Genomic DNA, 140994 nt, shown 5'->3' with positions numbered 1-140994 from the left:
CTTTTATGCAAAGTACACCTTGTGAAGTGCTGGGCTAGATGAAGCACAAGCTGGAATCAAGATTGCTGGGAGAAATATCAATAACCTCAGACACGCAGATGGCACTACCCTTGTGGCAGAATGCAAAGAGGAACTAAAGAGCCTCTTGATGAAAGTGAGAGAGGAGAGTGAAAAAGCGGGCTTCAAACTCAACATTCAGAAAACAAAGATCATGGCATCTGGTCCCATCACTTCCATCACCTCATGGCAAATAGATGGGAAACAACGGAAACAGTGAGAGACTTTATTTTCTTGGACTCCAAAATCACTGCAGACGGTGACTGCAGCCATGAAATTAAAAGACACTTGCTCCTTGGAAGAAAAGCTATGACCAACCTAGACAGCATATTAAAAAGCAGAGACATTACTTTGCCAACAAAGGTCTGTATAGTCAAAGCTATGCTTTTTCCAGTAGTCATGTATGGATGTGAGAGTTGGACCATAAAGAAGGCTGAGCACCAAAGAATTGATGCTTTTGAAGTGTGGTATTGAAGACTCTTGAGAGTCCCTTGGACTGCAAGGAGATCAAACCAGTCAATCTTAAAGGAAATCAGTCCTGAATATTCATTGGAAGGACTGATGTTGAAGCTGAAGCTCAGATATTGACCACCTGATGTGAAGAGCTGACTCATTAGAAAAGACCCTGAGGCTGGGAAAGACTAAAGGCAGGAAGAGAAGGGAATGACAGAGGATGAGATGGTTGGATGGCATCACCGACTCAATGGACATGAATTTGAGCAGGTTCCAGGAGATGGTGAAAGACAGGGGACCCTGGCACGCTGCAGTCCATGGGGTCGCAAACAGTCAGACACGACTGAACAACAACAATAAATAACAGTGCTCTGCTTTGATTTGACTAGTTCTTTCCTGCTACTTGCTCAGGGATGCTGAGCTTTGTTGATCTGGTCTATTCATAGATGCTCATCATCTCCTACTTGGCCAATGGCCACCACGTCTGGAGTGCTGATCTCTGATCTCATCCCCTTTCTATGCACCTGCTATGATGTCACCTAGTTATCATTCTACAGTAGCAATCTGAACATGTCCTTCCTATGCAGAACACCTGCAAGAAGAATCTAAAGTCCTCAGCATAGTAAGCCAGGTCCTTCATTAGTCATTCATTCTTTCAACAAATATTTACTGAGTGCTGACCATACACTAGGCTGCATGCTAGCTGGCTAAGAGTGGAGGTATGGTGATAAACCAGAGGGACCTGGTCTGTACCTCATAGAATTTATATTCTAGTGGAGGAAACAAAGAGATAAACAACCATGTAAGCAATACAATTATGGATTATGTAAACATGAACTCATTTTGAAAGAAATAACCAAGGTGCTGCAGTTGAGTACCGGGAGCAGGAATGGGTGTTAGAGAAGGCCTTTATGAAGATGTGATGTTTACACTGCATAAAGTAGGAGACAGCAAGAGCCACAGAAGAGTTCTGGGCAAAGGAAACATCAAGTGCCAAGGTCCAGAAGTGGGAAACACCTGGGACGGCAGGACTGCTAGAGGTAGTGAAGCTGCTGGAGTGTTGAGCTCTGCCTCCTTCTCCAGGCTTATTTTCCACCTGCAGTCCCCCTAAATCACAGACACAAATACGTAAACACCTGTTCTTTATCACACTATGCCTTCTCACTTTTCACCTGCTCCTCTCTCTCTGGACAATCCTGACTCCTCCCTGAGATTGGGCTTCTAAGTAATTCCTTTGTGGTAACTTTTGGGTTGCTCTGTTACCCTCCTCCAGGCAGCTAGACAGCTCCTTCCTCTTCTATGCCCCAGAGAAGTCTATGTACTTGTCCTTGTTTGTGCAGCTAACATTTACTGAGTGCTTCCTGTGTACCAAAAACTGTTCTAAGCATTCTACCTGTAGAAACTAACCTTGCAAGGCAGGTTCATTCAACCCTCAAAAACCCTGTAAGGGGGACCTCCCTGGTTGCCCAATGGTTAGGGATCCACCTTGCAATACAGGGGATCTGAGTTCGATTCCTGGTCAGGGAACTAAGATCCCATATGCTGCCAAGCAACTAAGCTCTGGCGCCACACAGAAAGTTCCTGCATGACGCAATGATGCCAAATAAATAATTTAAAAAAAACTTGTAAGCTAGGTATTATTACTATCTCTGCCCTATATACATGAAGACACTGAGGCCCAGAGAAGTTGAATAACTCACTGACAGTCACAGTGAGTAAATGGTAGAGTCAAGATTTCAACCCAATCCAGTCTGTGCTTTAACCACTAAGCCATTTTTGCCTTTCAAGATTGACAACAGTAGCTAGCATTGATCAAGCACCCCTCCATAAACTGGGCTTTCTTCTCAACCCTTTACATGAGTTAACTCATTGAATCTTCCAACAACTCATTAAGATAAATACTCTCAGGATCACAATGATGCCCTTTATTCGCACTAAAACCATGACCCCACTGGGTGGGGGCCCGTGTCCTACCCAAGTCAGCAACCCCAAAGCCTTCCATACCCAGAAGCTGCTGGACATGCCTGCTGAATGAGCAAAGAAACCAACAAACCTAGTCTTTCTCTTGGCTCAACATTAAACTTCAAAGGACTGCCCTAGTGATCCCGTAGTTAAGAATCTGCCTTCTAATGTAGGGAACACGGGTTCGATCCCTGGTCACGGAACTAAAATCCCACACACTGCAGGACAATTAAGTCCATGAGCCACTACAAAGATCTGGAGTGCTGTAACTAGGACCTGATGCAGCCAAAAACAAATAAATATTTTTTATAAAAACAAATAAACAGAAAAAACCCAAATAAACATAAAATAAAAATTTTAAATTATTTTAGCATTTTTGTTTGTAACAGTGAAAACTAGGAATATCTTGATGTTAAACTGTGATATCTTCACATAGGAGAATACTACACAGCAGCTAAAGCAATTGAACTAGCTTTATCAACACAGCTAAGCCACAAAAAACAATATTAAAAAAGGGAAGTTGTAGAATGATAGCTAGAGTATGACATCATTTACATAAAGTTTAAAAACAGGTGTTTTAGTCTGTTCAGGCTACTATAACAGAACATCACAGGCTGAGCAGCTTATAAACAACAGAAACATATTATTTTTTTCACAGTTCTGTAAGCTGGGAAGTCAACATTAAGGTGCTGGCAGATACAGTGTCTGGTGAGGGGCCACTTCCTATGTCCTCACATGGGGCAAGGGGGCTCTCTGGGACCTTTCATAAGGACACTAGGCCCATTTTTAAGAGCTCTGCTCTCTTTCATAAGGACACTAGGCCCATTTTTAAGAGCTCTGCTCTCGTGGCCTAATCACCCCCAAAGGCCTCACCTCCAAATATCACACTAGGATTAGGTTTCAACACATGAATTCTGGGGGGTCACATTCAATCTATAGTAACATTTAGTATTTATGGAAACATTAATGTATGTTATTAGTTTTAAAAAGTTCCTGGAGTTGATAAACAAAAAACAAACAAAAAATTAACACAGATCCATACAGGTCCAGCCAACTGAGTTTTGACAAAGGTACAAAAGTAATTCAATGGAAGAAAGATAGTGTTTCCATGGTGAAACTGGAGAATTTGACATCCAAAAGTGAAAGAATGAACCTCAACTTAAGCCTCAAAATGAGTCATAGATTTACATGTAGGGAAAACACAGACAAAGTCTTTGGGATCTAGGGCTGAGTGAAGAACTCTTAGACATGACACCAAAAGCACAATCCATTAAAGAACCAACAAATTGGACTTGGTCAAAAATTTTAAATTTTGCTCTATAAAAGATGCTGTGAAGAGGGGAAAACAGGGAACTGGGGAACTGCAGGTCTTAGAAGGTTTACAGAGCGGATGTAACAAAGCAGAAAGATAGGTAGATGGGCAAGAGGTTGGGCTCTGAGAGTTGAGTACTGGGGTTTCAGGAAGCAGAGTGCGATCGTTTTAGGTGATGTCGAGGTTTGTTGCTTAGGTGAAATGGAGGTGAATGTGGAAGAGATCAGGTAAGCATAAGATAGAGTGTTAAGACATCTCAAAATAACAAACTTTTGTACTTCAAAAGACACCACCAAGAAAGTGAAAAGACAACTTATAGAATGGAAGAAAATACCTGTATTTTCTAAGAATTTGTATGTAGAATATATAGCGAACTCTCAAAACTCAACAGTAAAAAAGGTAAACAATCCAATTACAAAATGAGCAAAAGAGACTAACAGGTATTTCAGCAAAAACAAAATCCACATGGCAAAGAAGCACATGAAAATACATGCAACATCATTAATCATTAGGGAAACGAAAATTCAATATCTAAACACTGCACAAGAATTACATAGCTAAAACTTAAAAAAAAGTGACAATACCAAATGTTGTGAGGGTGCAAAGAAACTGCATCTCCCAGACACGGGTGGGGGGGGGGGGGCGGTGGGACAGTAAATAATACAACCCCTCTGGAAATGGCAGTTTCTTAAAGACCTAACCATACACATACCTGATAACCCAGAAATTACACTACTGGGCATTCATCCCAGGGAAAGAAAAACATCTGCTTACATGAAAATATACATGAATGATCAGAGAACCTTGTGTTTTGAGACAAAATGCCCAAAGAGGAGTTACTTGTGTCAGGCCCCAGGGAAACAATCTAAGACTTCATTCCTAACCCAACTGCAGTTACAAGCTTCCCCAGGAAACTGACCTTTAACCAGACAACCTGGAATGTCCTGGTCAGCACTAGGATCCACCCCTGTGATCAGTGGATACCTCTGCCCTTCCCCTTAGGCAAGGAAGGCAGCCTCGCCTAAAAAGAAGGTATTCTTTGCTAATTCTTTCCTTTTTTCTGCTTCCTCTCTGCCTTTAAAAATCTTCTTTTCTGCAGCTCAACAGAGCTCTATTGCTAGATGGGATGTTTCCTGATTTACAAATTGTTGAATACATTCATGTGATCCTTATATTTATTCAGTTGAGTTTTTGTTACTTAACATTTGTAATAGCCAAAAACTGGAAACATCCCTCAAGTCCATCTGTAGGTGAATGAATAAACCAACTGTGGGACACATATACCACAGAAAGTTATTCAGCAGCAAAAACGGATGAACTCTTCATATATTCAACAATTCAGATGAAATTTACATGAAAAATGTCAAAAGGTTACATACTGTACGATTCCATTTATGCCACATTCTTAAAATGACAAAATTATAAAAGATGCAGAATGGATTGATGACTCCCTGGGCTTGTGGGGAAGGGGTAAGAGCAGCTGTGACTGACCATAAGAGGTTATCCTTATAGTGATGAAAATAGCTCTGTACCTTGACTGTGGTGGGGTGACATGAATCTACTACCCACGTGATAAAACTGCATACAACTGCACACATACTAAAGTACATGTAAAACTGCTAAAGTCTGAATAAGGTCTGTGTGTTGCACCAATGTTAATTTCCTGGTTTTGACATTGTACTACAACTGTGTAAGCTGCTGTCATTGGGGGAAAATGGGTGAAGGGTACATTGAGACGTCTCTATATTTTTGTGAGTTCTTATGAATCTGTAATTATTTTTATATTAAAAAATCATTAAGGAAATGCAAATCAAAGCCACAGTGAGGTGTCATCTTAGACCAATGGGGACAATCATTTTTTTTAAATAACAAATGTTTGTGAGGATGTGGAACAATCAAAGTTGTACACTGGGGAGGCATGTAAAATGGTGGAGTTTCTGTGAAAAACAGTTCAAAAAAATTAAAAATAGAATTACCTTAAGATCCAGCAATGTCACTTGTAAGTGCATATTCAAAAGAACTGAAAGCAAGATCTTAAAGAGATATTTGCACAACCATGTTCACTGTAGCAGCTCATTATTCACAAAAGCCAAGAGGTGAAAGCAATCCACATATGCATAGACAGATACACGGATAGACAAAATGTGCTGCATACATACAAAGGAATACTATTCAGCCTAAAAAAGGAAATTTTGTCACACTCACAAATACTGTATGATTCCACTTACATAACTTACCTAAGATAGTCAAAATCATACAAAGTAGAATGATGGTTAGGGGAAGGAGAAATGGGGAGTTGTTATTTAATGGGTATAGAGTTTCAGATTGGCAAGAGGAAAAATTCTAGATATGTTATACAATAATGTGAACACAGTTAACACTACTAAACTGTACATTTATAAGTGTATAGTTGGTCTGTGGGCTGAAACCACTGAAGCCCAAGTGCCTAGAGCCTTTGCTCCACAACAAGACGCCACCAAAAGGAGAAGCCTACACAATCCAACTAGAGAGTAGGCCCTGCTCGCCACAACCAAAGTCCACACGCATCTACAAAGACCTAGCACAGCCGAAGATAAATAATATTTTTTTAAATGTTTTTTAAAAAGTGCATAGCTCGTAAGATAGTAAACTTTATACCCTATGTTTTTTTCACTAAAATATTTTTAAAAGCTTAAGCAAAACAGCTTTTGCTATTTTGTTAAGATTAACAAAGTTGGGTGGTGGTTATATGGTGTTTGTTATATTATCTCCAACTTTCATATACGTATATAATCTTTCACAGTGAAAATCTTTTTGAATAGCTGTTCTTTTAAAATTTTTTATTTATTTGGCTGCTCTGGGTCTCAGCTGCATCACTCCAGATCTTCAGTCTTTATTGAGGTACTGGAATCTACTTCATGACCAGGAATCAAACCCTGGCCCCCTGCATGGGCAGCCTGGAGTCTTAGCCACTGCACCACCAGAGAAATACCTTGAATAGCTATTTTTAAATGGACAAATTTAAAAAGTTTTGAGGACCACTTTTAAGACAATTTAGAATTTTGCTCTGTGTTCATTTGGGCACTCAACATCAAAGTTTCTAACTTGCTGGTAAGAAATCAGAATTAGTCTTATAATTCTGTTGCAATACACTGCCAAACAAGGAAATGACAAACCACAGAATAACTCTGTATTTTAAATGTCAGCTGATAATGTCAAGAAAACAATTGTGAATTTGTAATTGGAAACAGTTTTCTCACAGATTTTTATTAAAAGACATCTAGCTAAGTAAAAAATCACTTTGAATCTTAGAATCAAATTCTTTCTTTCAAAGGAACTGCCTAGGCAAAACCATTTGCACATGGTTATTAAATAAATAGTCTTTTTGCTTTGTGTTTTAAGTGTCTAAGGCTGTCAACAGTTTTTTCCCCCAAGTTGAACAAAAGGGAAACTACAGTTCACTAAACAAACATTTATTAAGCTCAAGGCCAAGTACTGTGCTAGATTTTCAAATTTGTGATTTCAGGTATTTTTGTCAGTCTATTCTTTAATGTGTTTACAGACTACCTTTTACAATCACCAGAAATGACGCTATTATTAAAAGTTTCATTAAAAAACACACCATAAAAAAAACTCATCTTGTCTATTAAACATGGCACGCATACGCCTGTTTTCTGAAAACATTTTTCTGTGCTGAGGTTACCAAATGCCCTTTGTTCAAACATTAAACCAGGAAGCTGTATGACTAACTTCTGGCAACTGCTAGAATTTCAGGCCCCGTACCCATATCAAACCATGAGATCTCCATTCTAGATCATTCCACCAATTCACAGGGATGACTTAAGAGGAGCTGTCAGTTAGTGAAACAAGCTCAGACTACTGACTGTCAGACTAACAAAAACGAAAATCCATACTTTTTACCATGAACGTTTTATCAACTACATCATCGACCAAATTATTTTCAAGAAACTGTTTATTTCTATCTCCTACCATTCATGTAAATAGATTTTAGCAAGTCATAATAAATTTATTACCGTCTGGGCGTTAACTCAAATGCTTGTCACATTGTACCTCCTCTTACTGTTAAGCGTTGAAGGATTGTCATTTAGACTCACGACCTTTTCTACGTGATAACTAGCCACTCTGTAGTAAGGTGCACATCTCCAGACCACCTCCTAACTTCGCGAGGTTGCTGCTACGCAACAACCACTCCCATGTTTATTTACACCCCCACCAGCATGACTCAGCCGCCGGGCTGCGTGGCTGCGGACCCAAACACGTCTGTCTTAGTCACGGTCCCCCGGTTATCTCGTTGCTGACCAGCGGCCACACCCGCGGCGGGGTCCTAGCTGGTTAAACCACCCGTAATGTCGCTGGCACAACCAACCTATTGATGGGACACTAAAAACGCTAGTGTCGCGAATTCTCTCGTGTGTGAATTCTGTCTCTCCATGTGGGCTGTCGGCTCCCCGATCCACATCATTTTTCACTTGGGGTTTGGACAAACAGCAGTGAGGGAAAGGGATGTGCGGAGGCATTTTTAAGCATGGCCACCTGGTACCTGGAGCGGGGATTGGGGGGAGAGGGGGCTGTGCAGTGGAGCAGTGTGGGGACTCCGCAATGAGGAAGGGGGAGAAGGCCTCCACCGCGGGGGGTGACGGTTCGTGGCGAGGAATGGGGAGTGGGGGGAGGCCTCCGCGTGGGAGACGCTGCGGGGAGGAGTGCCCCGCGTGGAGGGAGGGAGGTCGGGAGGAACCTCCTCGTCAGGGGAACGCCTCCGCGGTGGAGGAGGGGTCCTCCTCGGTCGGTGGGGCGGAGGGGTTTGGGGGATACTCGGGCCCAGCACGGAGTCCCAAGTCTAGATTTCGTCTCCTCAAAGCACGACCAAAGCACCCTAACTGTACAACGTGACTAAAGTTCCGCAACTGTGTTCCAGACAACAAAAATAAAACCGGCCGACGTAAAAAATAAAACCGGCCGACGTGAGAGGGGCTTGTGCCTCACAGCAGACACCAGAAAAACTGCGGGCTCCGCCGCCTACCTCCTGGGCATCTCCAGACCACCACTTTCTCGGGAAAATCACCGCAGAACCCGCTATATTTTGACCCAAAACCCAACAACACATTTGAGAAGTCCGGGCCTAAGAGGCGGGAGGAAAAGACCCCTCCTCCACCCCCAGCCGGAAGTATGCTTCTCTAGTGAAGGCGCGCCTGTGCCGCGCACGCGCTCTCAGTTACTAAGCAACGTCGTCGCCGAATCACCCCAGCGGGAGCCCAGCAACAGCCGAGCCGCTGCCTTCCCCACCAATCAGAGCCGGGCTCGCCTCACACCCCCTCACCAATCAGCGCCGGCGCTGCAAGGAAGTTTCCAGAGCTTTCGAGGAAGAGCCCCTTAACTCGAATTCATCCGCCCGATAATTTTCCTACCTTTTCCTAAAGGAGGAGAAGGATCATCTGGAGGAGAGGGGAGCTGATTTGTTAGGATCCTTTTTTTCGGTTCTGAGGAATTTAGAGCTCAGTCGAAGGACATAACTGCGTCGCGAGAGGTGGGGCCGGGAGAACTACTTTCAGCGGCGCAGGGACACTAGGCCTACGTAAGAGTGATAAATGACGCAACAGACGTTGTATAAATATCGGCCCCGCCGAGCCGGAGCGATTAGACGCGGCTGGCATTGTTGGGTTCCTGTGTCGTCTTGGAGGTGACTCGGCGTGATTGAATTTGCGGCATCTTCGCATTCACTCACAGGTACTGGCCCGCAGCCATGAGCGTCGGGAGGAGCGGAGAAGGGGGCTTCCGTGAGGGCTAGCCGCAGAGGCCTTGGGAGTCCGCGAGACGAGGCGGGTGGGGGTGGGTGTGGGGGAGGGGAAGCGAGGTGACGCGGCCCCGGCCTTTCCGGAAGAGCAGGCCGTGTTTACGTGTCGGGAGCGGGGGCGGTTGGCGCGCGCGCCCGCCGGCACAGGTCAACGGACACTTAACCGATGGAGATTCCATCGCGTCTGCTTCAGGGGAGAAAGGTGGAAGAGAGGTAGTCGGCGGGGGCTTCTGGAAACGTTTTTAATTCGAATTCTGCCGTGGAGGAGGTGTAGGTCCCCACTTGCGTTTAAAAAAGTTTCTTATCTAAATGCTGACATGATGACTAGGTTTGGGGGGAATTGGGCGGGATCTTAACGAAGTACCTGAACAGTTCTGGATGATAATCTCGGAAAGTACTTTCGAGTCTCCAGCCTATTAGGGAGACATCTTGACTAAGGAATATTGCCTCCAGTGATGGATACATTGTCTAGTAAAAGAATAGGAGAGATTTGTGAGAGATCTTGACGTAAATAAGGCGTTTTAGAATATAATCTGTTTTAAATAACCAATGAGCGTTTTAGAATATAATCTGTTAGTTTTAAATAACCAATGAACTATGAAAGCGGTAAAAGATTCTGAAAATGATACAGTAACCTTTTCCTTTTTAACCTTATAGGTCAAAATGCAGATCTTCGTGAAAACCCTGACCGGCAAGACCATCACCCTGGAGGTGGAGCCCAGTGACACCATCGAGAACGTGAAGGCCAAGATCCAGGATAAGGAAGGCATTCCCCCTGACCAGCAGAGGCTCATCTTTGCCGGCAAGCAGCTGGAAGATGGCCGCACTCTTTCTGATTACAACATCCAGAAAGAGTCGACCCTGCACCTGGTCCTCCGTCTGAGGGGTGGTATGCAGATTTTCGTGAAGACCCTGACCGGCAAGACCATCACCCTGGAAGTGGAGCCCAGTGACACCATCGAGAACGTGAAGGCCAAGATCCAGGATAAGGAGGGCATTCCCCCCGACCAGCAGAGGCTCATCTTTGCCGGCAAGCAGCTGGAAGATGGCCGCACTCTTTCTGATTACAACATCCAGAAAGAGTCGACCCTGCACCTGGTCCTCCGTCTGAGGGGTGGTATGCAGATCTTCGTGAAGACCCTGACCGGCAAGACCATCACCCTGGAGGTGGAGCCCAGTGACACCATCGAGAACGTGAAGGCCAAGATCCAGGATAAGGAAGGCATTCCCCCTGACCAGCAGAGGCTCATCTTTGCCGGCAAGCAGCTGGAAGATGGCCGCACTCTTTCTGATTACAACATCCAGAAAGAGTCGACCCTGCACCTGGTCCTCCGTCTGAGGGGTGGTATGCAGATCTTCGTGAAGACCCTGACCGGCAAGACCATCACCCTGGAAGTGGAGCCCAGTGACACCATCGAGAACGTGAAGGCCAAGATCCAGGATAAGGAAGGCATTCCCCCTGACCAGCAGAGGCTCATCTTTGCCGGCAAGCAGCTGGAAGATGGCCGCACTCTTTCTGATTACAACATCCAGAAAGAGTCGACCCTGCACCTGGTCCTTCGTCTGAGGGGTGGCTGTTAATTCTTCAGTCTTCTATTCATAATGTTCAATGATGACATCCTTCTGCACTCTAGCCATTTACCCCAATTTAAGTTTAGAAATTACCAGTTTCAGTAATAGCTGAACCTGTTCAAAATATTAATAAAAGTTTTGTTGCATGCATTTTTGGTGTCTGTTGTGAAATTACATGGTAATGGTGGGTACTCAACAGGTTAAAATGGTATTCAAAGAAGGCATTTGAGGTTTGTGCGACCAAATTTTAAGTCATTGGCAAACATCCCGTGTGCAAAGTATAGAACTTTGTTCAAGGTCATTAATAGGATTCTAGTATAATTAAAACTATTTCAAATTGTAAGAGTATGGAGGCATATTGAGGGAAAGCACTTTCCTGCCTCCTCAAATAGTGGGTAACAAGACTTATTACAGAGAAATGAAGTTTTGAGGCTGTTCAATTGTGTTCTGAAATCTTGTAATTATTGGTTGGCTATTGTCCTTTTTTCCTCTGGTGCTTTACACTTACAGGTGTTTAGCCTTAGATAATAGAACCATAATTTTCTCGTAAGTAAACTGAGCCAAGAACCAAATGGAGCCTTGGTCAACAAGGGTAAGGAGAAAAATTGAGTTAAGGTGGTTACTAACGTTGGTTCCTAATGACTTAACAGCTTTGCCTCCTTGTAGAGGTGAGATTGCTCCAGTGAAGGAGATTCTGTAACTTGGGTGGTAAGAATCTTGGGGAAGCCCTACACAGCAGATTTTATGCTCCCATCCCAGGTGGCGCAGGGGTAAAAAGCCTGCAGGAGAACCAAAGAATGCAGGTTGGATCAATGGGTTGGGAAGATCCCCTGGCGAAGGAAATGGCAACCCACTCCGGTATTCTTGCCTGGAAAATTTCATGGGACAGTGGAGTGGGCTCCACGGGATTTCAGAGTTGGATGTGAGGGTGTAACACGGTTAATTAAGCATTAGGAAGTATACTCCCAGTGCTAATTGAAGGTGGTGTAAGAATATTTGGGGGCACAGGCCTCTACCATTCCCCTGCTTCATAAATTTCTTCAGTGGTGGTTCTCAACTGGAAATAGGAAGGGGAGGGGCTGGGTGTGGAAGTAAAGGGGAAGAGTTGGAAGTCCTGGTTCTCAGCTTTACACTGCTAAGAAAATCACTTCTGGTACTAAAACTAGTGTAACCACAAGCATAGCATGAGGGGTAAGAATCACCCAGAGATGTGATATACAAATGTAGAAAGCCAAGCCTCACAGGAGTCGAGGTGTACCTGAGAAGAGCTTGGTGCATAACTTCAGGAACTCTTAGCAGCAAAAGCTGTTTGAACTTTTGTCCTAGAAACCCACTTAATTTTGAACATACACTAAATTGGAATACTTGACTGATTTTCTTGGGTAAGTTAGAGACTGGAAATAAGCACTTTAGCCTGTTAATGCTTCAGCTTGAGTGGTGGTAAAAACTTGAGCCAAAAAGAAACTATTAAACCAGTAGAGGTGGTAATGAAACATTAAGCCTTTTAAAAGCTTTCCTTAGACTTAAGGGAATGATTAGATTTGCTGTCAGGTTGGAAGATTATATCCTTCCCAGTCCAGTGTTTGACTTGCCCAAGCCCCTAGTTGTTACAGGCCAGGCAGGGATTGGGATCCAAGTGTCAACTCTCGCAGAGCTCAGAAAATGCCTGAAGTTTTCATCGGTTCCTTCCCCTAACCCTTCAGGATGTCCCCAAACTAGTGCTTGCTGAACAAGTCTTGCTTGAATTTTTAAATAGGCCTTTTGCAACTAAACCTGAATTTTGAAGATTAAAAGTTCTACACGTAACCTGAGAGAAAAGCATTTTACCAGAATAGCTGTAGTGAAGACTAGTGCTGATTTGGGCAATAGGATAAGAATGTCCTTTTCCCCAAAATCACTCCCTGACTTGACAGGCTTTGAGGTCTGCACTTCTGTGAATTCCCTGAGGGAAAAAGTTTTCAGCTGTTGCTCTAATTCTCTCATGGGATTTCCTCCTGTCCTTGGGGATCCCTCAAAGTATTCAGGGATCTCAGCAAACTGCACACAACCGGAGGTCTGAACAAGGAAACCTCTGTGTGGTCTTCACCAACCTGTGCTATCAACTGGGAATTGGGGCCAGCAGTCTCTGTTCCGTGAAGTCGGGCCACACTCACTCAGTAGACTTACTTTGCAGAAGTGTCTGTTTCATTCTTTATGGAGACTATATCTCATGAGACTTACCCAATTTCAACAGGCTGCATTTTAGATATACTCCGTTTATCCCTCAATCCGAAGGGGCAAAGGTATGGTGCCCTTTCAATCAGGCCCAGCCAACTCCAAATGGAAGCTGTAGGGACTTCCCTGGTGGTTCTGAGGTCCCAATGCAGGGGACCAGGTTTTGATCCCTGGTCAGGGAACTAGCGGAGAAGGCAATGGCACCCCACTCCAGTACTCTTGCCTGGAAAATCCCATGGATGGAGGAGCCTGGTAGGCTGCAGTCCATGGGGTCGCTAAGAGTCAGACACGACTGAGCAACTTTGCTTTCACTTTTCACTTTAATGCATTGGAGAAGGAAATGGCAACCCACTCCAGTATTCTTGCCTGGAGAATCCCAGGGACGGGGGAGCCTGTTGGGCTGCCGTCTATGGGGTCGCACAGAGTAGGACACGACTGAAGTGACTTAGAAGCAGCAGCAGCAGGAAACTAGAGTCCACATGCTGCAGCTAAGACCCGATGCAGCTGAATAAATACTAATAAATATTTTCTTTTTAAAAAAATAGAAGCTTTAGACAAATGTTGATTTCTGGGAAAGGATCTTGCACTGAGTGTAATGATATTAACTGCTGAAATAAGTTTTTTGAGATTTTCCTTTCTTTGTACCTTGATCCTATCACCATCCTCTTCCCGCCCCCCCCCCCCACCTTTTTTGTGGTCATCAGAAGTTGAATGGTGAGGTTCACGCTCCAGCTGATAGGTCTCTGCCAACCCCTGTAGCTTATTCTAGCACCTATTCTTTGGACCATGTACCACCAGCCAGGACTCCTCTTAAGAAACATCTTTACTGGCAGAAACTTACGTGTGTTTTGCAAGCTTTGTCCTCTAAACGTTACAACCTCTGAGAAGGATGCTGTGGTCACAGGAGCTCAGGAAGCTAGCTGTCTGCTATCTTCCCCTTTGGGGCCATCTTGAAGGCTCCAAGAAGTTCTGCCTTAGAGGAACCAGCTTAGTGTGGTTCAGTCCAGTGTGTTCCAATGTCCAATTTCACTTTTTCTTTTTTTCAATTTCCTTTTCAATCAGTTACCATCACTCACACGTTGAGAAGCCTTGTTTAAGCCACAACTCCTCATATCCACATCTCCTTGCCCAGCACTACTGATTGTGCTTTGTTCCCGGCCTCTGCAGGACAGAAACCTGCTGCCATGGCCTCAGAGACTGCCACAAACTGGGCCTGGAAATGCTACTGCTAAAATAAAGCAACACAGGGACATCCCTGGTGGTCCAGTGGCTAACAGTCCACGCTCCCAATGCAAGGGACCCAGGTTTGATCCTTGGTCAGGGAACTAGATCCCACATGCCACAGCTAAAGATCTCCCATGCCACAATCAAGACAGTGCAATCAAAAAAAATAATTAAAAAAAATAGAGCAACACGAATACAGAAGAGAAAAATATAAATGAAAATATTTTTCAAACACAAGGAGATGGATAAAACTTTCCAGGTTAGATGTTTCTTCTATAAGTTGTTCTTAGTCAGGTGGTACCTACTATAGCTTGTCTTCAAGCAGCTGTTAACAGAGAAAATACTAGTAAATTTTGGATGTGGTTTTTAATTTTTTTTCTGATTTTTTACAATAAAAAGGTGATACAAACTCAATAAAAATACATCTAATGATATACAGGAATATCCAGTAAAAAGTGAAAAATCTCTTACCTCTTTCACTCCCCAGAGGAAACCACTGAAAGACTACTTATCCACTCATCTATTAATTCAACAAATATCTACTCTGTTTCTCTGGTGGCTCAGATGGTAAAGAATCTGCCTGCAATGCAGGAAGTCCATGTTCTGTCCCTGAATTGGGATGATCTCCTGGAAAAGGGAATGGCTACCCACTCCAGTATTCTTGCCTAGAGAATTCCATGGGCAGAGGAACCTCGTGCGTCCATGGGGTTGCAAAGAGTCAGACACGACTGATCGACTAATACTTTCACTGTTTACAGCATTGGAAATGCAGCAATGAGCAAAGCTGACCAAGTCTGTCCTTACAAAACTTAAAGAGGAGAGGAGACCGATAGATAGATAAGTACATCATTTCTTAGGCAATGGAAAGTGCTATAGTGAGAAAACAAAGTAGAATACAGGGCACTGGATGATCGGGGAAAGCCCCGCAAATAATATGACATTTGAGCAAGGTCTGGAGGAAATGATGGACTTGCCTCACAAATCTGGAGGAAGGGCAATCCAGGCAAAGGGAACATAGTGTGCAAAGGTCCTGGAAGAGAAGAAAGCTTAAGTTCAAAAGCAGTATGAAGGCCAGTATAGCAGAAACTTAGCAAGGGAAAGAGTGCCAGTGGTTAGGACTCCATGCTTCCACTTCAAGGGCCATAGATTCCATCCCTGGTCAGGGAGCTGAGATCCCATATCCCTCATTGTTGGTGGTGTTTATTCACTAAGTCATGTCCAATTCTTTTGTGACCACATAGACTGAAACCTGCCAGGCTCCTCTGTTCATGGGATTTCCCAGGCAAGAATACTGGAGTGGGTTGCCATTTCCTTCTCCAGGGGAATCTTCCCAATCCAGGGATTGAACCCATGTCTCCTGCTTTGGCAGGGGGTTCTTTACCACTGAGCCACCAGGGAAGGCCATGTTGCACAGTGCAGCCAAAAAATAAATAATGCTGCAATGAACATCTTTGTAAATGTCTCATCTCAAATGTGCAAATATTTTTTCAGGTTATAACTAGAAGTGGAATGATATCAAAGAATGCCATCACTGAAATTTGTGATTACTACAAAGTCACCCTTCAAAAATACTGTACCATATGCAATGAAATATTATTCAGCCCTGAAAAAGAAGGAAATTCTGACACGACTGAGCAACTTCACTTTACATGTTCACATCATTGCCTATTCATATTGCTAACTGGTAATGTTGCTTTATATATTCTAAAAAGTAATCATTTTTCTTTATGATTGCAATAAATAGTGTCTTTCAGAGTGCTGTTTCGCCTTTTGTTTATGGTATCTTTATAAAAACCTAAGTTTGGAATTTGAAAAAGAATCTGGCAATCTTTTTCTTTAGGATTTCCAGGCCAAAGAAGAGAGGGAGCAAAGCTGAAAACTAGCAGACTTCCCTCCCCTCAAGGCCAGTGTTTGGGAGGCACAGATGACGTGCTGAAGGAATGGAGGTGCTGGGCATGCACCCTGCCCCTCAAGCAGGAGCAAGTTCGTGGCGCCCACAGCAGGCTCTGGAGCAGGAACTGGGATGGAGGGTCTGCTGAGCCTGCCCGTGTTCCAACTTCCAGTCTTCAGACCTGCTCTGCTCACCCTGAGGCAGAGTGGAAACTACTGACCATTGTGTCCAGAAGGCGATGCTTCAGTGTTTGCGGGGAAAGAGGGTTTTGAGGGGTCTTCCACAGAAGGCCTCACTTCTCAGGGAGAATGCCCCCCGCCCACCAACCAGAACCCTCAGCCTTTGCATACACCAGGCTCCCCCCAACCCCTTGGCAAGTTAGCTGGCAGCTCCAACCCTCCTGCTTGCCCCTGGCTTCTGAGAAGCAGCACCCCATCCCCTCCACTCCTGTGAAAGCTGTCTTTCTGAACATCAGGCCTGAGCATAATCTCCTTTAGAAGCTGAAGCAGTCTGCTCTCTTTTTGCAGCCAATACTTTAACTCAGACGCTCTTATGGCCTGTTAGATAATTCTACTCCTCTCCCAAGCTTTTCCTGGAAGAAGCTGGCAAAGTTGGGAATGTATGGCTCCTGCCCCCATGCCAGCCAGGACCTCTGGAAGGAAGAAGGCCCTGAGTCACCCAAGGGCCTGAGCAGGGGGCTCAGAAAGAGAAAGAACTCCAGAGGCCAGAAGACAGGTGGTGATGGGGGAGGGGCAGCAGGGGCTGAGGTGTGGCAGTGGGGGCTGGGGGGGGGCAGTGGGGGCTGGAGGAGTCTGCACTCTCATCCTCCACTCCTCCAGGTCCTCCCCCAGCTGCTGATACACCTGCTACCTCCCCCCTGTCTTCTGTAAAGCCACAAGAAGGCAGGTGGAGACTGCCCGATTCCAGTAAAGTGCTAAAGATTTCCTCTAAGGGGCTGCCCACCGCACCCCCGCCCCCGCAGACTCACATCACCCACCCAAAATAAGTCACTTGTCTCACTTCCAGCTCTGCCCTCCCCACTCCTATTTCAGGCCAGCGCTGTGCAGCATGCCTCCAAGCTCTGACCAGTGGGCTCAGTGAGCGGGTGTCTTAAGATGGGTGTTCTCATGTGAAAATTTATGGGCTTCACAGGTAGCGCTAGTTGTAAAAAACCTACCTGCCGATGTAGGAGACTATCAGAGACCTAGGTTCAATCCCTGGGTTGGGAAGATCCCCTGGAGGAGGGCATGGCAACCCACTCCAGTATTCTTGCCTGGAGAATCCCATAGACAGAGGAGCCTAGAGGGCTACAGTCCACAGTGTCACAGAGTTGGACACAACTGAAGCAACTTAGCACGCACACATGTGAAAATTTATAGTGAAATAAGGGGCCCATGCCTAAAGATATACACTCAAAGTACATATAACACGTATGCAGGCTCTCCAGGGTGACCCCGGAACACAGAAGGTAAGAGGCAGAACCTTCTATGGGACACGCTTTGGGTTTGCCCAGAAATCAGCAAATATAACCCCTTTCATCTGGGAAGGTGGGCCAAACAGCTATGTGTAAATCTGAGCCCAACATCTCCTGAGGATGAGAATGTTACTCTGAGCCTTACTCTAAAGCCTCATGGTCTGTAGAAATAAAACTGGTCCTTCTTGCAGGGAGGGAGAGGGATGGACTGGGAGTTTGGGATTAGCAGATGCAAACTATTATATATAGCATAGATTAACAACAAGGTCTTACTGTATAGCCCAGGGAACTATATCCAATCTCCTTGGAGAAACCATAATGGAAAAGAACATGAAAAAGTATATATATAACTGAGGCACTCTGCTGTATAGCAGAGATTGGCACAATACTGTAAATCAACTATACTTCAATTTAAAAAAAAAAAAAAAAAAGGAAGGAAAAAAAGGGAGGCGGGGATTGGTCCTTCTTACTCTAAGCAAAGTGCTGAGGCTGCCCAGACAAATATGCTTTGTCATGGAGCAGAACAGACAGGTAAACAGACATGGTGATAAATACCAAGCCAGGTCACAGTCAGGCACCCTGCGGGCTCCTCCCCAAGAGAGGAGAGGGTGTGAGAGTCTACAGGGTGCTGGGGACAAGGAAATGGAGGAGTGGGTTCTGTACTCCCCTACCATTCCCTTAGGACCCATAGGACCTGCCCCATACCTGCAGGGACTCTAATCTCTGCTCCAGGTCTTTGGAGTCAAATCAGGGCAGCCCAGATCTCCTGTGTTTGGGAGATACTGGAAAAAACAGGTCAGGACCCACTGATTTTGCCAGTTGCCTAATCATCTCCTGCTCCAAACACCCAGACCTTAGGGATGACGTTGCAAGGCAGAGTCCCTCTAATGCTGCTTCCCTCTGGAGAGCAAAGTGTGAAGGCAGGCCTGGAGAGCTTGTTCTGTGGGGTGAGGAGTGGCTGGCTGCTTCTCTGGTGCCTCCCTCTGGGGCTTATCTGCTCCCCACGCACTGAAATTGTCAGGACCTATGGACAGAACAGAATATGCCCCAGAGGATGTAGTACGGCAGCCTTCTCTGCTCTCAGTACTTCACTTTTGACTTCAGTGACACCAGCTGGGAGACATTGACTTGAAGACAGTGTTAGATCTCACGGGTTAAGGGCATCACCACTTTCAGGAGAGAAGTTACACACTGAATTATCTTCAGAATAAGGATTTTTAAATTAGACTAATGAACATGTTAAAAGATACAAGGAAGAAATTGGAACTACAAAACAAGAACACAAAAACATCAAAAAGAACCAATAAGAGATACTAGGTTAAATATATAATAGTTGGACTAAAGAACAATATTCAAATATTGTGGGACATGTCCCACACAAAGTTTGCATCTCCACCTTCTGCCCCTTACCTTTTGTGTTCCAGGGTCACCCTAAAGAGCCTGCACACGTGTTATATGTACTTTCAAGGTATGTCTTGAATGGATGAATTAGCTGAAGAGTGAGTTAATGAACTAGAATGACAGAAATTCCCCAAAAGTAAAACAGAAAAAAGGAACAGATAATATAAAAGAGAAGCTAAAAGATACAGAGGATAAAAGTAGAAGCAGTAACATACAGACAATAGGAGTCCTTGGTAGAAGGTGATAAAAATGGAGGAGAGGAAAAGCAAAGGAAATAAAAGCAAAAATAAACAAATGGGACCTAATGAAATTTACAATCTTTTGCACAGCAAAGGAAACCATCAACAAAAAGAAAAGACAACCTATGGAGGAGGAGACAATATTTGCAAATGATATGATCAACAAGGGTTTAATTTCCAAACATAAACAGGTTGTATAGCTCAATAACAAGAAACAAACAACCCAGTCAAAAAATGGGCAGAAGACCTAAATAGACATTTCTCCAAAGAAAACATACAGATGGCCAAGAAGAACATGAAAAATGTGCTGATTAATAATGTTGCTAATTATTAGTGAAATAAAATCAAAACTACCATGAGCTGTCACCTCATACTGGTCAGAATGGGCATCATCAAAGATTCTACAAATAACAAATGATGGAAAGGATGTGGAGAAAGGGGAACACTTGTACACTGTTGGTGGGAATATAATTGGTGTAGCTGCTATGCAGAACAGTATGAAGGGTAAAAAACTAAAATAGAGTTACCATTTAATTTAGCAATCCCACTTCTGGGCATATATCCAAAAAAGATGAAAACTCTAATTAGAACTGAAATCCCACAAGCCACGTGGTGAAAATTATATATATAGCTAAGAGCAAAGAAAAAGAAGAAATATTTCCATAAAACCAGCCCTCAAAGTCATAATTAGGACTTCCCCTGTAGTCCAGTGGTTAAGAATTCACCTGCCAAAAGAAAAAGAGAAGAATCCACCTGCCAACACAGAGGACACAGGTTCAGTCCCTGGTCCAGGGAGATTGAACATGCCTTGGGGTAACTAAGCTCGTGCACCACAGCTACTGAAGCCCTCACACCTACAGCCCCTGCTCTGCAACAAGAGAAGCCAGTACAATGAGAAGCCTGTGCACCACAGCCAGAGAGCAGCCCCTGCTCACTGCAACTAGAGAAAGCCCTGCACACAGCAATGAAGACCCAGCACAGCCAAAATCAAATGAATAAAATTTTAAAAATAATAAAGTCAGGAGGGAGGTGGGAGGGGAGTTCAGGATGGGGGACACATGTACACCCATGGCTGATTCATGTCAATGTATGGCAAAAAAAACACTACAATATTGTAAAGTAATTAGCCTCCAATTAAAATAAATTAATATTAAAAAATAATAAAGTCAGAATTAAACTAACTATGGCACGTGTGAGTTCAGAGCTGGTAGATACCAAGGAGAGGCCTTTGCACATCTGCAAGTCTGAGGTACAGACATGAACTCAGAGCCCCATTCCAGTCCCTGGCAGGAGAGCCCCTTAATTTGGCAGGGTCAGCTTGAGTTTCCTTCATGCTTCCTAGGTGGAGCAGGTGGTAAAGAACCTGCCTGTCAACGCAGGAGACATAAGAGACGTGGGTTTGATCCCTGGGTCAGGAAGATCCCTACGGAAGAGGGCATGGCTACCCACTCCAGTTTCCTGCCTGGAGAATCCCATGGACAGAGGAGCATGGTGGTTACAGTCCATGGGGTCGCAGAGTTGGACATGACTTTAGCACAGGAGCAAGGCCCCCTATTCAGCCTTTGGAGAGCATCTTTCATCTTTTTCCTTCTCTGACATTTTCCCTGTTTCTCAGGCTCAGGCAGTTTTGTGCACCAGCTGTAATGTGGTTTCTGGCTTATTTTTAAGAGAGGCCAGCAACCCCTTGAGCTTTGGGGTATCCAGGGTCCTAGGAGCTGCTGCGCATCCCCAGTGTATGGATGGTGGGGAGGTAGGAGAGGGTCTGATTCCTCCATATAACCCCACCCTTGGAAACACACCTCTTCCTCCTTCCTAGTCACCTAGTAAAACCCCAAGCCTGGAAGAGTCCTGCACCTGTCTTCCCCCACCTTCCAGCGGGAGTGTACCACACAGTCAAGTTGACTGGTTTCATTTTCTTTTTTTTTTGGTGTTTTTCAATTTATTCTTCAAATTTATACGTATAAATCACATGGCATATTTTAACAGTAATTAAACCTGAATTTTCAATCAACTTCCTTGTTAGACTATTTTGAGGAACTATAGAGAACTAATTTTAAGTCTTGAAGGACATTTACTTTTTAAATTACTATGAAAATTATTTCCTAAGATATTGAGCACTAGGAAAATAGAAGAAATAAACTGCCACAGAAGTAAAAGACCAACAATCTGTTTTTAAAGCATCTCTGAGTTTGAACTGATTTAGCTCTAAGTATATAAAACAAACAGTAAAAACCTTTCCAGACTAAAGAATATAATTTTTATTATTTATAATAGCAAAATCAGATGAAGGGATTTCATTTTAAAGACATACTGTGTTTTTCGCTGAAAATTTAATTAAACAATTATTTCGGCTAGGTCAGTGCAAGAAGCTATAAATACTTGCATAACTTTAAATCTCCCAATAATTACGTCAAATATTTCACCAATACAAGTTTTCACTAATCTACTTTAAAAGGTCAATTTGTATTTTCTATTTCAGCTAAGTAACCACAACAAATTTAAATTTTGTAAGGCTTATCTTTAAGATTTCAGATAATTTTCAATTTTGCTCTCAATAAAGCCAGTTTTCAATATTCTATAGTGTTCATGTTCATGCTCAGTTGCTAAGTCGTGTCCGACTCTTCAGGACCTCAGGGACTGTAGCCCCTCAGGCTCCTCTGACTATATTTCCCAGGCAAGAATACTGGGGTGACTTGTCATTTCCTTTTCCAGGGGACATTCACAACCCAGGGTCAAACCCCTGTCTCCTGCATTGGTGGATGGATTCTTTTACCTGCTGAGCCACCGCGAAAGTCTTAGTACCATTTACCCTGATTAGATCATTATTTTTAGTTATTACAGAAAGGTAACTGGTAAAAACCTATTCATTAGTACTGGCAAGGAGGAGGTGGTAAAATATAGTCTCACTGGTATCAAACTTTTAAGACATCTCTTTAAACAGCACATTACATTGATTCATCATTGATTTAAGTGATTTAATTAATAGAAAGCATAAGACCTTTCATTTAAACATCCCATTAAAACAAACCTTTTATAGATGTTTTTGCCCCAACATAAGGAAACTTTTATGATACAATTTAAAAACTGGATTCACTAATGTAAATGCCCTTACAGTCTTAAAAAAAAAAACAAAAAAACACGACTTTCCAATGCTTTATGTGAAATTGTATGCAGAATTCCAACATATAAATCACATAAAATGCAAAGCACAGCTCTGGTTGCTACACAGGTGGGATCCAGGTTACCCTCCCCAGGTCTCCCCTAGGCAGACTTGAAGCATCTCTGTGGAATGCCAAAAAACTAATCTTCTAAGTCCCTGATTTGTCTGGGTACTTAAGTATGGCTCAAAATCATCATCATTTACAGCATCTTTTTGATGAATCGAACCGTTTTGTACTGAAACTTTATTTCCTTGCCCTTTAGGTCTCTGATCCACGCTAGTGGCTGACATTCTTCACCGCAACCCGAGAGCTGCTGCTGCTGCTGCTACCGCCGCCGCCGCCGCCGCCTGGGCCTCTCCCTGTGCACTCACTGTAGTTGGCTGCCGCCCTCGGCCGAGAGGCTCTTCCTGCCGCCGCCGCTCGCTGAGAAGCCATAAAGACGGCCTCGCGCTCGGGAGTTGGTGGAAGGGGCTCGTCTCTTCCGCTTGCACGCTCCTCTTCCCCTCTCGCTCTTCACTTCTCGGGTCCACAATGGCGGACAGACTCCTCATTTTCAATTAATGTTAACAAAACTCAAGTCCTCCTCCATTTCTCTAAGAGGTAATAGGTTCTATATCTTCAAACTTGCCACACCCTCATTCCCAGATGGTGGCCTTGGCTTAACGTTTCTTAGAGAAAACACAGGCCATTGAACCTTCCCACCCTTGACCTGAAACCTGTCTGCACTGGACCCATTTTGCCTTCTTTTCTCACTACATGAACAGATGAGTCCCTTCACTGGGGCCACCCTCTGATCTTCTCGAGGTCTCTGTTGGTGCAGGTACCCTCCCCCTGCACTGACCCAATGGATCATTCATTAGCGTATAAACAGAATCTGTCACTACATGGATAACTGATCTTTAAACAGTAATCCCTCCTACCTTGACTCCACATCTCCTTCCAGGTACTGGCCACTCCCTGCTTCCTTATATCATGAACGCCTCCAAAAGGTGGTCTGCACATTTCCTCAATTCAATGTCTTCGTTTTTTGGGGGTGAGGACATGGGGATGACTCCAGACTGTCTTGAAAATAGACATAATACATCACAGTCATAGTTGGTCTTCCAGTATTAAAATGGTTTCTTTCCAAATTCTTTTAAAGTGATCATAGAAGATTAAAAAAAAAAAAGGTGCAGGACTCCCCAGATGGTCCAGTGGTTAAGAATCTGCCTGCCAACGCAGAAGGTTCCGTAGGCTTTGGGGCAACTAAGCCCATGCGCCACCAACTACTGAGTCTGTAAGCCCTAGACCCAGGGCTCAGCGACCAGAGAAGTCGCCACAATGAGAAGCCCACCTGCTGCAACTAGAGAAAGCACACACACATCAAGGAAGCTCCAGTGTAGCCAAAAATAAACTTTTAAAAAGTATGTCAACATGGACAAAGAGAGTAGGAGGGGAAACCAGGCAGGGCACGGCCAGCAATGTTTGGCCCTGGATGGTGGATGAACACATGCAACTCAGTGCAGAAGCTGAGACCTCCTAATGCCCCTGCTGAGCTGGGGAGGGGGGCAATGAAGTGGACACCTGTCTGCTAAACTTGGAGGTGCTCAGTGAAGCCCCATCCACACAGCTGGCTTTTTGGTGAAAGACATTCAAGGAAAGCCTCTCTCGTGAAAGGCAGAGTTCTCCAAAGAGCAAACAGAAAAAGTAGACCTGTGACCAAAGGAGACAATGCAGAGAACCAAAGGAAACTCTGATGCATAAGCTTTCCTGTTCTCTCTCCAACTCTCTGGACCTAAGGGCCGCTTGCAAGCCGTGCTGGCCTGGACACCCAACGTTTCTGGCCAACAACCTTTCTCCTCTGAGATGGTTTCTTAGCAAAGAGGCAGCTCCCAGGGCACTATGCGGGTCTGAGGGAGGGTCTAACGTTCAAATCTAAGTCACTCTCCATGACTTACCCAACAAAGTCTAAATGTGAGTGGTATTTCTGAAATGTTCCAAGTCTTGTTCTGAGCTCCTGTCCCTGATTCCTGAGTCACCTTGTCATTTCCTCTGCTATGGTCTGAATATTTGTGTGTCCTCCAGCCCAGGTCAAAATTTTAATGTCCAATATGATGGTATTAGGAGGGGAGGCTTTGATAAGTGCTTAGTTCAGGAGGATGGAGCCCTCATGAATGATATCAATGCTCCTACAAAGGAGACTCCGTGAGTTAGGATGAGGACACCAGGAAGAGGTGCTGGCTCCACCCAGGAAGAGGGCCTCCCCAGTGTGACCATGCTGGGGACTTGACTTGAACTCCCAGTTTCCAGAACTAAGAGGAATAAACCTCTATTGTTTATAAGCTACCGTGTCTGCGGCAGCAGCCTGAATGGACTAAGACAGCTTTACAACATCCTTCCTTTTCCAGGTTTGCAGCAGCCCCAGGCAGTGAGGACAAACTCTCCTCAAAGTCTAGGGGCCTGGGAGGGGGGTCAGACACTGCCAGGGGGAACTGCAGCAAGAGCAAGACATGTGATGTGGGCCCTTAGAAGAAGACAGGATGACACAGTACACGATTCCATTCACGCGACATTCTTGAAAACAAAGCTGTGAGAACGGAAATCATCCTTGGTTATCAGAGTATGGCAGTGAAGGAGGGGCTGGCAAAGGAGCACCAGAGCACATTTTGGGGTGATGACAACGTTCTGTATCTTGACCACTGTGATGGTCATATGGTTATATACTTTTGTCAAAATTCTAGAACTGTTAGCTTTAAAAGTGTGTACAGTCTTAAAAATTACCAAGCACATTAAAAATTTTAAGGGTGTAAGTTATACAATAAACCTTTGTGACTTTGAAAAAAGAGATGGGAAGGCAAAAGTTGGCGAGACTGCCTGTGTTCAAATCCCACCACCGTCACTTGCGAACTATGCTGTGATCCAGAGCAAGCCAGTTCGTGTTTGGATCCCTTCTCTGAATGGAGATCACAGATCTACCTCCCAAGATGGTCAGGAGTGAAAAAGAAAATGCTGTGAAGGCCCGGCTCGAGAGCGCGTTTCCAACCTTACCCGCGTCCAGAGAGTGCGAGGCAGGTGCCTCCCCAGCCCTGGGTGCACCACACCGCGGGCGCACACCCGCTCCCCTGGAGAGAAGCAGGAGCCCCAGCCTGGACGCCCCGACTCCCTCGCTGTGCTGTGACTGAGGAGGGGAGTGGGGCCGTCGGCTGGGAAGCACTGCCGCGCTCCTACAGCTTCCTTCCCTGGGGAGCCCCAGGGAACCACGGACACTTGCGTCCTGCGGCATGTGGGGAAAAAGGCGGGGCCTCACCTGGGCTGGCGCCGGAGGTGACATTAACGGGGCGGGGGGGGGGGGGGTGGAGTACTGGGAGGAGGGACTCCCTCGGGAAACTGGGTATGTGTGAGTGGGGCGTTGAGGCGCGGAGCCGAGCCTTCGCACGAGGGGTGTGGTTGAGGCGCGGAGGGGAGGAGTCGTGGGGTGTGGGCGTGGCTGAGGCGCACTGCAGAGGCGTCCTGGGTGTTGGCGTGGCTGAGGCGTAAAGGCAGGCCCTTTGCGTCTCTGTGCTTGGTCTCCTGGTTCGCCTTCACCCCTCCGTGCTCTATCGCGTGTTCTTCGGCTCGACTTTGGACACACCCTGGGTAATCCTTTGCCTCAGTCAGGCTATGTGATGCTTCCTTGGCCCAGGCTGACTCTGCCTGTGTCTGGTCTTTCTCCTATCGCTGTCGCTGGTTCTGGCCAGACTGTCTGGATCTCTGGTCTCAGGCTGTGTCTCCCTTACCGGCCTTGACTTTGTAGGACCTTTGACCAGCGGTTCCTCTCAATGCCCCATCGTTATCTCGACTCCGCCTCTCCACTCCCCTTTCTCTCCTGTCTCCCAGACGGCAGAATATCCTTCCCTTCTGGTCTTTGCAGTAGTAAAATCGGATATCCATAAGCCAGTAGCTGGGGGTTGTTGAGAACGGGCCCAGCCCCAGCCCAAGGTCCGGAAAATTCCCCAGAGGCTGTGAACTTGGGCTCCCAGATTTGGCCCGGGGCCTGGCTGTGGCTATTCTGGGTCCTGGGACAGAGGGCCCACATCTGGGCCAGGCTGAGCTGTGCTCCCAGGGCGGGGGCAGAGACTGCGTGAGAAGGGGCAGCTTGCTTCTGCTGAGAGCGAGGATCTCCCAGGCCAGGCAGACTGCACCCACACTCGCAGGACTTCGCAGGACATCCCTCCTGCAGGAGGCATTCTTGGCCTTCCTGGCTACCTCAGCTAGTATTTTTCTCTTCCAGTACCAGCCTGCTCAACTCCAGTCTCCTCCCTTGTTCCAGGAAGCCTGTTCAGCCTCCTAAACTGGCTTATTTCTACTTCTCTGTCAGTCTCAGACACAGAGCTGCTCAGAGAGGCTCCACCTAGCCAGGACACCGGCCCAGCCCAGGCTCTGGACCAAGTCTTGGGAGAAGCAAAGGAGCAAACTCTGGTTGTGCACTGACTTCCCCCAAGTTCCACCTTTCTTTCTGTCTAAGGCCAGAGCAGCTCTGGCCTTCCCACTCCACACTTCTCTTTCCACATCTCTTTAGAATTTACATTAATTATGCACAGGCTTTAGACACTTCTTGAATAGTTGAGCTGGGTTTGTGTCTTTTTTTTTTTCATTTTTAGCTCTGCAAGAGATGCCCTTTTTTTGTTTTTTAAGTCAGTGGTGAAAAACTCAAATGGTTCAAATGATACACATCAAAAAGGCAGTTGCCTTCCCACCCTTTCCAAAGAATATCTCTGCTGAACTTGCTTTGAATCACTTGTCTTGCTTAAAATTGATTCTGAAAACAAATTCAAGTGGAAAAACATGTCTTTATAAAAAGTTACTAAGTGTAACACATGGAATTGAAACATATGGAAAGGCCAAACATAAAGACTGCTTGGGGGAGATTTTCCTCCAATGGAAACTGGACTGGATGAAGCTTCTTCAAATATGAGTTCAGTAGCATTGGGACTGAGAAAGCTGTGTTTCTCTGCTTGATTCATTTCTGACTAAAAACACAGGCAGTCTGCTCAGAGGACCTCTTTTTTTTAAAGATAAAATTAAAGATATAGTTTGCCAACATAAAGTGTACAATTCAATGGTTTTTGGCATATCTACAACCATCATCACAATCAAATTTAGAACCCTTTCATCACCCTCTCCCCCCAAAGAAGCCCTGTACTGGGAGTTCCCTGGTGGTCTCGTATTTAAGATTCAGTGCTTTCACTGCTGCGGCCCAGATTCAATTCCTGGTTGAGGAACTAAGATCCTCAAAAGTTACACATAGGCACAGCCAAAAAAAAAAAAAAAAAAAGCCCTGTACCCTTCAGTTCCCCAGTACTCCCCACATCTGTAGGGATCTACTTTCTATCTCCATACGCAACCACCAATCTACTTTCTATCTCCACAGAGTCCCCTATTCTAGACATTTCCCATTTCTTTTGAGTATATACCCATGAGTGGAATTGCTGGGTCATATGGTAATTCTATGTTTAATTTTTTTGAGGAACAAGCAGACTGTTTTCCAAAGCGGCAGCACCATTGTATAATTTGCCAGCAGTGTATGAGAGTTCCAACTTCTCCATATCCTCACCAATACATATCATTATCTGTCTTTTAAAAATTTTTATTGTATTCTAGTTGATTTAAAAGTAGTGTATAATCTGTCTTTTTAATTATAGCTATCCTAGTGGTGTCAAGTGGTATCTCATTGTGGGTTTTGACTTGCATTTTCCTGATGATTGATAATCTGAGGACTTTTTATAAACTTGACTTGCAATTAGGGTTGTCTACCCAACTGTCACTGAAGGACTTGAGAGTCTCCACTTACTCTTTACTTTTCCCCCAACAGCACAGTAATGTCCTCTGCATTACAATCATAATTCAAAGGTTTCTTGAGCACCACCTGGGGTTAGGCATTGTGCTAGGTGCTGAGGATACAGCAAAATAAGCAAGATCTCACCTCTTGGAGAGCTTGGTGTGTAAAGGCGCAGCTCCAGATTCGAATACTTGTTCTGTCACCTCCCAGCTTTGTGGCCTTGGACAGTATGTCCAGTCTTGCCCAGCCTCAGTTCCTAATCTGTGAAATAAGGTTGCTCTGAGAATTACATGCAAAGCACTGAGCAGTATCTGGCATATAGTAACTGCTCAGGAGGCTCTTATTATTATTAAAGATGAGGCCAGACAATTAAATGTTAACCATAATGGACAATGAGTTACTGTCAGAGAAATGCAAAGTATCATGGAACACAGGGGCTTCCCTGGTGGCTCAGACAGTGAAGAATCTGCCCGCAATGTGGGAGACCTGAGTTCAATCCCTGGGTGGGAAAATCCCCTGTGGAGAAAGAAATGGCAACTCACTTCAGTATTCTTGCCTGGAGAATCCCATGGACAGAGGAACCTGGTAGGCTACAAACCATCATGTTGCAAAGAGTCGGACACAAACCAGCAACTAACACTTAGTGGAACACAGAGAGGGGACCCTCAAACCAATCCAGGGTCTAGGAAAGGCAACCCAGGAAGTGATGTTTAAACAGAGAGGTAGGAATTGGCTAAAGCAAGGCAGTGTGTGTGTGTGTTCCTGACAGTTGCAACAGCTTATGCAAAGACTTGAAGGCAACAGAAGAGAGCATGGTATACTGGTATACTGGAGAGATTGAAATGTGTTCAGAATGTCTAGAGCAGGACTGTCCGACAGAATTCTCTGCTATGATGGAAAAGTTTTGTATCTGTGCTGTCCTCTATAGTAGCCACTAACCACATGTGACTATGAGCATTTGAAATGTGGAACTGTAGAACTGAATGCTTAATTTAATTTTACTATAGTTGACATATTTAAATAGCCACTGTGGCTGGTGACCTTACATTGGACAGCACAGGTGTATACACTGGAATGTCATGTGAATGGCAGGACTGCAATAAGAGATGGGGTGTGGAGAAGGGTATCCTGCTGCACGGGCTTGGTATGGGGGGTTGTTTAAGCCAGGGAGTGAGGTGATCTGGTTTTCATTTTTGAAATACCACTCTCATTGCTGTAAGGAGAATGGATTATGGAGGAGTGCCAGGCAGGAGTGAAGCAAGTAGACCAGCCTGAAGCTGGCTGTGGTCTCCCTGGCAGGAAAGACAGTGGTTTGGACCAGGCAGAGATAGAGACAAATTGGGAGGTTTAGGGGTGTGGGGTTCCTGATGGGGTGGATTTTAGGAGTGAGGGAGAGGGAGATGACCTAGGGCTGGCTACTTACTAGGATGGTGGCTGTGTCCCCAGTCTGGACCAGGGCTGGTTTGGAAGGGAGTTGTCTAATTTCAGAAGCATAGCCGCCCCTGCTGGCCGGTGCTGGAAGCTCCTTTAGCTCAGGGAAGGAAGGCTGTTGCCCTCAGGCTGGGGATCTCGGGGACTGGGGAAACGTCCCAGGAGGTCGGGAGGTCGGGGTGGTGGGGTGCATTCCACGGGCAGGTGCTGGGCGGAGTCCCTCCTCTCTGGGGGCGTCCACATCAGCTTTCCTTGCCCCGTCTGAGCCACATGGCCGCTGGGGGACAAGTGGTGGGGAAGAGGAGGGGTGGGGGTCAGTGTAGGGGCCGAGTCCCTCCCTGACCCAAGGACCCGCCAGCTCCCCTCTCCCCCGAATAGGACCCCGCACCCAAGGGTGGCCGCTGACTGCGCCACCCCCGGCATCCGGGGGCCTCAGAGGCAGGCAGTGGGGGTGGGGCGGGGCGGGAGGCGGGGCGTGTCTCCCCAGAGAGGGTGTGGCCCTCGGTCCTTGTGGTCAGTATCCCGGCCAGCAGGTCCTGCCTCGAGAGCGTTGATCCGGCTGCAGCCAGGCGGGCTGAACCTGCGGCACGCAGGGGGACCCAGCCGGCTCTCGGGGCTCCCCGCCGACAAGCGCCCCTCCCGGCTGCACTTCCTCTGCAGCCCCAAGCCGGACGCTCCTCGCGCTGCCTCCGCCGAGCTAGTGAGTCTGGGATGATGCGGGCGTCCCAGGGGCCCGGACCCCCAGGTCTAGGGGTGGCGGCTAGGAAGCCCAAGTGGGCTTCTTGCTAGCCCAGCCCTGAGCCAGGGTCTCCGCGGGGCTCCGGCTCCCTCCTTCACCTGACCACCCAGGTCGTTCCTCCCTGGGAAGATGGTGGGGCGGGGGTCCAGGCTGGGGGTGGGGGGCAGCGATGGGCAGGGCAGGGGCTGTTGGGCAGGACAGCTGTTGCTGCGGAGGCTTGGGAGCCGTGGGCCGGGAGGCAGAACGGTGCGAGGGTGGGGACCTTAGCCAGGTTAAATGGCGAGTGGCATGGGAAAGACGCCCCCGGGGTGCGCAGAAAGATGCTGGTTCAACACTGCGTCGTGAGGACTAGACAGGCCCCCGCCTCCCCTGCTTCTGTGGGAAGATGCCCCGGCGTCGCCGCCCCCCACTCCGGGGGCTGAAGCTGCAAGGAAGATGGTCCAGGCCCAGCCACTGTCCACCCTGCCACTGCTGCCCTCCGCTGCCCGTCCGCAAGTCCCCAAGCTCTGCTCCCTGCGCCCTCTCCCCACACTGTTCTCTCCACTCTCCCCACCTTGGGCTCTTTTCCCTTCTCTCTGCTCACCCAATGGGGGGCCCAGGGGCTTCCCCCACCCCACACTGGGGCCCCACCCTACCATGTGATGGCGGCTGTGGTTTCAGCGCTCCCCTTGAGGGTGAGGTGGAGCTTGGAGCTGAACTCCCCGCCCAGCCTGGGGCCTAGTGGGGCTGCAGGCTTGGGGCAGCTTGGGCGCAGCGAGGTGTCTCCCTCTGGCTCTGAAGCCCCTAAGAGACACTAAGGCTGAAAATACAGACAGGCCCTGAAGGATTCTGAGAACTGAAGAGGAGCGGCATGGTGGGGCGAGGCGCTGCCCACAGCTTGGAACCTTGGGAAAGTCACTTCCCCCTTCTGAGCCCTGGTCGTCCTGGCAGCAAAATAAAGACTTTGATAGGCCCGTGGTTTTCCGAAGACTTCCCCTGAGCGCCCCTACTCTGCGTAGGAGGTGGAGTGACCTGCCCCCACCCGAAACTGCATTTTCATCTGCTGTGAATGTTGACTGCTGGGCAGGAGGTTGTGTCGAGAAAGGGTTGTGCTGTTAACACAAACGTTTTGGGACCAGGGACTGTGGCTTCTCAAAGATCAGGAAGTCCCAGAGGGAGACTCAGGGACAGTGATGATCCATCCCTGTTTCTCTGACAGGGCCTCCCTCTCGGTCCTCCCTCCTCTGGCTCCTCTCCCTGCTCCTGTTGGGCTGAGTCCCTGCCCTGGGGGCTGGTCTACTTGTGTGTGCTTACCCCAAGGACTGTAGCCCTCCAGGCTCCTCTGTCCAAGGGATTTCCCAGACAAGAATACTGGAGTGGGTTGCCATTTCCTCTTCCAGGGGATCTTCCCGATCCCAGGATTGAACCTGCTTCTCCACACTGCAGGCAGATTCTTACTGCTGAGCCACCAGGGAAAGTCTGCTTGTACCCAGCTTCTGTTAATGAGCCTCTCTGGTCCCAGGCTCCAGCCAGCTCTTCTAGTCCTGCTCCTACTGGGAGAAGGAGGTTCCTCTGACATCTCTGTCCCCCGCCACCCCTACAGAGATTCCAGTCAGAAGGGGCAGCCGTCTTCCCTGAGGATGACCACGCCCTCCAGCTCTCCTGCTTTCAGACTCGAGACCTCAGATGGAGGCGATGAAGATGGTGCCCAGGGAGACACAGGAAATGGGGGCCGGAGCTCTGAACCACCCCCCATGGAGTCCCGGTTTCAGAGTGAGGACCGGAACTCCTCCCCACAGATCAGAGTGAACCTCAACTTCCGAAGGGCGGCAGGTGCCAGGTGAGGCAGCAAGTGTGGATGGAGCCTGGGGCCTCACTTCTAGCAGAAGCAAACTGGGTAGCCTGGCCCAACACCAGCGCCCCTTCCCCACAGCCTGCGGGGTCCTCGGTCTGGCTCTGATGGCTCCAGGGCCGACAGGCTGAACTCTGCTCTGCTCGCTGAGGTTGCTGCTTCCAAAACTTTCCCCATTCTTGCCTTTCTGTCTTCTGGGGTTGCATTTCTCTTGGTAGGGACATATTCTTTCAGCTCCAATTACTCAACTGAGCCTGGCATGTTCCTTGTTTGTCACAGTCCCTGCGAGGGGTGGTAGCAGGATCCACACCCCAGTCCAGAAGAGTCAAGGACATCCAGGAATGTCCCGCATGCTCCCAGGCTCCTCCGAGGCTGGACCTGTTGCCCTGGGGACGTGGACTCTGGGGATTAAGGACAGTGGGCTTATTCTTGGAATCACCTCCACTCTTACTTTCCTGTGATGTCCACTAATTCAGACCCTGGGCACCACTCTGGCGGGGAGCCCTGTGGGTGTGGGGGAGGGGTGCACCTGGCATGCCCCAGGGTGAGGTCTGCCATATCTGCATGGGCCAGACAGCACTCTGCAAGTGAAACCCCTCCATCCTTCCCTCCCGCCTCACTCACCCCTGGGACTCTGCCGCCCGCCTTGGCCTCCCAGCCCAGAGCCCCCGTCCTGTCTGTGCTGCAGGACCGAGGTCACATTCACACCAGGGCAGGAGAGGATGCTCGCAAAGCTTGTGGGATTGGGCCACCAGCCCGAGGCAGAACCAGCCCCTCGGTGCCCTTTGTGCCCCATGGGCTTCCCTGTCCCAGGACTCTGATGCTGCCCTGTGACAGGAAGTGCCTGTCCAAATAGCCACTTCCCCTAGCCAGACTGCCCCGGGCTCCCCAGTCAGCCGCAGAGCCCTCTTGGTCATGCTGCATCCACGTGGTCTGCTGGGTGAATGATGGTGCGTCAATCATGCGATCACAGCTTAAAACACGACTGATCCCAGCAACCCCCACTCATCAGAGCCTCCAACCCTTTCTTGGTTGATCCACTCCATGGTAGACCTGAGGGTCCCCAAAATGTCAATTAGTCCCCCCTTTGTCCCTTCATATTGGCTGGTCATGGTGCCAGGAGCCCAGAGGCGAGCTGGCCCTCTGTGAGTAGGGACGGGTCCAGGCGGGGGTACCCCACACAGCACTGCTAGACTCAGAAGGGTTACCAGCCCCTTCTGGGGATTTTCCCCGAAGTGTGGCTTCTCAGTAAAATTCTGAGTGTCTGGTTTCCATTTTGGGACCCATCTCTCTGAGGAAACTCTGTCCAGGCTGGAGTTTCTCTGGAGTCGGGGTCTGGAGTTAGTTGAGCCCTCGCCCCCCACCCCACCCCCCTGCCCCATGAATTCTGCACCATGTGACTTTGGGAAGGTTACTTTATCTCCTTGTTTGTCTGATAGAGATTGCTCACCCAGGACAGAAGTGATGGTCAGGGGGCAGCTGCTCTGTTGTTAGTCCATGGATGGTCTGAGAAGACGAGGGGCTTTTCTTGATTCCTTGGTGGGGACCAGTGGTGCAGACAGCCCCCAAGTCTGTGGGCACCTCCGGTAGCCCTGTGCTGACCCAAACCCCAGTTCAAGGGCCATGATGAGTTCCTGTGCTGAAATGGACAGTGAGCTTGTTGTGAGACCCTCAGGGCACCTAGAGAGTGAGAGCAGATCTCCCAAATGCCTGAGCTCGGGGGACGCAGAGACCACAGCCCCAGACAGCCTCCTCCTCCAGGGGTCTGAGCACCTGGGGTCTCATTGGTCAGCCTGGGAGAGTGCATGCTGCATGCTAAGTCACTCAATCATTTCTGAACTCTTTGTGACCCCATGGACTGTAGCCTGCCAGCTCCTCTGACCATGGGATTTTCCAGGCGAGAGTACTGGACTGGGTTGCCATGCCCCTCTCCAAGGGATCTTCCTGACCCAGGGATTGAACCCGTGTCTCCTGCATTGCAAGTGAATTCTTTACCACTCAGCTACAGGGAGGGTAGAGGCCCTCAAGAGGCTCCCATGGGGCTCCCTGGGAAGGGGAAGAGCTTCCCCTCTTTTGGGGGCCCAGAGCTCTCTTGCAGTATCAGTCACAAACCACATTCCCACAGCCAGCCAGACCCAAACCGCTTTGGCCGAGACCGGCTCTTCAGCGCTGTGGCCCGGGGGGCCCCCGAGGATCTGGCGGGGCTACCAGAGTACCTGCGCCGGACCAGCAAGTACCTCACAGACTCGGAGTACAGAGGTAGGCTACTGCTCGAGCCAGGGACTCATGAGCTGGGCCGAGACTGAGCTCCCTGGGTGGGTCTCGACCATGGTCAGGAGCTGAGAGGCAAGGAGGGGCAGTGCTCCTAGCAGCTCTCCTGCCAACAGAGCCCGCTACCCTGTCCACCTACCCCACCGGCTCCCGACCTGGGCCTGCCTCGGCCACCGTCAGCCATGTCAGTGGCGAACGGATATTCCCAGGCTTCCTCAGTGTGGCCTTTCCCTGCCCCTTTTTCAGTAATAGCATCACCAAGATCTGACACACATACCACACACTTCATCCATCTCAGAGCGTTCTTTGCCCCAAATATAAGTACCTGTAATATTTGGGCTGATGAAGAAAAGAACATTTGTGCATTCTAGAAGGCTCAAATAGTAATGAAATGTATAAAGCTGAGGGTAGAAACAGTCCATCATCCTGGCTCCTAATAATGATATGGAATACATCTTTTTAAACTTTAAATCCAGGGGGTGTATATTTATAGAAGTGGGGCCGTGCCATGTGTGCTGATCTGTAATGTGCTTTCCCCCTCTTACTACATCTTATAGCACGCTCCATCTCAGTGCACAGGCCTCTAACTCAGTCACCGTAACAACCGGCGGAGTTTCCCACCCTGCACATTGACCACAGTTCAATTAACTAACCCCCTACTGGTGGCCATTTATATCGTTTGTAATTTTTGGCCTCAACACTTCTGTGTACTAAAGAATTTTGTATATAATTCCACGTGATCCTTACAAGAACCCTAGGATGGTCCCATTTTACAGTGAGGAAAATTGAGGTTAAGAGAGGCCAAATGACTTGCCCAGAAGAGACAGTTTTTAAGCGGTAAAGCCGCTTAACAAACACTGCTCCAAACGTTCTTGTGTAGAGAACGTTGCCTACACATCTTAGAAACTTAATTTATAGGGTAGAAAGTGTAGCATACCAGAATATTACTCAGACATAAAAAGGAACAAATTTGAGTCAGCTGTAGTGAGGTGGATGAACCTAGAGTCTGTGGTACAGAGTGAAGTAAGTCAGAAAGAGAAAAACAAATATCGTATATTAATGCATATATATGGAATCTAAAAAAGTGGTACTAACGAACCTAATGGCAGAGAAGGAATGGAGATGTAGACACAGAGAATGGACTTGTTGACACAGCAGGGGAAGGAGAGGGTGGGACAAATTGAGAAAGTATCACTGACGTGTATCCACTGCTGCTAAGTGGACAAGGCAGCAGTGGATACACGTCAATGATACTTTCTCAATTTGTCCCACCCTCTCCTTCCCCTGCTGTGTCAACAAGTCCATTCTCTGTGTCTACGACGTGTATCCACTACCATGTGTAAAATGGACAGCTAGTGGGAAGCTGCTGTCTAGCACAGGGAGCTGAGCTCAGTGCTCTATGATGACCTAGAGAAGTGGAATGTGGGAGTGGGAGGGAGGCTATAGAGGGAGGGGATTTATGTATATAATTATGACTGATTGGAGTTGTTGTATGGCAGAAACCAAGTCAACATTGTAAAGCAGCTTTTCTCCAACTAAAAAATAAAGAAAATTGCAGCCATACCTGTTGGTATTCTAATACCTCTGGCTTGAGCCGTGTCACCCTGCAGCATGGCTGGGATGCTCCCTGTATGGGTGGGTGGGCGGCCTGAACACCACAGTGCTCCCTCCCCTCCTCCCGCAGAGGGCTCCACAGGGAAGACCTGTCTGATGAAGGCTCTGCTGAACCTTCGGGATGGGGCCAATGCCTGCATCGAGCCGCTGCTGCAGATTGACCGGGACTCGGGCAATCCCCATCCTCTGGTCAACGCCCAGTGCATGGATGAGTACTACCGAGGCCACAGCGCCCTCCACATCGCCATCGAGAAGCGGAGCCTGGTCTGCGTGAAGCTCCTGGTGGAGAATGGGGCCGATGTGCATGCCCGGGCCTGCGGCCAGTTCTTTCAGAAGAGGAGGGAAGAGACCTGCTTCTACTTCGGTGAGCTGCCTTTTTGGATAAAGTGGACTTCAGAGGGGATAAGGCCTTGCCCATGGTCACAGGGTTAATGTGACCCTGAAACCCAGACCTGTTTGACCCCTCATGCTTCTAATTGCTCGGCTACCTGCAAAGGCAGCTTGTCTAAGAGATGTTTTACCCTTATCTGGCCAAGGAAGCTCACTCACTACACACGAGCTCAGACCAGGGCCAGGGGAGCGGGAGGCTAGCACTGGTGTGTGATGAGACTCGACCGGACAGGGCATGGAGGAAGGGACATCTGTGCCCAGCGGCAGTGGGTCTGGGCCCTGGCAAAGAAAGGAGACAGAGGCAAGGGGTGGGAAGCCTGGTGGGCAAGCCCACACTCTGATCCCTTAGATGGTAAAGAGCTCCAGGTCCTCTCCCTTGGGTCGGAGCTGGACAGAGCCACCTCGACCAGCTCCTGAGAGAAGGCGCAGCTGCCCTAGGCAGGGCCTGGGACCTTCTCTGCTCACTGCCGGGCCTAGCTGGGCCTGGGACCTTCTCCGCTCACTGCCCGGCCTGGGTGGGTCCAGGACCTTCCGCACTCACTGCCTGGCCTGGCTGTGCCGGGGACCCTGATATAATACTGCATCTCCTCCTCTGGCTGCCTCAAGGTGGTCCAGGGAGCATGACGAGCCAATGGGTGGAAGCTGAGAGATCCAAGGCCCAAGCTGTCTCCTTGGCCCCCAGGCGAGCTGCCCCTCTCCCTGGCTGCCTGCACCCAGCAGTGGGATGTGGTGACTTACCTCCTGAAGAACACGCACCAGCCCGCTAGCCTGCAGGCCACTGACTCGCTGGGCAACACGGTGCTGCATGCCTTGGTGATGATCGCAGACAACTCTCCAGAGAACAGCATGCTAGTGACCCACATGTATGACAGGCTCCTCCAGGTGGGGGGCCTGCAGCTGGAGGACATGACCAACCTGCAGGGCCTCACGCCCCTGAAGCTGGCCGCCAAGGAGGGCAAAATCGAGGTGAGCGGCCAGGCCATGCTTTCCAGGAAGCAGGAGGACTCAGCCAGGAATTTTGCAGAAAGAGCCTGGGGTGGTGTCTAGCTCAGAGCAGTTTCGGCATGCACCTCTCCTACATGTGTGTTTATTATTGATAAATTATCCAGGAGCTGCAGTATGAATATATTACATTATAAAGCAGGGATTGTATATTTTTGGCTGCACTGTGCAGCTTCCCAGATCTTAGTTCCCCGACAAGGGCTTGAACCTGGGCCATGGCAGTGCAAGCCTGAGTCCTTACCACTGGACCACCAGGGAAATCCCAGGGATTCTTTTTAAAGTCATTTGGGTTTCTTGATTAGCAAATAGCTGTCTCATATTCTTTGCTGTTGTGTCTTCTTCCTATTGATTGATGTGTTCTTTTTTAAAAAAATATTTATGTATTTATTTTTTTAAATTTTGGCTGTGCTGGGTCTTTGTTGCTGCACACTGGCTTTCTCTAGTTGTGGCAAGTGGGGGCTACTCTCTGGCTGAAATGCAAGAGCTGCTCATTGTGGGGGCTTCTCTTGTTGAGCAGTGTGCGCTCAAGGGTACGCAGGCTTCTGTGGTGGCGTGTGGGCTCAGTAGTTGGGGCTCACAGCCTCCAGAGCTCATTAGTTGTGGCACATGGGGCTTAGCGACATATGGGATTTCCCGGACCAGGGATCGAACCCGTGTCCCTTGCATTGCAAGACAGATTCTTAACCCCTTGACCACCAGGGAAGCCCCATAAGTGTTATTGATCATGAATATAACAGCATTTTGTTGACAATTTGTCATAGTTGCAAATTTTTCTCCCAGTTCAACATTAAAAAATTGTTATGGCATTTTTTGCTACACAGAATTTTTACATTTTTATTAGCTGAGTATAATTATCTTTTTCTTGATTTTTGCTATTGCTTAACTCCTACAAGATTTTAAAACTTTGTGTGTGTGCATGAGTATACATGTGTGTGTGTGTGTATGCATGTGTGTGTATTCCATAGCCATATCTTCTTCCAGACTTTTCTTTTGTAGTTTCAATTTTAATGCCTAAAGGTGATTTATCTGGAAGTTATAAGTTACTCTAACAAAGAATAACCATGAGGAAATTCCCAAGCAGTCCAGTGGTTAGGACTCTGATTGCCAAGGGCTTAGGTTCGATCCTTCATCTGGGAACTAAGATTCCACAAGCTGTGTGGTTAAAAAAAAGAATAAACATAATCTAGATTTACTTTTTCCTCAAAACACTTTCTCATTGTCTGATCCTTATTATCGGGGGGAGCTTCATGGGTGTACAACCTACACAGTTGACACAGGGCCCCATGCTTAGAACATAGGTGTCTTTAAAGTTTAAGACCAAACTGAACATAAATGGAAGTTTTACGTTTTCTTCCTGCCCTCCAAGGCCCCTGGGGTGTGGGGACCTCCCTTTGTGTCTAGAGGCATGGCTGTGTGACCTGTGGAAGCTCCCCAACACAGGAACCCCCGCCCCCACTCCTCATTTGTAAAACCACACTGCTCGGAACCTGTTCAGGTCAGGGACACTTTCTAGCCTGCTGAGAGCTCTAGACTCTGGCCACAGTCATGCACACATGTGTGTAGCTGGCAGCCTCTGATGTCATGGGGCATTAAGGACCCCTGAACTGGGGGTCCCTTGGCCATAAGAGTGTCCAGGAAAGAGGCCTTGGGGCAGGAATGGGGAAGGAAGAGCCAAGGTTGCTGGCAGGCCCTGGCATAGGTGGGTAGGTGGGAGTGCCTTAGTATGTGGACGTGTGTAACAGTTCATATGTGCAAGTGCATGTGTGTGCAGGGCACATGCGTGTGTCTGCTCTGCAGGACACTGAGTCCAAGGCTTCCCATCAGTGAGGGTGGTGGCCATGCGGGTCAAGCTCAAGCTCACGTGCCTGGCCCTGTAGATTTTCAGACACATCCTGCAGCGGGAGCTTCCGGAGCCATACCAGTCCCTTTCCCGAAAGTTCACCGAGTGGTCCTATGGGCCCGTGCGGGTGTCGCTGTATGACCTGGCCTCTGTGGACAGCTGGGAGGAAAACTCAGTGCTGGAGATCATCGCCTTTCACTCCCGAAGCCCGGTGAGCCTGCGGGGCGGGGGTGTGCCTAGGGGGCCTGGCAGAGCTTCCTGCAAGGTCTACCGCTCGGGCCAGCCTGCTGGACCACGTGGGCCCTGAAACCGGGATGTGGAGGTGTGGCCTCATGTCCTCACCCAGCCCCTGGGCACATGCTCACGCCACACACTGGTGCCACCCGACCTGGGGATCACGCCAGGGTGTCCTCTCTGTTGCCAAGCACCTGCTCAGGACTGGTCACTCTGTAGCTGTGAGGGTGGGGAGGGGTCATTCGGGGCTCCCCGACCTCTCCCCCTCCCCTGGTGCCCCCAACTGTACTTGCTGAACCAAACGCGCCTCTGACTCTCACCTGCCGTCCCAGCTCCGGCACCGGATGGTAGTCTTGGAGCCGCTGAACAAACTGCTGAAGGCGAAGTCGAATCTGCTCATCCCCAGGTTCCTCTTCAACTTCCTGTGTTACTTGACCTACATGCTCATCTTCACCGCTGTCACCTACTACCAGCCTGCCCTGGAAAAGGCAAGGCGGGGAGGGGCACGTCCTGGGGAGGCTTGCTGGAAACAACCCTGGCAGAAGACAGGGCAAGGATTAGCACCCACCCTGCAGATGCTGACTGCTGGGTGCTGCAGCCACGCGCTAACCTAGCTGGTCACAGTATGGAAGTAACAGCATAGTGGTAACAACAATAGTTAGGACTTAGTGAGTGTGCACCATATGTGAGAAAGTGTTCCACATGACTGACATGTGTTAACATATTTAATTAATCTCACAACAAGTCTCTGAGATGATAACTCTCATCATCGCTGGTTTACAGGTGAGGGAAGGGAGGCACAGAGAGATTAAGCAGCTTCAGGAGATGGGGCCTGAAACCAGACAGTCTGGCTCCAGAGCCCCTGCTTGCTCTGCTGCTCTGGGGGCCTCCCCACTGCTCACACTCAGAATGGGCCCCCAGCCTAGCTATCAGTGGGGGGCTGCTGGGAGGGCACCCCAGGCTGAGCCAAGTGTCTCTTCGAGCAGGACTTCCTCCCACTGGAAGTGACGGCTGGGAACACCATGCTGCTGCTGGGCCATGTGCTGCTCCTGCTCGGGGGGGTCAACCTCCTTATGGGCCAGGTGAGGGCTCCTCCGACCACCCCGCTCCAAACCCAGAATCCTGCTCTGAGGAGCCTGGGCACAGGTTAACCAAGTCCCTGCATTTTCAGGAGACTGAGCCCCATACCTGGTCCCGTGCTGACCAGCTTCAGGGCAGCCTTGCCTTCTGGGCTGAATGCCCTAACCCTACTGTTCTTGCTGGGGTGCCCTGAGGGCAGCAAATGACTCCTGTGATCCCCTGGCAGTGCCAGCTCTGCTCTCCTGTGAATGGAGCTAGATGCCCCCCAGCCCACGGTCCCTTGGCTGGGTCATTCCTCACTTGAGGAGCACAGAAGGGTAGGCTGGGGGCCTGAGCAGGACATCCTCAGGGGAAGATGCTGCCAGCTTGCAGGAGACAGACTGGGCCATGGTGTGGAGACTCTCTGGGAGGCCAGGGTGGCTGGAGCACTGGATGGTCCCTGGGCAGCCAGGGAGGGGGAGGGAAAGGAGCCCCCCTCATCGTATGGAGCGTGAGCCCTCCAGCTGGATCCACAGGGAGCCAGGGGGTCCCTGGCATTGTCTGGGTGTCTTGACAGTTTGGAAACAGGGTCTGGAGCTTTCTCAGCTACCAGCCGGATTCATAAGCACCCCAAAAGTCAAAGCTGCCACCTGAGCCCCCGAGGTGGTTTTGCTCGGATTGTGACAGGCCGGCGGGAGGAGAGCATGGCAGTGGTGATCCAGCCCTGAGGGCAGTGGGGCTGTGTTGTGACCCCCCACGTGTCACAGCCTGTCTTCCCGGCCCCCTTGCCCCCCTGCAGCTGTGGTACTTCTGGAGGCGTCGTCTGTTCATCTGGATCTCCTTCATGGACAGCTACTTTGAAATCCTCTTGTACGTGAGGCCTTACCCCTCCTCCCCCATCTTGGCCTGGGCACCACTCTGGCTTTGGGGACCAGGGAGCTCCAGGGGCTGGGACCAGCATGCAGGCCGGACCCAGGAGCTGGGCTGCTGTTGGGTCCAGCTCATCACTGAGATAGTCACGTCAACCGAGTCCTCGCTCTGCCTCAGTGGAGCCTGAAGTCTTTACCTACTGTGTCTCACTGAATCCTCGCTGACACCCGCCAAGTCAGGCATTGTTACTGTCACACTCATTTTACAGGGGAGGGAACTGGGGCCCTCAGGGACCTCACCCAAGATGGAGGTCAGGATGCTCAAGTCCAGTCTGGACACGGAGAGGACATCTCATCTCTGAGACCGCGGCAGGGTTGAGGGGCAAGGGGGGTCTGCCCCGGCCAGGGGAGGCCCGCGAACTGACCGACCCTGCCCCCCCAGCCTGGTCCAGGCACTGCTCACCGTGCTGTCCCAGGTGCTGCGCTTCTTGGCCGTCAAGGGATACCTGCCGCTGCTCGTGTGCTCTCTGGTGCTGGGCTGGCTGAACCTGCTCTACTACATGCGTGGCTTCCAGTACACGGGTATCTACAGCGTCATGATCCAGAAGGTGAGAGGCAGGGGCAGCCCCGTGCAGCCAGACTGGCAGAGCTGGACACTGCACCCCAGGGGCACTCCTTTTGGGCTCAGCAGGCAGGCTCACCGAGTGTCAGCATCAGGGCGCACATACAGGCTGCCCTCCATACAGGTAAGCACATATGCACGTGTGTGCTGGCAAGTGTCCACACAGGAGCACGCGCCTCCTTGTTTGCTGAAGTAGCAGGGACCAAGCACAGAAGCTCACCGGTGTGCCTGTGCCCTGGGTCGTCTGGGCATGTGGAGGTGCCTGCATTCATTCAGTCATTCAACAAACATTTAGGAAGCGGATGCTAGGTATGGGTCAGGCCCTGTTCTAAGTGTCAGGAACACAGTATTTTGTTCACAAACAGAATAGATCTCGCTCTCCTGAAGCTGACATTCTAGCCGAGGAGACAGCATAAGAAAACAAATGAGAATGCTGCATTACACTAATGTTTCTGAAGGAAACATGTAAGGGGGTGTGAGGGACAGTGATGGGCCCTGTAGACTGGCTGTTCTGCGGGTCTCTTTGCAGAGGTGGCGTGTACGTTAAGATCTGAGAGAATGATCCAGCCACCACAGACTCAAGGAAGTAGAAATCTAGGCAAAGGGACTGAGGCCAGAAGCTAGAGCGAGCTGGGATGGCTAGGGACAGACAGAGGCTGGGAGGGTATGGGAGGAAGTGGGGGGAAGGGAGTGGTTTTGCTGACCTCGGGGAGGCCCCTGGAGGATTTCAGTCATGTCGAACTCTTTGCAACCCTATGGACTATGGCCCTCCAGGCTCTTCTGTCCATGGGATTCTCCAGGCAAGAATACTGGAGTGGGTTGCTATGTTCTCCTCCAGGGGATCTTCCCCACCAAGGGATGGAACCCGCATCTCTCACATCTCCACATTGGCAGGCAGGTTCTTTCCCACTGAGCCACCCGGGAAGCTCAGTGACATTAAATACATTCACAGTGTTGTACAACCATCTCCATCATCTCTAGGACTTGTCCACCTTCCCCAGTTGAAATTCTGTCCCACGAAACCCGAACTCCCCGTTACTTGCCTCTTCCTTGCCCCTAGTAACCACACTATGACTTTCTATCTCTATGAATTTCACTATTCTGAGTGCCTCATCACGTAAGTGCCAGTCATACAGTATTTGTCCTTTTGTGTCTGGCTTATTTCCCTGGGCATAATGTCCTCAAGGTTCATCTCTGCTATCACACATTAGAATTCCCTTTCTGTTTAAGACTGAATAATACTGCACTGTATGTAGACACCACATTTAGTTTATCTGTTCATCCATCTGTGAACAGTTGGGTTGTTGCCACCTCTGGCTGTTTGAACAACGCTGCTGCAAACACGGGTGCCCAGGTTATCTGTTCGAATCCTTGTTTTCCATTCCTTCTTTCGAGGGCATGTCCAGACGTGGAGCCGCTGGAGCCTGTGGTTTAATTTTTTGGCCCTGGAGGGTTTTGAGCAGGAAAATGATATGATCTGATATAGACTTTTTTTAAAGACCCCCTTCTCACTGTGGCTCCACAGGGCCTGTGTATGCACACATTGTCCATGTGCGTGTGCACATGTGCAGGGCTGAGGCAGGGTCTGGAGTCACACCTAGTGACCTGGCCCCCCCCACCAACTCTGGGGCATATGTTCTAGGTCATCCTTCGGGACCTGCTCCGCTTCCTGGGGGTCTACTTAGTCTTCCTTTTCGGCTTCGCTGTTGGTAAAGGCCCTCACTCCCCTACCCAGCCCTTGCCCACCCTTGAGGCTGCCCGCTGGTCTCCCCTGGGCTGAGCACCCTCTGCCTCCCTCCCCTCCGCGCAGCACTAGTGAGCCTGAGTCGGGAGCCCCAGGACACCGGGGCCCCTGCGGGTTCCAACACCACAGAGGTGGCGGGGAAGGAGGACAAGGAGGCCCCATACCGGGGCATCCTGGACACTTCCTTGGAGCTGTTCAAGTTCACCATCGGCATGGGCGAGCTGGCCTTCCAAGACCAGCTGCACTTCCGCGGTGTGGTGCTGCTGCTGCTCTTGGCCTATGTGCTTCTCACCTATGTCTTGCTGCTCAACATGCTCATTGCGCTCATGAGCGAGACCGTCAACAGCGTCGCCACTGACAGCTGGAGCATCTGGAAGCTGCAGGTACCTGGGGAGGGTCCCCATCGCCTCCTGCGTCCTGAGCCCCCGAGTGGGATCTCCCTTGTCCATTCCTTCCTTCCTGCACAGGGCTGATTTGAGGACAGATCAGGTCTTGGGAGGTGCCTCGCACATACTAGGTGCTGTGTGTTAGCTGCCATCATCGTTAGTACTAAGTGTTTTCCGAGTGCCCAGTGCAGGGCTAGACATGGTTCTAGGCTCCAAGCATATGGCAGAGAACGAGATGAAGACTCCACCCTCGTGCATCCCGCTTCTGTACTCATCGAGTGTTCAGTGGGGTTAGCTTGGTGGGCGACACATGTGGGATGCAGGGGCCTGGGTTGGCCTAGCCTGGAGGAGCTGAGGGGGAGGGCAGAGGCTGGGGTAGCTGGGAGCTGATGAGACCTGGGAGGGTCAGGGTGAGTCTGGAGAGGTGCTGCGGGGAGAGCCTTGTGGGTGAGGGGGTGCTGAACTGTGTGACCAGTTCACTGCTGACCTTGGGCAAGCCACTTATCTTCTCTGAGCCTCACCTGCAAAGTTCCATGCCGCCCCCACCTGGCTTGAGTGCCAGGGGCAGGCACTGTGAAGTTCTGCACCTGCTGGAGTTCTAGAAGCTGTAGTTATGTGACTGCAAGTCACTGCAGGGCATGCATCACCTGCGGGCTCCCCAGCAATCACCCAGGACGCATCATCCTCAGTCTCTAAGTGGGAACACATTCAGGGGATGCAGGGCTTGACACACAGGCATGTGAACTGTGGGGCTGGATTCAGATGCACGCACTTCACAGATGCTGAGTTACACTGTGAAGTGCCGGCCACGCTGTCTGATGAATCCTTTGTTCCCAGAAAGCCATCTCTGTCCTAGAGATGGAGAAGGGCTACTGGTGGTGCAGGAGGAAGCAGCAGCGGGCAGGGGTGAAGCTGACAGTTGGCTCCAGGCCAGATGGTAGCCCCGATGAGCGCTGGTGCTTCAGGTGAGCAGGGGGGTGGGGCAGCCTGGGGGCCCTGCTGAAAACCAGCGGGGGAGCAGCTAGGAAGGAAAGCCAGGTCGGGAGGGAAAGGCAAGGTCTGCGTGCCCGAGGACTCTGGCCAGGGCCGGCAAGGTCAGTGCTGCTAGACCTCATTAGACCCAGAGCTCCAAGGCCTGCCGCTCTATCAGTTCATCTTCCTATCCACTGACTGAAACTGAAGGTCCCTCCCCGATGGTCCTGATTAACTCCTTCAGGCCTGAAATGGGGTACAGTCAGGAGGTCAAAAGCCAGAGGCATCCTGGGGTCAGAGCGTGCTAAGCCTGCTGTGACTGGTTGGCTTTGCCCTTCCACCCTCCACCCCGATCCTGACCCTGAGGCTGCAACCCTTCCCCCGAGAGCAGACTCTCCCCACAGAGAGGGAGCCTGGTGACAAGTGCACGGCCAGAAACACACTTTTCTGAGGGCATAGCCCGGCAAGGGGGTGGGTCTTAAGACGTGGAGTAGCTGTGAAAAGACTCCAGAGCCTGGGTCCACAAAGACCCAGCTCCTCTAAACTCCTCTCTGGATGCTGGGGACAATCCAGGTCACTGTGAAGAGCCAGAGGGGAGAGACGCCCGTTCCTCCCTGTGGGCCCCTGGCAGGGGCAACGGTCTGAGAGCTGGGAGCACAGGCTCAGGTGGGCTGGTGGATGGTCCAGAGTCCCGCAGAGAAGACTCGCCCTCCTTGCCCTCCTCTGGGGCAGCCGCTCTCCTGCACCCCTGGCCTCCTGGAGCCTCACAGCTACCCTGTCTCCTGCAGGGTGGAGGAAGTGAACTGGGCTGCGTGGGAGCAGACGCTGCCCACGGTGTTCGAGGAGCCCTCAGGGCGGGGCGGCCCTGGTGAGTGGCTGTGGGGTGTGTGTCAGTGTCTGCCTGACCCACAGCACAGAGAGTCTGGGCTCCAGGCTCCATCAGTGGAGTGGCTTTGTCCCATAAAGTGGTGCCTTCCCCAGTCTGTCCCCCACCTCCTCACCATCACTTGGGCAACTAGCTCCTGGTGCACCCTCCTCTCCTGCTTCTTCCTGTCTAGGTTTCTGTCTGTCTGCTGCACTCTCCATTCATTCAATGGGTTCTGGGCGGACCCAGCAGAGGAACAAGTTAGGGAGCCCCCAGTGCCCAATGGCTCCACCCCGACAGGCCAGCCTGGCCACCCCCACACCTGACTGAGAAGCCACTTCCTCTGCCTTTGCCTCATGGCCCAGGCTTGTTCAAGGCCCCTCCATAGAAAGGCCCCTCCATTCTAGGGTGGTGCTGGCCCCCCTCCAAGAATGATCCCCACCAGAGGCCTATTCTGAGGACTGGCTATCTGCAGGACAGGCCCCTTTAGAATCCTCTGTAGCTCCCACTTCAAGACTTCTGGCTGCCCTTCTCTCCTTTCTCATGCTCTTTCCAGACTCCACCTGCTGTGCCCTGGCCCCCTCCCCACAACAGCCTCCCCATCGCCCGAGAAACCTGTGTGTGGAGTCTCCTCTGGCCTCCAGGGCTCCTGGGTCCTTGACCACACGGCCCTCACTGATAACTTCCTGCCCACTCGTCTGTGTGTTTCCCTCCCTCTGAGCCCTGCTGTCCCCTCCCTTCAAGACTCTGAAAATCCCCTTGTCGTTCCACACCCCACTGCCTGCTGTGACCTCTAACTGGACATCACCATCGGGAACAGCCTTGGGACTGCCCTGCCAGGACCACATTTGTCAGCCCGCCCCTCTTCGCCCAGGCGGGAGGACTTGTGGGTCTCTACCACCCCCTGCCTCCTGGTGCTGAGTGTCCTTGGGACCCTCTGCCCTGCCCCTTCCCTCCCACATCTGCACCCAGACCTTAGAGGAGGCTTTTGGCTCCCGGCTCATCCCACTCCAGTCCCTCTGATACAGACAAAAACCACACACAGCCCCCAGCACACAACGCCTCCCACTGCCTGGAAGGCCACATTCCTCCTCCTCAGGTCAAGGCCCCAAACTGTTGTCCAGCCCCCTCCCTGCACCTCCCTCCATGTGACAGCAGTCCCTCAACAGTGCTCCCTGTTCCTTTCTCTCCTTGGCTCTGTCCCAAGTGCCCTTCCATTCTCTGGGCATCCACCTTTCCCAGCTTCTCCTTGGGGTGGGGGGTCTCCTCTCTTCTCTGAGCACCTGACTCTCGCCACCCTCTGGCTTTTCAGCACATCATCTCAGGTGTTCCGGTTTCTAACACAAAAGCCTGTCACCTGCAGGCACTCTCAGATCCTGGGAGGAGGCCCCTGATGGGCACGTGGTGGGGGGAGGCATTGCCGGGGACTTCTCGCCTGCTGTCTACAGGCAGGGGTGGTGCCATAGCTGTGGCCTCCTCCTGTTTGCTGGCGCCTGCCTCCTGGGGTACACACCCTGAGGACCAGGCCACCGTGGTCTTCATCCCTTTACAGGCGCCATCACCAGCCCGGCTTTGGCCTCCCAGTCCAGCCAGGACAGCGCGGTGGAGGAAGACCATGTGCCCCTGCAGCCCCTGGAATCCCACTGATGGATATCTTTCCAGTCCCACCTGCTGGCTCTGGGGCTCCAGGGGTCTTTGGTGGCAAAAATGAATAAATATTTTCTTGTGGCTAACTCTCCTGGAAACGTTAGTTGAGTAAAGGTATTGGGCCCTTGGCCTGTTTGGCATCTGACATTTCTCTGCGAGTTTACCTGTGTCTGGGGCCGGGCTGCTCCCTCAGTCTCCTGGGCACAGGGACCCTCACCTGCAGCCCCCCAACTGCCCTCTTTGGGGTGCAGGCAGCTGGCCGAGGCGCTGTGCCTGCTGTCACCGCAGAAGCGAGGTGGTGGACACAGGCCAGTAGGGCCACCTCTACTCCAGCCTCCAGACACCTGCTAAAGTCACCTGCAGGACGTCTCTTAGCCCGCTCCTGGGCTGAACTTCATTCAGGCTGTGGATTACCGATTCCTCTTGAGCAGTTCCCACCCCTGCAAGCCGGAGGGACCTCCCTGGGACACGAGAGCAAGGTTACCGGCCTCTGAAGGCTTGCGAGGCTCCGGGCGCCCTCGGGGTCCCTAGCCGGCATCCCCAAGCATTTCCGGACGCCTCCTGGTCTCCTTGGCATTTACACTAAATCCTTCGCGCATGACGGTGGACCTCGTGGGTGTCTGACCCCTAGGCGTGGGCCCCTCTAGAAGCCCCCCTCCCTACATTAAAACCCCACGCCTATTTCTAAGACCCGTTCAGTAACCGATGGGTCACCACCGCGTTTCCGGCATTTTCCCTTGGGGTCCTGTGTGTTTGTTCACAGGACGTGCGTGGTCGGGCTGAATGTTTTTTAAGTGGCCAGACCCGAGCCTGTTCCCACGCTGTGGGAGGGAGGAAGGCTTCACCGCTGGTGAAACGCGGGCGCGGCTGGAGGAGTCCCGAAGGAGCGGGGGTTGGGGGTGAGCGAGGGGGGGCGCGGAGCGGGGGCGGAGGAAGGGGAGTGAGGGGGGCGGTCGGGGCGCAGCGGCTGGAAGGGCTGGTGCAGGGAGGGCAGACGGCCCCGGTCCCCAGGACGAGGAGCGGTCACAGTGTGTGCACGCCTGCCGCGCGCCAGCCTCTGTAGGGTTTCGAGGGCGTGATCGCATGTAACGCGCAGAACCACGGTCTGTAGCCTCCGCCGTTCCACCTTCCAGAGAAGCAACCGGAAGCTCGCGATGGCCGAATCTCTACTCCCGACCACCCAGGGGCGGTGCGGCGGGACAGTCTGGCTCTGCGCAAGCGCTCTGGGGCTAGCCGCGTGCCTGTGACCCAGAATTCTTGGGCCTCGGAAGAGACCATGAGCTCCGGAGGAGGGGGGAGTCCGGCCGGCGCGGCGGCGTCTGTGCCGTTAAAAGGACCGGAAGTTCCCGTGAGTCTTTGCCAGGACTCCCCTCCCATCCTGAGGAGTGGAATGTTCCGACTCCTTAAGGGGCTGGGACGCAGACTCTCTGGCCTTTCCACTGCTGGTGTCGCGAGCTGGTTTGGGTACTCAGTTAGGGCCTGTCCGCGGCCGCGAGGGCGCCAGAGCTTGTTAGTTTCTCGACCGATGTTCCCGGGAAGCGTAACTGGAGTGCGGCAGGCGGCTGCGGCCAGGCGGGCCTGGGGGCGGGCGCCTTGGCCCTGTGTTCATATCTAGGGACCGAAATGGAGGAGCGCGTGCATCTTTGTCTGGCAGGGTTCCGCGGTCTGGGAACCTCTCCCCCCGGGCTCGCAGCCGGGAGTGAGTGACCCCAAGGAGGACTGGGTAAAGCGGAGCTGCCTGCACCCGAGGGCGCGGGGCGAGGCTCGTAGGGGGGTCGCGAGGGAGGCTTGCTCGGCTGTCCTGATGATCCCGTAGGAAGTGCCGTCAGAAGCGATAACTGACGACTTTTACGCTAATCTGATGCGGTCGCTGACACCTGACGCTTTAGGTGCCCGTAGCTGCCAGAGTCTGCCCTTAATGCACGTCCTGATCCTTGTTTCAGATGGCGGCCCACTCAGTTTTGTAGACGGGAGCAGCAGCCCTCCTCGAGGTAAGAACCAGTCTCTGTGGACTTAATAACGTTAACTTAGCTGTGTCTAAGGTTCTTCCACCCTTAAACGCACGGATATTGCTTGATGACTTGTCGTTGTCACTTTCATGCATTTGATATAATTATGCACGGCCCCTTGGCCTGTTTGGGACGATTAGGTTGCGGCCCCTAACCTGAAACGAGTTTTGTCTAAACCGCGTCTGTGTTCAGAAACAGATGCCTTCAGGCGGGTTTAGCCAAAGCCCAGGTCCCTGGGCCGGTAATAGGAGTGGTGAGGTGCTTGGCTGCTCTGATGAGATCACTAATAGGAAGTGCCGTCAGAAGCGATAACTGACGATAGTTTTCCCGACTGACTGCAGTCAAGGCATCCTCACCAGTTGCCGGTGCCCAGGAGTTGGGTGGTCTGGACTGTGACCCGTAATTTCTATATTCACCCAGGTTGCCAGCTAGTGAGGCATTGCCAGCGCGTGCTCACCAGCCACCGAGTATGGGCGCCTGGACCGAGGTGAGTAAACTTTGGACTGTAGTTGAGGAGGCCGAGGTGTTGAATCATTAAGTTGCTATTGGACCATATGTTGGCAGTTTGACGTGGCTGACCTAGTACCTTGACCTTTATCGACCGAGTATCTGAGAATGATTTTGGTTTGTGTGTGGACTAGATTGCAGAGTGAGCCCAGGAGTTCCTTTTTATGTCGTGGCTGTAGAGCCCTGAGCAAACTTTCTGCTTTGAGATGCTCTGGAAATCGAAAGCGTTAGGTGTGTAATGTTTAAAATAATGTGACTGAATGGAATTTGAAACATCTAAAGATGGCAGTTATGACTCAGTTCCTAAGGACTGTTGAGAGGATGGATGTGCATTTGTATAGTCGTGGCTGTCAGCACAGTGGGAACTGCTTCCAGTTGCCCTTGGCTGTCTGTCCACAGGTGCCTTATTCATCCCTCCAGGGTCTGAGCTCTGAAGAGTGGTGACCAGCAGAGTTTTAGAGCCGGCAGCAATGGCAGGAACACCCCAGCCCAAGACAAGGTAAGACTGATCTGGACCATGACCATTCTGCATGGTAGAATGGATGAGCAGCTAGTTTTGTTAAAATGGTTTTGCAGAAAAGGATATCAATGATGAAATCACCCAAAAGAAGCTGGAATTACCGGCAGATTGTGTAGTGGTGAACCTACGGTTTTCTGAGGATATCTTTATGCTGTGAATGACTATTCTGGGGAGTATAAAGTAAGATTCACTGATACTAGTTTCCTTGCAGGCTAAGCTGCAGCAGGGGCAGAATTTGGAAGTTGCAAGGACCAGTGGCAGCCATCAACTTGGACATGGAAAATACAGGCTTCAATGTTTTGTTTTGTGCCGAGTATCAAAGAGGACATTCTTAATGTTAAAGAGCCAAGAAACGGATTTGGCACCTTTTTTCTAGGACAGCGGAGTCATTAAATTCATAGTTTCCTAGTATTGTCCCTTAAGCAAAAGTAGCTTTTTTGTACTTGTAAGTATTGTATGCATTTGTTATACTGGGAGAGAGAAAATTCCTGAAATTTGTATCTCCATGCAGTTACCATAGAGGTAATAAAAGGATGCTCTTTTGTATTAAGTTCTTAGAAATGTATATTTTTGAAGAAAAAGTCAAGTCTGATCACTGCTGACAAATATTGTTCAGTCTCTAAGTCGTGTCAATATTAGTGGTCCAGTTAACTCCTTGTAACCTTCCCTTATGGTCAGTTTAAGGTGTTCTCCCCTCTTGAGACTTGGGGCAGAAATCCCCAAGCGTTTAAGGCATCTATACACAGTCCTGTTCCTCTGGGCTCTGTCCACTGGCTTGAGCGTCCTCTCTCCTGAAGCCCCACCCCCATTCGCACCGACTGCAGCATCTGAAGCCCCGGTCTGTAAAGGTCTTGGCTCCCTGGCATCAGATTAGAAGCTTCCCTCACCCTGTTTACCTGAGGGGCCCTGGTTCACCAACATCATGGGTACATGGATAATTTTCTCCAATTCAGCAATCAGCTGGGCTTTTTGATTGGGCCTTAATGGGGAGGCTTTGGGTGTAGGGAAGGTGGGGTGGAGATTTTCTTCTCCTCCTCCCAGCTGTGGTTGCTCGGAGGCACCTCATCTTTGTGGTCCTGGGGTTTGGGGAATGTGCTCAAATTTTGGGGACCACATGGGAAGGAATTTTATGAGAAATGGTCCTTTTAAAAGGAAGCAAGGCTCACTGTGGCCTGTACCCTAGCAACAATCACCCATGGGAAGGTCTGGCAATCTGCATAGAGGATGGGGTTTGTTTTCTGAGTGGGTCATATTTTGTGCATGCGCTAGTCTGCCCCAGGCTTGCTAGGCAGGCTGCCATAAATACTGGCGGGTTTAGGGAATAGCTGGTCCCCTGGGTAGGCCCTGGGGTCACATCACAGGCTGAAAGACTTTGTAGATGATGGGAAGTTTGTTTCAAGGAGCCCAGGGCTCCACAAGGAGAGACCCTTTAGTCCAGATGGGGAGGGGACTCCTGGGGGTCTCTAGGAGCCAGTCCCCTATCCCAGCCCTTGACCTGAGGTACAGTCAGCATCTGGCTGGGATTTGCTGGCCTGAATATCTGTAATTCAGGATTGGAAAGTCCTGGGTTAGATGGAGGGCCCCTGCTACACTCCTTTCCTGGAGGAGAGGTCTCCAGATTCACAGTAGCTCAGGCTTCCAGCATCCTCAACCTGCTGCAACCACAGGTCTAGGGAGGCTAAGGGTGGATTCCTTTCAAGCCAGGGATGACTTCTCAGGAGCCAGAGGCAGACGTGGGTGGACAGGGGAGAGGGAAAGGACCGAAGAGGAGTTATAGTGCTCCTTTCCCAGATGGCACCATCCGGCTTCCCATGGGGGTGGGGGGAGGCCCTGCCCGGGCCCACTGTGGAGCTCCTCCTCAGGAGCCCCAGCCATCCTATCCCAGGAGGAGTGACTTTGGCCTGTATTCCCCTGTCACGTCTGGGTTGCACCTACAGTTTCCCTGCCCTCCTGGTCTCTGGCCGGGGTTTCGGGGCCCCCTCCGGGATCCTCTGGGCCCAGGGTCTCATCCTGGGTCTCGTGCCCACTGCCCGGGCCCTCGCCCAGCTCCAGGATGGTGGGCAGGTGGCCCTGCTTGGGGGATCGCTTGCGTAGGCTGAGCAGGAAGGGCTGGGGCAGCGAGAAGATGTCCACATTGTTGCCCAGGTCGATCCACGTGACGCTGGGGAACTTCCGGGGGTCTCTGAGGGCGTCGGTGAGGTCACGCAGCAGGGCCCGCGTCAGCCGGTTGCCGTTGAGGGCCAGCGTGGTCATCCGGGGCAGTGTGCTGAGCGCCGGCAGCAGCTGCAGAACCATGTCATCCGTGAGGCCCGTGAAGCCCAGCTCCACACTGTCCACCTGCTCCCCGCAGCGCTGCAGGTAGCTGGTCACCCGCTCCAGGTCACGGGAGGTCAGCGGGATGCCTGACAGGTCCACGGTGTTGTCCGGAGGGCTCCCGGCCAGGACCGCCTTGAGGCTGAAGGGGAAATGGGACAGCAGGGCTTGAGCGAGAGCAGGAGGCTTTTCTCAGGAGGCCGAAGTGGGTCACCTCCAGGAGCCAGCCTCCACTCATCCTTGTGACTTCAAGAGGCCGGGGACCCCAGGCCCCTTGCACTGCCCCACCTCTCAACCTGGCTGCCCAGCGGGCAGAGGCTGGGAGACCCCAGGGTAGGCCTCAGTGACTAAGGGTACATTCAACAGCCAAATGTCTGGGTCTGCCCTGGATTCCTTTCTTCCTACTCGTGACCTTTAGATCCTTAACCTCTGTGCCTCAGTTATTTAGCTGAAAAATGGAGCCAACTGGGTACCACAGGTTGTCATGTGAAATAGGAATGCATTCAGGACAGTGCCCTTTAGAGGAGGTGGCGAATGGGCGAGTTCCCTACTCCACCCAAGAGCAAAATAAGATCTCGGATGCCCCTTCTTCGGGACCACCTTTAGGCCAGAAGGAGGATCCTTAGCGAGAGCCCTCAGGACAGCAGGCAGGGGTTGGGGGTGGGTGCAGGGGCCCGGAGCCTGGTGGGGGCGGCTCTCTACCCACTTCCACTCCCCACCTCCGCCACCCCTTGCTCTTCTGCCCTGCCTCTTGCTCCGGACCCAGATCTCCTGGTCTCCAGGTACCCAGGTAAACCCAAGGCTCCAACCCCTGGCAGGACAGGGAGGTGGAGGGGCCCCAGATTGCAGCTTGGATTTCCTGTTGGCCTCATAGGAGAAAGAACCAGGCCGAGGTAAGAACTCACTAGGAGTTCCTGCAGAGGGACCACAGGGGCAAAGGCCCCGAGGCTGTTGGAATTCAGCCTGTCTGTGAGCCAGGAGGAAGGCCACCCTGGGGGAAACAGACCTACACTCGGGGCTGAGCAGGTGTGAGTCAGGGGGACGGGGAGCCCCCGGCAGGAGGGAGGCTTCTGAATGGAGAGTGGACCGAGCATGCCCGTGCCCTGGGGAGACAGAAGGCCCTGGCTCCCAGCAGAGCTCACAGCCCAGCTTCTCCCTCTGCAACCAGCTCAAATCTCCTGGCCTTCTGGGTTCCACGGGTCCTGTCTTGCACTCTCCCCACACTTGGCCTCACCTTGGCCCAGCTGGAGCCCCCTGTGCCTACTTTCTCCCTCTGGGAGGGGCCCTGAGGAGTCTTCCCCTGGCTGGAAAGTGGGGGCGGTGTCCGGAAGGGAAGGGGGACCAAAGCTCTTCTCTGTGCTTCCTCTCGCATCCCGTCTGCAGGAGCTGGAGAGGAGCCTGCGCACCAGGACCCCAGCCATTCTGCCCTGTGATTCATCCACAGTATGTTCCCTTCCGCTTCCTCTTATGATGCTGTCCTGGCCCTGGTTCTTTGCCCCAGTGTCCCCTCTGCCCCCAGGGTGCAGGCGGCCACACAACCTCTGAGGGTCCTCAGAGCTGCATGAGCCAGGGACGTGGCTGGGGTCTGGGACCCTGGGAGACATCAGGAGGGCTGGTGATGGGTGGGAGGAGTGCCCACATTCAGCCCCCACTGCATAGATCAGGGCCTGGATGCCAGTGCCTCTCAGGGCTCATGCCCACCTGGAATGCCCTCCCCACCCCCATCAATCCTTCTTCTGCAAGCAGGTCGTGTCCTCTCCCCACTGCCCTGGGAGGGGGTGCTGCACCCCGCAGGCCCAGCCCGGCACAGCTGACTGGGAGCTGCCCTTGGAGGAGGAGGCTGGGCGGGGGCGGGACTCACCAGGCCTGGGGCTTCCTCTTCACCAGCCCACGGTGGCGCCTCCACTGGGAGTGGGGGCTGAGGTGGTACGTCAGCTGCCGGCACAGCTTCTCCATGGCGCCCAGCGCATCGCCCTCCTGCAGACCAACCACAGGTCCCTGAGTCGCTGGAGCAGGTGGGGAGCCAGGCCCCTCTCCCTGCCTCCTTCCTCTACGGGACTAGCAGAGCCACCCGACCCGGGCTGAGCTCGGTGTGGAGACCTGCTGCGCTGGCCCCCCGTGGCTGCCCGAAGCAGGGGGCACGGGTTGCTGACTCATCTGCACACTGGTTTCTGTGAATTAGTTGCTGTCGTGAATAAACCTGCTGCTGCTGCTGCTAAGTCACTTCAGTCATGTCCGACTCTGTGCGACCCACAGACAGCAGCCCGCCAGGCTCCCATGTCCCTGGGATTCTCCAGGCAAGAACACTGGAGTGGGTTGCTATTTCCTTCTCCAATACATGAAAGTGAAAAAGTGAAGTCGCTCAGTCATTTCTGACTTGTAGCGACCCCATGGACTGCAGCCTATCAGGCTCCTCCGTCCATGGGACTTTCCAGGCAAGAGTACTGGAGTGGGTTGCCACTGCCTTCTCCGGAATAAACCTGAGATTTCTATAAGAGCCTGATTTCAGGTGATGTGACAGGTGACCCCTTAGCCAGGGTCACCACGGTCCCTGCCGCTTCCTGATGCCCAGGGCTGTCCTGCTCACTGGCTTTCCTTACAAATGCCCACTGGGCCCCTCCTAGGTGCTGGACATTTGCTCTGGACGCTGGGAGCAAATGTCCTTGCCCTCGTATTTCACAAGACAAAGAGGACAGTGACATCCTTTACCACGTCTCTTCTGCCCGCATCGGCAGTGGGAAAATAAAGGAATGCAGGGCCAAGTCTTCCCCCACCCAGTTCATCCCCCTTCATTTCCTGTCTGGTCCTCTAGCATTTGAGCTCGAGACCCTGGGTGTTATGGCCTGAACTGTGTCCCCCCAAATTCTTAAACTGAAATCCTAATCCCCAGCACCTCAGAATGTGGCTGTATTCAGAGACAGGGCTTTGAAAGAGTAATTAAGATAAAATGAGTTCATCGAGATGGGCCCTAATCCTATATGACCAGTGTCCTCATGAGAAGAGACCAGAACACAGCTGTGTACAGAGGAGAGACCATGTGAGCACACAGGGAGAAGACGGCCATCCGCATGCCAAGGAGGGCAGCTTCAGAAGAGACCGACTCTGTTAATGTCTTGATCTTGGACTTCCAGCCTCCAGGTCTGTGAGGAAACACATTTGGGCTGTTTAAGTGGTATTTTTGTCGCGGTAGCCCCAGCAAACAAACACGCTAGGTTAGAGGACGCAGAGGGCAGATTTTAGAGACTCCTGCTCTGTCCAAGGGAAGTCAGTTCAACAGAGAGTCTCCGGCCTGAGAGACTGAGTGGCCCAAAGCCTGTGCGCTCACCAGACGGTCCAGGGCCCAGGACCAAGGCCACGAAGTGCCAGGTGTCGATGCAAACCCACTTGCAGATGGCAACGCGATGTGGTAGGTCAAACCTTACAGTGGCCAGTGCCCAGTGGGGCACCTGACACAGTGGGTGCTCGGTGAAGACCAGCTTGATTGTTACCATTGTCATCATTACTCTGCCAGCAAGAGGCAGCACACAGCTCTCCCCCTTCATCTGACGTTTGGCTTTCCGAGGTTTTCGTTACTTGTGGTCAACCTTGGTCTGAAAATATTAAGTGGAAAATTCCCGAAATAACTCATAAGTCTAAAACTGCACTGTCCTGAGAAGCGTGATGAACTCTCATGTTGCCCCGTTCTGTCCTGTTGGGGACATAAATCATTCCTTTGTGTGGTGTAACCCACACTGTATATATTACCTATACCGTTAGTATAGAAAACACAGTTTTATGCAGTTCGGTACCATCTGTTTCAGGCATCCCCTGGAGGTCTTGGAGTGCCTCCAGGTGGCACTAGTGGAAAAGAATCTGCCTGCAACACAAGAGACTGTAAGAGACTCAGGTTGGAGCCGTGGGTTGGGAAGATACCCTGGAGGAGGGCATGGTAACCCTCTCCAACATTCTTGCCTAGAGAATCCCAGGACAGAGGAGCCTGGCAGGCTACAGTCCATAGGGTTGCAGAGTTGGACACAACTGAAGCGACTTAGCAGGCACACACAAAGGTCTTGGAACATATTCCCCGAGGATAATGTGGGATCTACCGTATTGAGTAGTTAAGAGTATAGACTTGATCCAAACTGTGTGGATTCAAATCCTTGCATTGTCACCTTCTGTGTGACCTTGGGCACATCACTTGACCTCTCTGTGCTGCTGATCCTTGTCTGTAAAGGATTAAGTAGGATGGGGGAGAAACCAGCTCACATGGGGCCATATGGAGTTAAAGCGTCTGCCTCTAATGCAGGAGACCTGGGTTCGATCCCTGGGTTGGGAAGATCCCCTGGAGAAGGAAGTTGCAACCCACTCCAGTATTCTTGCCTGGAGAATCCCATGGATGGAGAAGCCTGGTGAGCTACAGTCCATGGGGTCGCAAAGAGTGGACACGACTGAGCAACTTATCTCACTTATGGGGCCTCTAGCTGGGGGATGTGATTGGATTTATGGGCTGGGGGTGAGGACAGGTCTGGCCTGGACACAATCACCAGCATCTGATTAAACCCCTGGCCAAGGAATGAGCAGAACAGGCAGACAGGGGGATCAGTCAAATATCAAAGAGGCAGAGGGCAGGCCCAGGGGACATGAAATAACGGAGAAGGCTCGGCCAGAGAAGCAGGAGTAAGCAGAGCCCTGGGCACCAAGAAGAAGGGGCTGGTGGGCTCAGACACCTCACTGGAGACTCCAGTGAAGAGGTGCTGGCCAGCACAGGCTCAGGGATGGTGGTCATAGTGCTGGCCGGGGTGAAGGCCAACTTCTAGGCCAAAGGGAGAAGGGAGGGTGGCACATCTCAGCCAAGGGTCTGCATGTGGGATCCTTTCACAATTCTTTATTTATTTATTTGGCTGCTCTGGGTTTTAGTTACAGCATATGGGATTTTCGACTTTTGATGTAGCATGTGGGATCTTTAGTTGTGGCATGCAGAATCTAGTTTGATTAGGATCAAACCCAGGCCCCCTGCATTGGGAGCAAGGAGTCTGTGCCACTGGATCACCAGGGAAGTTCCCTGTCCCTAGGACCCTTGTACATCAGGATCACCCAGAGCTTTAGAGAACACAGCTGCCTGGGCCATCCCCAGTGATGGGTGGGCACTGGGACTTTTAACGCCTCCCCTCCCGACCTCAGCCGAGATTCCCCTGTGCTGCCAGGTGGACCAGTGGGGTGGGATGTGGTAGTCTGCCCAGGATCACCCCCGGGACCACCCGGGCTATTCCAAAACTGAGAAACGAGCTCCTAGCCCTAACCTTAACCTCTGACCACTTCTCAGGGGTTCCAAAATTGGGAGCCACAGACTGTCCCTCAAACTTCTTGGCCAGAAGGAAGAAACAGAAAGTTCAGTTCTGTCGCTCAGTCTTGTCTGACTCTTTGCAACATCATGGACTGCAGCACGCCAGGCTGCCCTGACCATCACCAACTCCCGGAGCTCGCTCAAATTCATGTCCATTGCATCGGTGATGCCATCCAACCATCTCATCCTCTGCTGTCCCCTTCTCCTCCTGCCTTCAATCTTTCCTAACATCAGGGTCTTTTCCAATGAATCAGTTCTTCGCATCAGGTGGCCAAAGTATTGGAGTTTCAGCTTCAGCATCAGTCCTTCCAATGAATATTCAGGACTGATTTCCTTTAGGATTGACTGGTTTGATCTCCTTCCAGTCGAAGGGACTCTCAAGAGTGTTCTCCAACACCACAGTTCAAAAGCATCAATTCTTCGGTGCTCAGCTTTCTTTATAGCCCAACTCTCACATCCATCTATGACTACTGGAAAAACCATAGCTTTAACTAGACGGACCTTTGTCGGCAAAGAAACAGAAAAAGAGGCGGCAAAGCAGCCGCCGCACTGCGCCGGCATCGCCACCAGGGGGCAGCCGCGCACAGGGCGAGGCCTCCAAGCTGGGCCTGGGCTCTTGTTTACTAAGCAGGGACTGGAGAGGTGGTCAATTTGCACGGGGCCTGAGGCCAAACGTGAGCCCGAGTCGTCAGGGGTGAGAGCGCCTCCGCTTGTCTGAACTAAGATTCAGTGACTTATATTATCTACTAGACACTGGGCACTGCCTCTGGCTTCTCCTTCATCCCAATCCTGTAATCACAGCCATCGCATGAGATGGGTGCCCCTGTAATCCGGCTTGACAAATGCGGAAACAAGAAGTCGAGGGGATGGCCGGCCAGGCGAGGTGAAGGCTGGCATCAGGACACAAACCCCGCAGTCACTCTGAGGCTGGGTTCTGCTCTGCCCTCAGGTAATGAATCTTTCTCCAAAGTGAGTCCAGGGTGCTTCTATCCTTTGCAACTAGGAAAGCCTCAAGCAAGCTCACTTGTTTTCCCACTCCAGGCCTCTGCCTGCAGGAACAGCTAAGCAGGACTGGCCTGGCGGAGGAGGGAAGCGGGGAGGCAAGGAAGAAGGCCTCTTTGAAAGCCGTGAGGCCCAGCAGCCCCTCTGTGGGACCAGACCCCACTCCCAAGCCACCGCTGACGGTCCAGAAGGGGGCGCTGGAATCCTGACTTCAGACAAGACTCCTCAGGGGCTCAACCCTGACAAGTCAACTCGGGAGCCCCGGGCAACCCTGAGACATGGGGAGAGGGGGTGAGGAGGCAGGCAGGAGCAGAGGTGGGGGGCAGGTGTCTGTGCTGGTTGGGGTCCCAGGGCCTCTTCCCAGCTTGTGCTGCCGCTGGGCCCCACGAGCCCCCTCAGTATAGGAAGGATAAGCCCTCTTCCTGGCTTGAGGCAGCCTGCATGGGCTTCTGTTACTTGCAAAGAGTCTTAACCCACAGCAGAGGGTTGTGGCAGGCAGGTTGCGGAATCTGCTTTCTAGGCTTTCCTCCCACCTGTGGAAAAGGAAGGAGGGGGAGGGGTGTGGCACAAGTTGGGGTGACTGGGCACCTGCCCAGTGCTGCTGACCGGAGGCCCCAGAAAAGACCCTGCTTGAGGGGTTCACTGACCTGTCAGGGGAGAGGCCCACGGCAGACCTGCAGGCCCCTCCAGACGGGGTCAGGCCCCTTCCGATGCCATCTGCTGTCTTCACCCCCGACCCCAGGGCAAAACAAGCAGAGCCTTCCACCACTCTGCACCCAAGGCTTCCTCATTCATTCATCAAACACGGCTGCCCTGCCTACTGTGTGCTGGACGCTGCTCCAGACACTGAGACTGTGCTGGGCTTTCTGTCTACTCCTCCCCCTATCCACTCTCTGTTCTCTGTGCTGGACAGGCTGAGCTCTTACGGACAGACCGCATCACTGGCCCTCTTGCTCCTGACTGCCAGTGTGATCAGCTAATGGGAGGGAGGTCTGAGGGCAGGAGAGAAAGGCCTGGGATTAACTCTTCTTGTTCCTGCCCTGCTTCAGTCAGCCTCCAAGACAGCCCCACAGATGCCGGACTCCTGGGCGTGTACAGCCTCCTTCCACCCGCGTCAGGGCTGATGGGACGATCCACTACGGCAGTGACAGCATGTGACATCTGAGGCTGGCTCAGAAGACACTGTGCTTCTCCCTTGCTCTCGGGCATCACCCGCTCTGGGATAAGCCAGCTGCCCTGACATGAGGGAGCTCAAGCAGTGGACGGGCCGCGGGCAGAAAGCTGAGGCCTCCCGCCATTAGCCATGGGGGGCGCGCCATCCTGTCAGTCCCCTTCCAGCCTCCAGACACTTGCAGCCTCGGCCAGTGTCCCGAGCCCCCAGCTAGACCCCGAGCTGCTGCTGTTCCTGAATCCCCCGCCTATAGAGATGGTAAAACAATATAAGTCCGTTGCTTTAAGCCACCACATTTTAGGGTGATTTGTTATGCAGCAACAGAAAACACAATAAAGTATAAAAAAAGAAACAAAGAAAGAAAAAAAAGGAAGATACAGGGTGATTTTGGGAGAGGCGTTCTCCTCCCGGCTCCAGCAAACAGCTCTGCCCACAGCCCTTCCTCAGTAACAACTTCCTGCTGCTGGTCTCAGGTGTCTCAGTGGCCGCGGTCCATGGTCCATTCCCTTCTTCCTGCCCACAACCCTGGAAATAATCTCTTATTGTTGCTATTCAGTCGCTAAGTCAAATCTCTCTTTGAGACTCCATGGACTGCAGCATGCCAGGCTTCCCAGTCCTTCACCATCTCCCAGAGCTTGCTCAAACTCGTGTCCATCGAGTCAATGATGCCATCCAACCATCTCATCCTCTAATGCACAGTGGAATGTGTCACCTGCTTGTGCCAGGAGCAGGATGACTGTGAACAGGCGGACGTCCTCTCTTGCCCCTCCGGAGTTTATATTCTAGTGGGCAGAGCAGCCACTAAGCCAACAAACATGTAAGCAGGATAATTTCAGAGGCCAGTGAGCGGAATGAGAAAATAAACGGGGCGTGAGGTAGATGCTGATCAGAGACCTACTGAAGGGAGGCTGGGCTAAGAAGGCCTCTGAGAGGCAATGCTTAGGCTGAGTCTGAAAGGAGGAGAGGAGAGCTGGGGCAGGAGGCAGCAGAGTCCTGAAGGTTGGAGAGAATCTGGTTGCCGCAGGAAGAGAGGAGCGTGGGGGCTGGAGCAGAGTGGGGAGTGATGGGAGGGGAGATTCAGGTGGGTCTAGAGGAGGGATCCGCGAGTTCCTTAAATCACAGCACCGTACAGAAGGCTTTTCAGGAGGTTCCTGGTGATGCAGTTTACCTCTGCACAGAAGGGCAGAGAGGGCATGGAGCCAGGAGCGGAGCCTAGAGTCAGTAGCGGAGCCCAGAGTCCAGCTGGAGGCTCTTCCAGCAGCCTGAGGAGGAGGGCCTTGGACACGGCCCCGACACATTAGAGAACTAGGACTGCCGGGACGTGCTGACAGGTGGACAACACAGGTGCCCCGTGCAAATCGCCCAGGGTCCATTGTTCCCAACTTTGTGCCCGACCCTTCTCTGCTGTGCCCCTGCCTGGATAACCAGAACCTGCCGGCTTTGCGGCGGCCGCCCCCACACCTGCCCCAACTGACCCCCAGCCCTCCTCGTCTAGCCCTCCACCTAGGAGTCTTGGCACCAGACACTCTGGAAGCCAAAGAAAAGGCCCTAGACAGAGCTCCAGATGGGGGTGCCGCCCTCGAGCAAGGTTCAGCCCCTGGGCACCCAGGCCAGGTGCAGGGTGGACCTGGGAACCACCTCTTGCTCTGATCTTGGTTCTACCCTAAAGTGGGGCCCATCCCAGTACTCCTCCACCCTGCCCTGGCTTCCTGCTTCTTCCTCCTGCTACAAGGAAGCATGTTTTTTAGAAACTGCTGGAAATTGAGGGATGGGAGAGAAGACACCAAAACAGAGAGTAAAGCCTAAGTGGGCAGCTTTCCTGCTGTGGCTGTCCCCTCCCTGCCCGGGTCCCGGCCTGGACTGTGGAGCCAGCGGGAAGGGGAACGGATCTCTCACCCCAAGGGGCTGGGCCGCGCCCACAGAGCCTGGAGAGCCGCGGAGTCAGGCAGGAAGTGGACCTGAGTGAAGCGGGTGCGTGTAAAATGACACTCGGTCCAGAAAGGAAGACCAGTGGATGTGGTGGGGAGTGTGGTGAACTGAACGGCGGGCAGGGCCGCGGCTACCCTCACACAGCACCTTTGTGCAAACTAGACAGAGCTCACCTCTCGGTGGACGTGGTCCTGCCCCTGTGCCCATGGCTGGTGGGCAGAGAGAGGGCTTGGACTGAGCTGTCTCCTCCTGCCCCACCCACTCTGTGCACGTGTCTCTGTGCAGGATGCAAACTATACAATTGTACATGGCAGCCCTGGCCCCAGACAACAGGGGCAGCTACTCAGCTCCAGGCTTTAGACCCCATTTTCCAAGGGCAGCCAATATGGGGATTGTGTGAAATCCTTTGAAATGTTGGCAATGAATCCAGATTTGATGCACCTGGTGGGCCAAACAAAGCCAGTACTGAGGGTGCAGGCGTGTAGCCTTTACTATGGACGCTGGGCCTCAGGTGCCTGCATGAGGGGCCTGGGCAGCATTGACCAGCCCCCCACCCCAGGCACCGGGCTGTTCTGCCCAGGAAGGCGCTCGCCTCACACCCCAGACCTGGCTGGCTCAGACCATGGCTGCCCTACCGGCTTGGGGCAGTGGATGTAGCGGGCCAGGCTGATGATGAGGTCGTGCGTGATGGGGTCCACCAGGTTCCTGAAGCTGGCGTAGCGGTACAGAACGTCGTCCAGCGAGGTCGACTCCATGCCCAGGTCCTGCAAGAGGGGAGGATGGCCAGAGATCAGCTAGGTCCCCCTGCCCTGCCCTGGAGCCCCGCCCAGCACACCCGGGGCAGCCTGTGGAGGTGGGTTACAGTCCCTGGGGTTGCAAAGAGACACGACTGAGCGCGTTTTCACTCTGTGTGGCAGGCGAGGCTGGGAAGGTAGGAATTGGAATTCAGACTGTCCATATGTTGATGAGAGACCTCCTCCCTCCTGGGGTCTGTTTCCCCACCTGTGAAATGGGCAGATGGACTATGCCAGCAGTTACCAAACCGTGTCCCCAGGTCTTGGGGCTGATAAGACAAGAGGGAGGCCAAGGGTCAGCAAATCTTTGGGCCCAGCTCTCAGAAGAGCTGCTCTGCTCGCTGTCCTTCAGTTTTTTTTTTTTTTTTTTTTTTTAAGGCAGTTCTAATGCCAAACTCTGAAAAACCTGGACCAGATGGCTGCTTGGGTTTCTTGGGTTCCTACCAGCCCTACCCTATCTTCCCACCCCCGTCCTCTCCAGGCCAGTAGAAGTCATCCCATCCTGGAAGGACCAAGAAGACCCGACCTACTCACCCAGGACGCCGGGGCAGGTGTGGGAGGATGTAAGTTGCTCATTCCCAGAGGCCCCCCACCCCCAGGGCCACGTCCCCATCCTCTCTGTCAGTCTGGACCCCTCCCAGCCTGCTGACAGTGGCTCTCTGGGCAGCTCTTATCTGGAGTCATGAAACTGTCGCTGGGGAGGGGGCCGAGGGTGGAAGGAAGGAAGGGGGTGGGGAGGGGGTCTCCCCAGGAAGGCAGACGTGGCCCTGATCACGCGCTCTGGGTAAGTGAGTCACGGCCACCCCGCCCTGTGAATTCCAGCTGGGGTGGGGCTCCCGAGGTCCCGGGGCGCCGGGTTATGAGAAGCTGCAACAGGGAAAGACCAGACGGGGCTGGAGAGAGGTTGCTGCGCTTTTATTGCTTTATTTCTTTACTTGGACCCCACCTCCTGGAGGAGGAAATAGCCGCCAACTCCAGTATTCTTGCCTGGAGAACTCCATGGACAGAGGAGCCTGGTGGGCTACACAGTCCATGGGTCGCAAAGAGTCCAACACGACTGAGCGACTAACACTACACTTTCGACCCCACCTAGGTCCATGGGGTGCCTGTGCTACTTCAGAGCACCTCACACATCCCGAGGACCTTGGGCCACTTCCGGCATCCCTGGTGTCCTCTCCATGTCCCCCACCAAGCCAGTGTACTGGAGACAAATGTGTCATGACCGCACTGACAGTCCTACTGACCCTGCCCACCAGGGACCTTGACGCTCTGCTCTGGCTGCATGTGGGGGTGGGGGGATGGGGGGTGCAAGAATCACATTCACATGCGGCTCCTCCAGGCTGCCCAGGGCATAGCTTTGGCCTGGGAGAGGCTGGTCTGCCTTGCAAATACCAGGCAGTGAGGAGAATCCTGGCTTCCTCATTATGGGTCTAAATGGTGCCATCTCTAGGACCTGTGCATGTGAGGTTCCTCATCAGGAAACCTGGGCACATCAGCAGGTACCCCAGAGTCACTGCTGTGGGCAGCTTGGCATGGAGACTATCCCTGACCTGGGACCAAGCGGGTCAATGGCCAGCATGTGCCATCTCGAAGAGGTGGGGCCCCCACCTGAGCTTGAAGAACCAGGTTTGGGGGCTCACTCCAGTGGGAAAGGTGAGGGGTATGGCTTTCCAAAAAGCAACCAGAGATTCACACAGCGTTTCTCAAAGCATGAGGGGCGACTCTCAAGACCCTTTCAGGGGTTCTGTGAGGTCCTCTTTTCCAAATCGGCATGATAAAATTTTCTCTGTCGACTTCAACCAAAACAGCCTACTGCAAGAGATTAAACACAGAGCAGCAGGTATGAGGGTTCAGCTGTCTTCCAAGCCAGCCACACACGAGAGATTCACAACACTCTGAAACAGTGTGGCTCTCTTCACTGTATTTTTTCTTTTGGAAAATATATTTTCACAAAAATTTACTTTTTCCACATGCAAGCTTATTAACTTTTTTATTTATTTTTTTTTAAAGAATTTCTTCTGGGCTTAGAAACATCAAAGTCTTTTAAGATTTTTTTTTTTAATGTGGACCATTTTTCAAGTTTTTATTGAATTTATTACAATATTTCTTCTGTTTCGGGTTTTGGTTTCCCGGCCATGAGGCACGTGGCATCCCAGCACCCCAACCAGAGGAGGTGGAACCCACACCCCCTGCACTGGAAGGAGAAGTCCTAACCACGGGACACCAGGGGAAGTCCTGAGCTTATTAATTTTAAATGAGTGAATAAATAAATATTTTAAATGTTTGTTTTGATTTCTTCTAGGTAGACAGCCTTTATTAGATATGACCCATGCATAAAAAAACCTCTTTGAGGCCCTCCATAATTTTAAGAGTGTAAAGATTCCTCAGGAAATTAAAAGTAGAGAATTCCCCGGGAGTCCACGGTTAGGACTCAGTGCTTTCACTGCCGTGGGCTCGGGTTCAAGTGCTGGTCAGGGAACTAAGATCCTGTAAGCCACATGTGTGGCCAGAAATAAATAAACAACATTAAAAACAGAACTGCCATACAACCCAGCAGTCACACTTCTGGATGTACATCTAAAGGAGACAAAAACATACTACCAAGGAGATGTCTGCACGCCCATGTTCACCGAGAAGTTACTCACGACAGCCAAGTCAGAAACAATCTAAATGCCCATCAAGGGATGACTGGATACGGCAGATGTGGTCTCTATATACAATGGAATACTATTCATCCACAAGAAAGAAGGAAATCCTGCCATTTGCAACAATGTGGATGGACCTTGGGAACATCATGCTCAGTGAGATAAGGCAAAGACAAAGACAAATACTGCATGACTGCACTTAAATGTGGATCTAAAAAGAACTGAACTCTGAAAAACGCAGTGCGCCGGGGCTGGGGGTGGGGGAATGGGAGATGGTGCTGAAGGTTCGTACTTGCAACAAGAAGATGAGTAAGTCCACAGTACACTGTTAAAGAAATGCACGCAGGTCAGCCATGAAAGACACCAGAAGTGTTATAAACATCAAGCTTTCTAAGAGATAAGACCTTAAGTGTTACCAACACTAGAAGAAATGTTATTTATGGGACAAAAACAGGGGTGTTTGCTAATGCTACAATGGTAACCATACTGCAGTATGAATGTATCAGATCAATACAGTATATGCCTTAAAATTGTCATATGTCAGTTATATCTCAATTTTAAAAAGAGATAGAACGTATAAAGAGGGCTCTTAATGCCAAAGACACTTGGGGAACTGCAGGGATGGAAGCAGGCGGTACCCTAGGAGACAGTACAATTCACCATGGTCAAAGGGTGGAAACAACCCAAGCGCCCATCAACTTCCATAGGCACATGCATAAAAACGTGGGATATGTCTGCGATGGAATGTTATTCAGACATACAAAGGAACAAAATATGACATATGCTACACCGTGGCTGATCCTTGAGGACTTTATGCTAAAAGAAATCAGTCACAAAAGCAGGGTTCCACACATGTGAAGCAGTCACATTCATAGATGCAGAGTCTATGCATTCATAGACGCATAGAATGGTGGGGGCCAAGGGCTTCCGGGGAATTGCTGTTTCAGGGGACTGAGTTTCAGTTTGCAATATGAAGAGTTCTGGAAACAATAGTGTGATGGTTGCACAATGATGTGAATGAGCTTAATGATACTGAAACATAAAAATGGTTAAGATGGTAAATTTTATGTGATGTGCATTTTTTTTTTTTTAATGGGCTTCCCTGGTGGCTCAGCAGTAAAGAATCTGCCTGCCAGCGCAGGAGACTCCGGTTTGATCCCTGGGTCAGGAAGATCCTCTGAAGAAGGAAATGGCAACCCAGTCCAGTATTCTTGCCTGGGAAATCCCATGGACAGAGGAACCTGGCGGGCTAAGTTCATGGGGTTGCAAAGAGTCGGGCATGACTGGCTGACTAAACAGCAAAGACAACAACTTTTTAAAAAAGATCCTAAGACACAGGGGACAAACACAGACACCTTCCTGGGAAAGGAGGGAGCAGAAGGGGGCATATTTACGTGGCAATTATTTTTCCTGCCTGTCCCACCTGGTTATTACAGTTTTTCCCACCATGGGTATTTCTAGCTGTGGGTATTTTCTTTAAATTCTCCTTCCATGTCGGGGTCTTTCCATCTACGGACATGGACTTTTCGGAGCCTGTCTCCTCACCAGGAAAGCCGCGCTCTGAGTATCTCTTGACTTTCTCTCTTCCCGTATTCCACCCACCTCGCCCTCCCGTGGAGGGCCCGGGTTTGCTCAGTCACTGACCTCGTGTCCTGCAGCGTCAACCCCATTCCCACTGCCCCTAGTTAGGACTGTGTGCTGGCTAGCATTCTGAATCCTTGCAATTCTTATTTTCCTCGTTAATCTCCCTTTTCATCTCGCCCTGTTGTTTTCTTTCCATCTCAGCTTGGCCTCTTTTCATGACATTCTGTGCTTTTTTCACAAAGTTCATTTCCTCCGGAACCTGCCATAGATCATTACAGAGTCAGGGTCCGGCCTCCACACATTTCCCTGACGCACAGGATTTTTTCCCCACTTGTTCACCCTTGAAGGAGGGGCGATCTAGTGAGATCCCCCCACCTATCAAGTCTAGTGTGATGCTGTGATTTACAATACATACATACTTGGACTTTCTGGCACGGAGCTCCTAAACCCTCAGAATTTCCTCAATGATGAGAGAGACAAAGGTGACTTTTGTTATGAGATGACATTTTAAAATGCTTTTTGTTAACGAGGTGACTTTTGGAAAGTCCCTTGGTCATCTGGGAATGGGGCTGGTAGCCAGGGGAACCAATCTTGTCATTAGTGAAAGTGAAGTCGCTCAGTCGTGTCCAGCTCTTTGCAACCCCATGGACTGTAGCCTACGAGGCTTCTCCATCCACGGAATGTTCCAGGCAAGAGTACTGGAGTGGGTTGCCATTTCCTTCTCCAGGGGATCTTCCCCACCCAGGAATCAAACCCGGGTCTCCCGCATTGCAAGCAGATGTTTTTACCATCTGAGTCACGAGGGAAGCTCTTGTCATTAGAGGTTGGGAATTTCAGTCCAGCCCCTGGCCTCCAGGGAGGGTACGGGGGATGAAGAGAGTCAGTCACCAGTGGCCAGCAAGGTCATCAGTCAGCATGACTGATGAAGCCTCAGGAAAATCTCCACAGTGCAGGGTCCAGAGAGCTTCTGGGTCTGTGAGCACGGGAGGTGTGGAGAGTGGACACCAGGGGGGTGTGGAAGGTCCTGCCCCTCCCCACAGCTGGGTCTGTGCCTCTCTCCCGTCGAGCAGCTCCTGAGTTACATCCACTATGTTAAACTAATGAGTAGAATGTTTTCCTGAGCTCTGTGAACCACTGAAGTGAATTCATCTGACCTGAGGAGAGGGTCGTGGGAACCTACGGCCGAGAGCTGGGCGGTCAGACGCACAGTTGACCACCTGGACCTGTGACTAGAGTCTGCAGTGGGGGCTGTCCTGTGGGACCGAGCCCTTATCTGCGGGGTTGGACACTCTCGCTGGGTGAGTGTCAGAACTGAGTTGAACTGTAGGACACCCAACATGCGTGGGATAACTGTTCGTTGTGGTGAACCACACCCACACGCCGAACTTCTGACCTTGTCCCATGGCTGCCTTCCTGGGGGAAGAGCTGAGTCCACCTCTCAGGTTTTGGTTTGTAAGGAGGCCAGCTTGGCTGAAGGCCACATTCGGGACACTGAGCCAGTGCAACTCTGACCTTGGGGAGGGGTGTCTTTGCCCATCACCATGGACTGGGTCTCCCATACTTCAAAAATGAGGTCTGCGGAAAGTCACTATGTGGTCAGTATCCCAGGACCTCCCTGTCCCTGGCCAAGCCCAGGGGCCACAGTGGACTTCCGGTGGCCACGGCTCTCGGGTTTCCCCATTCTGCCTGCCTGGTGGAGGTGGCGTCTGAGGGCCACTTTCTCTGAATACACTCAGAGAAGCACGGGGAGGGTGCAGGCAGGGGAGGACTCCAGCAGTGCTTTGTCGACCCCCAAACCGTCACTCTCAAGGGGAAGGGTGGCCGCCTGACTTCCTCAGATTGGGGAGAAGGGCTCCCTTTCCCCCAGGAGACCTTGGCTTCCTGGGGGAGCCGGGTGGCTCCGTCTGTCTCAACAGAGCAAGAGGGAGATCCTCCTAAGCTGCCCACCTGTCTCTGTTTTCAGGAATTTTCATCTTTTTTTGGCGTGTCTCCTCAGGTACTTTAGGGGAAAGCTGGGGGAAGCCACACAGGAGGCTGCCACGCACATGCTATTTTAAACCACAACCACCCCCTTCCCTTTTAAGTTCCAGGTTTCAAGCCTGTTCCCAGGAGGGAGGCCCTGCAGGAAGCGAGCTTGTTTCTGTCTCTCTCTTCCAGGCATGAAGCTGCGGCTTCTGCAGTAACACAGTCTGGGGAGGGAGCGGGCGGCCAGGTCCGCATATTAACCAGCAAAAGCGGACAGCTGGCACTGGAGCCGCCGGAGCCTGTGCGCTTGTGCTCTCGTGCTCGGGGTGGGTAATGAGGCTGTGAGCAAACAGGGTCCTCTTGAGGACAGTAATTAGTCCAGAGGGCAAGCAGGGAGCCGGCAGGCTGCTGGTCTCCTCCTGGGCCCAGTGCATCAGAGGTCACTCCTCTGGGGAAGGACACAGACTGGGTACTGGCCTCGCCTGGGTAGCCAGCTCTGTTTCCCCTCCCCCTTGACATTCTAGCCGCCTTGAGGATTCCCAGGAGAGGGACTGGAACTGTCGGGTACCCACCAGGAGAAGAAGCTAGAGGATCTCCACAGGCAGGGACCCCGTGCAGACACCAGGCAGCTGCTCGCTGAATGAAGACAATGGCCTCCAAGGAAGGTGGCTGTTGTTGTTCAGTTGCTCAGTCGTGTCTGACTCTTTGTGACCCCGTGGACTGCAGCACACCAGGCTTCCCTGTCCTTCACTATCTCCCGGAGTTTGCTCAAATTCATGTCCATAGGGTTGGTGATGCCATCCAACCGTCCTCTGTCGCCCCCTTCTCCTCCTGTCCTCAGTCTTTCCCAGCATCAGGGTCTTTTCCAGTGAGTTGGCTCTTCACATCAGTGGCCAAAGTATTGGAGGAGGAACGGCAAACCACCCCAGTATTCTTGCCATGAGAACAATACAAAAGGAAGGTGGGCAGATCTTAAAATGCCGATGGGGATGGAGGAGACACCTGGGGCCAAGCACACACAGAGTGCAAGAAACCGAAACGGATGCACTAGTTAAATGGTAGCCCCTGAAAGACAAGTCCATAATTTCAGTCCCTGGAATGTGTGAATGATGTCTCATTTGGAAAAAGGGTCTTTGCAGATTGATTACCTTAAAGTCCTCAAGATGAGATCATCCTGGCTTATCCAGGTGGGCCCTGAACCCAACAACAGGTATCTGATAAGAGACAGATACAGGGGAGAAGGGGACAGGAAGATGGAGGCAGAGACTGAAGTGATGCAGCCACAACCGTCAGCCTCAGGGGAGACTGGGCTTGACTTGAGACTTCTGGTCTCCAGAACTGTGAGAGAATAAGTTTCTGTTGTTCCAAGTCACCAAAGAGTTTCTCTTGATGGCTCAGTGGTAAAGAACCCACCTGCCAATTCAGGAAGACATGGGTTTGATCCCTGGGTCTGATCCCTGGGTTAGGAAGATACCCTGGAGTTGGACATGGCAACCTACTCCAGTATTCTTCCGGGGATAATCTCATGGACAGAGGAGCCTGGTGGGCTACAGTCCACGGGGTGGCAAAGAGTCAGATGCAACTAGACAATAACAAGTCACCAAATTAGCAGTCCTGGGAGACAACAGATGGAAAGGAGGTGACGTGTTTCTCAGTGATGCACCTGGATGAAAAGAAAAGGTCAGGCCAAGTGGGCTGGAGCCCTTTTCTCCTCTGACTGCTGCTGACCTCGGGCAAGAGCACAGCTGCAGGCACCTGGGAGCATCACCAGCAGAAACATCCTTGCTGTTTTCACCGGTCCTGGGTCCTCTCTGGATGAGTGTACCCCAACACACTCTCCCTTGCTGTCTGCTCCCAGAGGCGGGACTGGGCTGGTCAGAGATGCTCCCTGAGATGGCTCCAAGCCCAATATAAGAAAGAATATTTAAAAAAACAAGTGGTAAAAGAAATCAATGGGCATCCCTGGTGGCTCCGTGGTAAAGAATCTGCTCACCAGTGTGGGAGACTTGGGTTCGATCCCTGGTCTGGGAAGATCCCACATGCTGTGGAGCAACTAAGCCAGTGCCCCACAACTACTGAGTCTGTGCTCTAAAGCCTGGGAGCCGTAACTACAGAGCCCGTGCTCTGCAACAAGAGAAGCATGTGCAATGAGAAGCCGAAGCACAGCAACTATAGAGTAGTCCCTGCTCTTTGAAACTACAGACAAGCCCACGTGCAGCAACAAAGACCCAGCATAGCCACAAATGATTAAATAGATTATTAGGAAAAAAACATTCTGACACATGCTCCAACAGAATGAACCTTGAGGACATCATGCTAAATGAAGTAAGCCAATCACAGAAGGGTCTCAGACTGTATTATTCCACTCATATGAGGTCCCTAGAGGAGCTGAATCCATAGAAACAGGAAGTAGGATGGAGGCTGCCAGGGGCTGGGGGAGGTGGTGCAGAGCTGGTGTTTAATGTGGACAGAGTTGTAGTTTGGGAAAATGAAGAGTTCTGGAGGTGGACGGTTGCATGACAATGTGGATGTGCTTAATGTCACTGAACTGTACTCCTCAACGTTGGTTAAAGGAAGTTTTATGTCATCTATGCTTTACTACAACTAAAAAAAAAAATCAAGTGATGAGTTCACAGGCCCTGGAGGTATGTAAGAAGCAGAGAGATCTCTTAGCTCAGTGGTGGCAGGATTTCTGTACCAGGAGGGAAGGGCTCTCTAAGGACTCTCTCTCCCTTCTGGCTCCCTGGGAATCATCGTTAGTGTGGCCTTGGATGCAAGATCCTGGAGCCAAGGGTGTGCAGCGTGCGCTGTCCAGGAGGACATCCAGGAGGAAGCTGAAGAGGTGGGGCCTTGAGGGAGGAAAGCTCTGGGAAAGACCATGAGAGGAACAACGACAGACAGAACCCAACCCAGAGAGGAAGCCAGCCGGATGGGGAGTTGGAGGAGGAAAAGTCTGGGGGTGGGAGGTGGAGGTGGAGGACTGCAGAAGGAGGAAACTGGAGGATTTTGGAGACCACCCCCTGGAGGTGGCACTGGGCCTGTGGCTCCCCTGCTCCCTTGACAGTGTCCTTAACTCAGACAGGGTTGAATCAACCAGAACATAACGGGAGTGAAGTAGCTCAGATACCTCAGAAATGTGTCAATCTGGCATCTTACACATTTGTAACCTTTTAGAGGATCAAGTGGGCTTCCCAAAGAAACTGCCTGCCAAAGCAGGAGATTTAGGAGACTCCGGTTCAATCCCTGGGTCCGGAAGATCCCCTCAGGGAGGGCACGGCAACCCGCTCCGGTATTCTTGCCTGGAGAACCCCATGGACAGAGGAGCCTGGTGGGCTACAGTCCATGGGATCGCAAAGACACAACGGAAGGGACTTAGCTCCCATACACAGAGAATCAGGTAAGTCAGAGAACCTAACAAATGAGACCTGCATTCCAATTTGAAAGGGGTGAGTGAGTAACTGAAGTTGGGCTTATGATTTTAAGCAGCCTGCCAAGGGAGGATTTGGCCAAGTCTGTGACAGTTTTGAAATGTTTAACAGAACTTCATATCTACCCTATTTATAAGCTTAATATGTTACATTTTAAGAACTGCTTAGGAGCTTGGGAAAGTCCTGCTTTTTAGGATGGCTATTTACAAACTTAGGAAAACTGGACATATTTAAATTTGTAAGAACACTAAGATATCTAAATACATTTAGTTAATGAAGTTATAAGCCTCCTACCCTTAAATGTGACCATTGAAATCTACTAGATTCATAAACAAAATAATGGCATTTGTAGATTAAACTTAAAATGTTAGGGAAATGGTAGGCTTTAAGTTTTTCAGTTCAATATAGTGAATCATAACTGAGAAAATCAAGCACCCATGAGCACTGTGCGTACATGTGTGTATATATATGTGTGTATACATATATGTGTGTAGGGCAAGTGTGTATGTACATGTGTGTATATGTGTTTGGATGGGTGTGTATATGTAAATGGGGTGTTTGTGTATGTTTGTGCAGTTTGTATGTGTGTATATATTAATGTGTGTGTGTGTGGAGCGTGTGGTGTCTGCACAAAAAGGCCCCAAGGACCCTGTAAACCTCCCAGGGACACAACAACGAGGCCGAAGTCGGTTGGCAGGCAGCTGTCCTTGTCCTTGTGTCCCCGGGGAAAGAGGTATTGAGTGTGCCCACACCCACACCCACACACTCAGACTTTGGAAACACCAAACAGCAAAGCAAAAGTCACGAAAGCAATCTCTGCCCTGGCCTCTCCTTGAAGGAAACGTGCCAGTGCTGGCCTGCTTGCTGGCGAGACCACTCCTGCCGGGTGCAGGGGAGGAGCTGGAGCCCAGGAGATACCCACGGGCACTGCTGGCAGGCCTCCCCACAGGCCCCAGTCAAAACTGCCCCCTGCCTGCTGACCCACCTGGCTGAGGGGCAAGGATGGGCTCTGGTCCCATCCCCCGTTCTCATGAACGGGCTCTCATGGGCCCGTTCTCATCCCCCAGGGGTGGCTGGTGACTCCTGTGCTCCCATGACCACTGGCCCTGTGGGGTCTGAAGGTGGGCAGGCACCCCTCCTCAACCGTGACAAGTGCCCGCGGGTCTGCTCTCCCCGCCAGGATGCAGCAGGGTGGCTTCATGGCTGCATGCTGTTTGTGTTTTAACTTTGAAGTCTTTAAAATAGACACCCTTTGCACAAAGCAGGCCTCTGGAAAACACATGTCTGACCACTGCCAAGTGTAATTCAATTAAAATCCAAGAAGCAGCAGTAGCAACAAATAAATAACAAAAGGATGCTTTCTCTTCAGAAAATCATAAAATCAGCTGGAGGCCCAGTAGGCCTGAGGGGGTCTGCTCTGCTCTCTGTGGTCACGGGTCCACCCAGGCTCTGCTGGGGCATGATAGGAGCCCCCAGACCCAGGCTTGAGTTAGCCCCTAGGTCAGTGTGGCCCTGGGCACCCTCCTGTCCCGCTGTACGACAGCACCCCCACCTACAAGTGAGCTTGTCACCAGCTCTTTCTTCCCAGAAAGTGGGAGAGAACAGCAGAAGAGGCCTGGATCACCAGGGTTTGGAACCCATAGAAGAAATTCAGCAAATAGCACTGCATTCCCCCCATCGGACCTTTCAGCTACTGTGCTTTATGACTCTGAAAGGTTGGTGGCATTCCCACTATTATACTCCCCAATCTTCCTTTCCAGTCCCAACCAGCTCCGCATCTTGTGGGTCTGGGATTCTACAGAAAGACTGGGGCCAGCGGGTCCCTGAGGTCTACCGGCTCCTACACTCGATGGATTCTCAGCACTCTGTCATCCATCCTGCATCCTCCAGATCTCTACTTAGGAAATAATCTGTCGCTGAAGCCTTCCGAAGCGCACTTAAGCCCATTTGTCTCTCTTGTGGTTAATGTTGTCCATTTTAAATGAAAGGTTTGGTCCATTGTGGAGGGAAATGTAGGTGACAAAGAGGTGGCGGGGGTGACTTCCAGGCTCCTTCTATCTGGCTCCCTGACAACCTGCTTTCCAAGCAGGACACATCTCATGGAAATAGCCTGTTTCTCAGGGTGAGAAGTCAAGGACCTGAGGGTTGTGAGCAAGTGGCAGAGACAGGGGTGGAGTGGGCCCTGGAATTTCTTACTCCACCTCCCACAGCTGCCAGCCCTTGGAGAACATATGTAAGTCAAGGTTGTCCAGAGAAACAGAACTGATAGGGTGTGAGTGGATGAGAGGGAGAGGAGGGAGGGAGGTGTAAGGAATAGTGACCATGGGATCTGGCAAATCTGAAACCTGGACGGCAGGCTGGGACCCCAGGAAGAGCTGCTGCCACCACCTCCTCAGTCTAAATACAGCACCCCCGCCCCCAGCCTCTCCTCTCAAGGTCTCAACCGATCGGACAAGGCCCACCCACGTGTGGAAGGCCGCCTGTTTACTCAAGGTTGACTGATGTAACGCTGCTGCTGCATGTGTGCTAGTCACTCAGTTTGCCCTACTCTCTGTGACCCCATGGACTGTAGCCCACCAGGCTCCACCAGGCACGGGATTCTCCAGGCAAGAATACTGGAGTAAGGAGCCATTCCCTTCTCCAGGGGATCTTCCTGACCCAGGGATCCAACCTGGGTCTCCTAAACTGCAGGCAGATTCTCTACCATCTGAGCCACCAGGAAAGCCTGACTTAATGCTAATATCATCTTAAAAATATCTTTGCAGTAAAATCTAGACTCACATCTCACCAGAAACTGGGTACCATGACCTCACCAAGAAGGCACATAAAATCAACCGCCCCCGCACACTGAGAGTCTTTACCACTTTACTTTTTTTTTTTTTTATTTTGGCATGTAAGATGGTTCCCCAACCAGGGGTTGAACCCAGGCCTCCACAGTGAAGGCCCCAAGTCCTAACCACTAGGCCACCAGGGAACCCAAAGGGTCTTTACCACTTTCAATCTCTAGGTCAGAGGCAAGGCCCCAGGCACAGCCTCCAAGAGCAGAGATGAGTCACACGGGATGGGAAGTCCAGCTGAATCCAGCTCACACCCAGGTGCGGGGCTCGGGGGGAAGTGCAGGGAGAGGAGGAAAAGGCCCCCCAGGCTCCTGGCTGAGGGTGAGCCCTGCCCATTTCCCCAAGGCCTTTTCTCTGGGCAGTGGGGAGGGCAGGAGTGGACCAGGGAAGGAGCTCTGGCCGGCAGACTCCGCCCCACCCCACTCCTCCTCGGGGCCTCACTGCCCCACAAGTGGAAGAACCTGGGGCCACAGCCAGCAGCACCGAGAGGTATCGGTGAGTCCCAGAGACTGCAGGGCCAGGGCAGCGTCCCTGGGGAGGGAGCGGTTCCGCCCGTCTCCGGGAGTCACAGAGTTTGTCCTCATTTTCCAGGGACTCTGGGAGGGCGGCCGTGCAGGTGGAGGTGGGTGGAGTGAAAGGGCCCAAGCAACAGGCCCACGAAGGCCCAGAGCTTCCTGCCAGGGTCTCAGGCTCTCTCCCATCCCAGGGTCCCTGGGTTGTGCCCACAGGTTCTCCTCAGCAGCCAGACTCCCTCCAGAGCAGGGCCCACGTGTGACACACCTGCTCGCACGTCCCCAGCCAGCTGCCCCCACTCCTCTGGGTTTCCTGGCCAGCTGCCACCAGTCTTCCAAAAGCTGTTTCTCTAATTCCACCCCACTGCCCGCTCTCCTATTCCAGGCCTTCCCCCACCTCCCAGAGCCCCGTGCCCCCCAGAGTGCCCCCACGTCTGAGCCCTAGCTCATGGATCATCCTCCCAATGAGACACGTCACAGCACAAATACCTTTATCAAGCTCCCCGTGCCTAACCGCGCCTATTCTCAGCCAGCAGGCGATTTCTGGAGACGTGAGAATTCTCACAACGGGTAACTTGGAATCTTCCGTGTCTGTTTCCATCTCCGAGAACCTTCCCCTCCCGATGGTCCCTAGGCTGGCAGCTGCTTGGAAACCCCGTGGGAGTTTTTACCCCAAAACTCCACAACTCCAGGAGAAAATGGGGATGAGGTCTGCAAGTGGGAATGACAGGAAGTCTAGAAAACAGGCTCGTTCCAGGAAAACCCAACTGAAGGGAGTTCTTTTATCTGGAGAGGTGGATGGAGGTTATTTACAGGAAACGGGAGCATCCAGAATGCGTTCATGCTAAGTCACTTCAGTTGTGTCTGACTCTTGTGACCCCATGGACTGCAGCCCGCCAGGCTCCTCTGTCCAGGGGATTCTCCAGGCAAGAATACTAGAGTGGGTTGCCATTTCCTTTTCCACAGAGACAGGGATATAAACAGTCTGGGAAGCTGGAGGGGAATTCCTGGGTCCCCAGGACATGGGTGGGGATTGGAGATGATGGGAGCTTAGCAAAGAAGGTGTCTTGAAGGTCCCTGTGCTCCTAAGTCCTATGGGCCTGACTCCAGACTCACTGAAGGCATCTTTGACTCTGTTTGACACCACTGGGAGAGGCAGGAATGTTAGGCTGGAAGAAGGTGCCCAATTGCTTCAGCTTCCCAATTGAGGAGGAAGGGGACAATCATCCGGCTCAGAGGCAGAAATCATCCCATTCTGGCTGGCATTGCACTGCTACCTGCTTCAGGTGACATGGGAAGGCTGTGCCCGAGGGCCCACATGGGAGAAAGGCTGAGCCTCCTGACTGGCTTCAGCTGATAAAGACTGGACTTCTGCATGACTTCACCAAGGTAGCTAAGTACAGCTGTGCAGGGTGTGCACTGCACAAGGGTGTCTGGGTGGAGTTGAACTTGCTGAGCTTTGACTGTGTCTCCACCAACCAGACAGGTGTCTCCTACTTCTCACAAAGGCACTGTGTGGGCCTGGGGTGGCCTTACATCTCCCTGGAGGCAACTGAGGGGATGCGGCATCCTTGGGCCCTCTGCACTCCTCACTGAATGGCCTTCACAGCTCCAGTCCTTGGCTGCCAGGAGCAGGGGTGTGGCCACGCTCCATGGAGCGGCAGTGAGCTCATGAAACATGCCCCTTACAGGAACCACTCTCTCTTCAGGCTGGGTTCTGCTCTCCTCTTTCTCCAATATTAATTCATCTTGGCCACCACCATCTCAACATCTTATTTTAACAAATAAGCCACTGAAAAAAGTACCAGTTAGGTCTTCCCTGGTGGCTCAGTGGTAAAGAATCCACCTGCCAATGCAGGAGATGTGGGTTTGATCCCTGATTTGGGAAGATCCCACATGTCACAGAGCAACTAAGCCCGTGCACCACAGCTACTGAGCCTGTGCTCTAGAGCCCGTGCTCTGCAACGAGAGTAGCCACTGCAACAAGAAGCCCAAGCGCTGCAACTAGAGAGTACCCCATTCTCCGCAAGAGAAAAATCCATGCAGCAACAAAGACCTAGTGTAGTCGATATAAATAAAGAAAAGAAAAAGTGCCGCCTGGAGAATGTGCTGGGGGACAGATGGGGACCAAGGGCATGAGGAGGGGGTGTGGGCAGGAGAGGCTCAGGCCTGAGTACCAGGGCCACTTGCAGGGGCTGTCAGGGCAGGTGAGACAAAGCCCCACCTGGGAGCTGGTCCACTTGGGAGCCCTGAGGGAGGAGAGGTTTGTGCCTGTATGTGGGGATCAGTCCTAGCTCTTGCACAAACTGGGGACAAGGGAGTGACATCAGAGCATGACAGGGACTCTGGCTCACGTGTGAATGAACAGGTCCATCCTGAGGCCACAGGAGCCTGGTAGAAGCTGTGAGGCAGTCAGGAACCTCAGTGGTTACCTCAGCCACACAGCCTCTCACTGTGCTGGTGGGCAAACTGAGGCCAGAGAAGGGAAAGGGGCTGGCGAGTTAGAGTTAGGGGCCCCTGGTCCCCAGAGAAGGCTGCCACAACTTGGAGCCCTTTTTCGAGGCCCTGCTGAGCACATGCTGGCTTCCTGATCCTCATAATCTGTCCATGAGGTGGGGAACAATTTTACTCCCGTTTCTCCTGCCTCCCGGGGCCTAGAGCAGTGCCTGGAGGGGCAGACACCAGACTGTACGACAGACAAATCTCTTCGAGGTCTTATTTTGGCTCATCTGTATTTTCTCATTTTTGAACAATTGTCTTGTTCAGTTGCTCAGTCATGACAACTTTGTGACCCCGTGGACTGCAGCACTCCAGGCTTCCCTGTCCTTCACTAACTCCCAGAGTTTGCTCTACCTCATGTCCACTGAGTTAATGATGCCATCCAACCATTTCATCCTCTGTCGTCCCCTTTTCTTCCTGTCTTCAATCTTCCCCAGCATCAGGGTCTTTTCCAATGGGCTGGCTCTTCACATCAGGTGGCCAAAGTATTGGAGTTTCAGCTTCAACATCAGTCCTTCCAATGAATATTCAGGGTTGATGTCCTATAGGATTGACTGGTTGGATCTCCCTGCAGCCCAAGGGACTCTCAAGAGACTTCTCCAGCACCACAGTTCAAAAGCAGCATTGTTCAAAACAATGATGATGCACTGTTTTTTTTTAAAAAAGAAAACCTACCATTTCTTACTTTAAGTGAGATCCTGTCGACCTCATAGGACTATTTAAAGAGCTAAATAAACAGGAGAAAATGCTTTATGGACCGGGAAGCAGGGCACGGGCAGGAGGGATGTCCCTAGAACTTCCCCCACTCAAGGCGCTGGCCCCTACCAGACTAGACAACGAAATGACCCCCACTCCTTCCTGTTCTCACGGTCCCCGGCTGCCTTCCTGCCATGAAGGCTAGGGGGTGGGGGCAGCCCTGGGAAGCTGACCAAGATGATCTGAACAACAGAGATGCAAAGTCTGCTTCTCACCCAGGGAAAGGGAGAGACACAGAGAGGAGACGGTGGGAGGGGGAGCGGGAGAGGCCGAGAAAAGCTGGGATGCAGAGGACAGCGTGGGCGGGGGCAGCCGTGGCTGGGGGCACAGCCCTCAGGCCTGACGTGAGGCCACCCTGCAGGTGAACACTACCCTTCTCCACTCCTGCCTGACTCCTTGTCTATACTGGTGAAGATGAAGTTAGAAACATCGAAATGCCACATCGCCTGAACAGCAGCCGTCGGCAGAACTCCATATGGCTGCAGCAGCCAGGAGTCTGAGCTAATAAAAGTTGAAAAAAAAAAAAAAAAGAAGGCTGGGAAATGCTCCCAGAGAGCCACGTGGGCGCCGCTTGGGCCAGCGAGTGGGGTGGGGAGGAGAGCCAGGCACTGTGAAGGCCAGCCCCCACCCCTGCCTGGCCGGCCAAGGTCACTGTGCTCATTAGGACAGCCACCTCTTCCAGGGGCAGCGATGGAGCCTGCCATTTTTGACCACTGCCCCCACCCCAACCCCTGTTTCTCCTAATGAGAGTGGATAGGACACAGCTGGCAGGCCAGGGGAAGGAAGTGGATGGCAGGCTGAGACCCCCACTTTGGGGAGGGGATCTCCTCAGATGTGGACCCCACCCCTCAAGCATCCTGATGGGGAAGCCAGACCAAGACCTGAGTCACCTGGAAACTCTCTTGCAGGTGGCTTCTGCCTGCAGGAGGTCGGGGGAGTGTTTTGGCGGGTGCAGGGGGAGCCCGAAGGAGGTCTCTCCCCACCAGACCTGCAGTCAGGGCAGCTGGCTCAGCCTCAGGCCCTGGCGTCACTCCTGGCCACACAGAGGTGGCCGCATCCCTGGCCTTGGAAACCAGCAGAGCAGGCCCTGGTCTGGGGCTCCCCCTGCCTTGGCACCACTGGAAATGCCCAGCCTGGCCAGAGAGCAGCAGGGCTTACAGAGGGAGGAAGCTGTCTCTCTGCGGATGGAATCAACATGATTCAGCACAAGGAGCGTGGAGGCCGGGCCCTCCCGCCAGGCTCCACTCCGTGCTGCCACCTCAGCGGAGGCCCCAGACGGCACCTGCCATGGGGTCCCTGTGGTGCCCACGGAGCCCGGGCACCATGCCACTCCTCTCTCCAAGAACACCACTGCCTGGCGGGCTGCCAGGAACAGCCAAGCCCTGTGGACAGGGCTCCTGGGAATCCAACCAAACGAAAGCAAACTTGCCAGATCTCTCGACCACACCCATGGGCCTGGCAAATAAGCCCCGGGGTGCACAGCCCAGACCCAAGGGCTTGCTGGGGACACACCAAGACAGCGTGTCCCTGGCGCACGACTCACTGCAGCTCGCCACAACCTGTGGGTGTCAACTGCCTGCCAGGGACAGAGGTGGTGGTGGGGGTCTCCACTCTCAGGAAATGTGGGACTTAGTCTAACAAAATGGACAGCGGGAAAAATGACGTACATACGGACGGTTAAATCCATATAGCCTAACGGGCAACTGAATCTCAGAGTCCATGGGCTGACGTGGCCCAGGAGGGTGGCCTTGGAAACATAAGGAGCATTCCATGGAAATGAAGACGTGCATCCCAGGTGGAGAAGAATAAGATCAAGGCTAAGGGTGGGGAACTCCCTGATTATTCTGGGGGCTGTCAGATGAAAAAGGCAACCTCTTGCTCATCTTTCTGCCGAGCTTCTGGGTCCCCAGGGAGACTTATCCAGACCCCTGGGGCAGCCAGCACCCTAGGTTCCTGAGGGCTCTTTTCTGCATTGCGGGGGTGGCTTGTGTTCCCAGGTGTAGCGTGAGGCCAGCCCAGTCACCCTGGTCATATGGCCTGAGCCACAGCATCAGGCTGACCCTAGAATTGCCCTGCCCAACAAGGCTGCATCGTATAAACCAACCCAATCAGATCCTCTTTACAGAAAAGCTGGGAGATGGGCCACTTCAGCCTGGCGTGTGCTGGGGGAACTGAGCCCCTACTCTGGTGCTCCATGAGGCTGGGAGACGACCGAGTCTGGGACCTGGGGACTCAGAGCAACCCCTGTACCCAAGAGATGACCCCCACCTCCTACATGGGCTGGCACTCGCCCTCTCTCCACGACTAATGGGTCCTTCTTCCCAGGGCACCTTGAAGACTGCAAATGTGAGCCGAAGACTTAGGAAGCAACACCTGGAGAAGAGGGAGGTCTGGAGGAGGGGACCGGAGCAGCCTCTTTCATCCACAATTAGCTTCTTTCACCCCCCAACTCCCGGAGCACTGCCCCACACTGCTTCTGAACTTTCAGTGAGTTCTGGCCCAGACTGAGCCCTAGTCAGACAGACAGAATCTAAAACTTCCCGGGCCCGGCCTGAGAAAGGGGACCGAGACCCTGCCAGCAGGCCAGCCAGACCCCAAGCAGATTCTCTTGTTCCTTGCCGTTGCTGCCGTGAGAACGGGTTTAGGTTTGCAGAGCCGACGCAATCTCACACAGTTGTAGCATCTGGTCTGCTCAGTACCTCAGATACCCTCAGGGAAACGAGGAACACAACTCACAGGTTATCGGCTGGGTCTCAAGTGGGAGCAGACTGAGGACCAGAATGCAAGCTGCCCGAGCTGACCCTTGGCCCTAGGCTCTTCTCAAGATGGCACACCTCCTCAAGGGAAGGGGACTCCCCTTGGCTCCTTCCCTCAGCAGGCAGCTTCCTGGGAGCCTGCTTCCCTCCCCACTGCACAGCTCAGCATCCTAAACACCAAGGAGGCCTCCCTATACTGCTTGGGCAAGGGACATGCAGGGACAGGCTGGAGAGTCTCCAGTCAGGAAACTCCCCCAAATCTAAGACCAGAGAGACTCCTAGATTCAGAAGCAGAGGCACCGGCAGCCACAATCCTTCAGCCCACTGCGACTGTCACACATGGTCCCCAGGCCCCTGTTTCCACATCCTGAGCCAGTCGCAAGTCACACAGGTGGGGAAGGAGAGGTCCCAGACGGGGGTATATTCTGAACCTGGGGTCTGTGAACCCTCCAACATTCTTGCAGGACTGTGAATGTTGGCGCATTGTTCTGGGAAGAGTGTGGAGAGATCGTTCAGGGCTACAAAGAGCTCACGGCCCATAGAGACCAGGACAACCTCCAGCCCCCTCCCACGGGGCTCTGGGCAGCCACACACATGGACAAACACAGGAGAAGGTGAGGATGGCCGTGACCGTGACCGTCTGGGCTCCCGTTCCCTCTGCCTGTTCACCTGCTCACCGATGCCCACCCTTGTGCTCTGTGGGGCAGGAACGGTGTCCCAGCATGACCGAGCCCTGAGCTCTGCACACCCACCTCCGCCTCCTGTTACTGATGCGCCCCTGCTGGTCCGACCCTAGGGAGCCCTGGGTGTTTCCTGTCTCTCAGTGACTGCTCATTCGCTTTCTGAACATCACCACCCCCGGCCTAGAGGAGGAAACTGGAAAGGAAAACAAGATTTGGGGGAAAGAGCCACTTCTGTGCACACCACAGATGCAGCTCCTCATCCCTCCAAACAGCCTCAGGGTCCTAGAAAACCACCTCTTGCTTCCCACGGACATTTGGACACTGGGGCTCCCATTCCATGCTGCCCAGGGCTCCCAGCCACTCCCTGGAGGGCCCTGATCTGCACCTTAGGCAGGTCCGTTGCTGGCTCTGCAGAGCCCACAGACCTCAACCAGAGGTCACGAGAGCCCAGGACGTGCCTGGAGCAGGAGGGCAAGTTATTCTGCTGTTTTCGCAGCAAAGGGGAAGCCTGGCTGACCTCCTCCGACCCCCATCAGCTGTGCCACTGTGTCAGGACAGAAGAGTGTCAGGACACCAACGAGACACCATCTGTCAGGAAATGCTCCCTATCTCAGGGACGCTGTGGGTGACACAGACAGTATTAGTCGCTCAGTCGTGTCTGTCTCTGTGATTCCATGGACTGAGGCCTCTATCCATGGAATTCTCCAGGCAAGAATATTGGAATGGGTAGCTATTCCCTTCTCCAGGGGATCTTTCCGACCCAAGGATGGAACCCAGGTCTCCCGCATTGCAGGCGGATTCTTTACTGTCTGAGCCACCAGGGAAGCCTGTGGGGGACACAGGGATGTGTCTACTCTCCAAAAACCAGGGGGAAGCTCAGGTTCTCCAGGATGTGGAATCACACTCATCCTGTAGGCCCCACCCGAACGACTGGCCCTGACTGGCCCTCGAGAACAGGGGCTGCACTCTGCTTTTTCAGCCCCAGGGGGGCGTGCCTTGACCCCCACCGTCAGCCCCTCCATGGTCCTGTACCCTCTGCAGCACCCACCCCAGTGCCGGGAGACAGCATACGATCAGAGAAAGCATCTCACCGTCTGGTTGCAAATGGATATGATGGTCTGGAAAACCCATTATTCTGATAGAAAGCAAAACAGTTTCCGCAGAGGCCATACCCTGGCTTTCAGTTCTTGAAAGACAAAGAAACACACACCACTAAAAAGTTACTAAGTGTGGAATGTCATCTTTCTCTGAAGATTCAGTTCAGAGATGGAACCTGGGGAAACAGTGGCCTCTCAGGTTGCCTTCTGGATGCTGTTTGGGAAAGTGAAGGGGAGAGCAGAAACCCCAGGCTTCCCAAGCCCCCAGGCCTCTGCCTCCCTCTCCCTGTGCGCACACACCTTGGGAACACACACTCCAGGGTGACCACACACCAGATACACAGTGGGGTAGGGGGGTGCTACAGACTCCAGGAGGGATGAGGGTCTGATTGATTTCTGAAGCTCCCCCCAGGAAGGCTCTCTGACGGCCTCTTTCAACAGTGATGGGAGAACTTCAGACAGGCCACCTCAGAGCCCCTTCCCCATCCCCACTGGACTCCACCACTGAGCCAGAATATGGGGCTTTGACTCAGCTCCCCTGCAAAGGTCGGCCAAGAGAACCCCGAGGGATGCAGGAGGGGCGCCTTCCTGCCTCTCTCCCACTGGACAGAATCCACGGAAGGGATGAAAAAGTGAAGAAGGAAAACAAGCCCAAGAGAAGTGGACAGCAACGGCTCCAGGGAGACCCAAAGCAGAGGGGACCCGCCAGAGGTGCCAAGGCAGTCCCTAACCAGGGCGATCAGGCTGAGGGCAGGGTGCAGGCAGCCTTGGAAGGCCCTGCGGCCAGCCGGTCCCACGGGAACCGGGCCAGCTCCCTCGCCCCACAGCTCGGCTCCAGGCTGAGCTCCGGTCAAAGTTAGTCAGAGGAGAGAAGACGTGTCTCCCACCTGAACCCCCTCTCACCCAGGCTGCCTCCCGACGAGCGAAGCCCCTGGGGGCTGGAATCTCACCAGTCCCAGAGCTGTGCCCTTGGACTCCCCCTGGGGAAGCTGACAACTGCGCATTCCTTGAGGACCCTTGATGGGAGAGACTGCCAGTGGGTAGGGGGTAAGAGAAGCACCTTGGCGCAGGCAGGCGTCCCCTCCCGCCCACCGCCCGGGGCCAGCCTCCTCCGCTACCTGCGGAGGAGAGAAACGGGGACGTTATTCCAACAGGTCCCCCTCGGCCGGGCCTCTCCGGGCAGCCTTCCTCCGCCCTGCCCCGAGGCCTCAAATTCAGGGGCAGCGCCGAGGCACCTGCGGCTAGACCGGGCCCGGTCCCCGCGAGAAGGGGCCCGGGCGGTGCCCCTGGTGCCCCGGGGCCTCCTGGGCAGGGGCGGGGCGCCCCCGCGGCCCCTCCCGGCGCTCACCTGGCGCAGGTGCTGCAGCAGCGTCCCCGCCTCCTCCCGCCGGCCCTGGCGCAACATCCGCAGCAGCTCCTGGACCATGCCGACGCGCCGGTGGTAGGGGGGCAGCCCCGCGCCCGCGCCCGCGCGCCCCGCCTTGTCCCCGGCGCGCAGCAGCAGCGACGCCCAGAAGTCGGGCCGCTCGCGCCGGGGGCCGGGCGCCGCGCCGGGGCCGGCTCGCTCCGCCAGGCTGCCCTTGGTCTGCCGGGTGCCCATGCCGCCGCCGCCGCCGCCGCTGCCGCGCTCTCCGCGTCCCCGCCGCCGCCCGCCCGCCCCTCGGCCGCCCGGCGCGCGCCTCCCGGGCGCAACTTTGGGGGAACTGTTGCGCGCGGGCGGGAGGGCGGGCGGGGGCGCTGGCCGCGCTCCTCCTCCGCGCTCCCCGGGCGCGCTCCCCCGGCGCTCGCCGCCCGCCGGCCCCGCCCCGGCCCGGCCGCCCCGCCCCCGGCCCCGCCAACGCGCGCCTCCGGGCTCGGCGCGCCCCTCCTCGCCTCGCCGCCCCTTGGCTCCGCTCGCCCGCCCTGCGCCCCCTCCTGGTCCTCACCACGTTCCCCAGATGCTACACGATCGCGCGTGGATGAGACCTACGGAGCGGGGTGGGGGGACATGCGCCCGGAGACATGCTGAAAGTTTGGAGAATCGAGGCGGAGCGGGGCTGGGGTCTCAGCCCCAGAGTCGGGTTTCTCAAAGTGGGCGCCGCGGAGAATCCGCTCCCAAGTCGTCCGAGGGCTTGTTGAGAACGCCGACTCCCGGTCTCGCCCCAGACCCGGTCAGTGAGAATCTCCGCCGTGGGACCTGGCGATCTGCATTTTTAGCTTCTTGGCTGATTCTGATGGACACTCCTTTGAGACTCGGCCAGTGAGGGCCGGTGGTGGTGCAGAAACCAGGTGCAAGGCTGTGTTAGGCCGAGCCCGTAGCCTGCATCAGTCCAGTCTCAAAGGAGCTGGACCATCCAGGGGCAAAGAAGAGTCCTTTTCTCTTGTTTTTGCTAGTACACCTCCAGAGAAGGGTCCTGGGGGTATACCCCATGCAAAGCAGCAGGAGCATGCCTGCAAGTAGGCCCGACTGCATGTCCTACTGTTCCCATTTACCTCCCACCCCACCCCCACCTGGCCAGACCAACCCTCCTGTCTTTAGTGCACCCGATCACCCCCTGGCTCAGACGGTGCTTGGAACGCCCAGGACAGCCCAGCCAGAGAGAAGGCCCAGGCACCTGGGGACCTTCCCCAGCCGGACCGCGGACCACCAGAGGCCTGGGGTGACTGCCCTGGTCCCAGGTTGGGGCTGCAGGAGGAGCAGCAGTCATGTCTCTTGCCTCTGACCCAGGGCCTGGGTGCTGCTTTGGGACAGCATGGGCTGTGGGGCAGGAGAGCTGGGGTCTGCTGTGTCCTGAGCCTGGAGCATCCGGTATGTCTCTTCCGTGTGGGATGAGAACACTGTGCCACGAATTGGGAGAGTTAAGATCGGGGTGGTGGTGTCAGAAACTCCGAGAGGATACACGTGTCCCACTCTGTGAGTAACTGCTGGGTCAACCCCCAGTCCCTGGAGGACGGCCCTGTGTGCCTCTCACTGGCTTGCTCTTCCCTTTGGACGTCTGGCTCCCGAATGCCCAGCTCTGCTGGCAGAGAGCATTCAGTCTTCCTGAAGGCTGGTTTCACAGGGCTGGGTGACATCTTCCAAATTAATCCCCACCCTTTGTGTGTGGGCATCTCCAGAGGACCCCAGCTGGGAGACACTTCGGTGCCTCTCATCTCTAACCTGCAGGATCACAGGCAAGGTGGCCACCAGGAAACCTGCTGACCTGGCCCCTTCCCAAGGATGGTGGGCTCCCTCCACCTGGAGGCACACTGCAGCTGGAGTTGGCACGTTGACTGGCCGGAGGGCATGGGGCTGGGACAACACCATCTTGGTGGAAGGTGGCCCAGGCGATCCTTAGAGTGGGGTCTACTCGCTAGTTGTGGTACTCGGGCTCCCGCATGGGCCTGGTTTCTCCGCGGCATGTGGGATCTTCCCAGCTCAGGGGTGGAACCGTGTCTCCTGCACTGCCAGGTGGATTCTTTACCACTGAGCCACCAAGGAAGCCCTCTTCCATCTGTTTAGAAAGGAAACTTGTAGTTGCTCCCGTCTCTCTGTTACCAAGGCCCCATCTCTCTTCTTTCCTTTTGAGCCAAGTTTCTTGGAAATGCCTAGTATTTACGTCCATTCATTCCTCACACACTGTCTCTTGCCAGTGACCCAGTTGCTAAATTCAGTGGCCACTTTCAGTCTTCCTTGACTCTTAAGCAGCATCTGATCCCATTCTCTACTCTGTTTCGAAGAAAACTGCACTCCCTTGGCCTATGGGGATACTGCTCTCCTCCAGGGACGCCCTCTGGGGGCTTCCTGTGTTAGCGGAGTCCTTTCCTCGTCGCTGCCACCTGGGTGCAGGCACAGACCTCTGCCTTGGCAATGTTATTTATCCTCATGGCTTCACGAGACATGCACACGCTCATGACTCCAAGTCTTGCTTTCCAATTCACAAGCTGAAAAGTTAACCTGTCACTGATTCTTGGATGCCAATGGAAGACGTGACACTCCTGGATCAGAGATGTACGGCTTTCTACTCAGGCACACGTAGTGTGAACATCAGCATATATGCATCGGCTCCCCTGGCCTCCGAGTCCCACGGGGATGCTGTACCTGTCGCGGGTTTACATCACCAAGGGTGGAGGATACCCGGCTGGGGAATCTACCGGTTATATCGGAAGCAATGAGCAAGCCTGGAGGGAACAAACACAGCGCTGAGAAGTGATCCGGATGTAAGGTGGACAGGGGTTCTGGCTTCTTGGCACACGAGTCGAGATGGGAAGGAGTGAGGCAGGCCCTCACTCCTGAGGAAGGAGTCTCTCTTCCGCCAGCGGGCGCTTCATACTCCACGAACGAGCACATCTCTCTTCCAGGCCTCCTCCCCAACCTGCCCTCCGCGGGCTCTGCTTCCTGTGAGCTGCCGGAAACCCTGGAGCCGCTGTGCTCTCGGAGCACCTGCGTCTGGTGAGTCCTGGTGAAGATGCCCAGGGGGTGGCGCTCGTTTGTGCGCGTTCACTGCAGGCTCCATCTCGGGCTGTGTCTGGTGGTACGGTGCACCTTCATCCTTTTAAACAGCTGTGAGGTCAGTCTCACTTCTGGCCTGAGTTCACAGCTGAGCATATGGACTCTGGGACATGTTAGTGATGGGCCAGGCAGGGATTCACACTCAAGTCTGTCTGACCTGAAAGCCCAGCTACGAATGTGACTTGAAACATGGATCCTTGCTGGACACACATTGTTGTCGTTTTCACCCCAGTTATTACATCACAACAGCCTTCTTTTTAACTTCTTTCTAACTAAAGGGGAAATACTTACACACCACACACACACACATTCACACACAGAGGATTCAGTGACTTATATCCCTTTCTGTCCAAACTACTCAACATGGGGGCTTCCCAGGTGGCGCAGTGGATAAGAATCCACCTGCCAACGCGAAGGACATGGGTTCGATCCTGGTCTGGGAAGATGCCACACGCCGCAAAGCAACTGAGCCGGTGTGCCACAACTACTGAGCCCATGCTGTAACAAGAGAATCCACCACAGTGAGAAGCCCATGCACCAAGATGAAGAGTAGCCCTCACTTGTTGCAATCAGAAAGCCCTCATGCAGCAACAGAGACCCAGTTTAAATTTAAAAAAATTAAAAAAAACAAAAAACTACTCAACATGCGTTGCTTCCCCCACGTGCGACGCTGTCATCATCCTGTGTTACTTCCTCCTGTTCCGAGATGCTGTCTCCTGTGCCTTTGCACACACTGCAGTATCTTCCTTCACCTCCTTAACAGATAACGAGTCTCCCTTAAGACTTGGTTTAGGTGTGTCCTCCCTGAGGAAGCTTTCCTCAGTGCCTCCCTCGCCATCCTCCATGTGACTGCAATACCCTGGGACTGCGACCGTGCATCTCGTTTGTACTGTTTGTTGGCAGGTGCTCTTCTGCCTGGAGCATCCCCCCCTTCCCTTCATTGCTCAGCTCCTCTTCTTCCCTTGCCTCCCACCAGCTGGATAGGTGTCCATCTCGTGTTTCTCCTAGTCTGACTACTTGAGCCCGATGCTGCTGTCCTGGCCTGGGATCTCCTCAAGGGCTGGTTGTCCACTGGTGGCCAGTGGAGGAGCTCAGCATAAATGTGCTAAATGAAAACTGTGTGGACCCCCGTGCACGGCAGGTGCTCAGGAACTAGAGCACTAAGATGCCAGCGGGGCATGTTAACATGGAAGCTACAGGTGACCTCCAGGAAATCAGTCTGCAGGGAATCGAGTTGGCTGGTGGCTGGTTGGCTCGGGGCAGTTCCTTCTTGGTGGTGGTTTGTTACAAGTGAGCTGGAGCATTTATTTAGAGGGAACCCAGGAATCTAGCCTTTTGGTTGTTCTTTTATATTTAAGCATCTAATGTTGGTAACTTGAGACGCATTGGACTTTTCTCACCATCAAACCAGGAATTACAAAATTCTCATCATGATTTTTCTTTGAACATTCACTTCAGTTTCTTCTATTGTAAGATTTGAAGTTAAAATTAAAGATCTTTCAGATTATATAAATGTTTAAGTAAAAACATCTAATTCATGGATAAAATATTTTTATCCACAATGTCAAGCTCTTATTGCTGCAATGCATTTTACACTTATAATATTGAAGCCTTTTCTTAATAATCATGCAAAAATGTTTTGATAGTCCTTTTTAGAACAGAAGAAACTGATGTTTTTTAAAAAACACAGAGTTTGGCTAGTGCTTCCTTGACAGTCAGAATTCAAACCCAGGTCTGCACTGCTTTAGAGAACATGTTGTTGTTCAGTCGCCAAGTCATGTCTGACTCTTTGAGACCCCATGGACTGCAGCATGCCAGGCCTCCCTGTCCCTCACCATCTCCTGGAATTCCCCCAAGTTCATGCCCATTGAGTCGGTGGTACCTTCCAACCATCTCATCCTCTGTCGCCTTCTTCTCCTTAGAGAATATAGATGGTCAATAAAAGTAAAAAATTTTATTTGAAAATGTTATGCTGGTGCTGTTTGTCCTTGAATGTAGGGAGAGGAGTTGGCCAGGAAGGGCACAGGAGAAGAAGCACACCTAAGCCACGTCCCACCACTAGGATGTCACTGGAGGGATGAGTCTCAGACTAGCCTCAGGGAGACTCTGGCTCTGATTTGGGAAAGGAAGAGGAAAGACATAAATAGTTTGCAGATGGAAGAAAAGCTGGGTGAGTAACTACCTGCTAAGATGCCTGGAAGGCAGGGCAGGGGCTTGTGGAGAGAGAGGAAGTAGGACCAGAACTGGGGGAAGGAAAGGGAGCTCTCTGGGCAGCTGGAGGGGAGCCCAGCAGGACGGGCATGACCAGAGCCCTCTGCAGGTGGGAGACAGGAGCTTGGTGCAGCATCCTGCTTCCATGAGGTTTTGCTCCAGCAGCTCAAGAATTGGGGCCCAGAAGTGAGGAATTAGACCTGCTGGTGCTTGGGTTCCTTGGGGGCAAACTGGGCGACTGTAGGTCCTGGGAGCAAAGACCCGTGGAGTACTGTCAGGGACGGAGGTGATGCCAGGACCCAGGGATGGGACACGATGTACGTCCTCCAGCGGTTCTCAAACTGGAGCCGGCATCAGAGTCCCCAGGAGAGCTCGTCAAGGGACAGACCACCGAGCACCACCCTCAGAGTTTCTGACTCAGTAAAGAAACTGGGACCAGCTGCCTTTGTAATGAGTTTCCAGGGATCCCATGTTGCCAGGTGGCTCTGCTCAGGGACCGCACTTTGAGAAGAGCCAGAAGAGCTGGGTGTAGGGAGGAAGCAATCAGGAGTTTTTCTCTCCTAAGTTCTTGATAAGGTTGCCAAGGGGCCAGACCACTCCTGTGCTCAGAGGAGTTGAGGGCGTCCCTGAAGAGCTGGCCCCAAGAGAACGCGGAAGGCACATGCACGCATAATGCGGGGGCCCTATCTCTTAGTCCACTTTTCTCTTAAAGGAAGACCCTTCTCCCTTGCAGGATACCGCCAGCCCACTTCTCTGTCAGCAGCTGTTCCCACACGTGCTGAGGTCTTCAGGGCCCTGAATGCTGCTGTGTGCTGGGGGCGAACGTGAAACCCTGTGTTTCAATCCCCAGTTGCAAGCAGACCACCGGTGACATACCCGGCATGGGACCAGCTCTCATTAGGAAGCTGGAAGTCCCAGGATAACTGACCCAGGCCTTTGCTGGCAAGAACACTCTCAGATTGTCAGCAGGGCAAGTGAGAGAAGTGACCCAGGAGGGAGAAGGGCTGGCTGCATCAGGAGAACGAGCACCCAGGGCTCCATAAGTTCCAACACTCGCCTTGCAGACGGAGCTCCAGGAGGGCACGTCCTGGAATCCATCCACTCAGGGCCTCTGAGAACCATGTACAAGGCTGACTGCACACTTTCCTTCTACTTCCCTGATTGTTTCTCCATTTCTCCATGCATGGCTTGCTTTAATTTGGTTATTTAGTTATGTAACAAGCGCCCACGAACTCCCCATCCTAAACAAAACAAAGCCAAACCAGACCAATGGCAATAAGCGACGTTTCATCCCTGTATGCCATTGCCTGACCCCCTATCTCTTTATATTATTTTATTTAAAAAATTTTTTTCTTTCTTTATATTATTTTAATGTTTCTCTACATAATGGAGAAATCAAACACATCCAAAGCTAGAGAGACTAGTGAGTTCACATGTCCTCCTTGTCCTCCTTTAACTTCGCAAAACATGCCCACTCTTGTTTTACCCATTTCCTCTGTTTCCACGTACTTTAGGTAGTTGTATTGCATTTATAAAAGTGATAAAGTGTTAGTCACTCGGTTATGGTTGACTCTTTGTGACCCCATGGACTATAGCCTGGTAGGCTCCTCTGTCCACAGAATTATCCAGGCAAGAATACTGGAGTGGGTAACCATTCCCTTCTCCAGGAGATCTTCCTGACCTAGGGATCAAACCAGGGTCTCCTTCATTACAGGTGGATTCTTTACCATCTGAGCCACCAGGGAAGTATGTGCTCTTAAAGCGTATCTTTTTTTTTTTTTCTTAAATTTTGGTTGTTTTTAATTGTATCAAAGAATATCTTGGGACTTCCCTGGTAGTCAAATGGCTAAGACTCTGTGCTCCCAATGCAAGGGGCCCAAGTTTGATCCTTGGTCAGGGAACTAGATCACATATGTTGCAACTAAGTGTTTCCATGCCAAAAGTAAAGATCCCAGTGATGCAATGAAGAAGGAAGATCCCATGTGCTGCAACTGAGACCCATTGCAGCCAAATAAATAAATAAATTTTTTAAATGGCCAAGATGGTAAATTTTATGTTATGTGAATTTTATTACAATTTAAACAAAAACACAGTTACAGTCAAATTCAGTGCCTTGCCTTCCTTAAGATTGTTCTGGAATCCAAGGATTTATACATCCAGAATATGGAGTAAGGACCACAGCATCTCAGCTGCACTCTAGCTGACGTGGCCTGTGTGGTCCCCATGAAGGCAAGAGCCAACTCTTATACTCCTTCAAGCTTGGGCACTAGGGTAGTGTCACCTGGTCCTTCCCATCTTGGGCAACCACTGGCTGCCCCCCATTTAGAGCACTTCGTGTAACTGGAACACCAATGGGTTTCTACCTCTTGCAAAACTCCTTTCCAAAAAAGAGTGGTCCCTTCAGAAGCCTTGAATAGAGTTTTCTCCAAAGAAGACATACAAATGACCAACAGGTGTATGTAAAGATGTTCAACACCAGTAATTATTAGAGAAATACAAACCAAAGCCATGGGATACCACCTCAACCTGTTAGAATGGTCATCATAAAAAAAAAAAAAAAAAGACAACAAAACCCACCCTAGTAGCTAAGTTTTCAAAAAATTAAAAATAGAACTACCGTGGGCTTCCCTGGTGGTTCAGTGGTAGGGAGTCCACCGCTAATATAGGAGACACAGGTTCAATCGCTGATCTGGGAAGATCCCACATACCACAGAGCAACTAAGCCTGTGTGCCACAACTATTGAGCCCACGGGCCCTAGATCCTGTGCTCTGCAACAAGAGAAGTGACCACAATGAGAAGCCTATGCACAACAGCTGTAGCGTAGCTCCCGCTCACAGCAATTAGAGAGAAGCGCACCCAGCAATGAAGACCCAGCACAGCCAAAAATAAACAAATAAACAAATAAAACTTATTTCACAAAAAAAAAAGAACTACCATGTGATCCAGCAATTTCACTGAAGGGTATTTATCCAAAAGACTTGAAGATAGGATCTCAAAGAACTATTTGTACTCGCTTGTTAATAGCATCATTATTTACGAGAGCAAAGAGGTGGAAACAAGCTGAATGTCCATGAATGGCTGAATGTATAAGGTAAATGTAATCTATGCATACAGTAGGATATTATCCAGCCTTAAAAATGAAAGAAATCCTGTCATGTCTTCAACATTAAATGAATCTTGAGGATATTCTGCAAGTGAAATAAACCTGCCACAGAAAGACAAGTACTATGCGGTTCTAGATATATGAGGTGCCTGGAGTGGTCAGGGTCATAGAAACAGGAGGTAGAACGGTGGCTGCCGGGGGCTGGGGGAGGGGGAGGAGAGGAGTTGTTGTTTGACAGCATTAGTTTCACTCCTGCGAGATAAAATGTGCTAGAGATTTGCTGTACAGCAACATATCTATACATACCCAATGTTTGTTACAGCGCTTTTTACAATAGCTAGGACGTGGAAGCAACCTAGGTGTCCACCAACAGATGAATGGATACAGGAGTTGTGGTACATATATACAATGGAATATTACTCAGCCATAAAAGAACACATTTGAGTCAGTCCTAATGAGGTGGATGAAACTACAGTCCATTATACAGAGTGGTGAGAAAGAGAAATATTGACACATATATATATTGATATATATATTGATATATTGATACATATATATGGAATCTAGAAATGTACTGATGAACCCATTTGCAGGGTAGCAGTGGAGATGCAGACATAGAAAACAGACTTGTGGACACAGCGCAGGAAGGAGAGGATGGGATGAACTGAGAGAAGAGCATGGAAACATACATATTACCATGTGTAAAATAGCAAATGGGAATTTGTTGTGTGACACAAGGAGCTCAACTCAGTGCTCTGTGACAACCTAGAGGGATGGGATGGAGTGGGAGTGGGAGGGAGGCTCAGGAGGGAGGGGACACATGTATACCTGTGGCTGATTCATGGTGATGTGTGGCAGAAACCAACAAAACATTGTAAAGCAATTGTCCTCCAATGAAGAAAAGCAATATATGTATAGTAACATCGCTGTACTGTACACTGAAGTATTTGTTGAGAGGATGTTGTCTTTAACCATTAATAAGAATAATCAAAGCACTGTCCTTCCCCAGTCTTAGGGAAAGTCTCCCCCCCTGCACTCTTCTTATCTGGAACCAGCTTCTTTCCCTCCCCCATCTGTGGAAACTGCACTTAATTCATTGATGTGCTTCTCCCTGGGGACCAAGTCCTGGGTGGGCACTTCATCAGGTGCCCCCCAGTATTCAGGGAAACCGCTAACTGCCCTCCCTGCTTCCCTCCCCAGGGAGTGCCTAGGCTGGCCCTTTCTCACGAGTTGGGAACAGAGGAAATGGCCTTTTCCCTCTTCAGAGTTGCCTCCAGTTTGTGGTTTGTTTATGTGATAAATGCTCGAGTGTGTGTTGTGCACTGGGGTGGGCTCTGGAGACAAGATAGCAAACAGGAAGGACGGGGACCCCGCCTCAGGGAGTTTACTTCCCAGCAAACAAAGAAGGTAACTTCAGAAGGTGTCAAATGCTGTGATGAAAATAAACAGAGGGACCTAGCGATCTGGGAGGTGCCCCAAGGAGGTCCCTCTGAAGAGAGGATGCTTGTCTTGAGATGTGAGGAGAATGGAGGCAGGAGGAATGGCATTCCAGGAAGACCTAACAGTTTGTGCAAAGGTCCTGGGTAGAAAAGAGAGGCATGTCTAAAGAACAGAGGAGGCTGGTGGGAACGAGGGGAGAGTGGACTGGAGGAAAGTGAAGATGTAGCTGGAAGGGGTGTGTGCAGGGCCTCCTGGAGCAAGTTGGAGCAGGAAACGGTTAGCTACTAACAGACAAGGAAGGAACAACAGCTTGGAGGACATCCTTGGGTTCTCGCCCAGGTCTGTTACCTGCTACTTGCACGACTCCAAGTCAAGGGTTTTCAAACTTGGGCATGCATCTGAGTCAAGGGGTGGGTGAGGGGAGGGTTGTGACAACACCCAGCTGGGCCTCATGCCAGAGTGTCTGATTCGGTGGGTCCAAGTGGGGCCCACATGTATGTGCTGATCAAGTTCCCAGGTGATGCTGCTACTGCAGGTCCTTGGACCACTTTGAAAATCATGTTCTTAAAAAAAAAAAGAAAAGAAAATCATATTCTAAGCAAAATACTGATTCTGAGTCTTTTTCTTCACCTGTAAAATTGCACTTCTCTGAACTTAGCAGTTGCCAGAGAGGACTGAGGGTGGAGGGAGGGAGAGTTAGAGAGTTCAGGATGGACATCTTCATACTCTGCTATGTTTAAAATGGATAACCAATAAGTACCTATTGCATAGCACAAGGAACTCTGCTGATGTTACGTGGCAGCCTGGATGGGAGGGGACTTTGGGGGAGAGTGGATACATGTGTATCTATGGCTGAGTCCCTTTGCTGTGCATCTGAAACTATCACAACATTGTTAATCGGCTATATTCCAGTACAAAATAAAAATTTTTTTTTTAATTAAAAAAAATTTTTTTAAGTTTTTAAAAAATTGCCCTTTTCTCCTGGTTGATGTCATTATCAAATGAGATAAAACCTTTTGTAAAAATAAAAAAGACACAAAGAGGGAAAAATCAACTTAACTTTAATAATAACCAGTGTGTGTTTCCTTCACAATTTACAAAGAATGCTCACATGTAACACCAGCAGCGGGTGCCTTGGGAGCCATGGCAGTTTTATTTTCTCTACCGGAAGGCTGGCTGACTCTCGGACCGTGTACATGTTTGAATCTCACTGCTGCTGGAAGGACAGACACCTGCTTTGCCCTTCTTAGGAGAGACCTTGGGATGGGCCCCCCATTGTTCACTCCACAGACGGAGGCTTGATGATCTCCTGTGTCTGTGGTTATTTTTGTTAACCATCATCTCCTCCCACTCCTCCTCAAGAAAGGCGTCCTGTGAGTCATCCAGAGGCCCGGGAGGAAGCCATTGGTTGCTCGGCTGGTTTCTGGCCATCAAGGGACAGACAGGAGGAGTGGTTGAGGTCTCCTTGACCTTTGAAGGAAAAACTCCATCAATTCATAGACTCCCAGAAAGTCAGCCTCTAGGACATGTGTCTATTATATACCCTTGGAGTATTTTTATTTGTACTCACTCACAGAGTCAACAAATATGTTGACTATCTGCTACAAAGCAGGCTGAGGATACAGCCACGACAAAACAACAAAGCGGCCCTTTTGTGGAGTTTGTGTGTGTGAGATCCATCCATGGAATGCATACTGAAAGCCTACTATGTGATAGCCACCTATGGAATGCATACTGAAAGCCTATCATGTGTCATGAAATTTATAGTCCATCAGGGAAGACAGACTTGTAATCAGATAAATGCAGTGAAGTGTAATAGGGCTTGTGATGGTGATAAACACAGGGTGGGGACAGTGAGTCATAAGGGGGAAGAGGGCCCCGAGGAGGCGTCCCCATAAACTGGTTATTAAAGGCGACTGACTAAGGGGAGGCATTCTGTAGAGAGGAAGCGGCTATAGCTTGGCACATGGGGCACGTGCCAACGGTTCTACAGATTTGGGATACAGCGTGCCCGGGATAGAGCAGAGGCTGGGAAGGGTGGCAGGGGTCTGGCCACAAATGGCCTTAGGTGACCTGGACATGGGGCTTAATCCTGCATTAAGGGTATTGAAGTGTTAAAAAGCTCAGGGCGGAGAGGGAACAGTGACAGGGCTAAGCTGCGTGGGGTGATTATTCTGGAGAACGTGTGGGGGGAGCCACTGGGTGCAGAACTGGGGGTGAGGAGAGGAGGCTGGGCTCATAGATGGAAACAGGGATGCAGGATGCAACGGGGCCAGGAGAGGCAGGTCAGAGAGGGACGCTGAGGATGCAGAATGGACAAGGTTGGTCACAAGCTGGAAGAGGGGAAGGAAGATGCCGAGTGGAAGAGAAGCAGCTAGAGGAGCAAGAATGTGGGGAAGAAATGACTTCTGTCCTGCACATGCTGAGTCTGAGACACATGTTGGCACAGCACAAGATCTAACCAGAGTGTGAGGTTGAGAACCCCACACTAAGCAGTAACTGAACCCAAGTGAGTTTGGGGATGAGGGCAAGGACAAGCAGACCAGTGGGCACTGCATCCTTTAACACACTGGAGGAGGGGGTAAACTTTGAGGGGAACTTAGAGGAGATGTCAGAGGAAGACAGCAAAGGAGGAAGAAACAGGGTCTTGGATGACTGCTGTGGAAGTCAAGGACAGAGAAAGTTCCAGAAAGAGCAGTCAGTGGTGACAAATGCTGAAGAACAGGTCACTGGAAGGACTTGAAAGTTTGATTTCAAGAGAGTGAATGGAGACCCTGCCAAGAAATAAAAATGTATGGAATGAATGGAAAAAACTTGGGAGATGAGACTCTGAACACCATCTCCAAAGGGCAATCACTGTTATATGGATTCACAACTTGCTAATTTTGACTCTTCTGTTTGTACCAGAAATCTCCATCTTCTAGGCGACCAGAGAAAGAAATAAAACAGAACTACAAAAACATGGGAAATTACACTTGAAAACACACTTTCAGGTCTCAGAGACTTCAAGGAACTTCTCTACAAGGGGTGATGCAAACAGGAGCAGATTCCACGAAGTGCCTGCAGACAGTTCAGTCATCACACACAGAGGACAAGTGGAATGCCCCTCAGCAAAGCCCCACACGCCCAAGCTTTGGCAGAAGCAATGCTCTCTTGCACACATCACGTCTGGCACCTGGCTGGGTGAGGACACAGCAGGAACCAAGACAGACAAGATCCCGGCCCCCAGAGGCTTGCATTCTAGTAGGAGGGATAGACAATAAACAAGTAAACAGATAAACCAAGTAACCAGAGTGGGATAAATGTTATGAATGAAATAAACTAGGATGAGCCAGTAGAAACAGGAGAGGATTGCTTGAGACAGATGGTAGTCAGTTTATCTTGCTGAAAAATTTCCAACTTTAGTCACATAGCAGACTTCACGTGCCATCATATTTTATGATTGATCACATCTTGCACTGTTCTAATTGTCTCCTGTTGCATTTCAGACAACCCTAACTGGCAGTGGTAGGGGTTGGGGGTGAAGATGTGAGGAAAATAATTCTGTGATACGTTCCCTGTGCTTACACCCTGATCCCTGGCTGAGCATCATGGGTGGGGACAAAGATGGGTCACTGGGAAGATGAGTGGATCTCCACTGACTAGAATGCTTGTATGGGATTGTTTATGTGGGGGCAGCCCCATATCTCACTGCTTCCCAAACACATCCCAGCTCCAGCCATAGCATGAATGCTCAACCCAAGACCCTCCTGGAGTTTTTCAAAATGCGTATATGAGTTCGAGGATGAATAAACCTTTTCCATCCTGTGTGAAGAGGCTTGACTGCAGAAATCCAAAACTAAGCCAACTCCCTAGAACAGCGGAGGCAGGAGGTGGAGGAGGTGAGTCCCGCTGCTCCAGGTGTCCCGGGGGCAGGTCCACTTGCTGCTTTTCTTGAGTTTTGGTAACTTGAGCTGCCTCTTCCTTCTGCTGCCTAAGCTGGTCCCAGTTGAAGTTCTGCCACTGTGAACTCAAGTGCCCCAACTGTTATGATGCAGCTGAATCACACAGAGCTGGGCTCAAACCCCCACAGATTTTGGAGCTGAGGCTGTGCTGAGCAAGGCAGGAGCCCCAGCAGTGGGCTTTGACAGGTGCTGCCCACCCCCCCACCCCGTTGCGGGAGCAGGGGGTGGGGGGTGCCCACACTAACTCCAAGGCAAAGATTCATTCAGAGGTCTCGTCTCCCTAAGGCTCCTAGGGCCAAAATGGACTTTTGGGGGAATGTGTGCTTTTAGCTAGGATGAGCTCAGCTGCTGCGACAAACAGACCTAAAGATGCTTATTGACTCAAACACAACAGAAACGTCTCAGTCACATAACAGACTCCAGTGTGTGCTTTTAGCGACAGTGGCTCTCTCCCATATAGTGATTCAGGGATCCAGGATCCAAACTGAGGCTCCAGCATAGCTTGGCTGTCATTTACATCTTGCCAGCAGAAGGGGGATTGGAGAAGGAAATGGCAACCCACTCTGGTATTCTTGCCTGGAGAATCCCAGGGACAGGGGAGCCTGGTGGGCTGCCGTCTATGGGGTCTCACAGAGTCGGACTTGACTGAAGCGACTTAGCAGCAGCTGCAAAAGGGGGAGGGATAGCGCTAAGGTGCTGTTCTATTGGTGAGAATCAATCACATGACCACACTGAACTGCAAAGGGGGCTGGGAAATGTAGTCCAGTCTTGCACCTTGCTATAACTCCCATTGCTATCAAAGGGGAGTATGATTTTGGTGGGCAGAAAAGTTTGACTTTCTGAGAGGACCAAATGGGAGGCACTCAAGTGTTTTTAATCTTGACAATGTTGACATTTTAACTGGATACTTTTTTGAGGGTGGGAGGGAGGCTCCCTGTGCAGTGTAGAACATTTAGTAGCCTCCCTCCACCCACTTCTAGTCATGACATCAAAAATGTCTGGAGACATTGCCATCGGTCCCTGGGGCATAAAGTCATCCCTAGTCGAGAATCACTGCTCCAGACACTGAGAGCAATGTCAGAGTGTTTGTCAACCAGGGACGAAAGGCAGCAAAATTACCTGCTCTCCTCTCACTTGTCACTTGGAGATTCTGTAGTGGCTTAGACAGTAAAGAATCTGCCTGTAATGCAGGAGACACGAGTTTGATCCTTGGCTTGGGAGGATCCCCTGATGGAGGGGGCAAGCTTCTCCAGTACTCTTGCCTAGAGCATCCCATGGACAGAGGAGCCTGGCAGGCTACAATCCATGGAGTCCCAAAGAGTTGGATATGACTGAGTAACTAACACTTTCACTTTCTTCATTTGTCATTTGGGAAGCTCATGGTGTGGATGCTAGTTTTTGCTCCTGACATTGACAGATTAGCTGAGGTGCTGACTTGAAGTTTCAAAGAGAACAAAGTGATATGGACCCCAACTCTCAGACTCTCAAGTGCATGATGGGAACAACGTTAGAACATGCAGGTGCCTCGTGCATAGCCAGGCAGCCTGCAAAAGAGATGCTCTACGGCTTTCACTCAATTCAAAACCCAAAGGGCACTGACTTGTTTGCAACAAACAGATTTTCTGAATTATTTGGTGCCGATTCCCTAAAATCTCTGGGAGAAATAAGATTTGTTTGATACCTTTCCTAACATGAGGCAAATTTGTAAGCACCTACTGAGTTGTTCTGGATGGACTTAGTGAACTAGGACTGGGCAGACCCCTAGAACGTGTTTGTTTGCAGGAAGTGGGCTGCAGGGAGGATTTCTAGCAGCTTGTTTTATACCAGAAGTACTACCATCCAGCAAAGCATTAGGCTGCCAACAGTCTGCTTTCTCTCTTAGAAACCCAACAGTGCTGCTCTGACTTCACAGGAAACATTTCCTGGCTGTAGCTGATGGGGATTCCTTCATATCCCACGGAGAACTTCGGGTTGTAGTCCCCGACAATGAGGTCTAGATTGGTGTGTAGCTTCCAGCGTAAAAATATTAGTTTCTTGATTCACTGGGAACATGCACCCTCTTGAACATTAAGTAAAACTAGTTATGTAAGTCTTTTATTTGAAAGCTACTTGAAATGAATACAAGTCATAATCAATAAAGCTCAGTTTGAAACACTGCCGAGAAAAAGGAAGAGAGAAACATTTTCTCTGCCCCTGGAGCTGCACAAAGTAACAAGTTTATGTTAGACTGAGGTTTGTGTGCAAATAACTCAGTAGTCCTTCTGAGGATGAGCAATTTGGGTCTGAATAAGTGTTTGATGTCTCACAAATCCATGCGGATCATTCTCTCTGAGCAGGCTTGAAAACACTAGACTTTTCGGCTTTTTACCAGTTGCTATTTGTCTGCAGGGTTTCCCTGGTGGCTCAGATGGTATAGAATCTGACTGCAATGCAGGAGAAATAACAATGAAAAACCGAGTAACAAATCTGGCGCTGCTGAGGGGTGGTTCTCCAGAGCCCAGAGCCCTCTGTGGTCCGGTCTTTGCCTTGTTCTTGAGCCTTGTCTGCTGGCGTGGTCTTGCCTCTTTGGACACCTCGAGCCCAGGAGAACCAAGCACATGGCCACCCATGCACCAGGACCCCAGTGCCCAGATTTCTCTCCACCTCCCATCCCAAATCCCAGAGCTTGACGGCCATGTTGTCAAGTTTCAGGATTCAGGTCACACGCGAGGCTATCCAGAAAGGCTTTTTGACTTTCACTGGTCTCTCAAGAAGAGCTGGCCAGTTGTTCCTGGTGCCCCTCAAGTCGCTGACCGGCCTTTATCACCCAGGACACGCTGTGCAGATGCCTCACCCCTGCTGGACTGCAAGCGCTGAGGGCAGGGCCTGAGTCTCATTCCTCGTGGGAGCAGCAGTCCCAGCACAGAATCTGGAGAAGATTTGATCAGTAAGAGCGATCAAAGAAACAAACAGTCATTTTATAGCAAATGTTATATGATTCTCCTTGCTTTTAAAATTGTGGTAAGACACACAGAACATAACATTTACCATCTTCACCTCTTTTAATTGTATGGTTCCATGGTGGTCGGTATGTTCACAGTCTTGTGCAACCATCAGTATCGTGTGTGCCCAGAGTTCCTCCATCTTCTCAAACTGAAAGTCTACCCATTAAACACTAACTCCCCTTCCCCTCTTCGCTCAGCCCCAATACCTGCCCTTTGACTCCCTGTCGCTATGAATTAGATAGAGAGGTCAAACATTCTAGGTAGCTCAGCCGGTAAAGAATCCAACTGCAACACAGGAGACTCCAGTTCAATTCCTGGGTTGGGAAGATCTGCTAGACAAGGGATAGGCTACCCACTCCAGTATTCTTGGGCTTCCCTGGTGGCTCACAGGATAAAGAATTCACCTGCAATGCAGGAGACCTGGGTTCAATCCCTGGGTTGGGAAGACTCCCTGGAGGAAATCGTGGCAACCCACTCCAGTATTCTTGTCTGGAGAATCCCCACAGACAGAGGAGCCTGGTGGGCTACAGTCCATGGGGTCGCAAAGAGTCACACACAACTGAGCGACTAAGCACACAGCACATATAAGTGAAATCGTACACTATTTGTGCTTTTGTGTCTGACTTATTTCACTGAGCTCAACATTCAGAAAACTAAGATCATGGCATCTGGTCCTATCACTTCATGGGAAATAGATGGGAAAACAGTGGAAACAGTGTCAGATTTTATTTTGGGGGGCTCCAAAATCACTGCAGATGGTGACTGCAGCCATGAAATTAAAAGACGCTTACTCCTTGGAAGGAAAGTTATGACCAACCTAGACAGCATATTCAAAAGCAGAGACATTACTTTGCCAACAAAGGTCCGTCTAGTCAAGGCTATGGTTTTTCCAGTGGTCATGTATGGATGTGAGAGTTGGACTGTGAAGAAAGATGAGCACCGAAGAATTGATGCTTTTGAACTGTGGTGTTGGAGAAGAAGACACTTGAGAGTCCCTTGGACTGCAAGGAGATCCAACCAGTCCATTCTAAAGGAGATCAGCCCTGGGTGTTCTTTGGAAGGAATGATGCTAAAGCTGAAACTCCAGTACTTTGGCCACCTCACGCGAAGAGTTGACTCATTGGAGAAGACTGATGCTGGGAGGGATTAGGGGCAGGAGGAGAAGGGGACGACAGAGGATGAGATGGCTGGATGGCATCACTGACTCGATGGATGTGAGTCTGAATGAACTCCGGGAGTTGGTAATGGACAGGGAGGCCTGGCGTGCTGCGTTTCATGGGGTCACAAAGAGTCAGACACGACTGAGCGACTGAACTGAACTATTTCACTGAGCACAATATCCTCAAGGCTCATCCATGGGGCAGCCTGTGTCAGAATTTCCTTCCTGTTTAAGACTGGATAATATTGCATTTTATGGATAGACCACATTTTGTTTATTTATTCATCTATCGATAGACACCTGGGTTGGTTCTACCTCTTGGCTACAGTGAATAAAGCTGCTGTGAATGTGTAAGTACAGCACCTATTTGAGTCTCTGCTTTCAATACTTTTGAATATGTACCCAGGTTGCTGGATCATATGGTGATTCTGGGTGTTTTGATGTTTGGAGGAACATACATGCTCTTCCAGGCTAGTGCTTTACACACACCAGTTCACTTAGTGCTCATGAGAGTTCTAGGAGGGAAGACTACTATTAGTCCTTTCTCGTGGGACTTCCCTAGTGGCTCAGAAGGTAAAGAATCTGCCTACAGTGCGGGAGACTCGGGTTTGATGCCTGGGTTAGGAAGATCCCCTGGAGAAGGGAATGGCTGCCCACTCCAGTATTCTTGCCTGGAGAATTCCATGGACAGAGGAGCCTGGTGGGCTACAGCCTATGGGGTCACAGAGTCAGACATGACTGAGCAACTGACACTTTCATTTCTTTCTGGACAGATGAGGAAATGAAGGCAGAGAAAGTTAACTTGTCAGTTTCATAGTCAGTCAGCGGTGAGCTGGACTGAGGCTCACATTTAGATTCCAAAACCTGCTTTTGAGCCCTGTGCTGGGTCTGTTTTCTTCCAGAAGCAGCAGGGCGGTGGGGTGGGGTGGGTGGGGGGCGCTCCCTCACTCTGGTGGGTAAAGGGCCTGCCTTGAGTTGGGGGAAAGGACCTTCTTTTTTTTTTTTTAAGATCTTAATGTGGGCTATTTTTCAAAGTCTTTATTGAATTTGTTACAATACTGCTTTTTTAAAAAATGTTTTTTGGTGGTTTTGACCATGAGACATGTGGGATCTTAGCACCCCAACCAGGGTTGAACTAGTGAACTAGTGTGTGTAAAGCACTAGCCTAGAAGAGCATGTATGTTCCTCCAAACATTAATGCACCCCCAGCATTGGAAGGTGAAGTATTCACCATTGGGCCACCAGGGAAGTCCCGAAAGGGCCTTCTTAAATAAGAGGCATCTTGCTTGTAGGTGGTCTGGCTTTAGAGGTTAGATGTGTTCAGCTTTTCCCTAGTCCTTCACAGGCCTGGAAATTCTGTAGTGAGGCCATAACGTGCTCTGTGGTATACATTCTAGGATGAGACCGGCTAACAAGCTCATACTCAAGTTTGGTAGTAATTACAAATTCACTGAATCAACTCTCAAAAACAACCTGGGTGCTCTGTATATCCTCTGAAGTGATGACTTAGTACAGATGGGAGGTCATTAAAATCTGGAACAGATCTCTCAGGTTTTGTAATCCAACCTCTCTCTTAGTGGTTTGGACATGAAGGAGAGAACTGGTTCATAATCTGCTAAGTCATTCAGAACTAATCAACCTGTGGTAAACTTTCCCCATCTGTCTCATCAAAGACCTGGCAGCTGATTATGTGGTAAATGGTAGTCCGCGTACCCAGATACACCACTGGATCAACAGACATAAAACTTTCCTTGCTTAGTAGCCACTGGACATAAAGACTTGGTTGGGCAGAGAAGAATGGCCAGGGATAAGAAAGAATTCATGCTTGAGGTACCTTCTCTGCTCCAAACATACAGCAGTGACAGAAAAAATAATGAAATAGAAAACCCAATATTCCTAGATAAACCCAAGAATAAGATGAATAGCTGAAGATTGAAAAGATCAAGCAGAAAAGAGATAAATACACTCTGCAGAAATGCAAAGCAGAGCAGACTGCAGCCTGGGATGTGCTGTGCTCTGGTCTGGAAGTCAGGAGAACTGACTAGAGTTTGAATCCTACGGGATAAAGAGAACTAAAGATGTTCCACACAAGGCTCACTGCTGGAACTGAGAGGCAGAGCAGGTCCTGAAAGGAAGCTGGAAAAAATAAACAACTACTGCTGACTGCCACCTGGGGAGGTGGCATTTCCGAAACCATGAGACACAGATGAGTCTCACAGCCAAGCCTCCAGTTGGCCCATTTCCTGATTCTGCGAGACTGTGAGACTAGCATGGGGCAGGGGAGGCCTAAAGTGTCGTTTATAGGACTTTAGCTGGGCCAAGGGTCAGGTGCAAACAAGTGTGGAATGCTAGGCAGAGAAGTGTGAGCCCAGAGTAACAGGGAAAGAATAAATCAAAAGCTTTCCAAGAAAATAAAAAAATAGAATGTGAATTCACTCCAAATTTACACTTTGGAATAGATTGATAAAGACTTCACAATAAGTGTGTGTGGCATGCTCAGAGTGATAGAGAAAGGGATGATTTCCATTTTAAAAGAGAATGAGAAACTAAAAAAAAAAAATGCAATCAGAAATAAAGCAGAACAGGTGATGTTAAAAAGCAACAAATTGAAGAACTTCTCTGGTGGTCCAGTGGCTAAGACTGCTCCCAATGCAGGGGCCCTGGGTCTGATCCCTGGTTAGGGAACTAGATTCCGCGTGCCAAAACTAAGAGTTTGTATCCTGCAAGGAAGGTTGAAGATCCTGCAACTAAGATCCCGTACAGCCAAATAAATAAATAAATATTTTAAAAATTGATAACCACCTTGATGTTGGAGAATGAAGAGAACTAGATAAGAACATAGATTGATTACTATATTTTGGAGCCAAACAAAACTTTAAAATTTACCATGAGATTAAAGGCTATTATTTATTTATTGGAGTAAATAGATTTAGTAATTAGATTGGGAAGATAATATAACGTTAGAAACACATCTATAGGTTAATGGATATAAATTTTTTTTAACTAAAAGGTTATTTTTATTTGTTAAACTAAATGTTGTAATTTTAGTTTTAGCAAATGTATTTCTGTTTTTAGGGAAAGTCTGGATTTTTGTGACTATACATTAAAAAACAGCTCCTCTTTCCTCTGATGTGTTCAACTTCACGACGATCTGGGGACAGACTATAGGGGAGGGAAATCTTAGCATTTCTCACATTCAACACCACTTAAAAATTTCCTTCCATCATCTAAATATGATGATATCCAGGCAATGAAGGAGACACAGTGAGGTATGACCCTTGGCTGAAGGCTTTGCTCATACTCCATTAGATTTCTCCCAGTGAAAATCTTCTGAGATCACAGTGGGCTGAATGATCATGTCAGTGTTTGTACATTAATTAAGAATCATAAGATTCAATCCCTGGTCAGAGAACTAAGATCGCATAAGCTGAGCAGCCAAAAAGAAAAAAAAAAGAGGTATTTATTTACTATGAATTTCCTACTATCCAGGAAGTTGTGTATTTTGGTGAAGAGATTTCCTTACAGTTTCTACAGTGGTAAGATCTTTTTCTAGTGAGATTTTTCAGATCTGATCTTTAATAAGATATCCACTCTGTTTCAGAACTGTGTCACATTGGGGATATTTAGAGGGTGCCCCTGTTCTGGTAGTAGGAGTCCTCAGTTGACAATAAGGGATGAGCTATGATTCAAGACTTTTCATGGTTATTACATTCATGGAGCCTCTCTCTAGTGTGATGACATGGAGAATAAAATCCACCTTTTAAGTGAAGACTTTCTCACACATTCATAAGTAAGTAAGTGTTAGTCGCTCAGTCATTTGTAACCCCATAGACTGTAGCCCACCAAGCTCCTCTGTCCATGGGATTCTCCAGGCAAGAATACTGGAGTGGGGTGCCATTCCCTTCTCCAGGGGATCTTTCTGACCCAGGGATCAAACCCAGGTTTCCCACATTGCAGGCAGATTCTTTACCATCTGAGCCACCGGGGAAACCCATAAGGCTTTCTCCACTATAAATCTAGTGTTGGAAAAGGATTTTTGAAGAATCCTAATCATGGAAGAAGTTACCCTACTCTATATACAATATTCAGTGATTTCCCCAAGTTTGAATACTGTGATGGGAAGTAAGAGGTGACCTTTTTCTAGACACTAGACATTCAGTACACAGGCAGTCTCTCTCTGTATGATTTCAGAGTCAGTGGAAGAGATAAGCTGGGACTGAGGCATTTATGTAATTCTTAACACATGCTTGGGAATCATGTATTCATTCCAGTATGAATTTTCCGATGATGCTTGAGAGATGAGCTCTGGATGAAAGCATTCCCTCATCCCTTACATTCAAAGGGTTCCCTGCGCATCTGAGTTTTGTGGTGCAGAATAAGATGTGTATTCTGCTTGAAATATTTCTGCATATTTTGCACTGAAAAGATTTCTCTGCTGAGTGGATTTTCTGATGTTGAATAAAATATGAGTACAAGCATTTCCCATATTCATTAGGGATTTGATATATTTGGATTCATTCATATAGGACTTGATAGTTTGCTGGAACGGCTCACAGGGAAACATCCGCTTATGTTCACCAGTTTATTATAAAGGATACAACCCAGGAAGAGTGGAATGGAGAAGTTGCATGGGGCAAAGCACTCCCATCCCCACATGTGTGGAGCTTCCACACCCACTCTGGGCACATCACCTTCCAGCATCTCAGGGCTCAAGTTCCCTTTGGGCTGACATTCCAACCATCTAATCACATGCCTGGTTTCCCTGGCAACCAGCCCCCATCCTTAGGGGCTTTTCAAAATTCACCCTATTCATATAAACGCAGGTGTTGTTATGAATAACAAAGGATGCTCTTTTCATGTTTATCACTCACAGAAGCCAAATATTATAGCGAATGATGCTATTTCTTTTATCACTTAGGAAATTATAACAGTGTTGGGAGCTCTGGCCAGGACCTTAGGATGAAGCCCCAAATGTGTATTTCTTATTACATTCCAACATCACAGTTAAAACTGTAGTTAAATTTGTATGGTTGCATTTGGGCAACAGCCCAGCCAGAGCAACACCATTGCTGCTGACTTGGGGCCGCTGTGGAAGGGCCCATTCCTACAGCACTGGAAGCTGCTCTGTTTGAGGCTGGACTCTCCCACTTGGAAGGGTGATACTGAGACTGAGCAGGATCCTTTGGTGCCCTAAAGGGTACAAAAACCCCTCTGTGTCCCCTGTTTCTTGTTTGTAGAAAAACACTTTAGTCTCCCAGGCCTCTCCTGAGCTCCAAAGAACAGGTACAGGCAGTTACTAATTAGGGAAGTGAGGAAATGCAGACAAAGGAAAAGCAGTTAAGCAAGAAAAGTAACCGATGAAGAAGAATGAATGCTTCTGAACTGAGCTGCTAGAGAAGACTCTTTTTTTTTTTTTTTTAAACTTTACAATATTGTATTAGTTTTGCCAAACATCAAAATGAATCCGCCACAGGTATACCCATGTTCCCCATCCTGCACCCTCCTCCCTCCTCCCTCCCCATACCCTCCCTCTGGGTCATCCCAGTGCACCAGCCCCAAGCACCCAGTATCGTGCATCGAACCTGGACTGGCAACTCGTTTCATACATGATATTATACATGTTTCAATGCCATTCTCCCAAATCTCCCCACCCTCTCCCTCTCCCACAGAATCCATAAGACTGATCTATACATCAGTGTCTCTTTTGCTGTCTCGTACACAGGGTTATTGTTACCATCTTTCTAAATTCCATATATATGCGTTAGTATACTGTATTGGTGTTTTTCTTTCTGGCTTACTTCACTCTGTATAATAGGTTCCAGTTTCATCCATCTCATTAGAACTGATTCAAATGTATTCTTTTTAATGGCTGAGTAATACTCCATTGTGTATACATACCACAGCTTTCTTATCCATTCATCTGCTGATGGACATCTAGGTTGCTTCCATGTCCTGGCTATTATAAACAGTGCTGCGATGAACATTGGGGTACACGTGTCTCTTTCCCTTCTGGTTTCCTCCATGTGTATGCCCAGCAGTGGGATTGCTGGATCATAAGGCAGTTCTATTTCCAGTTTTTTAAGGAATCTCCACACTGTTCTCCATAGTGGCTGTACTAGTTTGCATTCCCACCAACAGTGTAAGAGAGTTCCCTTTTTTCCACACCCTCTCCAGCACTATGAGGTACCATTTCAACCCAGTCAGAATGGCTGCCATCCATAAGTCTAGAGAAGACTCTTGAGAGTCCCTTGGACTGCAAGGAGATCAAACCAGTCAATCCTAAAGGAAATCAGTCCCGAATATTCACTGGAAGGACTGATGCTGAAGCCGAAGCTCCAATACTTTGGGCATCTGATGGGAAGAACTGACTTTGGAAAAAACCCTGATGCTGGGAAAGATAGAAGGCAGGAGGAGAAGGGGACAACAGAGGATGAGATGGTTGGATGGCATCACCAACTTGATGGACTTGAGTTTGAGCAAGCTCGGGGAGTTGGTGATGGACAGGGAAGCCTGGTGTGCTGCAGTCCATGGGGTCACAAAGAGTCGGACACGATTGAGTGACTGAACTGAACTGAAGAAAAGTAATGACAATAGGTCAATAGTAAAACAGAGGCCTAGTTCTTCCCAAGGGATGTACATAGCAATCAGGTACATATCCTAGAGTTTTCTGTAGGAACTAAGACCATCCACCACCTCAAGTTGGATGCTGAGCACAGCTGGTAGACCCCAGTCTGGTTGGAACCAGAAGGTTGATAATTAAGATTCCTGAAATACCACCTGGTTACCTCCCCTCCAGCCAATCAGAAGAAAGTCATGCACCCTGCAACCCTAGCCCCACATGTCGTCTTTAAAAACCCTTCCCAGAGACCTGCCTGGAAGTTTGGGTCTTTTGAGCATGAGCTGTCTGTACTTCTTGCTTGATGCCCCACAAATAAGCCCTGGCCTTCCCTTTACCATAATCCAGGCCAGTAAGTTGGCTTTGCCATGTGGCAAGCGAGCAGACACAAGTTCTGTTCAGTGACAATACTCACAAACCCTGGAAATGAGGTGAAGTGAATTTCTAAATCAATAATAAAATTATCTGTATACCCCACTGTCTTTAACAATTTAGCAGCAGTGGCATCGGAGCTGTGGGATCTTTACCCACTCAGTGTAAAAGACTTTAGCAAAGCCACTCCTTTGATTACCACTGATTTTCATTTGTTTTTTTACTTTTTCAAAGCTGTCAGAGACAATGTTCCAGAATGCCTTGGTAAAAAGATTCCTACAGACATAAAGGTAAACTTTTCTTTCAGATGAAGGGCAGTTGGTGAAACAGTGATTCCACTTCATTTTTTAGAAAACCATTTTGATTTTTAAAAATATTTATTTTATTTAATTTTGGTCTTAGTTGCAGCGAGTGGGCTTCGTTGCCGCAAGGCACATGGGATCTTAGTTCTCCGATCAAGAGTAGAACCTGTGTCCCTTGCACTGGAAGATTCTTAACCACTGGACTGCCAGTTAAGTCCCTCCACTGCACTTTAATTCTCCAGGATGTAACCGTTTTCACAACACAAAAAATTTACATTTTAAACACTGTCTCCATTTTCTTCCAAGCTTAAGGTCTCTGATACGTGAGAAATGGCGAACGTCTACATTCAATGCACATCAGAAATACACTGTGACTCCTCAGACTCTCCATTTCTCTGATCCTCACGAGAAAAATACAGAGGATAGGATGGCATGGTTAGGAGGCTTAACCAGATTTCAATTACTTGCTTTATTTTCCTTTAAACCTCATGGCACCCAGGGGACAGCTTCATGCTTGCTGTGTTTTCCTTTCCTGCAAACCTGCTGGCTGCCCTCCTCCCACCTCATTTACTGGAGACTTTGCTCATGAACTCCCTGTCCACTCCAAGTCTCAGCTTCCTGCTCTGTGAGGTCAGGGTCCACAGGATGACCGACCCCCACCCAGACACACTGCTGTTTCAGTATCTTCTGGCCGCCCACCTGAGCCTTCATGCTGAGGCTGCACCCACTCGCTCCTCCACCACCAGAAACCTGCTCCTTCTGGAACATCCATGTCAGAAGCCCATTCTCTTCCCACATCAACTCAAAAGAACTTGAGATGCTCAGGCCCTTCTACCTCTGGGGGACCTCCAGACACTGATACCATGCACCCCCCCAACAAGTTGGTCACTTGGTTCCTCAGGACACTTACTTTCCTGAAATGCCCCCAACTGCCTCAAAAAATCAACATTTTTTTCTTTCAGTTTTATTGCTATATTAATATAATTAACATACAGTATAAATTTAAGGTGTACAGTATAATAATTCCCTGGTGGCTCAGACAGTAAAGAATTTGCCTGTAATGCAGGAGACCTGAGTTTGCTCCCTGGATTGGAAAGATGTCCTGGGGGAGGAAACGACAACCCACTCCAGTATTCTTGCCTGGGAAATCCCATGGACAGAGGAGCCTGGTGGGCTACAGTCCATAGGGTTTTAAAGAGTCAGACATGACTGTACAACTAACACTTTACTTTGCCTAATAATTTGACTAACATACATCATGAAATGATTATCACAGTAAGTTTAGTGAATACTCATCACCTCACATAAAACCCACATTTTAGATGAGCTCAGGGGGCCTCCTTCTATAGGCCTACATTCAAACAACTGCTTATTTCAAATTCCCGATCGAAAGACTCAAGCCAGCACACCCATAAATAAGGCCATTTCCTTATGGTTGGCAGCCTGCCCCACTCTCCAGTCCTCTGCTACCAGGACTCACCTTTTCACATAATAATGGTTCTTGCAGAGCTTCTGGTCTGAAGTACAAGGTTGCAACTGACCAGCCCCACCGCGACAGCATGGAGAAAAGCGGAAGAAACTTTAAAAATGACACTTCTAAGCTTTTGAACTGTGGTGTTGAAGACTCTTGAGAGTCTCTTGGACTGCAAGGAGATCCAACCAGTCAATCCTAAAGGAAATTAGTCCTGAATATTCATTAGAAAGACTGATGCTGAAGCTGAAGCTCCAATATTTTGACCACCTGATGCAAAGAACTGACTCATTTGAAAAGATCCTGATGCTGGGAAAGATTGAAGGCAGGAGGAGACTGGGACGACAGAGGATCAGATGGTTGGATGGCATCACCGACTCGATGGACATGAGTTTGAGTACGCTCCGGGAGTTGGTGATGGACAGGGAGGCCTGGCATGCTGCAGTCCATGGGGTCAAAAGAGTTGGACACGACTGAGCAACTGAACTGAAAAGACTGAAAGACACACAAGTGAGAGGTGGATGCAAAGAAGTCCAGAGGAGTGGGATTCCAGATAGCCAGGAGTGCTTCGCAGCGACCAGCCTCCCTCCCTGGAATCAAGCTGGCTAGGGTGGTGGGAGGAGGGTCTCTGCTCACTTGAAGAGGTGTCAGTGTAGGTTATTTTTTTTTTTTTTTTTTTTAGTATTTGTAAAGTATCTGGTTGGCACGTTGGACTGAAATCTGTAGGAACTGCAAATGCACAGTTAATTCTACCCTTGCTGAGTGTGGGCGGTGGGGCTGGTGGGGCTGGTGGTGGGGGCGAGGGACTGTCATGGTACAGGCAGATAAGAAGGATGAGAGGGAACCAGGATTAGCCAGGTGACACTGCAGAGAATGCCTGTCACCTGTGGACACCCACCTTCTTCAGTCCTGCTCCCACCAGTGTGGGGGTGGGAAGCTGCTCCCCAGCTATAAGGACTGGCTTCACATTTCTGACCCGACTCTCCATTGATTCACAGGCTGCCTCTCTTGCAGCTGCTAGAAGGAGGTTCTCTAGATGATTCTTTTCAACACTGTGAGTCAGAGGCAAGCAGCCACTGTCTAAGGCCCTAAGCCATTCCTTTCATCTTAATTGCAACCAATATCCTGCTTAGAAGTTCATCACCATCTTTAAAGGAACAGCTATTTCTGATCCCACTCTTCTTTGATGAGAAGGAGAGGAAAGCTTTTACATACTGAGGTTCAGGGAAGTCAGTCTGGTTATATATGAGTCAACTTGAACTTTATGTTAGCTAAAACAGCCTGCATCATACACCTGATTTAACCATTAAAGGGTGCAAGGACTTCCCTGGTGGTCCAGTGGCTAAGACTCCATTCTGCCAATGCAGGGGGCATGGCTTCAATCCCTGGTCAGGGAACTAGAGCCCACATGCCGCAACTAAGAGTTCACATGCCATAGCCAAAGATTCTGCATGCCGAAACTAAAGGGAAGGTCCCACGCTCCAAAATTAAAAGATCCCACATGCTGCAACCAAGACCCGGTGTGCATGCTCAGTCACTTCAGTCGTGTCCGACTCTTTGGGACCCCATGGACTTTAGCCTGCCAGGCCCCTCTGTCCATAGGATTCTCTAGGCAAGAATATAGGATCCTCTTGACGCAGGGATTGAACCTCATCTCCTGCATTGCAGGCGGATTCTTTACTGCTGAGTCACTTGGGGAAGCCCAAGACCCAGCACAGCCAAATAAATAAATATTAAAAAATCATAATAATAAAGAAAAGGTGCACTGACCAGAAGCAAAGAATGTCTATGTTAAAAATAAGGATGAAATGCCTCCCCTTATTCGGACGGCAATGCTGGGACTCCTTCCTTAACCAGACTCCCTTCCTGGTTCCCAAGGCTATACTGATCCGCTGAGTAGGTGCTGGTCTGCTTTAGTTGTTTAGTTTTTCTTTTTTTTCCCTCTTGGCTTCTGGCATCTTAGTTTCCTGACCAGGGATTGAACCCAAGCCCCCATGGTGAAAGTGCTCAGTCATAATCACTGGACTGCCGAGAAGTCCCAGATACTTGACTGTTTTTTTGGAAACCCTGACGGAATGTACCCCTGTCAGGTTTGACTGTTGTTCTGACAAGCCACAAAACTGTGCTGAAAACCCTGCTTCTCCAGAGCAGGTCCTCAGAGCCACTCAGAGGCCTTCTCCTGGGCCACAGTCCTCAGCTCTCTCAAATAAAACCCTTTTGTATTCCTATTACAGACTGTTTATCACCTATTTGCACTGAAAAGGCTTATGCTTCAACCACCTTCAAGGCTTTGTGTCACCAGCAAAGCCCATAAACAGTTTTGGAGAAATAAAAATAGAATCTGGGTAATAAAATAAAGTCTTACCTTGCTTTTTGTCTGTACTGAGTCTGGTTGCTCCAGCTTACTGGGGGCTGCATGCAGAGGCCTCACATCCGTGTCTTCAGCCCAGAGCTCCCCATGGGGCGTCGCTGCCCTGGCACCTCAGCTACAGGCTGTAAACAGAAGCCTGGCTGGACACTCAATCCAACATGGAGGCAGTGAGCTGTGTGCAGAGACTGCACACAGCACTCAATCCTAGATGGTGGCAGTGGGCTGTGTGCAGAGTCGCTGTGCTGGGCACTGCAGACCTGGGTGGTAAACAGAGAGCCTCGCCCCCTCCCCACCCTGGAGACCCTATGAAGCAGCCCCACCATCACCTGACCAGCATGTCAGAAAATCTTGTCCTCTCCACTCTCTGACCCGAGGAAAAAAATCCTCCTTTGGTTCTGAACTGAGATGAGTCTCTTATTACTCAAAGCACCCTTTTGGGGCCAGACTCGGGAGGGTTGGTGACAACTGGGCAATCTCATTGCCTTAAGTTTTCTTGTCTTGGGCTTCACTGGTACCCCCACAATTTACAATTTTAAGAGAAGTCAGGCTGCCAGCCTGGAAATCAGTGGGCAGGGAGAGCCTACTTCCTTTTTTTTTTTTTTTTTAATTTGATATGGACCATTTTTAAAGTCTTTATTGAATTTGTTACAATATTGCTTCTGTTTCATGTTTCGGTTTTTTGACTTCAAGGCACGTGGGATCTTAGCTCCCCAACAAGAGATCAAACCCATACTCCCTGCATTGAAAGGTGAAGTCTCAACTACAGGACCACCAGGGAAGTCCTGAGAGAGCCTACTTCTAATGTTTTTTTTTGTTTGTTTGTTTTTTGCTGCACTGCATGGCATGCGGGATCTTCATTCCCCAACCAGGGATTGAATTCATGCCCCCTGCAGTGGAAATGTAGAGTCTTAACCACTGGACTGCCAGGGAATTCTCTAATGTCTTATTTCTTAACAACAAAACAAGAAATCAGGCAAATCTGGAGGGTTAAGAATTGACAAGACAGAGTAAACACTGGCATTGGTTACATTCTTCACTGTAGTTTTCAACAGAGGTTTTTAATTAAAATAATGCAAAGTGTTACTCCTTCAGTTGTGTTCAAGTTTTTGCAACCCAGTGGACTGCAGCCCACCAGGCTTGTCTGTCCATGGAATTCTCCAGGCAAGAATGCTGGAGTGGGTTGCCTTTCCCTTCTCCAGGGAATCTTCCTGAGACAGGGATCAAACCCAGGTCTCCTGCAGTTCAGGCAGATTCTTTACTGTCCAAGCCACCAGGGAAGCCCTAATGCAAAAGGGACTATAAAAGATGGATGTGTGGCAGGGAAGGCTAGGTTAGAAAGTAAAGTCTGAAAAAGCTGAACAGAGTGAAAAGTTGCGAGGTGGGGGGGAAATCCTTAACTCCTTATTTCACCCAAAGGAAACTTAAGCATTAATAGTTTGCACCTCTGATACTAGAGTAATTCATATGAATTATGTTCACCTTTTGTTTTTATAAAAGAAATATATTTCCACGGCACCAAAAATTTCAAACAGCTTAGAAGGATTTAAATGAAAACAAATCATGCAATTGTTGGAGCAGAAACATCATATTCTTTAAATTGCTAATATAATTACTGATCTTTATCTGCTTGTTTTACCAGTGACTGACAGACATATGTCACATCATCACATTATGATTGAGCTTTTATTTCTTTTCTCAGTTTTGACAGTTGTTGCTTTATGTATTTCGAGTTATATTATTAAGTGAATTTCAAAGTCAGAATTTTTATCTTTCTGGTTGATTAACCCTTCAGTCATTATGAATTTTGCTCAATTCTAGCGATGCTTCCTGGCTTAAAACCTCTTTTGTCTGATATTAATATCAAGACACTAACTTTCTTTTGATCAGTGTTTACACTGTATATATCTTTTTTCCATTCTCTTACTTTCTACTTTTTTGTGTCCTTAAACTTCATCTCTTTTAAACAGAATAATTTCTCAAAAACCCAGTTTGACAATTTTTGTCTTTGACTTGAAGTATTTATTCCATTTATACCACAGGTAAATATAGATGTATTTGGGTATCAATCCACCTTCTTCCTATTTTTCTACTTGTCCAACCCTAATCTATGCTTCTTTTTCTTGCCTCTTTTTACAAAAGACCTGAGTGTCCATCATTAAACGACTGCTTGAATATACTGCAGTACATCGGAACACCGAAGTCATATGCAACTGTGAAAAGAGGGATGAAACCATCTCTGTGATTTCTAGAGTATATGTTTATGTGGAAGAGGTGGAGAGACATGTGCATACTAGGTTACAGTGTATCTAAGAACGGGTGTTGACCCTTGAACAACATGGCTTTGAGCTGTCTGTCCACTTACATGTGGATTTTTTTTTCCAGTAAGTATGAACTATAGTACTGTATGACCTGTGGTTGGTTGACTAAGCAGATGCTGAACAGAGGGGAGGAAGGAACCTTACATGTCACACTGCTGGGCAGTCGTTGCTCCTAACCCCCCGTCGTTCAAGGGTCAATATATTTCCTCAAATTTTTAAAAAAAATAATAGAATAAACCACAACCTTTTAAAATGGTTAGCTTTGGGGGACAGGTAGACAGGAAAGGGATAGACGTTGGATTTCTTGAAGTACTTTGTTCTACAGATTTTACATAGCATGAAAAAACTTCACCTAATTATAACACAGAAATACAATAAAGAAAATGCAATTTTCAAATTTTGTAAAATAAAATGAAACTGTGTATATTAGTGTCTTAACACCACAGTCTGGATCGTGAGAAATGCTACCAGACAAAGACCTAGTTTGTCCAAGAAATACATTGACAGAAATAAAAGAGAAATGTCAGAGAAATTTACAGATTGAAAAAGACTTACAAAGCATCAATTAACTTCAAAGTGTGCAACTCTCCTGGATCTTGAATCAAATAAACAGACTGTAAGAATGCAAAAAAAAAAAAAAAAAGTTACACCAAGCAGGGATATCTAAGCATTCAATTGCTTTTTGATAATATTAAGAAAAAAATTTAAATGCAACAAATCTATGTCACTGTGTTTAAAAAGTCATCTTTAAATGTGTACACTGAAATATTTGCAGGTAAATAATAGGATGCTGAGACTTGCTCCAAAATAACAGGAGGTGAGTGTCAGTGGTGGACTGTAGACCGGAAGCAAGGTCGGCTGGCTGTCCAGGCAGGTGGACAGGTACGTGAGGGTCACCGGGAGAGAGGAGAGGCTGCTGCACTCTTGGAAGGATGCGATGGTAGCGGCTATAAGGGGCTGTTTGAATAGCCTCGTCACGAAGCCTCTCGGCCCCTTAAGCGGAGCTCAGGCCGAAGCTTGGAGATGTCCGAGCGCGCGCCTCGGCGGCGCGGAGACGCCCCCTCCGTTCCGCTCTCCAGCCTGGCCGGGAGCGCGCCGGCAGGTGGTCGCGAGCCGAGGGGTAGAGTCGCCGTGATCGGCGATGCGCCTGCGTAGCGAGGCTCTGCCCGCATTTCTTAGGAACGCCTGTGCGCCTGGCCCCACCTAGCATCCCAGAATCCCCTTCAAGCCGGAAGCTGGGCTTCCGCCCGGGACTGTTGGGGCTCCTTCTCTCGAGGTCCAGGGAGGGTGACTCTGGTCCGAGCCCCTCCCTGCAGGAGGTATGCTTGGCCTCTGGTAATTCCCTCTCCTCAGTCTGATGGCGGCTTACCGGGACGGGCGAAGGTCACCCGCCACTGGATGAACTGCAGCGCTCGGGGCGGGCGGAAGATGGGCTTCAGGCAGAGGGGGCTTATTTAGCGTTCTCAGAGCGGGAGGGGAGGACTCTGTGCCGAGGAACCACCTCCCTGTGGCCTGTGGGAGATAATTGAAAGGTGCAGGATCAGGGGTGGGGTGAACACTTACCTGGCTACGAAATAATCTAAACGAGAGTTGATGAAAGGCTGTGGGGATGTAGAAAAATGAACTGTAATATGAAGAGGTAAAACCCAAACCTGATGGTCCAGGCAGTCACTGACCACATGGCTCTGAAACGTGGGAAAGATCTGGATGAGAGACCAGAATTGGAGCAGGGGGGAGTGCATCATTTGCTAGGCAATTCTCATAAAGATTTGAATGTAGAAGACTCCAGGGGATGGGAGACAAAAAACTTTCAGTGCTGTAATCTCATCAAGTGCTGACCAGTACTTTGCCAACAGAGGTCCATCTAGTTAAAGCTATGGTTTTTCAGTAGTCATGTATGGATGTGAGAGTTGGACTATAAAGAAAACAGCGCCGAAGAATTGATGCTTCTGAACTGTGGTGTTGGAGAAGACTCTTGACAGTAACTTGGACAGCACGGCGATCCAACCAGTCCATCCTAAAGGAAATCAGTCCTGAATATTCATTGGAAGGACTGATGCTGAAGTTGAAACTCCAAAACTTTGGCCACCTGATGCAAAGAACTGACTCATTTGAAAAGATCGTGATGCTGGGAAAGATTGAAGGCAAGAGGAGAAGGGGACAACAGAGGATGAGATGGTTGGATGGCATCACCAACTCAATGGGAGTTGGTGATGGACTGGGAAGCCTGGTGTGCTGCAGTCCATGGGGTTGCAAAGAGTTGGACAGGACTGAGCGACTGAACTGAATCTCATCAAAATAATGTAATTTTATAGAATTGTAGGTACATACTTTTTGTATTCTGAGTTTTACCATTACTTTAAAGCAAGAACTCAACCAAGTGCTGGAGCCAAGGGTTCCAATCCCTGTTCCCTCACTGGGTGTCTGTGATCTGGGTGGGCTTCACCTTCCATGTCCACACAAAGGACTCAGTCCTGCAGACAAGCTTACACACATTATACATATCACTGTAGTGCACATGCTTGCCATTTTTAATGGGTACTGTGTTCTAAAGGGGTAGTAATTATACTGAAATATAGAGCTATGAGGAAAGTAACAGAAATAAAGGGTTGAAAGTGCATGTAAGTGAATTCATACCAGAAGATAAGAATCAAAGAATGAAACTTAATGGCATTAAGTTTTAAAGACCAAATAAAAGTTTAGCAAGAAAAACTAGTACTTGTATGAAATAGATCCTCAGAACTCTGATTTAGATCAGCAACCTGCTTTAACGTGATGGGAAGAGAGTGTAATGAGCTCAACACAGTAAATCATCAAGACACTTCATAGTCAGACCACCACATAGTTGGTATCATTCACTCAGTTGCTCTCAACTGCTCTCTACTTTGGAGAAGGCAATGGCACCCCACTCCCAATGTTCTTGCCTGGAGAATCCCAGGGATGGGGGAGCCTGGTGGGCTGCTGTCTATGGGGTCGCACAGTCAGACACGACTGAAGCGACTTAGCAGCAGCAGCAGCTCTCTACTTAACGTGCTTCCCAGGTTAACTGAAAAGCTCCATCCCTCTGAAAACTTATTGCTCATGGCCTTGGCACAAGACCTCTTGTGGTTAAGTGTGTCGTTTTCCAGGTACACATAGCCCTTGTGTTCCCTCCAGTGTTGTTTGCTCAACAGGACTTATTTGATCCCTAAATGTTTGCCTGGATATGTAATTATGTCTCCCCGTTACAGAATTAGATACTATGTAACCGGTGAAAGAAGGGCAGAGTTGCCTTTACTGCAGACCCTTCCAGTGGTTGGAAGGACTCAGCCCACTTGCTAAGTATGCCCAGTAGCAGAGAGCATGCCCACTGCCCAGATCTGGTTTCTAAATTGCTGCCTATAAAAAAGAGTCAGGGATTCCTGGAGAAAGGGCTCATCCCATACCTGGGGTATTGACACTGCAAGGTGAACCGGAGGTAGCTTTGTCAAAAGGCCATTAAGTGCCCAAAGGTTGGAGAGGAACGACAGAGGACAAAAGGGCTACCTGAAGGTTTCTAACTGGCCAAGTCTGGGATAATCAGAGAATCTGAAACAGTGATCCTAACCGTGCAGCACCGAATCATATGTCATCACTGCTGGTGACTCCTGACTCTTGCAAAATCGGTAATTTAAGGAAAGACTTGAGTGTGATCCTGTCTCTAGTGGTCCCAGCTGATGAAGGAAAACTCTTCCTTACAGAGTACCAGTCAATAAATGTAGGAAAGACAGAATTAGAAAATTTCAGCAAATTTTGCTGAAATAATGGATTCTGGCAAGGATCATCATCATTGGATCCCCAAAACCGCCAGGGAAAAGGTTGCTGGTAAATGGGCTACCTACGCACTGCCACATCACTGCACAGGTTATCTATTACCTGCAACAGCAAGGACATCCTTTTAAGTTGGGAAGATGTGATCAAATTTTGCATCACAGTGAGTCATCAGTTTTTTTTTTTTTTGGCTGTGCCAGGCAGCATGCACGATTCCCCAACCATGGATCAAACCCATGTCCCCTGCATTGGGAGTGCAGTCTTAATCACTGGACTGCCAGGGAAGTCCCTAGTCAACCCAATATTGAGACTTTTGATGGGATGCAGTATGAAATACATCTGTGAAGTGTTAATGTAAAAAACGTGTAACATGAATATACCAAGCCTTTGGCCCTAACTGCTAATTTACAGAAACTACAGGAACAAGATAAACAAACCACATGTACAATCTATTAAATCCTGAAAGACATTCTACAACTGACCTGTTCTATTTAAAGGAGGAAAAAAAAAAAAGTCCTGGAAAACAAACCTTAAGGCAGGAAGCTATTCTGGGTGGAAGGAACAGACAAGCATCTGTATGGCTTGAAGATGGAAACACAGACTGAGTGCTTGGTAGTTGGGAGTTAATGTTCATTTTTTGAGATATGTAATATTATTGTGGGTTTTAGGAGATGCATGGTTAGTCTTAAGGGGTGAAATGTCTGTAAGTTACTCTCCAGTTGTTCAGTAAAAAATATGGCAAAATGTTAATTTTTGAATCTAGGTGGATATATATAGTTCATTTTATTTAACTTTTCTGTATATTTGAACATTTCATAATAAAAAGTTGTGGAAAATAATACTACCTGTTTAAAAAAAAAAAACTTCAAAGCATGGATCAGACAACTGTAAAAGTGGGAAAAACATGAAGATCTAGGCTTCTCCACGATTATTATTATAAGGGCATCAACTGCCTCAGTGTTTTCAGTGGAAGACCTTATAAATGTATTATTTACACAAAACACACAAAGGTAGGAAACACAGATTAATGCAAAGAAAGGTGCTATGGACTGTAACACTCCACACTTTCTTTCCAGGAGAATAAAGTATAAGGTATGAAGTGCTGTTACAAAAATTGCACCTTAAATACAATGGTTACTTTTTTAACATAACTATGGCATGAGCATAATCTGAGAATTATGCAACCTTGAGAAAACCTGCACTTTGTGAAGGGTGATTCCATGACATCGAGGTTAACTAGGAGGACAAGGGGAAAGCAGCTTCTTGAAGAAAACGCTCAAGAAGAGAACCTGGAAGATGCTGGCACTCCAGGTCCTTTGCCACCTCCCCCTCAGGTCTTTGCAATATCCAAATGAAGCTGCATGGTCCACACAGGCTTCCAGTGTTATTTATGGCACCAGAATTTATATCAGGTTTTCCTCACCTAGCTCAGGAAAGCTTATATAAAGATGTCCCGTGACATTTTAGGAATATCCCCACTAATAAGATTTGGGGATTCTGGTTCTTCATTTTGAAGTCATTCCTATTAGTAACAAATGGCCAATATTTGTTACATATTTCTTTGCATGTATGCACCAAAAACTATAAAGATTTGCCAATTTCACACATCAGTTACTCTACCTTATTACTCCAGCCTAACTTGACTACATATTCATTAATTCAACCAGCATATCTCAACCACCTACCAAAAGCAAGGCACTGAAGGAACACAAGCAGAAGGGAAGGTCAGCTGTCAGCACATGGTCTGAAATTCTCAGAGTACAATGCTGTGGACAGTACATACAGTAGTGGTTTCACCTATTTCTAATTGTGTTTCTACCAGTTTTCCTTGTGTGCTGCTTGGGGCCCCACAGTTATTACTGTGTAATAATTACTGCAACAGTGATAGTTTCTGCATCATTGCTTTTTCCAATGAAATGTACCGTTATCTTAAGAGTAATCCCTATTTTACTTACATGTATGAAGAGTACCAATTTTAGTGATTCTTTTGAAACCAGTCATTTCAATTTTAGTTTCTTCTTACATAAATAGGCTGGTTTGCTTTTTCATTCACGTGGCCACTCTTACTTTCTTAGGTAATCAAGCCTAGTTAACATTTCAGCTGTAAGTAGTCTCTGTATCCTCTTTTCTCACCCTTAAAGTCTTTAGATTTTTTTTTCCCTGACCCACTTTCTGCACTAAACTCAAACCCATTTCCCACTAATTTTTTCCTCATACTGTTTAAATAGCTGCTTTCATTCATTACTTTCTTAAGATAACGGGGTTGCATTTAGCAATCCATTTCAGCAGGTTCTTAGCTTCATTCCATGAAGCACTAGTTAAGATCACGTCCTTGACTTTGTTACCTTTCATTATTTTAGAAAGCTTTCTGTTGCTTCAGTCAGCTGTGACTTTCAGCAGGCAAGCCCTGGAAGGATCTAACTAGGAGGTCTGGGCCCTGAGCACAGCAGGCACTCAAGAAACATGTTTCAAAGGAAGAAACGGACTTTCTACAGTAAGACAGTCACGGGGGAGCCTTAGGGTATGATTTTAGGAGTCAGATGGGGGAAAAAAGGAACTGTGAATTTAGGAATCAGATTGGGGGGTGGGAAGAACTGTATTCTTTTTTTTTCTTCTGATGACAGCTGTCAAAAGCTAGTGTGTGCTTAGCTGTGTCCAACTCTTTGCAACCCCATTCATTGCCTGGAGCCAAAATACTGGAGTGGGTTGCCATTTCCTCCAGGGGATCGTCCCAACCCAGGGATTGAACCTGGGTCTCCTGCATCTCCTGATTGGCAGGGAGATTCTTTACCACTGAGTCACCTGGGAAGCCTGTCAAAAGCTAGGGAGACTCAGGCTATTATGTTTTAGATACTAAATATACCTAAATTTTAAATTGTTTCAATTTTAATTTTTGCCTGTTTAAGAAAATTTATGCATGTGTCTAAGGGTTACAGACACATTAGCTTCTCCTAACAGATCATCTTTCACTAGGCTGCTCTTCCTTTAACATCTCAGTATTTAGAGGAAAGCATAATTAAACAGTGGTCACACAAAAGTCCTTCCTTAACATACTTTCAACCATTTTCTTTTTTGGCAAACCTACTGGCTTCACGTGGCAGTTATGGCATAACAGGAAAAGGGAAGGGGGCCCTTTACATATTTAAGGCTTCAAAGCTGGGAAGAACTAAAGGCTGGAGGGCAGCTCTTCTGTTCTGTCACCCTGGGATTACCCTCTGGTGTGGAAGCTCTACTGGATGGAAGCCTTCCTGTTACAGTACATTCTTAAGGCCTCATGAAGAAGTACTTGAAACTCGGTCTGAGTTAGTGGCTAACAGGTTTCTGGCACTCTTCCTTTCCTACAGTTTCTTTCTGGAATGAACTAAACCAGTATCAAATAAAGGTTATTATGAAGTGAATGTTTTCATCTGAAATTTCACAGTACATTTAAATAGGTTATACTCCCATCACTAATTCCGATACTTCTGCTGAGTGAAAATCTAACCCATATTGCACTTCTTTTGAATAATGTTTTCAACAAGCACAGTACAAAATAAAACGCAGAATGATTAGGTCTGAAAACCTATGCGCAGTCTCCCGGATGCATTAGTTTCGATTTTTGGCACCTGTGTGGACGCGCTGATGCTGGATGAGGTTCGTACTCTGGGTGAAGCTTTTGCCACATATGCGGCACGCATAGGGCTTCTCTCCCGTGTGAATCCTCTGGTGCTGAATAAGGCATGTTCTCTGGCTAAAATCTTTGTTGCATGCGTTACATTTATAGGGTCTCTCTCCAGTATGAGTTCTCTGATGCTGATTAAGTGATGAGGAATAAATGAACGCCTTCCCACACTCGTTGCATTTGTAGGGTTTCTCTCCAGTGTGAATCCTTTGATGCTGAGTAAGGTTGGCACCCTGTCTATATGCTTTCCCACATATGTTGCATTTAAATGGTTTTTCACCATTGTGAATCCTCTGGTGCTGAGTAAGGTGAACGCTCTGGCTGAATGCTTTCCCACACACGCTGCACTTATAGGGTTTCTCCCCAGTATGTGTTCTGTGATGCTGGGTGAGGTTTGCACTCTGGCTGAAGGCTTTCCCACATATGCTACATATATAGGACTTCTCTCCAGTGTGAGTGGTCTGGTGCTGAATAAGTGTGGAGGAGTGAGCGAAGGCTTTTCCACATTCGTTACATTTGTAACACTTCTCTCCAGAGTGAATTCTCTGATGTCGAATAAGGTAAGTGCTCTGACTGAATACTTTCCAGCACTCATTGCATTTATATGGTTTTTTTCCTGTGTGTATCTTCTGATGCTGGAGGAGGTGTGTGCTCTGGCTGAAGGTCTTCCCACATTCGTTGCATATGTAAGGTTTTTCACCAGTATGAACTCTCTGGTGATTAATGAGTGATGAGCTGTGGCTGAAGGTTTTACCGCATTCCAAGCACTTGTAGGGTTTCTCTCCCGTGTGTGTCCTCTGGTGGATGGTGAGGTGAGCACGCTGGCTGAAGTCTTTCCCACAGTCATCACACTTGTAGGGCTTCTCTCCTGTGTGGATCCGCTGGTGGATGGTGAGGTGGGCACGCTGGCTGAAGGCTTTCCCGCACTGGTGGCATTCATAGGGTTTCTCTCCTGTGTGCATCCTCTGATGTGCAATGAGGGATGAGACGTGTCTGAACTCTTTGCCGCACTCTTCACATTCGTAAGACTTCTCTTTGGCATGGCTGTTTTGGTGTGCGATGAGGGACGGGTACTTCCTGAACTTCTTCCCACACACCTTACACTTATAAGGCTTCTCTCCGGGGTATATTTTCCTGTGTACGACGCCGGGGATGAAGGTCTTGTCTTCATCGTACATGAAAGTTTTATTGTCTGACTGGGTACCAAACTGCATAATTAGGTTTGAATGCTTTTCAAAATCACTTCTATATATATCATATTTATAGTCTTCGACAGGACCATCTTCTTGTGAAAGGACTGACTTCTTAACACCGAAATGTCTCCTTTTGGTGGGAATTCTCCTGAAGGTCTCTGCCACTTGCCCCTCCATTCTGTCATCATAGTCAGAGGGTTCTTCCAGTTTGATGAGCTTGATTCCATCCTTTTTGAGTTTAGAAACATTTTCCACCAGAGTACACTCTTGGGCTTTGGTTTCCCATTCTGAAATTAAAAAAATACATATAAAAAAGTCTTCCTCTGTTTGGAGAAAGGAAACTGCTAAAGTAGAAACAAAATAATGAACATGAATAAAATGCCTAAAAAGACTGTGGCTTTGACAGCCTCAACATTGTCCTCAACGTTCAGGAAAGGAGGATAAAACAGCAGAAAACAGGCCTAAATAGTTGAAGGAGGAGCAGCTCCCCTCTATTTAACACTAGCGTGGAGTTACTAGGATAGGTGAGGTCAGGCAACAGAGCTAAGAAGTGAAAACAAATGATGAACAACGTGGTATGACTTTCATTACATAATCATTTATAATCATGTAAGTTAATTTACATAACAGGTCATAAAGCAGGCTGGCTGTCACCACCCCTCCTTCCAATCTACCCTGGACACCATCATGATATCCTGGGCAGTTTCATGGCATGTGTCCCTGCTTTAATACTTAGAGTAACTCCTACAGCCTTGGAGCAGTGGTCCAGACCCTCAGCGTAAGCATCACTGTCACCTGAAACACATCAAGTGACTGGGATCCTCCCAGACATCCTGAGGCAGAAACCCTGGGAGTAGGGCTGAGCCCTCCAGGAAGTTTAAATCACACTGAAGTTTCAGGATCAGTGGCTTAAAGGATGAAAGTTAAAGGAAAAAAAAGTTAAAATACCTCCATTCAGTTCTCAGGCCCCAAATAATCTACCCTTTTCTATTGTACTCTCCCCTCTTCCACACCTCACATTCACCTTAAAGTTCGACATTATCCACATATCTTACAACTGTGTCCTCATCATCTTCTGAAGGTGCCACTAATTCCAGACTCCAGATTTCTCTTATGACACCTTCACCTATTAAGAAAGATGCTTATGGCCCAGCTCATGTTTCTTTCTCCTTCTTAGAATCCTAAAGTACAGATTAAGTTGAATCATACAAAACTGCCTTGTATATAGGTCAAAATGGCAGAATATCAGCAGTTTCATATAGTTCAACTTAATATCATGTTGGGCCGATGGCAGAAGTTGGCCTTACATCATTTCATAGTTTTGTGTGTTTATTTCCAACTCAGATGCAAACTCTGGAAATGGCTTATCCTTCTCTTACATTTCCTTCAGAAAAAGGCATAAGACTCTGGATATGGAGGCCACTCAAGTGAACCTGGTAAAATAAATGATGATACCTTGCTGTAAAATGGTGAACTCAAACGAAAGCATGTGCACGTGTGCGCACACACACACAGGGACCCCAAAACCTGACTGCAAAGCCAACAAATATTCATTTGTTGATGCCTATGTTTCATTATGATGACGTAAAACAAATTTAAGCTACACCACCTTTGAAATCAGGTAAGAAACTTGTAACTTGAAAATATTAAGAATCATATAATGAAACATCAAATAGACTTTATAATACAGTACAAACAATACTGGATTGTTCAGAAACTTTCTAAGTTGCAGATCAAAGTAGGATATTTACAAATATATCCATTCAGTAGACTCATCCATCAGTAAAGGACTAGTTAGAATAGGAGACAATGGAATAGTAGGTACATTGACCTGAAAAAGTGTTCAGGACATATTAACAGGAAAAAAAGAGAGAGAAAATGGTATGTAGGGAAAGATCCCATCAGTGTAAAGATGTGTATCTCCGACTCCTCACCCCAAACCAGGGCCCTCTCCCCTCAGATCAGCATTCTCTGCATGCGTGCACATACATGTGGTTAAGCAAAGGGAGACATGTATTTTGTTGCTCTGCCTTGTGCTGCTTCGATTTACATACTACTTTTATTACTTCGATTCAAATACAAAAATTAGACATTACAAAATGCTTAGGAGTAATGTTAAATGAAAAAAGCAGTATTATGACTAGCATGAAAACTCATTACAACTAGGTAAATATTATCAAGATGCCAACAATGGGATTTTTAAGCTTCAAAAAATATTTTCTGATTTTCAAGAAATTGCCTGTATTTCTTTATTATTTAGTACTACAAATGTTGATATATTACTTTATCTAGTGGAAAAAAATTTAAAAACAACTTTCTTAAACCAGGATTTATTACTCCCTCCTTAAAAAAAAAATAAATAAAATGAGAACGTAATGGAATGCATGGGAAAGTGTGTGTATGTATGTATGTGTATATGTGTGTGTTTGTGTATGTATGTGTGTGTGTATATATATACACACACACACATATACACACACACATATTATGGTTTCTGAGGTGGCTCAGCAGTAAAGAATCCACCTGCCAATGCAGGAGATGCAAGACACGGGTTCCATCCCTGAGTTGGGAAAATCCCCTGGAGCAGGAAATGGCAATCTGCTCCAGTATTCTTGTTGGGAAAATACCATGGACAGAAGAGCCTGGAAGGCTACATTCCATGGGGCTGCAGAGCTGGACACAGCTGGGCGACTGAGCACAAGCACAGGAGTAGTGTGTATATAAAGACAAGCGAGTCCCAGAAACTGGGTTTAGCTTCTATGTGATCAGAATCGGTCTATGACAGAATGTCCCCTACACCTGAAAAGGAAGTGCTAAAGTTATAATTGGGGACTTCCCTGGTGGTCTAGTGGCTAAGACTCCTAGGTTCCAAAGCAGGGGGCCTGGGTTCAATCCTTGGTAAGGGAATTAAATCCCACATGCTGCAAACTAAAGACTTGGTACAGCCAAATAAATAAATAAAATAAAGTTATAATTAACAAGCTTAAAGTAACAAGCCAAAATGATGACGACAAAGAAATGGCTACTGTAAGCATACATTCTTAAACCAATGAGACCACTAAGCAGGGCTTAAATATGTATATATAACTAACCAGAAAGAATGGATTAAAAGCATAAGGTATCACACAGTGGTGTAATATTTCTAGCAGGAGAGATCAGTGTTGATCAGGCTACCAAGGGAGGGATATCAAGGATGGGGGGAGGTCTGGTCTGAACCTGAAGAAATAGGTGGTCCTGTATGATGTAAAGAACCATGAACTTCTAAGACAGGACTTCTAAGACAGGCCATCAGAGACCAACACAGATGCTCGAACTGTGAGTTGTCAAAGTTCCCACTCCTCAAACACGACTGATGAGATGTTGTAACCAAAGGTTCAACTTACACCTCTCTGAGCCACTAAGAAAGTAAAACCCTTAGAGGCCCCAAATCAAGTAATAGCAGAAGACCGGGAGTCTTGGAAGTTGACGCTGACTGCCCGAAAAACTCCTCCATCGTGTTGATGGCCTCCAGCTGCCCATTAAGGGTGCAAGGGGTTTGGGGGCCAGAAGACAGAGCTTGTAGCCAACCAGGAGGGGCAGGGGGTGGGAGCCTGTATGCTCTGTGCCACACCCTCTTTATAGAGGATGGGCTAGAAAAACAAACAAAACGCAAAAGCTCACCTCAACTGAAGAAGAGGAACTTGCCTTTCTCAGTTTTGTGCTCTTTGGTGGGAGCAAAATCCGCCCCCCCCAATAGGCCCCCTTTTGGGGGTTTGTAGCCTTAATTCAACCTAAATTATCTGAAAAACTGAAGTGGCCCCAAAGGGGCAGTGCCTCCCAGAAGACTGTCCTGACTGCAGTGCAGGGCTAGTTCCATCCTGCCACATGTTTTCTCAGTATTTAGACTGTGCTAAAATCACTCCCTAAATAATTTGGTGTATATTTTGTGTCACTCTGCCAACTAAAGCCAATAGGCCATAAATTATAAGAAGAATTAGTTTGTCAAGTAGCACCTTTAAAATACCTGGTGATCAGATAAAGTTACCTTTTTAAAAAAATGAAGCAATCGGCTCTAAGGGAGCATATTATTCTCTGTGATTACTATTTAATTTACTGTTACGACTATATTCCAGCATTGATACTGGTAGACAACCAGAAATCAGTGCCTTAAAAAAGGAGGGGTGGTGGATAGGAAAGGAAATGCAAATGAGTACAATGTACTTCTTTTCTACACAAAAGGAGAGCTAAGACTATATTTATGATTTATCTCTGCAAAGAGAAACACAGGAAGGATAAACCAGAGACAAGTGAACAGAGTAAACTGCACAGAGTGGGTTGGAACAGGGCAGGAGGGAAGACAGCACACGCTTTTCTCTACAGTTTTCACTTCTGAACCATGTTAATGCTTTTACAGACTCAAAAATATAAGATTAAACAAAAAATAATCAAGAAATAAGAAAATACTAAAACTGAACCCAAATGGAATCAAACAAGCTCAAATGTACATGGAACTGTTAAGAAAACCAGAAGGGAAGAATTCAAGTAACTCTGAACCCAGCATCCTTGGTGGATATCCTTGTGTATACTTGGTGGAATATTTCCTGAGGACAAGAAGGCGTTCTGAATATTACCTGAACAGTCTGTTATTTCAGCGATATAATTCTGAAACCATTCTTGTGTGTATTATTATGACAGAGCAAATGAGTAGACAGATATACTGATGCTGGGAACCAGGTGACTCACTGTGGGAAAGAAGTAGAAAGTGGATACGGGAAGGTACAAGATGGACCTTGTGATGCTGAACTGGAATTTGAGTTACCAGTATGAATCCAGGTTTCAAGAAACCCACACACACAGCTCTACCTACTGAACTGATCTAGAAGCAATGGTACCCAGGTTAGTGAACACCCTCATTGCCCAGATTCTGGCTTCTCATCACTAATCTCCACTACAATGAACCACTGTTCCTCAGAGAAATTCCAGGTCTAAGGTGGGCATGAGGTGTGCCTACAGACCATCCTCTGCCAGGAAGCCAGGAACACTGAAACATGGATGGAGATGCCTCAAAAGGACATTTGGGCTGAAAGGCGGCCATCACCCACATTTGGGACAACTGATAATTAAAAGCAACTTCCCCACCCCACAAATGGAATGGACCAATAATACACTGAATTTTTAAAAATGCCGTTAGTCCGTAGTGACACGTACACATAAGAACGGGATGGGAGGAGGGATAGCTGTTTTTTACAGATAAGTAATTTCGAATAGATGAAGAATTAGAAAATCACCATTTTTCAACCTGCAATGTAATAAAGCAAGGATCTTCAGTGGACGCTACGAACCTTAAATGAAAGATCATCAGGGACTGGAATAGTCATTCTAGGTGTCAATCCACAGATGACTACACAGATGTAGGAACTGTGTGAATTCGGCAAACAGGTAGAGACTTCTGTCCGTATAGCTCTGGCTTTACATGTTTTCACAATTTCTGGTCTTGTAAACATGTTATCTTTTTAAATAATGAGAAAATAAAAAAGGAAGAACTGAGGTAGGAGACTAGAGGCAGGTGGATACAGGATTTTGTCAATAGACAGAGTAAAAGAAATTCAAAAAGATGTCGAAAGGGTTTGAAATTTAAGATCTTAGGGGACGTTCATGTGTGCTTAAGAACACAAGGAGGGAACACAAGGAAAGCCCCCGACAGAGCTCTAACAGAGGGAAACCAAGGGTCATGGAGAAGTACAAGATGATATATGGTAGACCTTTTCCTGAAGACGGGATCTGGAAAGAAGCATCACCGAGCAGCTCAGTCATCTCGACAAGCTGGGGTGTCTCTGTGTACAGTGAGTGACTTGGCCATACTTAAAAACACATCTCACACACTTAGGATAACACAGGCTCTTAAGCACAAAGAATCTTGTCCACTGGTGGTTCTCTCACCTGGACTTGGGCCTTCTAGAATTTCTTTTAGCACCATCCATGGTTCTTCCAACATGGGGATCACAGTTGGTCTATATACTGTAAGTCCTGTCCAGGAGGAACAAAATGAGTTTTACCCTGGAGATAAACAGTCATTCTACTTTTATTAACTGACTTCTTCTTACCCATGAGGACAGACCTCTTACAGGAAAAGAACGATTCAGACACGATCTCATGAATGAGGTCACTGCCCTTTTGGAGCAGGGACAAAAATCTCCCACCACCCTGGAGGATGCGTGTGCAGAGACTGTGGGGGAGGCAGGCGCTGGGCAAGGCGTGGGGTGGCGGTCTTGGGGGGCCGTGCATCGTGGTTCCTGATGACCTTTCACTTTGAAACCTTTCATCTGGGAAAAGGGAGCAGAAATTGGCTGTTTCTGTGCCTGAACAGATGAGCATGTTCACCTCTAGGCCCAACCCACTTTTGAGAGCTGAGGAAAGACAGACTCTGGCATGTGTGTGGTTGGGGGGCACAGACAGACGCTCACCGAGAGAAACCATGTTCCAGTAGTTCTGCAGTGTCACGGTCTTGTACAGTTCCTTCTGCACAGGACGCATGAGCTCCCAGTCCTCCTGGGTGATGTCCACTGCCACATCTTTGAATGTCACAGATTCCTGAAACATCGGAAGGGCACAGTGATGGCACAGGTGCGTGAATGGTGGGGGAACCACAGACTCTCGAGCGTTGGCAGAACCCTAAAGGTTACCACCCAATACTCACCCAGTGTGTGGATGAGCAAACTCAAATGGCCTAGAAGTATGAAAATAAAATCAAATTTACCATTTTTAGTGCAGGCATTGGCAGTTCCATCTTAAAGAAGAAAGGGATGTGAACATAGATGACACAGAGTTGAAAGGTTCGGCTTTTCAAGTGCTGTCTTATGAATTAATGAAATGCGTTATAATTTGACATTTTAAGATATTTTATCTTTCTATTATGGAAAGCAGAGCCCTTCCTCTTCCTTTGTAAAATAAAACTGGTACTAATAACCACACTGAACTACTGAACTTACAGATACATCTTACAGTTTGATAAAGTTAGCATCCCTCTGTTCTTCCTTTGTTAAAAAAAAAAAAATTCTTGGTTACTCTCACATGTTTTTCAAATAAATTTTCTTTCTTTAAAAAACTGTACTGGGATTTTCAAATCACAGTTTAGTGTAAAATTTAGGGAGAGCTGACAATTTTACAATATATAAGGCTTCTTCTTTCATGTCCCATAGAATAACACAGGATTGCAAAATTTATACTATGTTGGGTTCTGGCTATTTTAAATTTGAGGGGGTAATACTATGAATGGAATCTTTTATTTCATTTTATGATCCGATTTTTTCAGGTATATAATAAAATGATTAATTTTTGTAAGCCATTTTCTGTAGTTGTCACTTTACTCAAATTTTCCATTATTGTTTCTAACAGTTTTCCCCTTGATTTCCTTAGTTTTTTGGTAAACATTCATATTATCTATAAGTAATAATTTTACCCTGGTTATCAATTTCAGACCACATATACTTTTACAGTAAACCTTTCTCTTAAGACAGCCTGAGCTGCTCTTCCTTAAGATAACAGAGACTCATAATCAACAGGAACACCGCACAAGTCATGGCCTTTAATTACCTGTTAAACAAAAATAATAACTGTTGTTTAATCTCACTGTGGTCCTCTTGATGACTTACTGTAGTCCAGACTAATGGGTCTCATAATATTTAATGCTCACAATCCAAGAGGAATATTCTTTCATTGGAGTTGAGTAATTTGGGCTACGAGTAGTTAAGCATCTTTGCCCCAAGTCACGGGTTCCGTGGCAGAACCCGGAACCAAATCTAGACACACATGGCTCTGGAGGTCAATGCTTTAGCCTCTATGTGATACTGCTCCTTGAAAATAAAATAGCACCCCTTCCTGCAGTGAGGAAAGGGATGATCAGAAGAAGCAATGGGTCCCATTTCCTGTAAAAGGTGCTCAACCTGCCTTAACAGACCAGGGAGACTTAAGTTGAAAACTGAGGCTTAGGTCTTTGATAGGACTTCTGGGGTAACAGAAGGTAGAGGGCCAGGTTAGAATACGTCCTCACACACGAGGGAGGCATTTTACAATCACAGAAGGAACTGACACTCGGACTCCTCTGGTGGTCCAGTGGTTAAGACTTTGTACTCCCAATGCAGGGGGCCCCAGGTCTGATTCCTGGTCAGGGAACTAAATCCCACATGCTGCAACTAAAGATCCCAAGTGTTGCAACTCAGATGCCCAGCAGGCAAATAAATAAACAAATGTTTTAGAAAGGAAGAAACTGACACTCACTTTGGTAACCAAGTCATTGAACCACCCTGCCTGGAAAGCTTGTCTTCCTTTGGGGTCGTCCTCTGGGGTCTCTTGGGAAAGGGTGAAGTTCTGAGGAGCAGCTGGGAAAGAGAGAGAGAGACCATGATGGAGATCAGAGGTGTCTGAAGAGCCTAGGAAAACTCTTCACCAGTAGATATCTATGGTTTCTTAAAGTGAAGAGGAGTCGGAAGGAAACCAGAAACAGCACCCCTGCTGCAAAGAACTAGAGGGAAGGGGCAGTGACTCACCTGAAGACCCTGGCACAGGCCTCAAAAACAAGTCGGCTCTGGGACTCCTCGGAATAGGTGCCAAACTCACAATTTCCCACTAAACCCTCACGTGATAGAAATTTTGCGAGTTTTCTTTTTACTTAGTAAAGAAATATTTCCTGGATAATTTCCTAGCTATTTGGAAGCACAAGTTAAAAAACTAAATAAAATCCAGTTCACGAAACAAATTATTTACTGTCAAAAGGTTCAAACATCTGTAGGGAACCTCCTGAGGCTCACACAGGGGTCATCTATTGTGCCTGGCCACTGTTTTACAAGACACATTGTCTGCGATCAGAGAACATGGGCTGGGTTCTGAGCAGGTAGAAGGGGAATGCCGTATAGAAGGGGGTTCAGGTGAAGCGGGTCCTCACTCACTCCCTGAGCTCCGTTCTCCTTATCACCTCCAAGGGCTGTTCTCTGACATGAGGGCTGTTTCCTTGGATCACCCTGGGCTCCTCCCCCCTCTGCCCTACAAGTCTTACCTTCTTCTTTCAGAATCTGAGTCAAGTCCTCCACCAGTGTCACCACCTCCTCGCTGTTCCTCGGGTACTGGGACTTCACCCACGTCCGAACCTCCCCAGGCAGGATGCTCAGGAACTGCTCCAGAACCAGCAGCTCCAGGATTTGCTCCTTTGAGTGAATCTCGGGTCTCAGCCACTTAAGGCAGAGCTCTCGGAGCTGGTTCAAGGCTTTCCGAGGACCGGCCAGGTCTGGGTACGGGAAGTTCCTGAAATTCTGCCGACAGGTCTCAGTGTCACGCAGGAGTCTCAAGGCGAGGATTTCCTTCTCAGCATTTCGGGGTCCACTCTGAGCCTTGTCTGTCTTCCATGTTAGCAGGACTTGGGCGCGAGAAGAACTGGTCGTCCTCCTGCTTGGGGAGAACATTGCTACAAACAGGAGAGTCAATCTGGCAACAGCCTTTATTTCTCCAGGTCAGAGCCAAGTGCTTGAAGTCACATGCTAGAGCCACTGAGACATTTACGGAGGGCTGCTGCAGCCAGGGGCTGAACAGAGGCTAGGAGGAGTCAGCTGTCTTCCTTACAAATTCTGAGCCCAGAACTCGTAGGGATGGGGAACAGACCCTGAAACACAGGAATGGACCACAAGGTCAGGAATTCCTGGTGCTCTCTGCCAGACACACAAACAGAAATAGCCCACTTAGAGACCTTACCAATTGGGCACCAGTTGGGACTGCCATAAAAGAGTGGTGCTAGATGCAACGACTTGAATCCTGAGCAAAAACACAGGTCAAACTTCTAACTTGTACAGGAAAAAAAAAAAGCCTCAGTATTTTAGTCATTGATAATACACAAGCTGTAATGACTGAAGTGACTCTCAAAAACAACAGCATATCTGTTACTTCGAACAAACTGGGAGAACTTTTTAAAGCGTTCAAGGTTGGGGAAAAGGGGCGAGCCATCCACCTGCTCTGCATATCCTTGCCAGTCAGTCCAAGCCCATCACTACCTGAGGTCTGGGACGGAAAAGCAGCAGAAGGGATCCGTGTGACTTGAAGCCTGTGCACAGCTTCTACAGGACAATTCTTTAGGAATCTGGAACCAGTTTTCCCACGGAAAACCTCACTGCAGGCCTGACACCACCTGTCCACGGTCTCCTCCTCCGAGCCCCCCTCAACCGCACCGTGTCCCCTAAAGCCGGCTGCTCACTAGGCCTGCAGGGCAGAGGCGCCCCTGGCCTCCTCACCCGGCGGGGTCCTCCTAACTCCGCAGTCTGAAGGTCGCGGGCAGCTGCGTGGGGTCTGCCCTGCAGCCCCCACCCCTCAGGCCGCCCGCATCCTAACCTGTGGCCGGACCGGCGGACGCGCTGCGGAGCGGCCCTAGAGGCCCCGGGCAACAATGGCGGCTGGCGCTGCGCCTGCGTGGCGGGCTCAGTTCCGCGCTGCAGAGGGGCCTCCGCCCGCCACGTCTCGTCCCGGAGGGCACGGAGCCTCGGCCGGAGCCGCCCGTCCAGCCCGGTCCTAGGAAGCCCGGCCCGGAACCACCGAGCCCCGGCTCCGCCGTGACCTCGCCTCGGCGCCACTGCGCATGTGCGCAGGGAGGACGCTGCGCGCCCGCGGAGCCAATCGGAAGCCGCGCCGGCCCCACGGCCGGAGCCGCGGATAGTGAACCCGTTTCCGTGGCAACCTCCTCCACCCACCCCTGTGAATTGCTCGGTAGCCGGCGAGGTTCTGAGCGGGCTTTAAAGTTCCCCTGGGCAGAGGCAGATGTGGTAGATGACTGAGAGAGATGTCGGGGAGCAACAGTATCTGGAAAAAGGGATGCGGATGAGGGGAGGGGGCGGTTGTAACCCTGCGCGAATCAACTTGAGAAAGTTGGTGCCTGAATTCTAGAGGAAGGATGGGCAGGGAAGATGTGGGTCTTAAGGCAGAAAGACCCAAAGTGTTGGTTCTTTACTATTCACTGTTAAAGACTCTGAGTCCCTCCTCAGGAATCTGATTCTGAGACTTTCAGATTGGAAACAAGAACAACATCCTGCATCACGTTTATAAATACTCACAACATACCAAAAAAATGCCTGAAAATAAAAGAATGAAAAACATACAAGTGTTCTCATTATATACGGCTGTGTTGGCAAATCACCCCCAAACTTAACGGTGTTAAAGAAGAAGCATTTTATTATGTTTATGGATTCTGTGGGTCAAGAATTTGGAAGGTGAACAGTGCCTGTGGCTTTTCTCTGATCCGTTTGTTTCTGGAGCCTCAGTTGAGAACATGATTTGATGGCAGGGAGGGTCCTCTTTCAAGCTGTATCTGTACTCACGTGTCTCCTGGTTGGGCTGAGATGGCTTAAGGATAAGCTCAGTTTGGACATGTGGCCTTTTTGACATGAAGGACTCAGCTGGCAGCTGAGATGGTGGCTCTGAGCTTCAGGAACAGGTGTCCTAGTGAACAAGAGAGAAGCCCGTGGCTGATTAGAATATAGCTGCAGAAGTCACAAAGCATGACTTCCATCATACTCCTGGCCAAAGGCATCACAAGTTGTGTGGAATCAAGTTGAGGCAGATGTCGACTCCATCTCATGATGGGTGGAGTGTCAGAGTCTTACAATTAGCTCACCAAGCAAATCTGAACAACAAAAAAGTTGGGTAGTGTGATGATCTTTGATGTGTCAACTTGGTAAGGCTACAGGCTCCTACTATTGAATCAAACTCTAACCTAGATGGTGTTGTAAAGCTACTTGTAAGTGTGGTTCAAGTCCATAAACTGAGATGAATTAAGTAAAGGAAATTATCTTATTAAATAGGTTGGATCTGAATCAATCAAGGCCTTAAAAGCAAAATTGAGGCTTCCTAACATTCAGAAAACGAAGATTATGGTATCTGGTCCCATCACTTCATGGGAAATAGATGGGGAAACAGTGGAAACAGTAGCTGACTTTATTTTTTTGGGCTCCAAAATCACTGCAGATGGTGACTGCAGCCATGAAATTAAAAGACGCTTACTCCTTGGAAGGAAAGTTATGACCAACCTAGATAGCATGTTGAAAAGCAGAGACATTACTTTGCCAACAAAGGTCCGTCTAGTCAAGGCTATGGTTTTTCCAGTGGTCATGTATGGATGTGAGAGTTGGACTGTGAAGAAAGCTGAGCGCCGAAGAATTGATGCTTTTGAACTGTGGTGTTGGAGAAGAAGACACTTGAGAGTCCCTTGGACTGCAAGGAGATCCAACCAGTCCATTCTGAAAGAGATCAGCCCTGGGATTTCTTTGGAAGGAATGATGCTGAAGCTGAAACTCCAGTTTCGCATGGCCACCTCATGCAAAGAGTTGACTCATTGGAGAAGACTCTGATGCTGGGAGGGATTAGGGGCAGGAGGAGAAGGGGACGACAAAGGATGAGATGGCTGGATGGCATCACTGACTCGATGGATGTGAGTCTGAATGAACTCCGGGAGTTGGTGATGGACAGGGAGGCCTGGCGTGCTGCGATTCATGGGGTCGCAAAGAGTCGGACACGACTGAGTGACTGAACTGAACTGAACTGAACTGATGAAGAAAAAACTCTGGACAAAGCTTCCAGCCTGCTGTTCCCAAAAGATTGCCCTCCAGGTTTTGAACTTTTCTAGTCAGTCTCCTCAATCAAGTAAGCCAATTTCTTGCCAAAAAAGAGAATCTTTTAGTATGTATGCCCTACTGATTCTGCTTTTCTGGCGGAACCCTAACTGATGCAAGTAATAAGCCTAATTTCTAATAAAATAGAATCTTAAAAAAATCATTAGGGGAGGGACTTCCCTGATTGTCCAGAGGTTAAGAATCTGCCTTGCAATACGGGGGATGCAAGTTCAAACCCTGCCTGGGGAACTAAGATCCCACATGCCTTGGAGCAACTAAGCCAGAACACCATAACTACTGAGCCCCCACGCCACAACTAGAGAGTCTGCACAGCAAGGAAAGGTCCTACATGATGCAAGGAGGATCCCACAAGCTGCAACCAAGACCTGACACAACCAAATAAGCAAGTAAAATATTTTAAAAATCATTAGGGGAAAAGATAAGCATGACATCAACTTCATAACACTTATAAAACTTGACAGAGAAGACATATCATCTTAAATACATGTCTCTAACAATAATGCCTCAAAAGATACCGAGCAATAACTCATATAACTGCAGAGAGCAAAACAGAAATCAAAACTGAAGCTAGAAACTTTAGTACACCCTGTAGAGCACACTGTGATGGGCTGTAGCACCCCCCTCCCCAGCCGTCTGTGTGTTTGACTGCTAATGGTTCACAATAAAATATTTCCCTGGGAATTGTCCTGGCTGAAGCAAGCGTCCTTTCTCAGGTCACACGTCCTCCTTGGGGCAGCCACATCTAGTGGTGCTCACTGTGGGGGTTCAAAGACCTTCTCCCCTTGCCTCAGCTTGCAATCTCTCTAAAGGGCCATCCAGCTAAAGACTAGCAAGGGGGGACTCTTTCTGTCCCCTTCTGATGTCTATGTCAGAAGCTTTCTCTATCTCTTTTATACTTTAATAAAACTTTATTACACAAAAGCTCTGAGTGATCAAGCCTCATCTCTGGCCCTGGATTGAATTCTCCTCTGGAGGCCAAGAATCCCAGCTTCTTTCGTGGTTCAGCAACAACCTTTCATGAGGATGGGGGAGGGGGCAATTTTAGGACTGGAATTGAGTGGTTATTACTAGGAGCCATTGACAAGAAAAGGCTGAGGGTGATTAATCACCAATTTAAGGTGAAGTGTGAGAAGCAGAGGGCTTGAAGCCTGAGGCAAAAATGTAAGAGTAGCGTAACTTCGGCTAAGTTGGATTCTTGATCCCAGGTAGTTTTCTATGCCAAGGTCAGGACCTTGTTCGCAAAGGAGGAAACCCAGAGACTCGGGATGGGGACATTTGGGTTGATGTGGACAAATATCTTTAAACACCAATCCCTGTGGATTTTGGGGGCCTGCAAACGTGACCCACTCCTCTTGGTCTTGTTTGAAGATGATGCAGAGGAAGCTTCTATTTTGTGATAAAACCTGTGTCCCCTCACAATCTACTTTCCTCCTCTCCTGATCCCTAGACCCATAACTAGGGTCAAGTCACCATGACAGCCCAGAAGAGAAACGCTGGACATGGTAAGAGATGAAGATGACTATTCAGCTGCTGTGGGCCCTGGTCAACCTACATCTGCTGGAATCAGGAGAGTACGGTCTGGATACTGAGGATGCTGGACCATGGAGCGTAGAACATACAGCTGGGTGTGGAGAGTTCATTGGAAAGGAGCACACGCCTGTGATAAGGGTTTACACACTCTGCTGAGGGTGTCAGGAAGTGGTGCTAACACACTGGTGGTGAGAAAAGCTTGGAGAAATGATGGCTCCACACTGAGCAGAGAGGCCAGAATCACATGGCAAATGGTGGAAAAGACGGTTAAAAGGCTCAAAGAAGTGGACAGTCCAGAACAGGCAGAGAACGTAGGGGTGGAAAACGTCCCCGCTCCATTTCTTTGGAAGATGGGGGAGCCCCTCCGTAGAGATACAGAAAGGGCTGGTGGGAGAGGGCACTAGCGTCATTGAGAAGCTCTGTTGGGGCTGATGTAGGGGGTTCCTTACAGAACCCGGCTCACCAAATCTCAGAGATCAGGCTTACAGAAAGAGCAGAAAGGCCAACGTGGAAGGCGGGTGAGCAGGTGAGGGGAGCGCTTTATCTTCAGAGAGCGATGGGGACAATTACTTGAACACAGTGTCTTCACAGGCACAAGGGTGGTGTCCAGTCTACACAACCAATGAGATAAAGGCTGGATGATGGGAGGTCGCGGTTAGCCTTTACCTTTACTGACCAAGAAGAAGAGGAAAAACAGAAATTAATCAAGCTATGTTGGAAAGTGGAGTCACTGCTATGGTCTCTTAGCAAAGGAAAGATAATATAACAGTGCTGTGAACTGCCCACGAGTTTACGTAGTTTAGACGAGACGGAAAATTCAATTCCCCGGATTCGGCAGGCAGCCGGCCCCCCTGCGCTGCCCACCTATGGCCACAAGAGAGCGCGCGAACCCGCCCTTCATGACCCTCCTGGAGCGCAGGCATGTGCCGCCCGTGGATGGCGCACCTAGTCCAAGGGGGAGGAAAACGCTTAGTGTGAGCTTCCCAACTTATCTTGCAGAAGCTTTCGTTTAATAGAATGTCC

The 140994-nt window shown here is 49.5% G+C and overlaps 4 protein-coding genes, 2 long non-coding RNA genes and 3 other non-coding genes across 13 annotated transcripts; 6 read left to right on the top strand and 3 right to left on the bottom strand.

Annotated features, from left to right (window-relative positions):
* Nucleotides 1-9373: 9373 nt before the first annotated feature.
* On the top strand, nucleotides 9374-11297 carry UBB (ubiquitin B). Its single transcript, XM_027519460.1, has 2 exons — nucleotides 9374-9508; nucleotides 10233-11297. Exon 2 carries the CDS (start codon nucleotides 10239-10241, stop codon nucleotides 11154-11156), a length of 918 nt encoding a protein of 305 aa, XP_027375261.1. The 5' UTR covers nucleotides 9374-9508; nucleotides 10233-10238; the 3' UTR covers nucleotides 11157-11297.
* Nucleotides 11298-22727: 11430 nt separating this feature from the next.
* On the bottom strand, nucleotides 22728-32081 carry LOC113877636. 2 transcript variants are annotated; one of them, XR_003506781.1, is made up of 4 exons: nucleotides 31354-32081; nucleotides 29972-30256; nucleotides 28693-28809; nucleotides 22728-23813 (listed from the first exon to the last, which is right to left on the bottom strand). It is a non-coding gene; the product is annotated as an uncharacterized LOC113877636 (long non-coding RNA). The 2 variants fall into 2 exon arrangements; XR_003506782.1 differs by having other exon boundaries at nucleotides 22728-23809.
* Nucleotides 30458-48150, top strand: TRPV2 (transient receptor potential cation channel subfamily V member 2). Its single transcript, XM_027517924.1, has 15 exons — nucleotides 30458-30679; nucleotides 32301-32537; nucleotides 34675-34808; nucleotides 36505-36798; nucleotides 37507-37790; nucleotides 39704-39877; nucleotides 40233-40388; nucleotides 40887-40982; nucleotides 41759-41829; nucleotides 42271-42436; nucleotides 44093-44159; nucleotides 44261-44577; nucleotides 45418-45545; nucleotides 46341-46420; nucleotides 47970-48150. The coding sequence occupies exons 2-15, from the start codon at nucleotides 32338-32340 to the stop codon at nucleotides 48062-48064; spliced, it is 2262 nt and encodes a 753-aa protein (XP_027373725.1). The 5' UTR covers nucleotides 30458-30679; nucleotides 32301-32337; the 3' UTR covers nucleotides 48065-48150.
* Nucleotides 48151-49492: 1342 nt separating this feature from the next.
* On the top strand, nucleotides 49493-51650 carry LOC113877272. 3 transcript variants are annotated; one of them, XR_003506725.1, is made up of 5 exons: nucleotides 49493-49787; nucleotides 49954-50055; nucleotides 50494-50560; nucleotides 51001-51079; nucleotides 51312-51650. It is a non-coding gene; the product is annotated as an uncharacterized LOC113877272 (long non-coding RNA). The 3 variants fall into 3 exon arrangements; XR_003506724.1 differs by having other exon boundaries at nucleotides 49494-49787; nucleotides 50008-50055; XR_003506723.1 differs by having other exon boundaries at nucleotides 49495-50055.
* On the top strand, nucleotides 49862-49928 carry LOC113878649. The gene has a single exon (XR_003507072.1). It is a non-coding gene; the product is annotated as a small nucleolar RNA SNORD49 (small nucleolar RNA).
* On the top strand, nucleotides 50341-50410 carry LOC113878648. The gene has a single exon (XR_003507071.1). It is a non-coding gene; the product is annotated as a small nucleolar RNA SNORD49 (small nucleolar RNA).
* On the top strand, nucleotides 51167-51240 carry LOC113878676. Its single transcript, XR_003507095.1, has one exon. It is a non-coding gene; the product is annotated as a small nucleolar RNA SNORD65 (small nucleolar RNA).
* On the bottom strand, nucleotides 51647-86032 carry LRRC75A (leucine rich repeat containing 75A). Its single transcript, XM_027517255.1, has 4 exons — nucleotides 85743-86032; nucleotides 63474-63602; nucleotides 55275-55390; nucleotides 51647-53555 (listed from the first exon to the last, which is right to left on the bottom strand). The coding sequence occupies exons 1-4, from the start codon at nucleotides 85992-85994 to the stop codon at nucleotides 53015-53017; spliced, it is 1038 nt and encodes a 345-aa protein (XP_027373056.1). The 5' UTR covers nucleotides 85995-86032; the 3' UTR covers nucleotides 51647-53014.
* A 35768-nt stretch (nucleotides 86033-121800) lies between these two features.
* Nucleotides 121801-136402, bottom strand: ZNF287 (zinc finger protein 287). Of its 2 annotated transcripts, XM_027518641.1 has the most exons (6): nucleotides 136151-136402; nucleotides 134832-135431; nucleotides 134057-134157; nucleotides 132244-132370; nucleotides 131720-131806; nucleotides 121801-126087 (listed from the first exon to the last, which is right to left on the bottom strand). In XM_027518641.1, the coding sequence occupies exons 2-6, from the start codon at nucleotides 135232-135234 to the stop codon at nucleotides 124532-124534; spliced, it is 2274 nt and encodes a 757-aa protein (XP_027374442.1). In that variant the 5' UTR covers nucleotides 135235-135431; nucleotides 136151-136402; the 3' UTR covers nucleotides 121801-124531. The 2 variants fall into 2 exon arrangements, with proteins under 2 accessions (XP_027374442.1, XP_027374443.1); XM_027518642.1 differs by lacking the exons at nucleotides 134057-134157; nucleotides 134832-135431; nucleotides 136151-136402 and adding an exon at nucleotides 131898-132102 and having other exon boundaries at nucleotides 132244-132333.
* Between the last annotated feature and the right edge of the window lie 4592 nt (nucleotides 136403-140994).

Source organism: Bos indicus x Bos taurus, chromosome 19, assembly GCF_003369695.1.
Source record: "Bos indicus x Bos taurus breed Angus x Brahman F1 hybrid chromosome 19, Bos_hybrid_MaternalHap_v2.0, whole genome shotgun sequence".
Taxonomy (NCBI): domain Eukaryota; kingdom Metazoa; phylum Chordata; class Mammalia; order Artiodactyla; family Bovidae; genus Bos; species Bos indicus x Bos taurus.
This window is presented reverse-complemented; position numbering and strand designations above follow the sequence as displayed.

Excerpts from the sequence above, each read along its gene's own strand:
- UBB (XM_027519460.1), top strand. The coding sequence starts at position 10,239 with ATGCAGATCTTCGTGAAAACCCTGACCGGCAAGACCATCACCCTGGAG.
- TRPV2 (XM_027517924.1), top strand. The coding sequence starts at position 32,338 with ATGACCACGCCCTCCAGCTCTCCTGCTTTCAGACTCGAGACCTCAGAT. Across the intron at positions 41,830-42,270 it reads AGCTACTTTGAAATCCTCTT|CCTGGTCCAGGCACTGCTCA; the intron begins GTACGTGAGGCC and ends CTGCCCCCCCAG. Across the intron at positions 42,437-44,092 it reads ACAGCGTCATGATCCAGAAG|GTCATCCTTCGGGACCTGCT; the intron begins GTGAGAGGCAGG and ends CATATGTTCTAG.
- LRRC75A (XM_027517255.1), bottom strand. The coding sequence starts at position 85,994 with ATGGGCACCCGGCAGACCAAGGGCAGCCTGGCGGAGCGAGCCGGCCCC. Across the intron at positions 55,391-63,473 it reads ACATCCACTGCCCCAAGCCG|GAGGGCGATGCGCTGGGCGC; the intron begins GTAGGGCAGCCA and ends GTTGGTCTGCAG. Across the intron at positions 53,556-55,274 it reads AAGAGGAAGCCCCAGGCCTG|CCTCAAGGCGGTCCTGGCCG; the intron begins GTGAGTCCCGCC and ends TTTCCCCTTCAG.
- ZNF287 (XM_027518641.1), bottom strand. The coding sequence starts at position 135,234 with ATGTTCTCCCCAAGCAGGAGGACGACCAGTTCTTCTCGCGCCCAAGTC. Across the intron at positions 134,158-134,831 it reads TCAGATTCTGAAAGAAGAAG|CTGCTCCTCAGAACTTCACC; the intron begins GTAAGACTTGTA and ends TCTCTTTCCCAG. Across the intron at positions 131,807-132,243 it reads CTGGAACATGGTTTCTCTCG|GACTTACAGTATATAGACCA; the intron begins GTGAGCGTCTGT and ends CCTCCTGGACAG.